The 129,188-nt window shown below is 45.5% G+C and overlaps 1 protein-coding gene across 3 annotated transcripts; it reads left to right on the forward strand.

Annotated features, from left to right (window-relative positions):
• Nucleotides 1-49,420: 49,420 nt before the first annotated feature.
• On the forward strand, nt 49,421-120,941 carry DNAJC3 (DnaJ heat shock protein family (Hsp40) member C3). Of its 3 annotated transcripts, none has more exons than XM_074962688.1 (12): nt 49,421-49,709; nt 61,362-61,472; nt 66,618-66,742; nt 69,359-69,433; nt 93,413-93,565; nt 95,934-96,115; nt 98,649-98,768; nt 101,168-101,273; nt 101,358-101,478; nt 112,051-112,183; nt 113,798-113,946; nt 118,479-120,941. In XM_074962688.1, exons 1-12 carry the CDS (start codon nt 49,628-49,630, stop codon nt 118,631-118,633), a joined length of 1,512 nt encoding a protein of 503 aa, XP_074818789.1. In that variant the 5' UTR covers nt 49,421-49,627; the 3' UTR covers nt 118,634-120,941. The 3 variants fall into 3 exon arrangements, with proteins under 3 accessions (XP_074818789.1, XP_074818798.1, XP_074818808.1); XM_074962697.1 differs by having other exon boundaries at nt 49,422-49,657; nt 118,479-120,940; XM_074962707.1 differs by having other exon boundaries at nt 49,452-49,570.
• Nucleotides 120,942-129,188: the final 8,247 nt, after the last annotated feature.

Genomic DNA, 129,188 nt, shown 5'->3' on the forward strand with positions numbered 1-129,188 from the left:
TTCGCTTCCTCATCCCCCTTCCCAAACACCTTCCCACCCCCACCCACCTGACCCCCCTTCACTTCCTCACCCCCCTTCCCAAACACCTTCCCACCCCCGCGGCCTCACCCCCCCTTCACTTCCTCATTCCCCCTTCCCACCCCCACCCACCTGATCCCCCTTCCCAAACCCCTTCCCACCCCCACCCACCTGACCCCCCCTTCCCTTCCTCATTCCCCCATCCCAAACACCTTCCCACCCCCACCCATCTGACCCCCCCTTCACTTCCTCATCTCCCTTCCCAAACACCTTCCCACCCCCCCTTCACTTCCTCATTCCCCCATCCCAAACACCTTCCCACCCGCACCCACCAGACCCCCCCTTCACTTCCTCATTCCCCCATCCCAAACACCTTCCCACCCGCACCCACCAGACCCCCCTTCACTTCCTCATCCCCCATCCCAAACACCTTTCCACCCCCACAGCTTCACCCCCTTCACTTCCTCATCCCCCTTCCCATCCCCACCCACCTGACCCCCTACCCTTGTTCACACTGCCTCACTCCCTCATCCATACACACTGCTCTGCCTCACTCCCCTCGTCCCCAAACACCTCACCACCTCACTCACCCATCCGTAACCACCTCACCCCCATACTCCTTATCCTCCCATCTTCAAACACCCCCTCACCCCCATACCCCTCACTGCCTCACTCTTCCATCCCCAAACACCTCACCCCATCCTCACCACTCTATCCCCAAACACCTTGTCCCCCCCACACCATCCTTCCTCACCCCCCAACACCTTGCACCCCTGCATACACAACCCCTCCCATATACACCTCAGCTTCTCATTCTTCCAGTCATTTCCAAACACATCCCATATCACCCCCTCCCCAGACACCCCTACACAACTCATATTGTATACACACCCCACTATACACCCTCCTCATTCTCACAGTCACCCCTGTATCCTATACACATTCCACATAGCATTCACCCCACAAACACATCCTACATTTCTTCCCCTCCAGCCATTTCCTATGAACATCACACAACCCCTTCCAGTACGCCTCACCCACTAGTCATACGTTTCACATCTCCCATTTCCAATATACACCCCTGTATAATTCATCCCCATATATGACATATACAACCAAAATCTACTCCCATACACATAAAATGCACATCTACTGCCATACAGATGGACAGAGAGAGCACATGCGTGCACACACGAGATTAGGGTCTTGTTTTTATTCAAAGTTGCACAGGTTTAATTAAAGGTGTGATTTTTTTTAAACCAATTCGGGTAAACCAGATAGTTTATGTAAGTGCTTCATTTGTTCAATCAATATTAAACCACGTTTAGGAGTGTTCACACAGGGTTTTGAACTGGTTTAAATAAGGCCTGGTCTATGCTACAAACTTAGATTGACGTAAGTTGCCCTGCATCGACCTATTCCTGCATGTATCTACACTCAAATTTGTCTCCAGCCAACAGAAGCACCTTGTTACAGCGATGCAGTAAAACCACCTCCCCAAATGGTATAGAGCAGGGGTGGGCAAACTTTTTGGCCCGAGGGCCACATCTGGGGATAGAAATTGTATGGCAGGCCATGAATGCTCACAAAATTGGGGTTGGAGTGTGTGTGTGGGGGGGTGAGGGCTCTCGTTGGGGGTGTGGGCTCTGGGGTGGGGCTGGGGATGAAGGGGTTTGAGGTACAGGAGGGTGCTGTGGGCTGGGATCAAGGGGAGCACAATAGATCCAGTACTGCGCTGCAGTTCTGACACTTCTACAAGGAACTGCATGCCATACTGCGTGGAGATCCCACTAGCACCCAGAAGACCACTGTGGATACCTTGGAGGAACCTGAGACAGAGACCTCTGCAGTGAACACCAAGGAGGAGTAGGAGGGAACATGCAGTGGGTGACTCCAGCCATGCCACGAGCTGGGACCTGTTTGAGACCGTGCCACAATCTAACCAGTCCCATCAGGTAAAATGCAGATGAGCCTGATCAAGGGGAAGGCAACTTGCGTAAGTGTGTAAGGCAAAATGCATACACAATGTTTAAATTTAAAGATGACACTCAGTCTATCCCCAAGTTAACAAGGGAAAGATATCGACTTTTCATTGTTTTATTTGTAGGAGAAGAGGTAGGGGTACAACAAACAGAGCAGAGTTGCATCTGATTTTCATTCCCCTGTTGGTTAGGCTGGGGAGGGAGGGATGTAGAGCACTTCATGTGCATAGGGATGTTCCTTTTATCCACCAGAGAGATCTTGATGAAACTTTCATGGAGATACTCCACAGTCTTCTAGAGATGGCTGCCTTATTTCTTCTTCCACGATAGGGCACTTTCTTATGCCACTCTGTGATGAGTTTGGCTAACCATTGCAGTAAACAGGCTAATGGCATACAAGCCTGGGCGGGTTCAGAACGTCAGCAACTGTGCTCTCTGTGCCTTTGTTACCCTGAGGAGTGAGATATCGGCTAAGATCACCAGAACCTGTGGAAAATAGTGCCAATATTCAGTGCCATTGCTCTATACTCATGCCCATGGAATAGGGACTGAAATTTTATAGCTTCGTGGAACAGAAAATCCTTCCCACCTCGCCCTTGGTGGGCTGTATTCATCGTGGCTGGGGCTGGAGAGCAGTATTATGCAGAGGTGTTCTAAAGCTGAAGTGTTAATAAGCATTTCTTATTAAAAGTGTTTTTGGGAGTAACGGAAGGGAGTTTTGAAATTTATCCCTCCCTTGTGATTGTAAATCCTGGAGTACATGTGTCTGTTTTTATCAGCAGCTTCTGGCAGGGCGGCCTTAAGGGGAGCCCTCTCCCCATCTGCAGAATTCCTGACCCTGATGAGGAGGAGAAAGATGAAAGAGGACATGTTCTGCAAGATCCTGCAAGCCAGTGCTGCAACAGACTGTGAACAAAGGGCTTGGAGGGCCAATATGACTGACACCATGGAAAAAAGACAGAGAAGACAGACCCAGAAATCCCACCAGGACATAATGAGTCTTCTCAGGCTGCAAACCCAAATGCTGCAGACTGTGATGGACCCGCAGGTTTAAAAATCTTGGACTCTCCACCTTTTTCAGTCCTTGAAGAACTCCGTGGTCGCTGCCCCCATGCTCCCACATACCATGTGGCATTATATGGCACATTGTTACCCTTGCTACTCCACCTGGGGACAGCAAGGAAAACCACAGCTTCACATACACTGACCTGTGAGGACTATGGTTCATGTATGTGTAGCCACAACTGTCTACATTTGTGCACTGAAGTGGACATACATGTTTACTTCCTTTATAATAGTAAATTTTCAGCCCAATAAGTTATGTTAAAAATGTGGATAGCATCACCTGTGGGGTTTTTTGCACACTGATTTTCTATGCTGTTCCCCCACGCCCCATTCAATAAAGTTCTAATTTTGGATTATCAAATCATTTTTCTTGCAACACAACAAATATTGTAGAATGCATAGCGATACTCAAAGCAAACTACTTATAAATACGCACCAAACACCACATAATTCATAGCTTCAGGAAAACACCCAGTCATATTTATAAATGTACAGTAAGCACTATACAGTTCTTAGCAACATCCAGAGCTCCAGGCACAGAGAACACTGTCCACCAGAGAACACTACTGTGGCTGGCCATTAAAATGCTCTGTCAAAGCCTCCCTCAACTGCGTAGCTCTATGTTGAGCTCTTGTAATAGTTCTTGTGTTTGGCTATTCAGAGTCAGCAGACAGCCATTCCACCTTCAGCCTATATCTGGCATCAGCTTTTTCCCTTTGCCTCACAGATATGCAGGACAAAACAGGAAGCTATAACCATTGGGATATTTTTCTTACTGAGAATCAATCTAGTGACTAAAGCAACCACTGCCAGCATCTCTTCAATCTGCCAGTAGCACGTTCAACAGTCATTCTGCACCTGCTGAGTTGTTAGCTGCACCTTGCTATGGTGCTGTTGAGGTGGCCAATGAATAGCTTCATGAGCCAAGAGAGCAAAGTGCAGGCTGTCCCCCCTAGAAACAGTATCGGCATTTCAGTATAGCCAATGGTAATTCTTTGGTCAGGAAAGCCAGCAGGTTTCTGAACAGTCCCATGTTCTTAAAGATATGAGTTCTTAAAGACTGAGATTTTCATATTAGTGAAGCATCCCCAGAGATCCGCCAACAGTTGTATAACCATGGAAAAATAACCCTTTCTGTTGATGTACTCTGTGGCAAGGTGGGTTGGTGTCAAAATAGAGATATGTATGTCTCTATCATCCTACCAGTTCAGGAACCCCACTGTTGCACATTGTTGAGTGTCACTGTCCTTTGTAGCAGGATACAATTAATGGACCTACACACTTGTACAACATCAGTCCTCATTGTGGATTTTCCAAATCCAAATTATTTCCCACCCACCAGTTGCAATCTTGTATTGCAAGCTTCCAGAGTGCAATCACCACTTGCTTCTCCACTGGCAGTGTAGCTCTCATTCTGGTGTCCATGTGCTGGAGGGTTGCTGCAAGCTTGGCACACTGATCCAGGAATGTGGCCTTCTGCATCCAAAAGTTCTGCAGCCATTGCTGATTGCCCCACCAGCATTACGATGCAATATCAGCAGTCAGCTTTTGTTTCTCAGATCCACAACCAGTGTTCCATGAAGGCCACCAACAACCTTGAATTATTTTCGCTATGTCCCTCAGCAAACTGTCCTCAAAGAAATCCTCATGTCCCCAGTTGTTGCGGGTCCTGAGGGTACAGGAAATCCAGGAGAACCTTGCATCCTGTATTTTCAATGTTCATGAGAATAGCATGTAACCCATGTGCCTAATAGGGAGATACCTCTTTAAGAGGCCCATGTGGAGGTAGAAGAGAATTGTGTCTGGGGCCTTCATTGTTTCTAGCCCTCCACATCCAGAAGCATCTGGATTTTGCATGTGGTTGTGGTAGTTTGGGGTATGCTCCAATAGGTTTCCTGTTGCTGGGGTCAGACTCCATGAGGACAAGAAGTCAGGGCAGCTGCTTTACAAAAGGCCATGTGCCCTGTGTGAGTTGGGAGAAGCTGAGCCCAGGAGCAGAAAGCAAGCTGTTTCCTCTAACCCTGAAGCATTTTGCAGCAGGTTAGTGATATTGTTAACGCTCTAACATGTAAGCATGGGTAATGTTAATTACAGAAAGGAGAAATTGGGAGGGAAAAATAATGTCTTCTATTTTAACTGTATACTTTGAATGTTTTTTTTATTTTAGCCAAACTGTTTTAGTTAAATTGTCTCAACTAGTATGATTCACCAACTTTTCTTTAAATGTAGTAATCGAGAACGAGTCATTTATATTTTGCTATTATCAGTTTTGTATTTTCTTGTAACAGGTTGGTTTGTTTTTTAAAAATCTGTACACTTAACTGAGTGGTTGGTTAATCAGTTAGCTGACTGGCTAACAGTGATTTTAACAGAGGAAGAGTCCGCATGGATCCCATGAAGATTCCTATAAGCAAATGGAGGGAAGATGATGTTTTAGACTCAGCAAACTGTATAGATTTGGTGATCAAAGACTCTGAGACTCAGGTGAACTCAGCCTAAGCTTTTCGGAGCTCTTCTTCTTCTTCTCACTGTGTTTCTGTGGGGACTGAACTGTTGATTTTAATTTGTTTTCTTTATTTATGTATAACTGTGAAAATAATCTATGTGGATTATAAAATAGCCATGTTATGTTGTAAAAATTAAATTATTGTTATTTGTTTCTTTATCATAAGTTTTTATAAAGTTGTTAGTTAATTAAATTCATTTCTTTAGTTTCTTTCGGGATATGAATGTGGGGAGGTTAGCCCTGTGCAATCCTTGCTGAAAATCCTTAGAGATTGAATTCTGAGTCTCCAGCTACTTTTCTATGGGAATTGGGGTTTTTTTAGGCACTGAAGAAGGGCAATGAAGTGAACTCTAGTCCACTCAAAGGTTACAAGCGCACAGCTCTGCGGACTCCATACTTCTGTCAGAGATGGCAGAGACCAAGGAGTGCCATGCAGGTTTGTGGGATTATTTTAAAGAGTACTTACTACAACTCGTGAGGAAGCTTGTAGAAGGAAGGTAATATGGATGGGGAGTGTTCAGCTGTTGTGACCTGCACTGGATGTGCCATGTTTGTCTTTCTTCCACAGGACAGAAGTGACTTTGTCTGTACAAAGTGCAAGCTGGTCTCCATATTGGAAGAGAAGGTTCAAGGTCTGGAGCAACAGGTATCGACTCTGCGTTGCATAAGAGAAACTGAAGATTTTCTGGACAGGCGTCAGGATATGCTTCTACGGACACAACGTTCTGCAGATTCAGAGCAGGCTGCACTGCGAGGACAGGAGGATGGTGAAGAAATTTGGCAGCATGTGACCTCCAGAAGAAGAAAGGGGAGCATCCATGTACCAGCAACGCAGATACAGGTAAGTAACCGTTTTCATGTTCTCTCCATAGGTATTAATGCGGAGAGTGGACTAGATGATACATCTGAGGGAAGGGAACAGAAGGAGACTCCGCCGATTGGAAGGCATGAGATGCACTCTCCTAGGGTTGGGGGTTCCACGACCACCGTCCCAAGAGAAGGAGGTGGGTGGTGGTGGTCGGGGACTCTCTCCTCAGGGGGACTGAGTCATCTACTTGCCGTCCCGACCGGAAAAACCAAGAAGTCTGCTGCTTGCCAGGAGCTAGGATTCACGATGTGACGGAGAGACTGCCGAGACTCATCAAGCCCTCGGATCGCTACCCCTTCCTGCTTCTCCACGTGGGCACCAATGATACTGCCAAGAATGACCTTGAGCGGATCACTGCAGACTACGTGGCTCTGGGAAGAAGGATAAAGGAGTTTGAGGTGCAAGTGGTGTTCTCGTCCATCCTCCCCGTGGAAGGAAAAGGCCTGGGTAGAGACCGTCGAATCGTGGAAGTCAACGAATGGCTACGCAGGTGGTATCGGAGAGAAGGCTTTGGATTCTTTGACCATGGGATGGTGTTCCAAGAAGGAGGAGTGCTAGGCAGAGACGGTCTCCACCTAACAAAGAGAGGGAAGAGCATCTTCGCAAGCAGGCTGGCTAACCTAGTGAGGAGGGCTTTAAACTAGGTTCACCAGGGGAAGGAGACCAAAGCCCTGAGGTAAGTGGGATACTGGGAGGAAGCACGAGCAGGAGCGCACGAGAGGGCAGGGCTCCTGCCTCATACTGAGAAAGAGGGACAATCAGCAAGTTATCTCAAGTGCCTATACACAATTGCAAGAAGCCTGGGAAACAAGCAGGGAGACCTGGAAGTCCTGGCACAGTCAAGGAATTATGATGTTATTGGAATAACAGAGACTTGGTGGGATACTTACATGACTGGAGTACTGTCATGGATGGATATAAACTGTTCAGGAAGGGCAGAAAAGGTGAGGGAGTTGCATTCTATGTAAGGGAGCAGTATGACTGCTCAGAGCTCAAGTATGAAACTGCAGAAAAACCTGAGTGTCTCTGGATTAAGTATAGAAGTGTGAGCAACAAGGGTGATGTCGTGGTGGGAGTCTGCTATAGACCACATACCAAGGGGATGAGGTGGACAAGGCTTTCTTCCGGCAACTCACGGAAGTTACTAGATCGCAGGCCCTGGTACTCATGGGAAACTTCAATCACCCTGATATCTGCTGGGAGAGCAATACAGCGGTGCACAGACAATCCAGGAAGTTTTTGGAAAGGGTAGGGGACAATTTCTTGGTGCAAGTGCTGGAGGAACCAACTAGGGGCAGAGCTCTTCTTGACCTGCTGCTCACAAACCGGGAAGAATTAGTAGGGGAAACTAAAGTGGATGGGAACCTGGGAGGCAGTGACCATGAGATGGTCGAGTTCAGGATCCTGACACGGGGAAGAAAGGAGAGCAGCAGAATACGGACGCTGGACTTCAGAAAAGCAGACTTTGACTCCCTCAGGGAACTGATGGGCAGGATCCCCTGGGAAATAACATGAGGGGGAAAGGAGTCCAGGAGAGCTGGCTGTATTTTAAAGAATCCTTATTGAGGTTACAGGGACAAACCATCCCAATGTGTAGAAATAATAGTAAATATGGCAGGCGACCAGCTTGGCTTAACAGCGAAATCTTTGCTGATCTTAAACACAAAAAAGAAGCTTACAAGAAGTGGAAGATTGGACAAATGACCAGGGAGGAGAATAAAAATATTGCTTGGGCATGCAGGAGTGAAATCAGGAAGGCCAAATCACACCTGGAGGTGCAGCTAGCAAGAGATGTTAAGAGTAACAAGAAGGGTTTCTTCAGGTATGTTAGCAACAAGAAGAAAGTCAATAAAAGTGTGGGCCCCTGACTGAATGAGGGAGGCAACCTAGTGACAGAGGATGTGGAAAAAGCTAATGTACTCAATGCTTTTTTTGCCTCTGTCTTCACGAACAAGGTCAGCTCCCAGACTACCGCACTGGGCAGCACAGCCTGAGGAGGAGGTGACCAGCCCTCTGTGGAGAAAGAAGTGGTTCGGGACTATTTAGAAAAGCTGGACGAGCACAAGTCCATGGGGCCAGATGCGCTGCATCCGAGAGTGCTAAAGGAGTGGGCGGATGTGATTGCAGAGCCATTGGCAATTATCTTTGAAAACTCATGGCGATCGGGGGAAGTCCCGGATGACTGGAAAAAGGCTAATGTACTGCCCATCTTTAAAAAACGGAAGGTGGACGATCCTGGGAACTAAAGGCCAGTCAGCCTCACCTCAGTCCCTGGAAAAATCATGGAGTAGGTACTCAAGGAATCAATTTTGAAGCACTTAGAGGAGAGGAAAGTGATGAGGAACAGTCAGCATGGATTCACCAAGGGCAAGTCATGCCTGACTAATCTAATTGCCTTCTATGACGAGAAAACTTGCTCTGCGGATGAGGGGAAAGCAGTGGACGTGTTGTTCCTTGACTTTAGCAAAGCTTTTGACACGGTCTCCCACAGTATTCTTGCCAGCAAGTTAAAGAAGGGGTGGATGAATGCACTATAAGGTGGATAGAAAGTTGGCTAGATTGTCGGGCTCAACGGGTAGTGATGAATGGATCCATGTCTAGTTGGCAGCCGGTATCAAGTGGAGTGCCTCAAGGGTCGGTCTTCGGGCCGGTTTTGTTCAATATCTTCATTAACGATCTGGCGGATGGTGTGCATTGCACCCTCAGCAAGTTTGCAGATGACACTAAACTGGGAGGAGAGGTAGATATGCTGGAGGGTAGGGATAGGATACAGAGGGTCCTAGATAAATTAGAGGATTGGGCCAAAAGAAATATGATGAGGTTCAACAAGGACAAGTGCAGAGTCCTGCACTTAGGACGGAAGAATCCCATGCACCGCTACAGACTAGGGACCAAATGGCTAGGCAGCAGTTCTGCAGAAAAGGACCTAGGGGTGACAGTGGACAAGAAGCTGGATATGAGTCAGCAGTGTGCCCTTGTTGCCAAGAAGGCCAATGGCATTTTGGGATGTATAATAGGGGCATTGCCAGCAGATCGAGGGACGTGATCGTTCCCCTCTATTCGACATTGGTGAGGCCTCATCTGGAGTACTGTGTCCAGTTTTGGGCCCCACACTACAAGAAGGATGTGGAAAAATTGGAAAGAGTCCAGCGGAGGGCAACAAAAATGATTAGGGGACTGGAACACATGACTTATGAGGAGAGGCTGAGGGAACTGGGATTGTTTAGTCTGCGGCAGAGAAGAATGAGGGGGGATTTGATAGCTGCTTTCAACTACCTGAAAGGGGGTTCCAAAGAGGATGGATCTAGACTATTCTCAGTGGTAGATGACAGAACAAGGAGTAATGGTCTCAAGTTGCAGTGGGGGAGATTTAGGTTGGATATTAGGAAAAACTTTTTCGCTAGGAGGGTGGTGAAACACTGGAATGCGTTACCTAGGGAGGTGGTGGAATCTTCTTCCCTAGAAGTTTTTAAGGTCAGGCTTGACAAAGCCCTGGTTGGGATGATTTAGTTGGGGATTGGTCCTGCTTTGAGCAGGGGGTTGGACTAGATGACCTCCTGAGGTCCCTTCCAACCCTGATATTCTATGATTCTATGAAAAATTATGGATATGGATGACATTATGGGATGGAGAAAGTTGCATGCTGGAACTTGACCCCTAGCTCCCAGAGATCCCTGGACAAAGCAGTACTCTCCCACAAAACACTGCAAAAATGTCCCAGAAGGCACTGTGTAGGATGGCAGCAGTTGGCATACTGGGACACCTAACAGCGATGCACTGCACTTTACATCTACACAAGCGCTCCTGGTGAATATGCTCATTGCCGATGCAAGCAGCATGTACGCATACATAAGCAGCAGGTGAAGCTTCCCTTTGGGGAGGCTAGCCCCGAGGCCTTGCCCCTGCTTGCTGCTCTCAGCCACCCCCCACCGCCCCGGCTGGGGCTAAGAGTTCGACTGGGGACCCAGCTGGCATGCCAGCGGAGCTCTTGGCCCTGGCCGGAGCTCCAAGTCTGGAGCCCTTCCTCCCCAGCCAGGGGCTACAGCGGTGGGGCTCTGGGCTCCCACGTTCCACCCCTTCTGTCCATGGCCCTGGCCCCCTCTCCACCTCTTTCCCCCAAGGCTCCACCCCCACTCCTTTCCACACACCCCCATTGCAGCCCCAAGACCAGAAAAGCTCTGTGCCCCTGCCACAGCCCTGCAAGAGGTCCTGCAGCCCCGTGGCTGTGGTGGGGGGAGGGGCCTTTTCTGGGGGCCCCTAACTGGCTGAGATAATGCGCCACTCTTAGGGTGACCAGATAGCAAGTGTGAAAAATTGGGACAGGGCGTGGGGGGTAATTGGCACCTATATAAGAAAAAGCCCCAAATATCGGGACTGTCCCTATAAAATCGGGACATCTGGTCACGTTAGCCACTCTCCTGCACCCCCGAGGCATGAGGTCTGAGGAGGCTTAGCCTCCCCCAGCCTCCGTTACACATCGCCCGTGCCTGCACATGCACGAGTGATATACAAACTTTGGTGCCTGTATACTGACATAACGTGCAATGGTCAATGTTTGTAGTGTAGACATGGCCAAATCTGTTTTAAATTTAAAGCAGTGCAACTTTGAACACAGGCACTAACGGAGACATTAGAAGTAGCTATGGGACCTTTCCAGGGTGCTTTCTTACACAAGTTCAGATAGTCGGGGGAGTTAGCTGCTGAAAGGAAACTGTGGGGAACTCGATCAGAACTGGGGGAAAAGTCTGTGCTATTCTGTCATTGAGATCAGTGGAAGCAACAACAACGTGACACTGGGCACTACATTTCTAAAATGACTCATTTTAAATTTTAGTTCCTAAACAAATTAACAGATTTCCTTATAAGTGCTCTGAACATTGATACTTGCACCCAAAGAGTAGTTTTGGAAGAATATAATGTATTTTTTAATCCACAATAAAGAGGTTGGGAACCTGCTTTAAGTGCAAAATTTAAACTGAACTGTAGCACTGACTGGTGCCGCCAATAATTTGTTTACATTGTAGTGATACCCAAAGGCCCAATCCGGATCGGAGCCCCATGGCAGTGCGCTGCTGCTTCATTCCAAAATACTTGCTTTAGGCTAAATGACCAATAAAACCCTGAGAGTTATTCACAACCCGCCCCGCTAGTCGGAGCCGAGCCAAGCCAACGTGAGGCAGGCGGCAGGGTGACTGGGGAGAGGAGGAGGAGAGACGAGTCTAGCTGGGCCTGGCTGGAGAGGTTCCTGCACCGGGCTCCCTCCATCAGCGAAGCCATGGGCTCTGCGAAGCCCGATCTCGCCCTCCCCAATGTGGGGCCCCAGCAGAGCCGAGGCTGGAGAAGCCCCGCTGGCTGCGATGGACGCCTGGCGGGACCGAGAGCTCCCAAAGCAGCCCAGCGGGGGCGCCACTTGCGGTCCCGGCCCGAAGGCTGGTTACAGTGGGGGCAGACCCGTACTCGCGCGCAACAGGAGAGAGAAGACGGAGGGCGGCACCCGAGCCCCTGCCTCGCTGCTCTTACCTCAGGCGGCGGCCGCCACACAGCAGGGTCCCCGGGCAGCGCCTCCTCCGCCCGCCGGCTCCGCTGTAGCTGCAGCCCGGCAGCGCGACTCCGGCTGCGCCAGGAGAGGGGAGCGGGCCGCGGGGGTGACAGCGCTGCTGCTGCTGCTCCCCGCCCGCCTCCAGCGGCCCCAGAGCACCGCCTGCCCGCCGCCTCCGCGGCGGCTCCTGCTCCATGTCATAGAGGGGCTGGCAGCTCCCCCTCTTCCCCGCTCCCGTCTTCCTTCCCGCCTATCCCCAGGCTCTCAGGCGCAGACCCGCCTCCGCTCTCAGATGCCAGGAGAATGCGGAGATGGGTCAGGGAGGGCAGAGGAGGCGGCAGCGGGAGCAAGCCCGCCCCGGGAGGGGGGCAGCGGGAACACAGGCAGCCCCCGCCCGGCCGTGGGGCGGGAATATCAAGGAGCGAAGACGTTGTGGCTCAGCCAGCCGCAATCTCCCCGCACAACTCCACCACCTTTCAGTCTCCAGCGCCCTCAGTGCCCCAGCTCGCTTCTTAGGGTGAGGGTTGTGGCACCCCCGTTAAGGTTACAGAAGAGATTCCTCGCCAAACCGCTAATTTTCAGCGCGCCTTCGCGGTCTCACAGAGTTGTGTTTGGTTTCTGATACTTAGCCCAAAGCGGACTGCTGATTTTCCTCAAACTCGGGGGGGGGGGGGGGGGCAGATCAAGGTTTTATGAATTAGAAGACACTGTTAAAAAAAGTTGTAGTTTAAGATATTTTTCTTGACACTCAGCAAATGACTACAAATGATTAATGGCATGGAGAGTACACTTACAGAGTTTGTGGATGATTTCAAGCTGGGAAGGGTTGCAGCTGCTTTGGAATCCAGAATGATCTGCATGGGTGGTGGGTATAAGAGGCTAGGGGAGGCTAAGTCTCCATTTTGGAGGTGTGCCTGTGCAACCTTAAATTGGCCCTTGTTCAGCAGTGCCCCAATTGCCCTGTTAACCGCCAAGCCTATGGTGGCTGAAATTTACAAGTCCTTTATGTCCTTTTACAACTCGTTCACTCTGACCCATAGGATTCCTTCTAACACTATTAAAGGACAAAAAGGGGAGGGAGAAAAAAGTTGCCCATGCCTCTACCCTCTTTGAGCAATGTCCCACTACGCACATACTCATGCTGGTCTTTTGCATTATAAGATTCAGGACAGACCAAGGCAAATAAGATCATTCTGTTGAGTGTCAATAGATGACTTTTAGCTCCTTTAATAATGAATGGATATTTGTATCTCTGCTATAATTCCACAGTCCTTATTCTTAAAAGATGCTTTGTTACCTGAATAGTAAAGATTTTCCTTGCTGGTGGTAAAATGAGTAGTTAATCAGTAGCTGTTTCTAACACAAAATTTGAGGAAAGGCACTAAAGAGCCCAGACTCTCAAGGATATTTAGGTGCTTAACTCCCACTGAAATCAACAAGGATTTTATTTAAGGAACTGGGCCTACCAGCTCCAAAAGATGTTTATTAGATGCGTAACTAAGCACCTCTCTCAATAGTTTGGTGATTGGTCTTCTACATCACTTGAGTTCAACACACCTTTGAATTTATTTTGACCCAAAGGAAGGCACACACACAGATTTTTGTCTGAGCTGTCTGACCAATTTAGTTCATATTAAATTAACTTAAGCCATAGAAGCTGCTGTATTCTCAAGGAAGCAAAGCAGGGAGTCTCAACCGATTTAGTAGATTTTGTTTAGGTATTACATCATCAAGGGAATAAGTAAAAGTGGAGTTCATGTCTTACTCACAGTCCTTAAACTCTGTATTGTATTTATGCCAAACTACATATCTACTGTAAATATTCAAATGCTTTGAGTTCAATTTCACTCTTTGGTCCTGGTGTTACCCTAAATTATAGACACCAATTAATTAGCCTACAGTAGCGCTTCTAATTTTACAAAAGGGTAACAAGGTTATGGCCCGCCCTAAAGGAACTGCCAGGGTGTTATCGGGGGCTTGTCTCCACCCTGCAGAGGGCTCCCCAGAGCAAGCTAGTCTTGCTAACCCCTGAAAGGACACGGATACAGCTGTGTGCCCTCTAAGCTGCCTGGTCACCCAGTAGCAATTCAAGTGCTGTGCACTTGATTAGCAGAGCCGCGCACATCCAGCAGCGTGTGTTCAGTTTCCCGTTCCCTCGCTGCTTTGCAGCCACGTTGCCCCGGCAGTTGTTCCTGGGACCCTCCTGCTGGCTGTGCAGAGTGTGTGGGGGGAAAGGGGTACTGATGCCAGGGTGTCCCACTCCCCCCACCCCTGTACCCTATCTCCACAGAGCAGGGGAGAGGAGACAGGACTCAGGACTCAGAGCAGAAGAGAGCGGCTGCCGTCTGAGGTCTGAATGAGCCTTCCAGGCAGTGAGTGAGTGCCTTAGAGACAGCGCATAGTCTCTGAGACTTCCCCAGAAGCCAGCTCGCGCGCGTGCTCTCTCTCTCTCTCTCTCTCTCTCTCACACACACACACACACACACACACACACACACAGTCTCCCCCTCCACCCTGCCTTTGTACCCCAGCTCTGCAGAGTGGGGGAGGGGAGACAGGGCTCAGGAGCAGGAGAGCTTTCAGTGAGTGCCTTAAAGGGACAGAGCTCGGCCTATCTCAGAAAATTCCCCAGCAGCCAGCACACACACAATCTGTGTGTCATACACAATCTTTCACACTCACTTTCCAGCACATACTTGTATTATGGTTGTTGGTACTACTTGGTACTTCCTGCAATGCACATATATTCTCTGTAATTTTTTTCTTTCAAAGTGTGTTATTTTAGTTTGACTGATCTATGCATTTCATAATTTTTATTTCTCTTACACTTAAATTTAATTCTTTGAATAGTGAGTTCTAAAATGCCTAACCTGTCTTGGCTGGATTAATTATACCTATGGTAACTTAAAAAAAATTATATCTAGGCTTTTTGTTTCTACTAGGGCACACATCCACTCATACTTCAGTGCACATAAAATTTATTCTGTGCAAGGATGGAAAAAATTAGAGGGAACATTGGGACACAGCCTTCTGCTCAAGGACTGACACACACACAAGCAGAAACTCTTCGAAAACATAAGCATTATTTATTTTAAAAAAATAAGTAATCACAGTATTTTTAATAAAAGCAAGAAAGAATACATAAAACATAATAAAATACAATAGAATTATATCTAGGAATGAGGTGGGGCATCAAAATAAAAGACATGGAATATGTAGATCATGTAACAGTTACAATGTAATAGATGTGTATATATTGTGACAGGGTCGGGCCAGATGGCTACAGGAGAGTAACAGAAGGCAGATATATTAGCCCCAGGTTAAGAAGGTCCCTTTTCCCTGGGTAAGGTAACAGGGAAGGTTTTTTTTTTTTTTTTTTTTTTGAAACAGAAAAGAAATTTATTTGTAACAGTTACAGAGATTACAAAAAGATAAAGAAAAACTTAGCAACAAAACAACGCAATCAGAAGGTATAACACAACAGCTTTCAGGAGGGAGAGGTGTTCAGGCTAGCCCAGGCCCAGAGCGGGGGGGCTTCCTCGACACTCGTGGTCTTCCACCCTCCTGAGTTACCTGGTGGCCTAGAGCGGGGGGGCTTCCTCGACACTCGTGGTCTTCCACCCCCTCGAGTTACCTAGTGCCGCGCCCAGGGTCACCGACCCTCCCTCTCCTGAGAGTGCCCGACAAGATGGGCACGGCTGCGGGGTGGGTGGTTGGGAGGGAGGGGGGCACACCCATGCATTATAAACCCCTACTAAATAACAATAATGATGGTATTCACAGCAGCTAGCGGCTGTGGCTGGCATCTCTCGCTCTGTCCCTCAATCAGAGGGTCAGACGGAGGGAGCCGGACGGGGTCACCGAGCAGAGAACCCCGGACAGCGCCCACCGTTCTTCGAAGGTGTCAAGGGAATCGGTGGACGCCGCCCAGAGGAACTCCGCCCGAATGCGTGAATGTACTGAAGATCGGAAAACGGCCCTACAATCGCAGGACGCCTCATGAGCCAACCTCCGCTCTCTGGTCTTATAAATGGCTGTCTTAGCCAAGGCTAGGAGGAGGCTAACCAGGAGATCCCGCGACTTGGTGGGGCCACGGATGGGGAGTGTATAGATAAAGAGGTGAGGGGAGAAATGAAGCCAAAAGCGCAAGAGAATATTTGTGAGGAGCCGAAAAAGAGGCTGCAATCTGGCACACTCTAAATAGACGTGCGCCAGGGTTTCCCTCACATTACAAAAGGGGCAAGTCTCCGGAACGGAGGTGAAACGTGTCAAAAACACGCCCGTGCTCACGGCCCCGTGAAGGAGCCGCCAACTAATGTCCCCGACGGGCCTCGGGACCAAGGTGGAGTACAGGCTGGCCCACCGAGGTTGCTCCCCCTCCAAGGGTGGCAGGAGATCTCGCCACTTTGTGTCGGGGCGGGACACCAGGGTGCGGGCGTGAAGGGTATGGAGCGTGAGTGTATATAGATATTGCCGCGATGCAACTTGAAAACCGACCGGTTGCAATTCATGCAGCCGGCTTGCAGTGAAAGGATGAGGGGTGTGTTGGGATCGGCAGGGCAGGGGCCCGATGGAAAGGTCCGGCGGGCCTGGGGTATAGGATGGGCGGGGTGCGCCCTCGTGCAAGGCTCGGCTGACATAAGCCCGAGCAGCGGGGGTCAAAGCGGCCTCCACCTCCTGAAGCACGCGCCGGGGGGTGCGAAGGCTGGAGAGCCCCATGCGTCGAGCGAGCGTCAGGGGATCCAGCCAGTCCCCCCGGTCGTAGTCCAGGAGGTCCCCGACCCTCGTAACTCCCGCCAGGACCAACCTCTGGCGCACCGTGCGGGACTCCGCCGCCTGCACACGAAGTTGGGGGTTGTGTAGCAGGGGCTCCGTGAGGAGATCTGCCCCCACGATGGCCGCCACAGACCTGGTGGTTGAAAACAGTTTCCAGGTCCGGAGGAGGTCCTGGTAGAAATCCGGCAGCCCGGAGAGGTCTCGCGGAAAACCTCTCGGACAAAGATAAAAGAGCTGCCGGTCATATCGGAGCCCATGGAAGCGGCGTAGGAAGGCGTGCGCCAATATGCTCCACGTCGAACTACCTGCACTATAAAGGAGCCTCTGCAGGGCCTGGAGGCGGAAAACGCGGACCTGAGTGTACAGACACTTCAGGCCCTGCCCTCCTTCCTTCAGGGGCAAATGAAGAACTCCAACAGGGGCCCAGTGCAATCCTGACCAAAAGAACTCCAGAATCAATCTCCGGAGGTGGGACAGGAAACCCGGGGCCGGGGCTAGGGTGTTGAGCCGGTACCAGAGCGTGGACAGGACTAGTTGGTTAAGCACCAGTGCTCTCCCCCGAAGGGAGAGACAGCGGAGTAGCCTCGTCCATTTCCTGATCCGCTCAATCACGCCGCCTTCCAAATTTTGCCAGTTCTCCGGCGGAGAAGGGTGCGTGGCAGAAAGGTAAACGCCGAGATAGAGCAGAGGGCCGGCACTCCACCGGATGGTCTGAAGCGCGGGTGGGAGGGAGCTTACCTGCCGCCAGCCCCCCACCGCCAAGCCAGAGCTCTTGACCCAGTTGACTCGGGCGGAGGAGGCTGCTGAATAGATGGCTTGGCATGCCTCCACTCGCGCCAAGTCGCCCGGGTCCTGGACCACGAGGAGGACGTCATCGGCGTACGCCGACAGGACCAGCCGCAGCTCCGGCTCCCGCAGCACCAACCCCGTCAACCTCCTGCGGAGGAGACAGAGGAAAGGCTCGATCGCCAGAGCGTACAGCTGGCCTGAGAGGGGGCACCCCTGCCGCACCCCTCGCCCGAAGCTGACCGGTTCGGTCAGGGTCCAGTTGAGCCTAACCAAACACTCCGCGGAGGCGTACAGCACCCGGAGAAAACTCACAAACTGAGGTCCGAATCCAAACGCCCGCAGGGTGCTCAGGAGGTACCCATGATCCACTCTATCGAACGCCTTCTCCTGATCGAGAGACAGGAGGGCGAACGACAGACCGTCTCTCCGCCCGAGTTCCAAAAGGTCTCGGACTAGAAAGAGGTTGTCAAAAATGCTGCGACCCGGGACAGTATAGGTCTGGTCTGGGTGGATCACGTCCGCCATCACGGACCCTAGCCGCAGCGAAATTGCTTTCGCTACGATTTTGTAATCCGTGCTAAGGAGTGAGAGGGGACGCCAGTTTCGTAAGTCGCGGAGGTCCCCCTTCTTCGGCAGCAAGGCAAGCACCGCTCGCCTGCACGACAGAGGGAGGACCCCGCCCTGCAAAGACTCAGCCCAGACAGTGACTAGGTCTGGGCCGAGGATGTCCCAGAACGCGCGGTAAAACTCCACGGTCAGCCCGTCCATGCCCGGAGATTTATTGGTGGGCATGCGGCGGAGGGCTTCCGAGAACTCGGCCAGGGTGAGAGGCAGCTCTAGCCGGTCTCGGTCGCCCACGCTGACCGTGGGGAGTTCCTCCCAGAGCACCCCGCGAGCGCCAGGATCGGTCAGATCCGGGGAGAAAAGGCTTGCGTAGAAGTCACGGGCCCTCCCACACATCTCCTCCGGATCCGTGAGGGGGGTGCCGTCTTCCGCTAGAAGGCAGGTGACGTGTTTTTTGGCCCCCCTCGTTTTCTCCAAGGCATAGAAGAAGCGGGAGCCGCGATCCATCTCCCGAAGGAGGCGGATGCGGGACCGGACAAAGGCACCTCGGGCCCGGTGGTCCTCGAGGGCTCGAAGTTCCTCCCGCTTCTCCCGGCACGCTCCGCAGAGGGACGGGTCGCCGGGGCTGGCGGCCAGGCGCCTCTCCAGCTCTAAGACCTCCCGTTCCAACTGCTCTATCGTTGCATTTCTCCGTCGGCTGGCGCCCCGAGTGTAGTTGCGGCAGAAGAGCTTGGCGCGCACCTTCCCTAGATCCCACCAGCGCCGCACCGAGGGAAAGGCACGCCACTGCTCCCGCCAGGCCAGCCAAAACTCCCGGAAGGACATCACAAAGCTCTCGTCCTCCAGCAGGCTGTTATTAAAGTGCCAGTAGGCCGGCCCCGGTCCCTCCGCACGGAGGGAGACCGTGACGGTAACTAAATGATGGTCGGAAAAAGGGGCCGGCCGCACGGTGGAGGAGTGGGCCTGTGAAAGATGGAAACGGGATAGGTAAATACGGTCTAACCGAGAGCGGTGTGACCGATGGGCCTCCACCCGGACAAAGGTAAACGTGGAAGTGTCATCTGGGTGATGGTCACGCCAGACGTCCACTAGGGAGTGATAATCGACTATGTCTCGGAGAATGGTCGCGGCGGCCGGGCTCGGCTCGGCCCCCGAGCGGTCCCGCTCCTCGAGGGTAGTGTTAAAGTCCCCTCCCAGGATCAGGCACTCGTGCGAGTCTAGGGTGCCGAGAAAATCGGACACCTGCTGGTAGAATTGTGGCCGCTGTGAACTCACTTGCGGGGCATAGATATTAACAAGATTGACCACGAGCCCCTCCAGACGAACTCGGAGGTGCAACAAGTGGCCCGGTACGACCTCAGTGACCCCTAGCACCTCGGGCCGCAGGGCGGGGGAGAACAGGGTCGCCACTCCAGCTTGCCAGGTCGTGCAATGGCTGAAGTATACCCCGTCCCCCCACTCCAGCCGCCACCTATCCTCGGCGGTTGGGTCCGTGTGGGTCTCCTGCAGGAAAACCACAGAGTACCCCCCCTCCCGAAGGTAGGAGAGCACCTGGGACCTGCGGAGAGCCATCCTACAGCCCCTGGTATTCAGGGTTACAATAATGAGAGGTGTCATGCGGAGGGCCGGGGGGGTGGGGAGTTCTCATTGGTGGGGGTGCTCATGGCCCCCGGCGGGTCGCGTAGCAACCCGTGTCCCATCCCATAAGTAAGTAGCTCCTTCCGGAAGCCGCGGGCCCGCTCGTAGGCCGCAGCACCGCGCCTCCCTTGCCCTCTGCCCTCCTTCATAAGGGCCCTTGCGGCCTGAACAAGTTGATCGAAGTCCCCCCATCGCTGGAGAGCCAGCTGTGCCCTATTGCGGGCACCACGGGTGTGCTCTAAGAACTGCCGTAGTGCATGCCGCAGCTCATGGGGGGATGGGGTTACGGTTTCCGGGGTACTCCCCAATGGGGTTCTTAATACAGCCTCGAGGTCCGCTAAGGCGGGTAGGCAGGGTGCGGACCGCCGACGGGGCGTCTGACAGGCTGGGGTTATTAAATCCATTTCGTGCCTTGGAGTGGAAGGGGATGGCAGGGGGAAAAGCGCAACTCCTAATGAGTCGCAACTAGAAAACGTAAAGACTGCTCCCTGGGGGGGGTCTGCAAAAGGCGGAAAAGAAATAACCCCAGGGGCGGCAGTAGCCTTGCAGGAGGAGGGAAATTGAACCGGGACAGGGGTGGGGACAGGGGCAGAGGTAAGGCCCTGGGCTTCAGGAGGCGAGCAACAAAAAGAAGATGCCTCCTGAGCAGGGTCGGGGGTTAAGGGGCAAGGGAGGGGGCTCCGAGCAATGCTAGATGCTGGCTTCGGGGTGGTCGTGGCAGCCATGGCATCAGGTGATAAACCACTTTCCGTGGGGTGCTCACCCGGAAAGGCAGTCAGGGGGAGAGAACATGGGGAAAGGGGGCCTGGGGTGAGATTGCCTAAAACGAGGCTGGCCGGCAGTAAATCATCCCCTCCCTGGGTGACCGGGGTCAAATCTAGGGCCTCAATCTCTGCATACACAGAGGAGAGGCCGACTCCTACTACCCTGGGGGCCTCTCCGCTAGGGCCCGCCTCAACGGTCACGTCGGGGTTCGTAGGGAGTTCAGGTGGTGTCCGGTTAGAAGGGGCTTCCTCCGGGGCTTCGGAGGGGAGGGTCCCTCGCGGAGGGGGGATTCCTCCCTCCAATGCCAATCTATCTTCACCTCCCAACACCAGCGAATGGATCTCACTCGTGGCCGAGGCGGGAGGCTCAAGGTCAGTACCTCCCTTCCTGGTCTTCCGGGGGGCTTCCGCGTCAGATGGATGCAGCGGGGCTCGAGCCCTCCGCTTGCCTCGCTTCCCCTGGACTACAGTCCAGCCCTCCATAGCATCATCTGGGGGTTGAGTAGCAGGGGGCGGAGCGGGGCGCGGAGGCAAAGGTTCAGGGGTTCGGGGGGATAGCGGTGAGGCAGCAGGAGGGGCGGGGGGTTCTCCTTGGGGCGAGCCCTCTCCTGCACCTGGTAATAGCTGTGCCACACTCTCCTCCGGAGGCTCTGCCGAGGTGGTTACAGCAAGAGCGGGACTCCCGTGGTCGCCCGGGCGTTGTTGGAAAGATACCTCTTGGGCCCGGACGGGGGCAGCGTTGGATCGGGTGGGAGGAGGGGTGGTTTCAGGTGCCGGGTGGCCAGGGGTGTCGGCAACGACAGGGCCGATATCCTGCCGGGTCTCGGGGGTCTCAGGTGCCTCTCTCCCCCGGGCCAAAGGGCAGTCCCTACGGACATGCCCCGCCGAGCGGCAGAGGTAGCACCGGGCCTCTCCGGTGGAATAAAAGACCCTATAGCGGGCTCCCTGGTAGGGAACTAGGAAGGACCCCTCAAGCGCCTCTCCGTCACGCACCCCCGCCGGCAGTGAAATCTGCACTTGCCGGCGGAACGAGAGGACGTGACGGAGGGCGGGGTCCTTGCAGCCTAACGGGAGAGGGCTAATAGCAGAAACAAGTTTTCCCAGGGCAGAAAGAGCGGGTAACAGGGCAACATTAGGTAAAAAGGGAGGAACGGAGGTGAGGACGAGGCGAACGCCCAGATCTTCTAGCGGTTCTAGGGGGATAAACACCCCTCCTACCACTAGGCCCTTCTCCACCGCCTCCTGGGCGGCAGTCTCCGAAGCCAGAAAGAAAACGACCTTCCCATACATCTTGGAGGCCGCCACAATGGCCATGGGTCCTACCACCTTCGCCAACGCCTGCACGTATGCTTCCACGTGGGGCGAGGCGGGCACCAGGAGGCAACGGACACCGTGCTTCCTGGTCAGGGCGGGAAGAGGGCCCCGGGCGCTAGTGATGGTAGCGGAGGTAGTGGGTGGGCGAGATGAGGAGGCGGCAGGCGAGGGGGAGCCTGCCGCCGCCCGGGCATACGTCCTGGGGGCCGGGGGAAGGACGGTCGCAGAGCTGGTGGAGGGAACAGCTGGGAGGGGTGCCACGATCGATGATGAGGCCACAGTGGTGGGGGCGGCCTCTGCCATGGAGGGCCCAGCGGCTTTAGCGGGGCCCTTTCCTTTCGGCCCGCCCCGACCCTTCCGTCGAACTGGGGGGGGGTTCCTAGAATCTAATGGGGCAAAAACCAAAGCAGCAGTAGTAATTGCCCCGGTGCCTCCCACTGCCGAGGCCCCAGCGGGGGCGGGGGCAGGGGTTCTAACAATGGAGGCGGTGGGAAAATCTTGAGGGGTGGGCAGGGGGGTAGATGGGGAAGGGACAACCAATTTCGTTGGAGGGGCCTTGCGTCTCTCCATCTCTGCCATTGTAAGCAGGGAGAGACAGGGAGACACCGGAAGAAGGGGGGGGGGCAAAAATCGGGGTCCGGTAGTAGGGGTAAACTATGGGATAAACAATCCGGGGGGTGGGGGTTGGAGGGAGGACGACCCACCACAATTGTCCAAAGAGTCTCGTTTGGTTGGTTGTTATGTCCGGTCCGAAAGGCAAAGTCCAAAGCAAACAGCTGGATCCGAAGGCAGATGGCAGATCGCCAGCAGGGACGAGGCAGCGGGGGCCGTGATAGTCGTAGTAGTGGTGGGGGGGTTGGGGGCACCGGTGGATCTGGGGGTAGCTCCCTGCTACACCCCTGTGCCGCCACAGACGCAGCTGGAACGCAGTCAACTCCCCCCCCCCGAGGGTATAATTCAAAGGAAATCCCTCAGTCTTACGGCTTCTCTCCACGATGATTCACGGCTGCTCGGGCGAATTCTCCGGCCTCTGGCATCTGTTGCAGCTGTTGGCTCTGTCCCAAGGCTCTCGGCAGCTAGGAATGTTGTAGTGATAAGAAAAAAGTCCAGGCAAAAAACAAAACGGCTGGGTCTGGGGGCGTCCACTCCCCTCTCTGGACAGCGGGTCGGCAGTCCTCCCCCCCTCTTCTGGGGGTTTCAATTAAGCAAAAAGCAAAGTCCAAAAGCAGGCGTCTGGGGGGGGGTGCTGGCAACCGGCCAGCACACTGACGCAGCTCAGAAAAGCGGGAGAAAACGAAACCAAAAAAACAAAGCGTCCGGCCCAAACGCGGGGGGGGAAACTAAGCAAAAGGAAAAGTGTGAAAAATCTGGGCCAGGGGGCTGCAGGAAAGAAAGGAAAGCAGATAGCTCAGGAGCGAGCAAAGAAACGATTCCGTCTCCTAACAGGGAAGGTTCCAGAACAATCAGGAACCTTCTGGAGACAATTAAGACAGACAGGCTGATTAGAACACCTGCAGCCAATCAAGAAGCTGCTAGAATCAATTAAGGCAGGCTAATCAGGGCACCTGGGTTTAAAAAGGAGCTCACTTCAGTTTGTGGTGCGCATGTGAAGAGCTGGGAGCAAGAGGAACTAGGAGCTGAGAATGAGAATGCGTACTGTTGGAGAACTGAGGAGAGTATAAGCATTTTCAGACATCAGGAAGAAGGTCCTATGGTGAGGATAAAGAAGATGTTGGGAGGAGGCCATGGGGAAGTAGCCCAGGGAGTTGTAGCTGTCACACAGCTGTTCCAGCAGGCACCCTAGACAGCTACAATTCACAGGGCCCTGGGCTGGAACCCAGAGTAGAGGGCGGACTCGGGTTCCTCCCCAAACCTCCCAACTCCTGGTCAGACACAGGAGGAGTTGACCTGGACTGTGGGTTCACGAAAACGGCCAAACTGAGGGCTGCCGTGAAGCTCCAAGGCAAGCAAATCCGCCAATAAGCGCAAGACCCACCAAGGTAGAGGACGGACTTTGTTACAACCGGTGTCAGAAGTGGGATCTGCTGTGCACAGCATGGCGGAAGGAGGAGGGTGTTTCGGGGAAACGGGGGAAGAAAGGAGAGGGTTTATTTTTTATTTTTTTCACCACAATGGAGGACATAGTGCGGGCACTGATACAAGCCACGGCTGCCCAGCAGGAGGCTACCCATGTCCAGGCAGCCGCCCAACAGGAGGCAGTGCGCCTGCAGCAAGAGACTAATCGCCTGCTGATAGACCAGGCTGCTCAAGACTGGGCTATGTTGCGGGAACTGGTAAACCAGGTAAAGGCCCTTACAGAGCTTAACCGCGGCCATGATGGGACGCAGATCATGCAGGCCAGCAACTGGCTGCAGAAAATGACGCGGGAAGATGATATAGAGGCATACCTCCTGGCCTTTGAGAGGACAGCCCTGCAGGAAGCTTGGCCCCAAGAACAGTGGTCTGGCATCCTCGCTCCATTCCTGTGTGGGGAGGCCCAGAAGGCCTACTATGATTTGCCTGAAGAGGCTGCGGCAGACTACCCCCAGCTGAAAACAGAGATCCTGGCCAGATCTGGGGTAACAACTGCAGTGCAGGCCCAGCGATATCATGAGTGGAGGTACCAGGAAAACAAAACCCCGTGGTCCCAATTATATGACCTCATCCATCTCGCACGAAAGTGGTTACAAACTGAGTCCTGGAGTCTGGAGGAGATGCCAGAGGTTCTTGTCATCGACCGGTACATGAAAGGACTACCGCCAGACCTTCGCACCTGGGTAAACCAGAACGAACCCTCCACCTACGACGAGGTTGTCGTGCTGGTAGAAAGGCGAAGGATGGCAAGGGAGCTGACCCGACCAGTTAAGGAAGAAGCACCCCGGGTTAAACTAGCAGCACCAAGCCCTAGAGCTCAGGTGACTGGGCCACCAGGAGAGCCCAGGTGGAAAAAGAGAGGGGCTGAAGGCCCACCAGAAGCCACAAAGAGTCGGAGCACTGAGGGGAAAGAGGATTGTGATAAACTGCCCAAACCAAGAGACCGGGGAACGCCTAGGGTTCCATACAGATGTTACGCCTGCGGGGAGTGGGGACACATAGCTGCAGTGTCCCAATGCTGAGGAGCCTATGCAGTGAACCTGGGGAACTGGGCAGACCCATGCTCCCTAATCCACCTTGTGGGGGTCTCAATAATCCCACATATGTACATCAGACCAGTGAAGCTAACTGGGGTAGAGACCACAGCACTGGTTGATTCAGGGAGTGCTATCACTCTTGTCTCAGGGAAGCTCGTGAAGCATAGTCAGCTGCTTTGGGCTAAGCGTACGGGGATAACATGCGTCCATGGGACAGTTGGTTATTACCCCAACATCCCAGTAAAAATCGAGATTCAGGGGAATACTATTGAGGTAGCAGCAGGTGTAGTCCCTAAACTCCCATACCCGGTGCTCATAGGGAGGGACTTCCCAGGGTTTGAAGACTTACTCCCAGTAGGGGAATTGGAGAAAGGGGGAAGCCCTGAAAGTAGTGAGGCGTCCACAGTAGACTGTCAGCCCCCAGCCTTCTCAGAAATATCCCCAGATTTGTTCTCCACTCCCAGACAGCGTAGAAAGACGAAAAGGGAAAGAAGGGCAGCTAAGGCCTTGGGAACCCGAATACTGGCCCAAAGCCAGAGGGTCACTCTCGTAGGTAGGGGGACCCGAGCAGCTGAAAAAGAGGCCACCCATGAGGGAGAAGCACCCGAGTCTGACCCACACCCTAACGCCTCTGACCCAGTAGAGGCAACAGAGACTGGCCCCCTAGATGGGCAGATTAGCCCCGGGAGAGGAAATTTTGGATGGGACGAGGCAGAAGACCCAAGGTAGGACAACATTAGGAAGGAGGTGACCAAAATAAATGGGGTCTCCGTGGAAGGGAAAACCTAGGGGCCAGGACCCTACTTCATAATGAAGAAGAATCTCTTATACCAGGTTGCACCAGTACAGGGGCAGAAGGTACAGCAGCTCCTAGTACCTCAAAAACACCAGAATGCTGTATTAAGTCTGGCCCATAGTCATCTTTTTGGGGGGCATTTGGGGGTAGAGAAGACTCTGGCACGGGTTATGCGACGATTCTTCTGGCCCGGAGTACATGAAGAAGTGCGGAGGTACTGTGCGTCCTGCCCGGAGAGTCAGCTGCACAGTCCCTGTCCCGACTTGAGGGCACCCTTTTTCCCCCTTTGAATTATTATACGGACGCTACCCCCGTGGCATACTAGATGTCGCAAAAGAAATCTGGGAAGAGGAGCCCAATGAGGGGAGAAATATAATTGACCATGTGTTGCAGATGCGAGAACGGATAGCCCGGGTCACCCCTATTGTACGGGAACATTTGGAAAAGGCGCAGGAGGCCCAGCGAACCCATTACAATCGCCAGGCAAAAGTCCGACAGTTCCAACCAGGGGATTGGGTGATGGTGTTGGTACCCACGGCAGAAAGCAAGCTTTTGGCCCAATGGCAGGGGCCCTATGAGGTTGTTGAACCCATGGGGGAAGTAACCTACAAGGTGCGGCAGTCAGGACACTGGAAACAAGAACAAATTTATCACATTACCCTCTTAAAGCCTCGGCACCAACGAGAGGCATGTGTAGTGGCCCAAGAGGCTCTGCTCCAGGAAAATAACATGCAGGAGCAGATCAGGATATCCACTGATCTGACACCAAACCAGAAGAAGGAGGTAACTGAGATGATCAACCGATACCAGGACGTGTTTTCAACCAAACCATGTCGGACCACCGAAGCATATCACCACATTATCACAGACCCTGGGGCAAAGGTAACTTTAAGGTGCTATCGGGTCCCAGCAGCAAAAAGGGAGGAGATCAAGGCAGAGGTAAAAAGGATGTTGGAGCTGGGAGTCATCGAAGAGTCCCACAATCAGTGGTCAAGCCCGACTGTGTTGGTGCCCAAATCTGATGGCACCACTAGGTTTTGTAATGACTTTCGCTGGCTGAATGAGAGATCCAAATTTGATGCATACCCCATATCCCGTATTGATGAGGTAGTTGACCGCCTGATTTTTTACCACCCTTGATTTAACAAAGGGATACTGGCAGATTCCCCTTGCCAAAGATGCAAAAGAAAAGACGGCATTCTCTACACCTGAAGGCCTGTTTCAATATACTGTTCTTCCTTTTGGACTGCATGGGGCACCTGCCACCTTCCAGCGTCTTATGGACAAGCTCCTACGGCCCCATACCAGTTATGCAGCGGCATACCTGAATTATGTGATTATTCAGACCCCTGACTGGGAAACCCACTTAAGAAAGGTGGAAGCAGTTCTGGACATGCTAAGAAGGGCTGGCCTCACAGCCAACCCAGCCAGGTGTGCTGTAGGGCTAGCCGAGGCTAAATACCTTGGCTACATTGTAGGAAGGGGCATGGTCAAGCCCCAACTAAACAAACTAGAGGCTATCCAAAATTGGCCCCGGCCAAATTGGAAAAAGCAAGTCCAGGCATTCCTGGGTGTGGTGGGGTACTACCGACGATTTATTCCCCATTTTGCTACCAGAGCGAGTCCTCTGACTGACCTGATAAAAGCCCAGGGTCCAGACATGGTGAAGTGGACAGATGCCGCAGAGAAAGCATTCATGGATCTACCGACAGCTCTCTGCAGTAACCCTGTGCTTATAGCCCCAGACTTCAACAAAGAATTCATTTTACAAACAGATGCATCTGAAGGAGGATTGGGAGCTGTCCTATCGCAGATGGTAGGAGATGAAGGACACCCAATCCTCTACCTCAGCAGGAAACTCCTCCCGAGAGAGCAGAAGTATGCCGTGGTTGAAAGAGTGCCTAGCTGTGAAATGGGCCATGGAAACACTATGTTATTACCTTCTGGGACGATGGTTTACCCTTGTGACCGACCATGCACCCCTCCAGTGGATGCAGCGAAATAAAGAGAAGAACGCAAGGGTGACCAGATGGTTCCTGTCCCTACAACCTTTCCAATTCACCATAAAACACCGGGCTGGAAGCCACCATGGCAATGCAGATGACTTGTCATGAGTACACTGCCTGATGTCCCAAGTTGCCCAACCCCGTAGTGTTGAGGAGAGGGGGAGGATATGTGACAGGGTCGGGCCAGATGGCTACAGAAGAGTAATAGAAGGCAGATATATTAGCCCCAGGTTAAGTAGGTCCCTTTTCCCTGGGTAAGGTAACAGGGAAGGTTCCAGAACAATCAGGAACCTTCTGGAGACAGTTAAGACAGACAGGCTGATTAGAACACCTGCAGCCAATCAAGAAGCTGCTAGAATCAATTAAGGCAGGCTAATCAGCGCACCTGGGCTTAAAAAGGAGCTCACTTCAGTTTGTGGTGTGTGTGTGAGGAGCTGGGAGCAAGAGGCACTAGGAGCTGAGAGTGAGAATGCGTACTATTGGAGAACTGAGGAGTACAAGCATTATCAGACACCAGGAGGAAGGTCCTATGGTTAGGATAAAGAAGGTGTTGGGAGGAGGCCATGGGGAAGTAGCCCAGGGAGTTGTAGCTGTCGCACAGCTGTTCCAGGAGGCACTCTAGACAGCTGTATTCCACAGGGCCCTGGGCTGGAACCCGGCGTAGAGGGCGAGCCCAGATTCCCCCCTCTCCCCCAAACCTTCCAACTCCTGGTCAGACACAGGAGGAGTTGACCTGGACTGTGGGTTCACAAAATGGCCAAACTGAGGGCTGCCGTGAAGCTCCAAGGTGAGCAAATCTGCCAATAAGCGCAAGACCCACCAAGGTAGAGGAGGGACTTTGTCACAATATATACATGCATGTATGAGGCTCTATATACACCAAGGCTCTAGCCTAAATGTTGCAATTCAATAACATGCTTAATACAATGTAATATACATTACCTTTATAAATCATTACAATATTATAGTTTTAGAGATAATTACTTACTTAATACTAACATTTAGTAGTTAATGGTTTAATATATTAATATTTAACATCTAACATTTAAACTTAACATCCTGTGAGCCAGACTGGTCGCAGGATGGGTAGGGGAGACTTCACTCAGAACACAGGCATCCAGCTTTATTTACAGACAGACCCACACACTCCTTAACAATAGATGGAAAAATCAGACTTACACTCGTACCCAAGTTCCCTCTGTTTCGTCTTAATGGTCCTTCTGATCTGTCAGTAGTGATGTTAAGGATAGTGATTGTCAAGGCCACGATTTTCCTAACTGCTGCTGCTGCTGCTTCAGGCTGTGGGCGTAGTGTCATTTGCTGCTGGCTGTTGCTGCTGGCAGGGACTGCTGATTGCGCTGCTATGAAAGCTGTTGTTGTGGTGACCTTTAGAGTTCTGCTGCTACTGCTGCTTTTCCAGGTAGCTGCTTTTTGGAATTTTCTGTTCTTCTCAGGTAGCTTTGGTTCTTCCACAAAGCCTCAAACCCAGTGCACTCAGCCTGTTAGCTCTCTCAAGGTCTGTTCATTACATAAGAATGGCCCTACTGGGTCAGACCAAAGGTCCATCTAGCCCAGTATCCGACAGTGGCCAGTGCCAGGTGCCCCAGAGGCAATGAACAGAACAGGTAATCATCAAGCGATCCATCTCCTGTCGCTCATTCCCAGCCTCTGGCAAACAGAGAGTAGGGACACCATTCCTGCCCATCCTGGCTAACAGCCATTGATGAACCTATCCTCCATGAATTTATCGAGTTCTTTTTTGAACCCTGTTATGCTCTTGGCCTTCACAACATTGTCTGGCAAGGAGTTCCACAGGTTGACTGCGTTGTGTGAATAAATATTTCCTTTTGTTTTAAACCTGCTGCCTATTAATTTCATCTGGTGACCCCTAGTTCTTGAGTTATGAGAAGTAGTAAACAAGACTTCCTTATCTACTTTCTGTACACCAGTCATAATTTTATAGACGTCAATCATATCTCCCCTTAGCCGTCTCTTTTCCAAGCTGAAAAGTCCCAGTCTTATTGTCTTCTCATACAGAAGCCGTTCCATACCCCTAATAATTTTTGTTGCCCTTTTCTGAACCTTTTCCAATTCCAATATATCTTTTTTGAGATGGGGCAACCACATCTTCATGCAGTATTCAAGATGTGGGAGTACCATGGATTTATATAGAGGCAATATGATATTTTCTGTCTATTATTTATCCCTTTTCTGTTGACTCCCAACATTCTGTTCACTTTTTTGTCTGCCACGGCACATTGAGTGGATGTTTTCAGAGAATTATCCACAATGACTCCAAGATCTCTTTCTTGAGTGGTAACAGCTAATTTAGGCTCCATTTTATATGTATAGTTGAGATTATGCTTTCTAGTGTGCATTACTTTGCATGCATCAACATTATATTTCATCTGCCACTTTGTTGCCCAGTCACCCAGTTTTGAGAGAGCCTTTTGTAACTTTTCACAGTCTGCCAGGGTCTTAACTATCTTTAGTAATTTTGTATCATCTGCAAATTTTGCCACCTCACTGTTTACCCTTTTTTCCAGATCATTTATTAATATGTTGAATAGGACTATTCCCAGAACAGACCCCTGAGGGATACCACTATTTACCTCTCTCCATTCTGGAAACTGACTGTTTATACCTACCCTTTGTTTCCTATATTTTAACCAGTTACCAATCCATGAGAGCACCTTCCCTCTTATCCCGTGGCAGCTTACTTTGTGTAAGAGCCTTTGGTGAGGCACCTTGTCAAAGGCTTTCTGAAAATCTAAGTACACTATATCCACTGGATCCCCTTGGTCCACATGCTTGTTGACCCCCTCAAAGAATTCTAGTAGATTGGTGAGGCATGATTTCCCTTTACCAGAACCATGTTGACTCTTCCTCAACAAATTATGTTCATATATGTCTTACAATATTGTTCTTTATTATAGTTTCAACCAGTTTGCCCGGTACTGAAGTCAGGCTTACAGGCCTTTAATTGCCGGGATCACATCTGGAGCCCTGTTTAAAAATTGGCATCACATTAGCTATCCTCCAGTCATCTGGTTCAGAAGCTGATTTAAATGATAGTTACAAACTACAATTAGTAGTTCTGCAATTTCACATCTGAGTTCCTTCAGAATTCTTGGGTGAATACCATCTGGGCCTGGTGATTTATTGCTGTTTAATTTATCAATTTGTTCCAAAACCTCCTCTAATGATAGCTCAATCTAGGACAGTTCCTCAGATCTGTCACCTAAAAATAATGGCTCAGGTTTGGGAATCTCCCTCACATCGTCAGCCGTGAAGACCGATGCAAAGAAGTCATTTAGTTTCTCTGCAATGGCCTTATCGTCCTTGAGTGCTCCTTTAGCACCTCAGTCGTCCAGTGGACCCACTGGTTGTTTAATGTAATTTATTAGCCTGGCTTAACCAATCAGTTTCCAGATATTAGCATGATTGCTATTTTTGTCTAGTTCCTCCCCGTTATGTCATACTTATTTTTAGATAGCTATGCTCCTCCCCCGACACCATATTGGTCAGAGCTCCTTCCCCGATGCCCTCTTGGGAGAAATGCTGAGTCATTCCCCAATAGTTGCTGGAACTTTCCATACACTAATCCTGTGTCTTTTATAGAGGATTATTGCATCCGTCATTTTGGATTTCTACCTTTAAACTATCACTAATTACTATTTATCTAACGTCTTATTCTTAAAACTAACTGCTGTTTTATGCAAGTCAAAGTGTCCTGATACTGTCACCACCTTAATTGTATCAATGGGGAGGTGTGAAATTTTTACGATAATTAAACTCCCTTTGCAATTTTCCTCTATCAAAATGCTGCAAGGTTTTTCAAAACAGCTAAATGCAAAATCTCTCATTACACTGGATTGATGTGAATACCTCTAAACATTCAGAGGAGAAATTACACTTCTCTCCCACAAGATGTGAAGAGGAGTATAGATAGGACTTAAGGTGATATCAATTAAAACCAAGATTTTAGGATAAAATAATGAAGACTTGACACTGCATGGTGATGTGTTCCTGGCAACAGATGTGGCACTTTTTTTTTTTTTTTTTTTGGCAGTGCTTTTCTAAAGAGCCTCACAATAGGATACCAGGCTTTTGAAAGCATGATCCCCTTTCCATTGATGGGGGCTCAGATGCATAGGAATTTCACTAAACCTGTACGGGGAGACTTTGGCAAATCAGTAAAGTGCCTGAAACCACTATGGCTTATTGCTAAAAGCAGCCAAGTCAGCAGGCTGTAAATTGGCCATTCAGCAGTCTCAGTTTAACCACGCGGGGGGGGGGGGGGGGGTTGGCTGCCACAGAGAGGGCAGCTTGACCCCTGTCCTTCCTGATAAGAATTGTGTTGAAGTTGCTGATACATGCATTTTAGAAGAGCAGGATGTGCCCCAGGAACATCTATTGGGGCCTCAAGGCTGCAAACTCTGGAAAAACCCACACCTGGTTAATCAATAATCAGAAGAAAGCCTCTTACTTTACCATTGAAACTGCTTACTTGACAAGTTTTCTTTAGGGGACATGTCATTCTATTACTAATGTATAAATAAAGGGGGGAAAGTTTGAGGTGGGGGGACTTTTCAGGACTGGACTCTCCCTCTGGATGCACCTTGTGTTCCCCAGCAGCAGACAGGCTGCCACTGTGCCACTCAAGAGCCACACTCAGCTTTGGTACTTACCAAAGGTTGGGGGTGTTTTACGAACCTGTTGTGGACGTGTGTGTAAGTGCGTGAGACTAAGTAAAGTTTAGCTTTAAGTGAAAGCACTCTTGTGTTGTCTTGTTTGTGCCAGCCATCTATCGGTCGGATGGCTGTGTCTCCCCTGATTTATTTCCTGACACCACCTTGCAGAGTAAAAGTTACCAAGAGCTTTGGGTTGAAAGAACCCCAGGTAACAAACCCTCCTCCTCCTGAACTTCTCTGTACTCCCTAGTGGTCAGCTAGGTACATTAGAACCTCAGAGTTATGAACAACCTCCATTCCCAAGTTCATAACTCTGAAATGTTTGTAATTCTGAACAAAATGTTATTGCTGTTCTTTCAAAAGTTTACAGCTGAACATTCACTTAATATAGCTTTGAAACTTTACTATGCAGAAGAAGAGGGCTTCTTTTAATCATCTTAATTGACATGAAACAAGCACAGAAAACAGTTTCCTTAGCTTGTCAAATCTCTCTTTTTAGTAGTTTACATTTACCACAGTACTGAACTTTTTTTTTCTCTCTCTCTTTTGGTCTCTTCTGGTGCCCGATCACAACTGAAGTGCTACTGTACATGCAGCATTCCCAGTATAGATATTTTCCAACCCCACCCCACCCTCTGTAAATTCGAACAACCTCTCTAATTTCAGGACATTCAGGACTGTTCTGGTGATAGCTAAGCCCACTTAATGTCTTGGGGAAAGAGTGGGTGCAAGTAGCAATTTTACTGGTCAGCACAAGTAAAAATGGAACCACCAGGAAATTGATACAATATCATCAACGGTCTCCAATTATCTATGTACCCATGAGGGAGCTCTTCCACTTGGCATCAATCAGAATCCAAACATGCAATGCATGTCTAGAGAGAGAAAGGGGCATAATAAAGCTAGAGGGCCAAGTTTGCTTTCCATTACACTGGCACAGCCCCACTGATAAGTAGGATTTGGCCCTGGGAATGGAGAGCATTGACTACAGTGAGAGATCCAGCAAAATGCAGGAATGTTCCTTGAAGATGTGACCCAGGAACCTCTTTGTAACCAACGGGCAAGGGGCACGGAGGGGATGCATGGGTGTTACAGGGATCTCCTGACTCAGTATGTGCATTCTAGTTCACTAAAGAATGTGAGGTCTCATAAAAGTGTGTCTCACAGGTCATCAATATCATTGTGAAATGTATGTATGTATGTATGTATGTATACACTGAAAATGTTCTTAAAGTCTGTGTCACAGTTCAGGGCAACTGCTCCTGTATTTCCTCTTAGTGGTCCAGCAAGAGCACCCACACTCAGGCTTCCAGTTCTCCAGCTGTCGCCTTGCTGGGTGAAGACCCGCATGTGTCTCCTTTCAGACCAGAGTATTTCCAGGCTGCACAGTTCCCTGCCTTCACTGAGTTATTCCCAGCACAGTCAGGGGGCCTAAGGACACCTACTTGCTTTCCTTTCAGAGATGGCTAACAGGTGTAATTGTTCTGATTATAAGTACTATTCACCTCTTTCTATATAAGCCTTTGTTATTCTTAAGGTAAAAAATACAGGAAAAAACATTAACAAAAAAATCCATATGCATGCTAATAAGCTTACCAGAGTTCACCCCAATCCTAACAGGGATTCTGGCAGGAGCAGTCCTTGTGTCCACAAGGAATCCCCTTGGGGGTGGTTCAAGTTAATCACAGCCTCAATTTAGACTTAGCACACTAACATGTTTAGTCCACCCTTCTATACAGTCCAGGGGGTATTTGATCTGAAGTTTCCAGGAGCAGGTAGACAATGGGTTTTCCTTCCCAGGGCATAAGCTTCAAAAGGGTGAATTTGAAGTGGGTCACTTGTTTTCTCCAGGTATTGTCCCCAAAATTCCTTTGAAGTTCCTAATATCTTCAGAGAAAGTATATACATACAATACCATAACACATACATAATTGCATTTTAATACAATGAACCCCAGCAATGTTAAACTTAATTCAGTAAAGTTTGTCCAGGAAGTTGTTAGTCTGTCACAGTCTGTGTGTATGGACTGGTCCCAAGCAAAGGTGAAAAACAGGTTCTTTCAGGTAAGAGATATCTAGCCATCTATCTGTTTAGATGTAAATTAAATATTGTCTCATTAACATTTGACTTAAACTGGTGAGTGGTGACCCATTGTGAATGAAGAACTGGCAGGGAATTCAGAAAGAAAGAGGAAAATAGCAGGAGAGGAGAACAATATCTCGGGACACACCTCAAAGGCTACTCTACTACTGTCAGCCTTAACTGAGGAGGTTGGAGGATAGTGAGTTAGCTTCATGAAAAGGATCTCAACCAGGCCTGGTTGAAAACACTGGAGACATCTTTGGGTGAGATAAACCTCTTTACAGAGGACGTTCAACTGTTAGTGAGGAAGAATGTTAGAAACATGGTGTTGCATATAAAACAAAATCATAACATGCTTTCTAGAGTCTAAGCTATCACCAGAATCTGTTCTTTGATTAGAAACTTATTCTTGTTTTCACTAAAATATATTTAAGTGCTGTGGTGTTAACTGAAGTGGTGATCCTCAGTTGACTCCTACAAGCTGGTGTGTACTATTCCTTTGTGAACAGCAGGCCCAGTCATTCGGAGAGTGTTCAAGTGGATTCGGGGGCTGGACACTGCAGGGAATGCTCAGAAGACTCAGGGAGTGGTATGTGCCTATCACTACCTGTACAGAGACAGCAAGCCCAGCAGGGGCCTGGAAGGCAATGCTTGTGTTGCCTAGGGCTGCCAGGCATCTAGTTTTCGACTCTGGTCAGCACTGCTGACCGGGCCATTAAAAGTCCTGGTGGTTCAGTGGGGCTGGTAGGCTCCCTACCTGGCTCCCAGGAAGCTGCCAGTGCAGGGGCAGTCAAGGGGGCTTCAGAACCCTGGATACTCTTTGGAAGCGTTACAAAAGAAATTTCAGCAGCCCCTGTGTACTGTGTCATTGATTACTATTTGTCCTTTGAGTGGATGTTACTAACACTGGCTCCTATTGTGCACTCCCACACGGTCATGTTTTTTGGCTAAAATTTGCTAAACAGAACTGTGACCTCCTGGACTTCCCTGTGCCCCTTTTTTCTTGTGAGCTCCTACCTTGTTACAGTTAACTCCCTGACCAACATGAAACCGTTACTGTCCTACTTTATCTGCCAGAGCTTCTCAAATACCATCTGTCTCCTTAATTTAAGCCACACAAATTCCTTCTCCCTTGTTGTTAAGCAGCACCCGAGGTTTCCTGGCACATATGGTGAAAGACCCTAATGAATGAACACATTTCACTATGCTAGTTCAAAAGGGGGTATTTGAGCGGTTGAAATCAAGTAAGACTCAAATTTTGTTGATCTAAAATGCAGAGATTAGTGTTAACATTTGGAACTTTTCATGTACTCAATGCCTCATAATCAGTGTGCATCAAGTGTGAGGAGTCTAGCTCAGTAGGAATATAGAAATTGTCAGAAAATTGATTCCTCATCTGTATCGTATTTTATAAACAGCCAATATTAGTGATGGCAGCCTACTTTTCTCATCCACTCTAGTTTTCCTGCACCTATGTCAAGGTGGAGCTGGAAGTATAAAGGGTTGGTGATAAAGGTGGTAGGCCTGTAGGGTGAGTTAGGAATTGTAGGGCCCAGGCCTCAGAAGGATTGGAACCATAGGCTGTGGTCTACTCTGGCGTCTGGGGCCAGAGAATTGCTAGGTCAAGTTTTGGAGCAGGATTAGAAAGACCTGGAAGCTTTGCTTGGAAGCACTGGGTTTCTGGGGTTTGAGGGGAAGATTGATTATGGGCAGAAGCAAGATTGACAGTGGTATAGCTGTTTACGTTCAAGAAAACTTATAGGTACAAAAAGAAAAGTAGTACTTGTGGCACCTTAGAGACCAACAAATTTATTTGAGCATAAGCGTTTGTGAGCTACAGCTCACTTCATTGGATTTGTTGGTCTCTAAGGTGCCACAAGTACTCCTTTTCTTTTTGCAAATACAGACTAACACGGCTGCTACTTGGAAACCTGTCTGATAGGTACAGTGACACTGGTAGGCTAGGTGCCAGCTCTTGCCAAAGCTATAGGTGTGTCAGCTGAGTATTGACAAATTCATAGCTGGAAACCAGACCAGTTCACCTATATATTAGTATTGTTCAATATAAGTGTTAGACTTCTAAGAATGTGTTTAGACTATAAAACGCTTGTAAATTGCTGCATGCATAATCTGACTTGTAATGTCTGAATCCCATGCTATAAAGGTAATATGAAAGTTGTTTTATAACTGTAAAAATACCTGCTCTGAACTTGTGAACCAGGCAGAAAGGGGTTCCCTGCCCAAAGAGGACTATCAAGACTAAATGGGCCATTGTAGGATGAAAACGTCATTGATTTCCCCATCCACCCATGAAGAAGTTGGTGCAGAGTGCTCATCCCCAGAGTTTGAACTCTGGGGGATGGGCACATAAAGATACTCACAAGAAGAAATGGAGATTTCTTTGCTGTTCCAACTCTTACAAGGGCTGGAGCTAAGAAACAAAAGCAGAGATCCCCAGGTTCAACCTGGGTTACCACTAAAAGACATTCAGTGGACAGATTACTACATTTGTCACCTTTTGGAACCATAAACTAACTCATTGGTGCTGATATGTTAGATGCTTTAACCTGTAAATAACACATTTATTTTCCCCAAGTTGATAAATCCTTAGTTAACTATAGAACTGGCTACCAATATTGTCTTTGGTGCGAGATTTAGGGTACCAATTGATCTGGGACAAGTGACTGGGAACAACCTGAATATTGTGTGATTTTTTGGAGCAAGTGACCATTTCATCACTAAGTCCAGCTGGCCTGGGTGACCAGATAGATTGGAATGCCCAAAGGGACTGTCTGACTCCATGGTAAGACTAATACAGTGATCCAGGAGTTCACATTTGTTACTGGGTTGGTGAAATCTAATTATAGAACACAGCCAGTTAGAAGTGTCTGCCTTCTTTTTTTGTGGGTCTTCCCTGAGGATGGTACTCATGGTCATGAGCCACTCCAGACTGCATGACAGGTACAATTCTCCAAGTAAATTTGGGTGTCTGGGGTATACCACATCTCCAGATGCCAGAGGATAGTGCATGTAATCTAATGAATTAGGTATTTTAAAAATGTTTCTCTTAAATGTTAGGGCCTCTAAACATTTGGGATAAACACCTAGACGACACATGAAGTTGCAACTCATTCTGTACTGAGCCATTTAGAGCCCATATCTGCATTTCCCTAATTTCACTGGATCTAAAAATGTCTATTTGGCTTGAGCTAAGGTTTAGTCAACCTTCCTTAGCAGTTTGTAATTCAGGCCCTGATAAGCAAGCAGACAGAGGGTTCTGCCCAAATGGAGGAAGCTACAGGTTTGCAGTCTTGGTCACTTATAGGTAAGTCTGCGTGTGTCACGGATTCTGTGACTGTCTGTGACTTCTGAAGTGGAGCAGCACATGGGCCAGCAGCAGTAGTTTGGATGTGGGAGGGGGGTCAGGACTGGGGGTTGAGGTGCAGAGGGGGTGCTTACCTGGGGAGGGTCCCCGGCTCCCACTGACATGTCCCTGCAGCTCCTAGGCGGAGGGGCTCCACATGCTGCCTGCACCTGCAGGCACTGTCCCCAAAGCTCCCATTGGTCAATGGGAGCGATGCCTGTGGAGCCAGCACTTGTGTCAGGAGCAGCACGTGGAGCCCTCCTGACCGGAGCTGCGGGGACCCACCACGCAGAGCCTGCGAGCCCCACCAACCCCCTTCCCCCGCACCAGCAGGGGCCTGCCCCCACCCCAGAGCACCCATGGGGGTCCTGGGCCGCCCCCACCATAGCACTCCCGGGCCAAGTTTTAGTAAGGGGTATATAGTAAGAGTCATGGACTGGTCACGAACCATTAATTTTTCTTTACTGCCCGTGACCGGCCCATGACTTTTACTAAAAATACCCAAGACTAAAACAGAATCCGTGACACACGCAGACTTACCTATAAGTGACCAAGACTGCAAACCTGTAGCTTCCTCCATTTGGGCAGAACCCTCTGTCTGCTTGCTTATCAGGGCCTGAATTACAAACTGCTAAGGAAGGTTGACTAAACCTTAGCTCAAGCCTTATTTATAGGTAGTCATGGTTTTCCAGATTCACAACTTTAAGTTTGAAGCTCGTCCCATACGCATCAAGTGAATCAAATTTCCGATGCTTTATACGAATAAAACAAATGTCACTTGTACGTAAAGTCTTGTTTACTAAAATCTCCAAGTTTATCTAAAAAGTTGTATCAAAACTTCAGTTTTCCTTCTCCTACTATATTACTTTAAAGCTGCTGGGTCTGCCATGAGGAAAACTGTCATTGCCTACACTATCTATAGCCTCTGTGGCAATGAAGAAAATTTCAAATTATTGTGATTTATATCAGCTTGTTACAGTATGGGGTGCAATCCAGACCAGTGAACAATTTGTCATCTTTTACCCTATAATCTTTAAGTGCATTAAAGCTTTGCTATCATACCTCTTTGCCTGGGATGGCCACAGTCCACAACAAGCATGCACTCTATGTCTAAATATTTGGCAGCCTTCAATACCACAGACTTCTACTTGTCTCCACCAGAACTGGCAGGGTGACTCCACACTCTCCCCAGTCCCAAATTTCCCCCAAAACATGTGTTCTGAAATGCCCAGCCCTGGTCCTGGAATAATCAGAGGAATGTTAAGGTTTGTTGTTCCTTTAAAGAGTTAACTTCCAAAAGTTTGTTACTTTAACTGGAGTTACCAAACAGTTCAGTTCAAACACAGCACTGGACTGGTTTAGATTAAAAATAAAACAAGCTAATCTATCTCTCTGGAACTAAATAAAGAGAGTACAAGTATAAGGATCAAACACAGAAATGGTTACAAAAATAAAGACAAAATGCTTTCTAATAGCTAAACCTTAAGAAAGGTTAGACACAAGGTAAAATCCTCACTACATTTCCATCAAGATGGCTGACCAAACTCTGGGGTCAAGCTCTATATCCCAAAGTCAAAGGGCTGGTACCTTTGTCTTAGGTTAAATATATGTAACTTGTGGTTTCTTTGCCTCTCTTTTATGGTCAATGGTGCTGGAACAATTTTTATATTGGGGGTGCTGAAGGCAGAAATGACGTATTTGGGTTATTACTGCTTCAGGCCGGGTGTGTAGTAGTAACCCCAGCACCTATGTTTATAGTCCAGTGACCACTTAAAATGGATTCTTCTGAGGGTTACGCCTGGATAAAGCTCATTCAAGCCATGAGGAAGGTGACCTGGAGTCTCCTGGTAAAGAAGTTTCCTGCTGGGATTATCTACTAAAATGCAAGTTTTTGTTTCTGCCCCCTCTGCATGAACATTAAACATGTGATTGTCAGTCTCCTCCCCCACCATGATGGTGTGAGGTTTACTTTGGCATTAACTCCCAGGTGAAAAAAAACAAAACAAAAACTACACTCCTTGGTCCAGCGCGGAGCAACTCCTGCATGGCTGGCAAACACATTTTAAGAATTATAATTTCAGTTTATGTTCATAATTTTGTATCAATTGCTTGCGCCTACATTACACAATAACCAGTGAGTCATGAGCTTTTCATTGACACTTTGAATGACACTTACCAGAAATATTTCAAGACGTTAATGAACCGGGGTACACTTGAACTGGTTATACCAGCTCCAATACATTACCAGCTATCTGACTGCCCTTTGCCCTTGAGCTGTTCTGAATGTCAACAGTTTCTTCGTAAAGCCTGTGAATTTGGAGAAAGTAACTACTCCACTTTCATTGGATATAATTTCTCACATCAATAGTGTTTAGCAAAGTCCTGAGGAGTCCAGTTTGTCAGGAGGGGAGACAACACATGTCTACTTCTGTGTTATTTCTGGAAATATTTTGGTTCATTAGGCATGCTCAGAAGTTTAACAGATATTTGTTAACATGATATCCTATCATTAGATAGTATTGGTATGAGCACACAACACAGGGGCAGAGATTTTCAAAAGCAAGTAGAAATTTTTAGTGCTTCAATTTTGGGGTGCCCTACTTGATACACCTTGAAGGTGTCTGATTTTTAGAAAGTGAGTGTTCTTAAGTTCCAATACACGGGTTCTCTCACTGGTCACTTTTGAAATCTTGTCTCTGTTAGCTGAAATGTAGTATAAAAAAAGAAGAGCACATGGGGGCAGGGATAAAGAAAAGTGTGGGAGCACAGAGAACTCTGAAGATGGAATGCTCTTAATGTTACACCCTGATCTTGGCTAACAGCAGGTAGCAAAAGGGGGAAGTCCAGAACTAAAAGCATAAATCTCCATAGCTTGTGTTAAAGAGTTAGGCTCTACAGGTGGGAGATATAACAGACTCACATCCTCTGTTACTCAGGCTTAGAGGGGGATGCATAACACTGACCACTGGATTACATTAACAGTTGGAATACATTACTTTCATTGAGAGACTATTCCTGTGGTGGAGCTGGCAGGGTCAGATACACCACCTGGTGCTGTGATTTGGCCAAGTGGAGACCATTGCCTTCCAGAAAGCTTCTGTAAATAAGCTGTGACCATCGAGGTACCTCAGATCCCTAGTTCTCAGCTCTGACCCCCAGGCCCTTCATTCTTCTCATTTCCCAAACTCTAATATCCTTGTTCTTTTACTACTTTACAGAAGTGCATTTAAAATATACTCTGCCCATTAAGTGGCATTAAAGTTCACCCCAGCACTACAGTTACATTCCTCAGTTTAGTAATTTTAGAAAAAAAAAAAAAGTCATCACCACTTACTTATCTGAGCTCATTAGATCGTGTGGATTTGGGGACCTCTAGTGGCAGTATAAAAGCATTACTGGTATGTTAAATTTGAGGTAGCTGGTGTTGTAGGTTTTTCTACACTCTTTGAATATCTTGAAGTGTTGAACACTTGTACTATTTTAACAACAATAATGCAGAAGAGAGAGAAGTGGAGTAATTGATTGTGTGGTTGAGGGTAGGGAAGTTCATTTTATTAGGGGAATGAATGGTTGTAAGGAAAGCTAAGAGCCTTGCGGCTAAGAACTGAGGAAACAAATGTGTGTTGAGCAAGACAATTTAGCTCCAGCGAGGTAAAAATCAGTGTGTTGCATGTATAAATTATTTATGAGGTTTATGAAGGATATTCTCAGCTAGTGAACAGTGTTGTGTGCGGTTTTGGGGTGCGCACGTGTGTAGACTGGGAGAATTTTTTAGGGCTTGGGAAATATATCTTGCTAGTAGTGGGGGAGGGTGTTTTTGTACATTGAAAAGGGTTGAATAAAAGTTATTTGTACATTCTGTGGAAAAGAGGATGTTATCTGTCTCATAAAAGATTTTTTTTTACGTTAAATGGAGAACATTGAGTCATCTTGGGCTGTGTCTGCACTGAATGCACAAAGTAAGCAAATTGAAAAATAGACTGTAGTCTTTCATTTATATAATTTTAGGTTTCAGAGTAACAGCCGTGTTAGTCTGTATTCGCAAAAAGAAAAGGAGTACTTGTGGCACCTTAGAGACTAACACATTTATTTGAGCATAAGCTTTCGTGAGCTACAGCTCACTTCATCGGATGCATACTGTGGAAAGCGTAGAAGATCTTATTATATACACATAAAGCATGAAAAAAATACCTCCTCCACCCCACCCTCCTGCTGGTAATAGCTTATCTAAAGTGATCACTCTCCTTACAATGTGTATGATAATCAAGGTGGGCCATTTCCAGCACAAATCCAGGTTCTCACCCCCTCCCCCCCCAAACTCACTCTCCTGCTGGTAATAGCTTGTCTAAAGTGACCACTCTCCTTACATTGTGTATGATAATCAAGGTGGGCCATTTCCAGCATAAATCCAGGGTTTAACAAGAATGTTGGGGGGGGGGGGTAGGAAAAAACAAGGGGAAATAGGCTACCTTGCATAATGACTAAACCACTCCCAGTCTCTATTCAAGCCTAAGTTAATTGTATCCAATTTGCAAATTAATTCCAATTCAGCAGTTTTTCGCTGGAGTCTGGATTTGAAGTTTTTTTGTTGTAAAATAGCGACTTTCATGTCTGTAATTGCGTGACCAGAGAGATTGAAGTGTTCTCCGACTGGTTTATGAATGTTATAATTCTTGACATCTGATTTGTGTCCATTTATTCTTTTACGTAGAGACTGTCCAGTTTGACCAATGTACATGGCAGAGGGGCATTGCTGGCACATGATGGCATATATCACATTGGTGGATGTGCAGGTGAACGAGCCTCTGATAGTGTGGCTGATGTTATTAGGCCCTGTGATGGTGTCCCCTGAATAGATATGTGGGCACAGTTGGCAACGGGCTTTGTTGCAAGGATAGGTTCCTGGGTTAGTGGTTCTGCTGTGTGGTATGTGGTTGCTGGTGAGTATTTGCTTCAGGTTGGGGGGCTGTCTGTAGGCAAGGACTGGCCTGTCTCCCAAGATTTGTGAGAGTGTTGGGTCATCCTTCAGGATAGGTTGTAGATCCTTAATAATGCGTTGGAGGGGTTTTAGTTGGGGGCTGAAGGTGACGGCTAGTGGCGTTCTGTTATTTTCTTTGTTAGGCCTGTCCTGTAGTAGGTGACTTCTGGTAACTCTTCTGGCTCTATCAATCTGTTTCTTCACTTCCGCAGGTGGGTATTGTAGTTGTAAGAATGCTTGATAGAGATCTTGTAGGTGTCTGTCTCTGTCTGAGGGGTTGGAGCAAATGCGGTTGTATCGCAGAGCTTGGCTGTAGATGATGGATCGTGTGGTGTGGTCAGGGTGAAAGCTGGAGGCATGTAGGTAGGAATAGCGGTCAGTAGGTTTCCGGTATAGGGTGGTGTTTATGTGACCATCGTTTGTTAGCACTGTAGTGTCCAGGAAGTGGATCTCTTGTGTGGACTGGACCAGGCTGAGGTTGATGGTGGGATGGAAATTGTTGAAATCATGGTGGAATTCCTCAAGGGCTTCTTTTCCATGGGTCCAGATGATGAAGATGTCATCAATATAGCGCAAGTAGAGTAGGGGCGTTAGGGGACGAGAGCTGAGGAAGCGTTGTTCTAAATCAGCCATAAAAATGTTGGCATACTGTGGGGCCATGCGGGTACCCATAGCAGTGCAACTGATCTGAAGGTATACATTGTCCCCAAATGTAAAATAGTTATGGGTAAGGACAAAGTCACAAAGTTCAGCCACCAGGTTAGCCGTGACATTATCGGGGATAGTGTTCTTGACGGCTTGTAGTCCATCTTTGTGTGGAATGTTGGTGTAGAGGGCTTCTACATCCATAGTGGCCAGGATGGTGTTATCAGGAAGATCACCGATGGATTGTAGTTTCCTCAAGAAGTCAGTGGTGTCTCGAAGGTAGCAATAAACAACTCCTGTTGCAGTTCTGAGCCAGACACGCACCACAAGACATATTAAAAAGAGTCCAGTCAGATTCTCAGTTGGATTAATGCCCCTCCCCTTTTCAATTTTAACACCTTTAGTTACTTCATTCTTTCAGTCTCTCCCTCACTTGCATGGAGAGAGAAAGTGCAGTATATTTTTTTCTACTTCAGGAAATTACTGCTACTCAGTTTACACTGGAAAAATTCTACTATGACTCAGTTTCTCAGGGCTTATTTGTTATCAGAGTGAGTCCAATACACTATCAGCTTTCTTTCCCATCATGCAGTTCACAAACAAGTGCAAAAAGCAAAACTTCAGTTTGAAGAGAAGATTCCAGTTCTACAATCCCATTACTGGGAAAGAGGGGAGCAAGTGGATATTTTGAGGCCCTCTGGATGTCACTAGTAAGTAAACAAAACCTTCCAGGAGTCCAAGGGCTAGTTAAACCCTCAGAAAAATCCTGGATTTTAAGAATTTTTTGAAAAGTAAACTTTGAGTAATATGTCAATATTTTGCTGTGATTTATAATTTATAGAAAGGATGAAGACTACACTACCTAACATTGGATACCTTTGTACAATAATTTGAGGGGAAATGCCCCTTCTCCCCCTTTCCCCCCAGCACTGGGCCTGCTTTAGACTTCTCTGTAACTAGATCCTCTTTTTCTAAGGCCCAAGTGTCTTTTCAAGGCTTGTTTTCAGTTAAAGTCAGCTGACCTTATGGAGTCAACAATAAAGCTCAGCTGCTGGGCATTCCCTCACTCTCAGACGTGCCAGAGAGGGAGGCAATTTCCATTTATTTTTCAGAAGTATCTTGCAGAAGACTTGAGAGTTTTAATTTGGGATTTCATACCTAGGTATTAGCGATAGATCCATTAGAAGTGTTTTGCTTCCAGGGACTACGTCAGCAAAATCTGAAAGCAAGATTTGTTATGAAGCCTGTATTTCCTGGGAGTAGCAGGGCCAGTGTTTTCTGGCAATAAAAACAGTAATTTTCAAAGCTGTATATTTTGGAAGTTTCAGATATGCACTGTAGTAATACAAAAGAATATTGTATTGTAATACTGAGAGCAAGAGCCAGCTGTGTGCTGGGGGGAAGAGAGCAGGGGAGAAGCACTATGGATGCTGCCAAGAGAAGGTGCAAGTGCCATCTGCTCTGCAGCAAAGTGAGGGAGCCTGGCATCAGAGTCTGGTGCCCTGCCCACCACGGGGAAGTTCTGCAGTGGTTTTGCCAAGCCCAGGCATGTGTGAGGAGGGGAGAAGTTGGCAGCAAGTCTCACCAGCAGCTAGCCCCCAGCCTCTGCCCTGCACCCTGGAGCTGGGGGGGGGGGGAAGGGGAGGAAAAGTCAGGTGTCATCTCTTAAAAGCTAACCCAACCTATTTATTGAAACAAAGTAGTGGGTGCTGGAAGGTGTGCATATATTGGGAGGGGGTATTTGGAGGGTGTACCTGCAGCCTCACACTCAAGGTGGAGGGGCAGTCATGTTCCCTGTCACGGTGGCAAGCGCAGACCTGGGACGCAGCACCAGCCCATCAGTCAGTACCTCCTTGTGGGCCTCTTCTCCTCCCCAGGACAGGGAGCCATGGCCTGGCCTGTCACCTCTCAGGCAGAAATCAGGAGGGGTGGGGGGAAGAGAATGAAGTGACCCTGCATGCTCTGCCCATGTGTTGCCTCTGCCCCAACCTCTGTCCTGCACCCTGGATATGAGTCAGGTGTCTCCAGGCAGAAATCTGGGGTGGTGGGCATGGTCCCACATGACCCACCCACCTCTGATTGGGAATTCTGGAAATGAAGTGTCATTTTGGTGGTGGTGGTTGGGGGTCAATAGCAGCAATTTTCAGAAGACACCAGCCCTACTTGGGAGGGTCCCTGTGCCATGGCTGGTATTCTTCCTGCAAGAATGACAGGGAATTACAGAAATTTAGAACAGGAAGAGTAATACGAGTGAACCCCAATGGGCAAATACTATTGATTCCTGAGATTTTTTTGTCTTGTTTCACCCTCCTATTGAATACCTGTTTCCAGATCCCCCCTACTCCATGTTTCATACTTTAAACTTTTACAGGTTGAACCTTAGTTATTTCACACTAGTGTTGCCAACCTCCCAGATTGGCTGGAAGTCTACTGGAATTGGCTTCAATCTCCTGGTGACTACTGAAAGCAATCCAGGAGATTTTAATAAGTACAGTACAGTTGACATTACATCATGCTGGGGTGGGGGTGGGAAATCTCCTGGTATAGTTTCAGTCAGAGTTGGCAACCCTAAGCATGAAGTCTAGAATGAGGCAGAAGAGAAAGGGTGAGTAACCTCCTGGAGGGAGAAGTCTAGATTATCAGTGTTACTGTAGTGCCTAGGAGCCCTAGCTATGATGCTGATATAGAGCATGCTAGCAGAAAGAGTTAGTGGCTGATCATAAAAGTGGCTTTTCTGTTTCTTCTTAACAAGAAGATCTAACTAGACCTTGATGTCTGTATTCCTCTTGCTGAAGAAAAAAAAACTGCAATGCACAAGATTCCGTGGCTCATACAGAGTGAGTAACCTGTATAATGTACACATTCCTTTGTAGCTCAAAACTTGACATGTATATTGTATTTGAAATATCTAGCCTTCCTGCTGTGTGGTACTAGTATTGGAACTAGTGTAAATCTCAGTGATGTTTTGTTTGGACTTTAATATATCCCAGAAGGGGTGGCGTTTTTAGTTTGGCTGAGGGCTAACAGCGAGTAAGAGAGATTTCAGCAACAGCTGAATCACAACAGCAAGAGGTAAGAGACCCTCGCATGTGGTATTATAATTGGGATTGGCAAATACATCTCAGAGGAGAAAAAGAATCAACTTTGAACAGCTCTCACTACTTAACGCAGAGAATACTAAAAAGTGAACTGTTGCAAATACCCAAGAAGACAGAAAATTAAAAAAAACCTCAGCAGAAATATGGTGTTGCCAACTCTCACAAGTTGCTTGCAAGTAACAGGATTTTATCTGGAGCTGGAACCACTCCAGAAGTCCAGGCCTCCCCCAGATTTCAATCCTGCTTGGAGGGAAAAAACACCATCTGATTAGCTACCTTCCCCACTCACCTGCCTTCTAGGGAAAAACAGCCAATCAGAGCTGCTGCAGGAGGAAGACAGAGCTCTCCCAACTCCCCTCAGGAGCTGTCACAAGCAAGACACAGGCAGTCAGACTAGTGGTCAAAGCAGGAGCTGGGAGTCAGGCCGGGTCACAAACCAGGAGGTCAGAGTCCAAGACAGTCCAGAGGGAAAACCAAGAGTCCAGTGTCAGGAGGCAGGCAGGATCAGGTTACCAAAAGATCAGAGGCAGGAGACAAACCTGAGAGCAGATCCACAGATTGATAACCAGAGTCAGGATACCAGGAAATCAAGCCATGGGAGTGAGTGCAGAAAGCACACAGTCCACAACAGTGTGAGTACTAGTTGCACAGACAGCTTCCTGTTCCTGTGCTGGGTTTATATAGGAGCTGTGGACCAATCAGGATCCCCCGCATCTTGCCAGTCAGGTTCCAGGACTGAAGTCCACTATTGAGTTTCAGCTTTTATCCTAGCAACTGTTACCAGGTAGCAGTTTGGTATTTATGAGCATCTAAGAATCCTGTAGACCCAGGTTCTAGACCCATGGTCCCGGACAGGAACCCAGAGGCATTTTAGGGAGGGCTGAGGAGAGGAAGCAATTGACACCATTCTCACAGGAGGGGAGACACAAGGGAACAGAAAGAGCTCCATTGTTACCAGAAGAAAGTAGGGAAGATATTTTAATAAGGACCTCTGCCTAGAAAATAAGCCCAAGCCCCTGAATTAGGGTCTATCACCTATTACTCACAACAGAAAATTAAAACAAACAAACAAACAACAAAACCCCACTCTTAAAGGGATGAACCAAGAGGGACTTATTAACTGAGCAGGATAAAGGATAGACAGAGTGGTAAATGCAAACAGAAAAAATAGCTCAGTGGTTTACAGAATAAAAATAGGCTTGAAGCCTAGACTCAACTAGAACCAAAATGGACTTAAATAAAGTTTCAACGTTACTCAGTTCGTTGCTGTAAAGGGCTGTAGACTGGATGGAGTCAGCTCACATTTCCTCTCATTCAAGGGAATCAGGATTGGGTCCTCAAGGATCATGTCACCAGAGATCAGGACCATTCGATGGGATGGAACAGGTAAGTGGTTGACATTTCCTCTTGACGATCGCCTAACTGAATCTAGGCTGCCTTCTGAGTGGACAGCAGCCAGCATATATATCTTGTATATATCTCCTGTTGCCAGACAGATTACCTCGTGGTCATGTGACCCTTTCTCACCCTTTTCCTTCAGACTTTCCTGCCTCTGCCTTGTTACCGCGCACGATAGTTCAAGCCTTATTCAACTGAAGACAAGCACCTCTGAGAGGGTGCTAAACTATAATACAATAAGGTAAACCAAATTTAGAGGGTGAAAGACAACAACAAAAAACCCAAAATGGCAAAAATCCTTAACACCACAACTCAGGGATGTGCAAAATGGGTCATTGTGCTCCACTCCCTTCTCTATCCCTGCAACTCCAGGCTCAGAAAGCGGAGAAGAATCCCTGGAGTTGACCCCCACCAGCCTGAAGCCTGAAAAGGGGGACCCTGTTGTAGCTGCCTCTCTGGGCCTGGGATGTGTGTGTTACAAAATCCGTAGAGCTGCAAGAGGAGCAGAACTGAGGCTGAGAGGAAGTGCATAATTAATTGATTTGGGGATAGGAGGGCATAATTGATCTGGGGGGTAGGCTGAGGGAGCAGAATTAATGAGGTCACAGGAAGTAAATAATTAATTATTTTGGGCTGCATAATTAATTGATGGGGTGGGAGATGGACAGATGGCAGATACAGAATTAATTAATTAGAATTTGGGGGTTTGGTGAGAAGTGGGAAGCTCTGCACCATCAGACAGTGAGAGCTCCTGGAGCAGGGCCAAATCACCTGAATACATTGGGAGAGTTGGCAAATGGCAACACTAATTCTCCCCCCCCCCACACACACACACTTTGGGGATGGGGTTGGGTTCATAATCACGAGATAGACCAAAAAAAAATCCAATATATCTTTTATAAAAGAAAGTTGGAGTGGTGTGTGTGTGTGTGTGGCTCATGATTTCCGAGTTTGGGGGCTGGGAATACTGCTTTAGCTGGTAATGGCATTCCCATGGCTCTCTGTCCTGAGGACCCAAATCCCACAATCCTGTCCACTCAAATGACTGTAGGATATAGTGGGTGTCTCAGGATGATTTCCCCCCCTTTCTATGGGTCCTGGCCCAAGAAAGACTGAGTACCTCTGAGCTAAAGTTTTGGACCAGATTGAGGCTTTAACGAGTCGTCCCTGGGCAGGCTGCAAAGCATGGACACACTAAGCACATGCACAAGCCTCTCGCTCCTGCTCCCCCTGCCCTACTCTCCCCCACGTACTGCCCCTCACACGTCCCCATTCATTCCGCCCCTGCTACCCACCCACGAGGAACGAGCACATTCTCTTGTCGGGAGAGGGCAAAGGTGGGGCAGCAGCCTCAACTGTGGGTCCTGCGCATGCTCGGGTCACGCCTGGCGCGCAAGCGCAGTACCGTCAGGGGAGCGGCGCCTGACACTAGTCCGCGGGCTCTCCACGTTTCCCTAGAAGGGGGCCGGGCAGGCGGCGGCGCGGCCAATCGGAGGCGCCCACGACCCACCCCACCGAACTTGGAAGTGGAACCGCGCTGAGAGCCCTGCCAGAGGCGCGTGGCGGGGTCCGCAGTCGTGCGGGGGGTTAGGGCGCGCGTGGCCGTATCGCCATGGTGTCGGCCAGCGCGTGCGCCGGCCAGGTGGGCGCCGTGCTGCCTCTGCTGCTGGTGCTCTTCGACCTGCTCGGCGAGGGTGAGGGGCTGCGGGGCGAGCCCGCGCTGGTGCACGGCGCTGCACGCTGCCGGGGGAGAGGGGACAGGGCTGCAGTTGCTGGCGGGGCGGGACAGGGCAGTGCCAGCCTTCTGCCGGGGGGAGCTGCTGCCCAGCGTGCAGGGGGTGATGTGGTGCTGGGACGAGGGGCTCGGAAGTGTGGGTGAGCTTGGGGGAGGTTGGCACTGCGGGGTGAGCATGGGGCGGAGCAGCGCCGGGCTGGTGGGGGGACGAGGCGAAGGTTAGAGTTGGTGCCTTGGTTTGGTTTTCAGTGATATGTAATCATGCTCACCACAGAGAAGCCCGCACTTACCACATCACAGGGTTATTTACTATCACAACAGCACCGTTGAGTGGTTTTGAATATTATGCCCCTTACCCCTCAACGCGTCAGGAGGTTATCACCGCAGCAGCGCTGTGCTGGGCTCTAGTGCCAGGATGCCACTTGGGAGGGAGAGGAGATCTGTGTGGACTTGGGGGCAATGCCAGCCTGTGGGTATTGAAGGGAGATAAATCTGTGATGGGCAGGGAATGTCAGCCGGAGTTGGGATTGTCAAAGGTGCACTGTCATTAATTCTGGGTACAACCAGAGAATGATGGCAGTAAAAAATAGAAAAGTTTGTAACTTTTCTAGTTGGGGGCAGTGGACAGTCACTTTGAAAAGAATAAGTGTTTCTGAAAGATCTAAATTCAAATAGATTTTAATACAAATATGATGACTAGAAATAAATGGAGCCATCACCATTAATTATTGCTTTTAAAAATCCTAGTATTTAATTAATGATATTTCTAGTTTTGTGTTGTAGCTTTGTTTTGTTGAAACTACAGCAAGTGCAGTTCTATTTATTTTGGTTTCTATTCTTAGACCTTCTTAATCTGTTTTCAAAAGAAACTAGGGAAATTGGTAGGATGCTAATTACTGTATGATTTTAAAACTGTGGATCTAGCTTAAAGAATGGCCATGTGGAAATGGTATTATGAAGTTCCATACTTGTGTCTCACGGATTTCCATACAGATTTGCTCAGTTTCCAAGTAAAAATCTTTTTTTTCCTAACTTTTAGCCCTGTAAGGTTGCTCTGGGCTCTGAAAATCAAGTTAGGTTTTGTTTTGGGTTTTTTTAATCATTCATCGCTGCCAAGAATAGTGGTTCTGCAGAACAAATTATTCCCTCAGCTAACGGGGTTGCACAGGTGTTTGTGAGGGCATAATTTGAAAGCTGGTTGTACAGATGTATCAGAAGACACAATTTGGCCTGCAAAACTCGCATTATTGCTTGTAATGAATGAGATAGAAAGAAAAAAAAACTGCTTCACTGTCACAGCTCAGTGAATCTGGACCTTTCTGAGGGCTGTGGTCACTCTGGAGGTTAGAAATGTACTTTGAAGTTGTATTAAATGAGAAGTCTAAAAAGTGGAGTGTCCTGGCTGAATGACAATTTAATGTTGAATGTAATGTGGCAAAGATACACTGTACTGTATAAGTATATGCTGCAGGATTGTATTGGTTTTCCCCTAGCTGCTTCTGCTGCAATGTTAAAGGAAGAGAACTAACACCAGATGAATCAGTCTAAGCCAGTGGTTCCCAAGCTGCTTCCAGCAGCTCCCATTGGCCTGGAGCAGCAAACCATGCCTACTGGGAGCCATGATCAGCCGAACCTGCGAATGCGGCAGGTAAACAAACTGGCCCAGCCCGCCAGGGGCTTTCCCTGCACAAGTGGCGGAACAAGTTTGGGAACCACTGGTCTAAGCATTTGTACTTGTTTTTAAGCATCTGTAGATAATTCATCTTCCAAATATGTTCCCTATAGATGCAAGGAGCATGGATGACCTTGGTGCTTTGTTGATTGTGGCCTTGGTAGTTGCAAGTTTACTTTCTAATTTTGTATATATTTTCCTAATAGCAAGCTTTAGTAGATTGTGAAATATTCTCCCAGGGAAGGGTGCCATTTAAACCTAGACTGGACAAAGCACTCTAGACAAGGAACGGTTCTACAGATACTTGGATGGCCAAAATATGATCTATTAGGTCTTTTTCATCTCTAATTTCTGTGTCTTAATATCTCTTATGAAGTAATATTTTATTTTAGTATATGAGTGGTTAATGTAATACATGACTCACATTTTCAATAGCTGTAGATCATTTTGTACATGTACATTTTTAGTTTCTTCTTACTCTTTCTATAGTGCTGAAAGAGTTAAATAATGAAATGGAGATTTGTAAATGGGAATGGTGTATTACTGTGAGGTTTCGACCCTCCTGCAGGCTGTGTTCATCTCTTCTTCTCTTGGAACAGAAGCAGTATTTTAAGTCACAATTTCCCTGGTTTTAAGAGGAGTTTGAGATTCTCTTGGGGGAAGAGGTGATGCTGGAGTTTACTATTAGAACTAGTTAAAAAATAACTATTTCACCAGCTCATCTTCCAAGAAAGTCAGTCAGTGCATGTTCCTCCAATTCCACACCTAATACTTTCTGGTGTTATACCAATAAAACAAAACCCAACAAGATCTTTTAAAATGCCACGTTTATTGTGAATACAAAAAGAGGCATAGTAAACAAGTAATCATAAACATTCTATCCTATGTACTCACACAAAATACCAAAAGAGGCAACGCAAGTAAACAGTCATATTTACTACATCCTATTCACTCCTACACACATACACTTACAGGTTCTGCAAAGTTGTTACAGTTACCAGCCTAGAGGTTGCTCATGCCAAGTTACTGGCCAGGTAACCTGGGCATGAGGGTGGAGCCGAGTCTTTGTCGGATGCGCATCCGATGGTCCTGGAGGGCAGTTGTAGAACCAGACTCAAAGTTCTTAGTCTTTAGGGTCTGTTTTTATAGGAGTTTATTCCTATGCTAGTCTGTGGACAGGGCCGTCTCTAGGCACCAGCAAAACAAGCAGGTGCTTGGGGAGGCACGTTTCTAGGGGCGGCATTCCAGCGCCGGCCATGCCGCCCCTAGAAATGCTCCCCAGCTTGCCTCCGCCCGCTCCCCTGAGTGCGTCACCGCCACTCTACTTCTCCCCCCTCCCTCCCAGGCTTGCCGCACGCGAAACAGCTGTTTTGCACAGCAAGCCTGGGAGGGAGGGAGGGAGGAGAAGCTGAGCGGCGGCACGCTCGGGAGAGGTGGCAGTGGTGGAGCGGAGGTGACCTGGGGTGGGGAGTGGTTCCTCTACCCTCCTCCCCCCGTTACTTCCTGTGGTCCCCCCCCACTCACCTTCGCTCCGCCTGCTCCCCTGAACGTGCTGCCTCTCCCTCGCCTGGGAGGGAGGGAGGAGAAGCTGAGCGGCAGCGCGCTCAGGGGAGGCGGCGGTGGTGGAGTGGAGGTGAGCTGGGGCGGGGAGCAGTTCCTCTAAATCCCCCACATTACTTCCTGTGGGGCCCCCCCCCCACTCCCCTCTGCTCTGGCTGCTCCCCTGAACGAGCTGCCTCTCCTTCGCCTGAGAGGGAGGGGGGAGAAGCGGAGCGGCGACATGTTCAGGGGAGCAGGCGGAGCAGAGGTGAGCTAGGGCAGGGGGAGCCGCAGGAAGCAATGGGCAGGGGGAAAATGCGGCACACCCTGGGGAGGAGGCGGTGCTGGGGATTTGGGGAAGGGGTTGGGAAGGAGCAGAGTTGGGGTGGAGCCGGGGGTGGGGAGGCATGGGAAAAAAAGCGGGGGCGGCCAAAATTTTTTTTGCTTGGGGCGGCAAAAATCCTAGAGCCGGCCCTGTCTGTGGAGGTGGCTTCATCCTGCTGTTGCTCAATCAATCAGCAGATGACACATCCCTGACGGCTCCATGCTGCCAGATGTTATCTTGTTCTTCGATTCTCCAATCCTTGAAGCTGTTGGTGGATTCCAGTCTGCCCTCTGGGGGTCATTCTTCGGCCAATTGATACTGAAGTGGTAACTCTTAGGCTGGCACTCCTAACCATTCATCTTCTGTTTACACACAACATCCATTCACACGCATTTTCGAGCTTTATTTCAACATATATTGCTTCTAACTTTAACAACTCTTAGGGTGTAAGGAAACTGCTTAACCCCCTTACCATATAGCATATATAACAAGTAAGATAAAGAAGGTAAGAAGGGTGGGAGTCTCTGTGTGCTGTTCTGAGGAACAGTTGGTTTTGCAAAGTCTTATCTCTTCTGAGAACAAACTCTCTGTCCCAGGATGTGCTGAGCAGTTTGGCCTTGCAAACAGCTCACAGAGAAAGGAAAGGCCTTCTAATTAACATTACTTTGGGATCTTTAAACTATATAAAATTAAAAATCATATAGAAATTCTCTGGTATAGTAACATTGGTACCACCAGTTGAACTGTGACTTTTAAATGATGTCATGTATCAGAAGGGTGGCCGTGTTAGTATCCACAAAAACAACGAGGAGTCTTGTGGCACCTTAAGACTAACAGATTTATTTGGGCATAAGCTTTTGTGGGTAAAAAAACCCGCTGCTTCTCCTCATGGTTTCTGTGACTTTTAGAAAGTTCCCTTTGCAACTTGTTAACTTGCTGTAGAAGTTCATATTAGCTGTGTAAAAATCTGTAAGACGAAGGAGCATATTTTAACCTAAAGTCTGACATGGCTGCTGGTATTGTACCTCAGATGTCTATCTCAGGGTTATGAAAAGGTTCCAGAACTTTTGGAGGTGAACTGCAGCTTGCACTGCCATTTCCCTAGTATTCTAGTACCTGACTGAAAATGAGCCCCAGTCTTCCTTTGGAATTCTTTTGACTTAAGAACATGAGAATGGCCCTACTGGGTCGGACCAAAGGTCCACCTTGCCCAGTATCCTGTCTTCCGACACTGGCCAATGCCAGGTGCCCCATAGGGAATGAACAGAACAGGTAATCATCAAGTGATCCATCCCGTCGCCCAGTCCCTGACTTCTCCAGCAGAGGGGCCTTGTGCCAAATTAAAGCCTTGTGGATCAAAGATATTCGTCCACCCCAAGCTAGAGCTGGGAAGAGAGGACTAGATGGAAATGCCCTGTTTCTCTTCTGTCCCTCCATCCAAGTAGAAAAGCAAATTGGTCATAAGGAGGGGGAGAAAAGATGGGCCAGCTCTGCAGGCAGCTTAGCACTCAGAGCTGGCTTCATTCTCTGCTAAGCTTCTGGGAACTGCTTCTCCTTATCACCCTCCTTTTTCCTTCCCCTCTCACTAGATTCCTCTCAGGTTTCAGAGTAACAGCCGTGTTAGTCTGTATTCGCAAAAAGAAAAGGAGGACTTGTGGCACCTTAGAGACTAACCGATTTATTTGAGCATGAGCTTTCGTGAGCTACAGCTCACTTCATCGGATGCATACTGTGGAAATTGCAGAATACATTATTATATACACAGACACCATGAAACAATACCTCCTCCCACCCCACTCTCCTGCTGATAATAGCTTATCTAAAGTGATCATCAAGATGGGCCATTCACTGATCCCAGGCTGCTGCAGATCCTGGAGGGGAAGGAGGGTCACTGGTGACTTTCTTTTGCCCCCCACCCCTTCCCAATATCACTTCCATCTTTGGGAGTGGAGGGGATTTCTGCTCAGTTGCTACTATCCAAAGTTACTCCGTATCCCTAGTGAGTGGCACAGGTGTTCCTTTCTCAGTCTCTTCCCTTCCCAAACCTCCTTTGCCTAACTGCTTTTAGAAGCAGTACAGCTGCTGCTGTAGCTAGCTGTGCCTCCCTGCTACTGAAAGGCAGACCTACCTGAGTAGGGGCAGGGCTCTGTGAATGGGGGAGGGTTCCAGACCCTGGCTCGAGCCGGAGCCCAGCTATCTACACTGCGCTGTTGATGAGCACCTTTGTGCTATTCCTGAAAGGTCCTTGTGGTGGGCACTCCTCTTCTTGTTCTATACACACTAGAGTTTCACCTCAAAAAAAACTTTCCACAATACGTAGAAACATTAGAAAAAGAATCGGCAGTTAATAGCAAAATGTCAGACTGTCATTTTAAACATCACACTTTCATGTAAAATTCTTTTAACCTTTTCTAGTTCCATGTAACAACTTAAATTAGTGTTACTGAAGATGTATACATATTTTCTTTATTTTTATGGCCTCTTACTTTGTGTACAGTCAACTTCACTGTTTTGTTTGTGTAGTCACATAACTTCCCTTGTTGTTTGCATGGGCCTTTCACATGCCACAGGGAAGAAAGGTACATTTTGGAAGAAGAAAAGAAAAATGCTATGGAAAAATCTCAAACTTAGCAGGGAGACTCGGACATGTGAAACTTGAACCTGCTTTAAGGTGTGTGTTTTTTTTTTTTTTTTTTAAATGGACTAGATTTCAACTTGACTGAGTCCCTCTTAAGGTTATACATAGAGATTTAGGGGATTTTTAAAGTTTCTACATTCTAAAATCTAGCATCAGACATTCTAATAATAATTCTCTGCTACCAGAAAACCTAATATTTCGTTTCTTGAGCTAAAGCAAGTAGAAATAAACATTACTGGCAGGGTTACAGGGCTAATTGCACCTCGCTTGCCTTCTGTCTCTGAGTGCACCCCCTCAGCTATCAGGCCTGATGCCTTTACCTCTCTTTGGGTGGCATTCTGCAATTCTCCCACTCCTACTCAGTTTGGCCTGAGCTACCCTATCAGCCATGCTTACCCTGCAGGTCCAGCTGGGTTTGGCACCTACAGTTCTTCCCTTCAGAAGTCTGTGACCAGTGCTGCCTATAGTGACAAGACAGCCTTCTGACAAATCAAAACATTGCTTTGTTTCACTGTTGAAATTAAACAATTAGAAAAAATGAAAAAAACAGCAAATAGACAAGCTCATGAACTATCTTAATTGTAGACTTACCGTTCCTTGATGGTAGCCTAGTCAGGTCTAGTTTCTTCAGACACCCCAGAGGGTCCTGGATGTCAGTCTGTTCCCCTCCAACATCTTTCCAACAACTGCCTTACCCAGGGGGAGAAGAAGGGAGGGGGGGAGAGAGAGAGTGAGTGTGTGTGTGTCAGTCTCTCTCTCTCTCTCTCTCTCTCTCTCTCTCTGTCTCTCTCTCCAGCCAGAATCTTAATTACTATCAGTTCTTGTGCTTTTATCCATCTGGACCAAACCGGTCTGGTAAGCTCAGCAAGAGATCGAATCAGACTCCTCAGAGCCAATATAGCTTTTCCACTGTCTCATAACAATCCTCCAGTTTTTACCTTGGGTGGCTTGTCATGGGCCATTGTTTCCTTACCGCACGTTATTAAACTAACCACTGTATTCATACAGTAAACATCCCAGTAACCAAGTCAGCATACAGTATTCATAACTTATTATGCTGCTGCTCCATGTCTTTCACAGGTGGCACTAAGGGTTCCATTCTGTGTCCCCTTCCCCCACCCCCTAATGGAGCTGATTGTGCTATGATACTTTCACCTTGCAGGTCGGATTGCCAGAGCCCTCACCACCTCCCACACCTCAGCCACCTGCCAAGCCTAGATCCCCATTCCATTCCCCGAACCCTTCATTTCTGGCCCCACCCTGCAGTCCGCACCCCCAGCCCAGAGCCCATATCCCCTCCCATACCCCACTGCCCTTCCCCAGCGTGGAGCCCCCTCCTGCACCCCAAATCCCTCATCCCCAGCCCCACCCCAGAGCCTGCACCCCCAGACAGACCTCAACCCCTCCCGCACCCTTGGGCCTTAGAGAGGGAGTGGGGCAAGGGTGTTTGGTTTTCTGCAATTAGAAAGTTGGCAACCCTACTTGCAGGATCAGGTTGTAATCTGCCTACAGTAACCGTATTGTAGCAAAAAAATACCTTAAAGGTTCAACATGCACATACATAAGGTTGGAAGTGTGGAATTGTGTTGACGCTACACAACTGTATTCTGTGTCCAGTACTGGTATGTTCCTAAGCATAACTTCTTACAGTACATCCCTTCTATGTTAGGTATACGTGATCTAAAATAGCAGAATACCTGCATTAATCCTTCCCAGAGTGAGTAGAAATTATGGTCTTCTGAGTGGGGCTTGGGTTCTGCTGTCCCTTTCTGTTGAGGTGATGGGGAGAGAAGGATCAGACCAGTCCGCATGCTGCTTGTTCTTCTTGAGGAGAAAGCCAGCACTTTCCCAGAACGACAGAGAAGACAGAGAATGGAGTAACTTCTTTGCCTTTGTCTAGACTAGGATTTAAAGGTGTGTTAGAATGTATTGGCTAATAAGTTCTAAGAACCTAATGAAGAAAGGCAATATGTACTTCAACACATGTTAAGGTTTAACTTGAACAGCTAAGCGGAAGCACATGTTACTTTTGTCTACACTTAGCTAAGGCAGTCTAATGTTTACTTCTGCTTAGCTGTTTGAATCAAACCTTAACGTCTTGAAGTATACATTGCCTTTCTTCGTTAGGTTCTTAGAATGTATTGGCTAATAGGTGCTAACATACCTTTAAATCCTAGCTTAGACACAGGCCAACCTATTCTTTTCACAGGATGGAAAGGGGGATCAGGATCACAGCATCCTCTCACCTGTTGCTTCTTTAAGAGCAGGTGCTGGAACTAAGGAGATCAGTGGGAGTGGGCCCAGAAGCTGCAGACTTGAAGTCCTGTAAGGAGTTGGAGAGCCATCACTAATTAATTAACAGCAAGAAAGAAATATCATTGGAAATTAAATCCCCAAGGCTTTGGGGACTTTACTTTGGGTGTGGCTGTCCCTGCTCAGAACTTTCATTTGCTCCTATTGTACTACTCTTGGTGTAATTCTCCATCACCACATCTCATATCTGTTCCTTACACCAATGCTGTCAAGATTTTGAATGTGCTGCTTCTTTCAGTTTAACTCTGCTGAAATCCTTGTGCATGCCTTCATCTTCTGTATGCTGTACTGCATGTTTCTTCTTGGTAGTCTCCCCAAGTTCCAGTTCCGCAAACTTCTGCATTTATGTAATGTTGCACTGTTTTTCTCAGGTATACAAAGAATTATCAAATCAGCCCCATTCTCAAACAATTTCACTGACTTCCCATTTCAGAATCCAGTTCATAGTTGTTGTCTTTGATTTATAAAACACTCTGGACTTACTTCTGCGTGTTTCACACCTTGTTTTTCCACTCTCCCCATCCAAGTTCCTTCTGCTCATCTAGCACTGGGCTCCTCTGTCGCTTCTGACAGTGTGGTTACTGTAGGGAACTGTCCTTCACATCTCCTGCATTTGGAACAGCCTTCTTATATTTCTCCTTGAATATATTTGTTTGCCCTTGTCTGTTCCTTTTAATTTTACTCTCTCTGGCATGATGGCTGAATTGTATTATATAACTCTTCTTAAAATTATTTTGAGACACTTTATATGAAAGATACTACCTAGAACAAGTAAGTCTTACTGTATAAACTCTATTCTTGGAGCTGTACTGACATGATTGATGATGAATCAGGAACAAGGAAGTGAAGAAAGCTGGTTCAGATTCAAGCACCATTCCAAAGACCAAGAGAAATCAATCTTTTCTGAATTAGAAAGGATAAAGCTGGTAGAGAAATGTTGTGTTCGTCATGCAAACAAAATTGAAGTGTGAGGACAAGGGGGTGAGGGGGGAGCCCCTGAAAAGTGCTGTCTCCATTTAGAGCTGTGTTATTGTGAAGGACCCTATTTATTATGACCTGCTGCCAGTGTAGTTTTATTGTTAATGAATGTATGTTCATTTCAGTGCTGTTTGTTTGATTCTGCTGTTGTCCATAGCCAAAACTGTCTTTTGACCTCAGCTGAAATGAAATGTGATCCAGTAGAATATCTGACTTTTCAAAAAGGGCTTTCACACTAGAGCAAATTTGAAGTGGGACATTCTGTACAAGTGACTCACTCTCACTAATTGTCTCTGTACCATTTGTTGCTGCTGCAGCAGGTATTTATAGTTTAAGTACCTCCTTCCAGTTGACCAGCATCTGCTTGATCCTGCAGTGACATCAGAACCCTGTCTTTATTGATAGGCCCACCTGTCTAGAATCCCCATCTGAGTGTTGGACATACCTGTAGTTTTTGTTAATCTAGTGATATGTTTGAGGTATCAGTTTTTTGAGTTAGTATTTCAGGCCAGTGAAGTTTTCTCAGTGACCTGGTAGAGAGGGGAGATTTGTTGGTAGGAGGGGATCAGAGCCATGGAGTGGAGCTACTTCAGCAGTGTAATGAGGGAGCACAACCCAAATTCCCAGATGATGATCTGGTTTGCAGAAAGTCAGTTCACAAAGAGGCCAAAATCTTGTTTTTTAAACAAAGTGGCTCTTCTCTCCAAGAGACTTCTCTCAGAATTTGGAACAGAGAAAAGGAGAGTGACCAGCCATTGTTCAACTTTAGAAATTTCCATACTGGCTCTGACCACTTGTTCATCGATCGCTGCATCTTGTCTCTGAAACTGACTCGTATCGGAGGAGGGCACAAGAAATTGTGTGGTTAATAATTATGAAATAACTTGCCTATAGGGGAAGTTTCTCCCCATTCTTGCCATATATTCTTATGCCCTGAGACATTAGTGTTCAATTTTCCTCACGTTCTAAAGCCTCTCTTACGTAGCTGTGGATGTCATACATACAGATGTCTAAACCTTTTCTAAAGATAGAAGAATAAAGGACATTCAATTAAATTAAAAGGAAACACATTTAAAAATGATGTAAGGAAATGCTTTTCACCATTACACATGCTGGGCTTGATCCCGCACCATGCAGTTGATTGGAGTTCCCCCATTGATTTCAGTGGAAGCAGAATTAGATACAGAGTCTCTGCAGCAATAACAATTATAAACTCAAATTATACTGTAATAATTATACTGCCTGCATGATTGAAAGTGCTTGGCTTTGTTCACATTTCATAATATACTAGGGGCTGACGTCTCTTGTACAACTTTGCTCTATAGGTGTTACTGTACTTGAATATTGCATATGGGAAGTCTGACTCTTGGCAAACAGTTTGCCTTGGAATATGAAACACGGTTCTTGTCCGTGTTTGTTTAAATTCCTTTTATAATATCAAAATATGTACAATAACCTGTATTTAGGACTTGAATTTGTAAAGATCCTTAAATAAAAGAGCATGAAATAAAGTTAAAGGGAACTTCCAAAATTTCTGTGTGTACGCTCAGTGAAGAGAATACAGAGTTATCCATCACACTTTCATGATCAGGTTATTGAAGTAAATTTTATATTTAAAAAAAAAACTGCTCATGTTCATTCTGTTATGCACAGCATGTGATCCTTGTATTTAGGATTTTAATTACAACAGGAGAGAACAATGTATTTTGCTACCTTATATGGATGTAGAGAATCTTGTATGTGCAAAAGCTAGGTAGAACGTAACTAATGATGCATATTCAACAGCTGCTTTTAAAATGGTGGCTTACAGTATTTAGACTTTCTTCATTATAACTGGGTCTTTGGAGAGGGGCAGAAGAGTTAAGTCCGAAAGGAAACTAAGATGAGAAATGTAGCATTTTGTTTTCATGTGCTTCTGTATCAGCAATTTATTTTTTGGGTAGGCAGCTCTTGCCTGGTAACAAAATATGAACTGGTCCCTTATGATTTTTATGTATTATGGAGGGAGGGGGAGAGAGAGAGAGAACACTCTATCCATCCCTGCCCTTTTTATTTATTTATTTATTTATTCATTTATTTATTTTGGTAGTGTCAACTTTGCTAGAATCAAACTGTGTGATTAAAAATGTTGACTCTTCTATTTTAGGAGTCGAATGTGGAATAAATGCTGAAGTAGAAAAACAACTTGAAATGGGCAAGAAGTTATTGGCAGCTGGACAGCTAGCGGATGCCTTGTCTCACTTCCATGCTGCTATAGGTGTGTATCTGAAGATAAAATTATTTGACTGCTTGTGGTGCAGAATTTTTGTATTGAAATGCTCTATCCTTCACTCTTCCTCATAATTTGCTTAATTAATAAGCCTGCAATTCACAGTGTGTGGTTGGACTGCCGTGCCCATGTGGGACCACATGGAGCTCTACTGACCTCATGGATGCAGCAAATGGGACCCCACATGGGTGAGGAAAATTCCAGGATCAGGGCTCAAACCTAGAACAGCCATAGAGTATGTGAACACCAAGTCTGGGAGGTGTTGCAAAGCATGAAGCAAACTAACTGCTTGTAACCACCTGGATTGGTATATACCTTATTACATAGGAGGGCACACAAACCTAAGCACAACATTGTGTAGGCCAAACAGATTTTACATATTTTGAATAAGATTTGCTGACCTGTATTTATATTTTAAGTAGGCTGTTTCTAGGTACAGTATTGTGTATTTACCCACTTGTGTAAATGTGATGACAAAATGCTAAAGAATCTGCTGTTAGTATATTGTTTTGAAGCAGGCTGTGGGCCTTATGAAGTGTTCTGGTGGGCCTTGTATGGTCCATGGACCATACGTTGGGCACCTTGGGTATAATCTGGTAACATGTCCCTGCTATTGTCTTGTCAAGATTAGAAAAGAAAACCAAGTTAACAACAACAAAAAAACTGGGGGGGTGTATGGGAAGGTGGGGTGGGACTTATCCCTGTTTTCTTCCTCTACCCTTCCTTCCAACCCCATAAAAAATCAAGCACATAATTTTTAAAAATACTACATATTCCTTGGGTGGGGTAATCTTCCTGATTTAAGAGAAACTGTAAAGTGTTTTGAGACCTCTAGTACTGGAATGTATTTTCCATAACTTTTAAATTCACACACATCCACTGGTGGAATGGAAGACAAGGATCGTTGCAAGTTCATGCATTTTTGAGTGTGTTCATTGCTTGGGTTGAATGCAGACTGTGCTTTGGAATTTTTATAATCTTAAACCTGCTATTAGTTATGGTGACCAGATGTCCCATTTTTAAAGGGACAGTCCCGTATTTAAGCCCTCCTGCAGGTATCCTGACTTTTTCTTAAAAACGGGCAAATTGTCCCATCTTTTCTGTCTCTTTCCTCCACCCCCCTCAAAATCAGTACTGGTGGGTCCTGCTGCTGGCGGATCCCTACTCGCCAGCTGCCCGCCCACCAGTGGTGGGGGCACGGTCCAGTGGCCGATAATGGGGGTGGGTGTGCAAGGCTAATGGTGGGGCAAAGCTGCAACACGTAGGGCCGGCTGCTCCTCCTGCTGGTCCATCAGCACGGTCCCCGCTGCGTGCTGGCTCTTGGCCAGCAGGGCTCCTCCCTGCTCCCCCTCTTGCTGTCTTCTCCCTGCTTTGCCTCTTTGAACCCCAGCCCCGCAGCTCCTCCATATCACCCCCAGCGGGGTGTGTCCCGCTCCTAGCGCCAGGCACAGAACCAGCCCCTGGCCAGAATGCTCAGCTCATCAACAGCCTGGCCGGCAGGCTCCTTCCTTCCCCCGCACTGCCTCTGCCCGGGCTGGGCCAGTGCCCCGGGAAAACTCAAGACCCTCTGACCCGGGGCTCTGGCTAGGAGGAGCCAAGCCCTGTTTGTGCCAAAGCCCCGCACAGCACTGGCACTGGGAAGCCTCTCCACCTGTCACCTAAGCTCTGGAGTGGCGGGGGAAGCGGGAAGCGTTTTCCAGACTGTTCGTGCCCCGACCCTGCAGGCTCCAGAGCATCCCCCCAGGCAGGGGCTTAGCACCCTCTTCACCTGCCCTCCGCCGCCCAGGGTCCTGCCCCCGGAGAGCGTGGGGCTGCCCCGTCTCCTAGGCCCCCTCCACTGCTGGCTGGATATGCTGCAGCCCCTGCGGTCAGGTTCCCTGGGCCCTGGTACACAATGCATCCTTAGAACTTAACCCCTTCCTGCCTGCGCTGTAGCCGGGGGACACAGGGAGGCTGGGTTATGTTGGTGGCTAGCAGCAGCCTGGAGGTGTTAGCTGCCTTTCAACACTGCGGGCAGGAAGGGACAAGCTGCTTCCAGTCACAGGGGAGCAGGCGAGCTCTACAAAGACATGGGCCAGGTCATCTCCCCCCCCCGGGCTGGAAGCCTCTCCCATCCCTTTCCTCCGCACGGTGCCAAAAGGCTGCTGCCGCCCCCCCCCCCCGCCATTGTGTTGCCTCGGGAAGATGCAGTACCAGGAGAGACGGTCCCCGGGGCACAGCCAGGCATGGAGGGTGGAGAGTCAGTCAGCCCCACTGTGTACGGGAGAGGTGTACGGGAGTATGGGTGTGTCCCCATGTGTTTGTGTGGGGGAAAGGGGTGTGTCACCCCTCCCAGTGTGAACCCTAAAGCCTTAAAGATAAGATAAATAAAAAGAATCCCACTAGGCAGTAGTTATTTTTAACAGGCTCAGGCAACTTCTTGTTAGTTTGAATGTTTGTACTGCATAGTTCTGATTGATTGCTGTTTGCTTGAATATTAGTAATTTTACCAGGTGTCCCCTATTCAGCATAGGGAAATATGGTCACCCTACTGTTAGTTTTGTTCTTTCCTGCTGCCAATCTCTTATTTTCATGTTATTCACACCATTGTATAGGATGCATGCATACTACAGTTTTCCACTCAGACTTTTTCAAATGGAATTAATTACACAATATAACAAAATGTAGCATTTTGTGATCGTGAAAAGAATAAATATCCATATGTGCACTTGCAGTAATATCAGACCTTTGAGATTTAAATTTTCATTCAGGACTACATGCAAAAGTGTGCAGACAGCATGTGTATCTAAATATTGTTGGCTGTTAGTTTATCCAAACTAAACTGAAAGCAAATACTATCATTCATCAAAGTAGGAGAGTGGGGAAACTTTAATTCTAGATCATTCCATCCAATTACTCTTCATGGTTATAAGTGAATTTAAACTTTTATTGGGTTTGTTTTGAAATATATAGTGATAACTATAGTAATAACTAATCTCTTCACTCTATGTGACTAGGGATTAGTAATTATTCATTGCTACCAATGTAAAACTTGAATCTCTTGGTTAGAATTTGTTGGCTGGAAAGGAAAACAAAACTAAAGTTTAAATATGTGAGATTAGTTGTCTAAAGCTTAGTGGGTTAACATTCTATGCAATATTGTGTTCTGTGTTTCATATGATCAGAGTCCCATCTAAAAGTCTTTGACGAGTGTTTTGATCATTTTATCCCATTGGAGTTATTAATATAGGAGCAGCCTTGAGCTAATCTTCACCTTCCAAATCTTTTATTGTCTGTAGTTTTTGAATCTTCAAATTTTCTGAAATTTTTTTGGGGGAAGTATAATTTACATATAACTTAAGGTAACTTTGCCAGGTGCACTAAGACTGCATTTTTTTTTTTGTTACCAAGCAAAGAACCTCTCATTTCTCCAAGCTTTTTGCTTGCTTTGCATGGCAGGACTAACATGTGGGCAATAGCTTTTTTTTTTTTTTCTTCTTCTTCCTCTTTAGATCACAGCCATTGCAATGTTCTGGTCGCAGACATCTAACATGGTAAAAATCAAGCTGCTTCCTGCTTTACTCTCTTCAGTTCTGGATCTTAACATATGCTTCAGGCTGTGACTGATTGTGTTCTCTGTATGGATATCGGAGCTATTCATTGCTGTACTGGGGGCTCTGAGGCAAAATCATTTTCTGTCTGCCAGAAGTTTTGTATCTGGTCGTGGGACAGCTCTCTCCTGCCTCGGTTGTTTTAACCCCTAATATTTTGTGTGTGTGTGTGTGTGTGTGTCTGAAGAGTGTATTTTGCTAGGTGTAAGAATTACAACTTGAGCTCTACATTTTTTTTTACATAATCTAATTTTGTAATGGGATATGTAGTCTATGGAGTAGTCTGTGGTAATGGATGATGACTATTTTGTTTTGGATAATAAAAATAAATGTAGAAGTCCATAGCACTAATGCAGAGTGGCCTACATCATCAAGGAAAGTAAGTAACCTTTAGGCCGCTGTCATTTTTCCACTTTAGTAGCCAAATGATTTTAGAACGAAACGGAGAATGTCTCTCCTTGGTAAGAATGCCTCTGGAACATTGCTGATAACAGATGAAAGCTATGAAGCTCAGTTGCATGCCTTGAAGTTTTACAACAGTGTTCTTAGATTCATTTGTTAAACTTTGCATTTTACCCTTAAGATCTACTAAGTGAGGGTCATAGGCATCTATTTTGTGCTTCAGATGTGTCTTATTCTTGTATCCAAACCCTAGATTTGTTTTAATAATACATTTAAAAAAGTTTAGTGTCCTTTAGAAGTAGAAGATACCCTTCACTAGTGAGTAGGCTGTGGTCCCATCACTATTCTCCTCCTCTCTGAGCTAAGGACATAGCATTATTTTCCTGTATCCTTTCAGAGAAATATGCCCAGAAGTTCCTCAAATGGGTTTCCAAAGCTGGTCAGCATGGTGGGATTCAAACAAGAGTGAACATATCCTGAACAGCATTGGCAAAGAACACTGGAATGGAGCCGCAGAGTCACATAGTTCCATCACGGGCATCACTTTGACACTAAGCGGATAGCTCTATCTCCAGTCCCCTAAATTTCTGTCTTCCATTGGGATAGAAATAACAGTTCAGTTAAACAAACTTAAAGTTAAACAAAATATGAAGTTGCTACTGTCTACGTGTAAATTATAAAGTTATGAAAACATTGGACTATGTAAAACAATGCTGGTCATCAGTGGAATGATGTGTATGGCTTCCTTATTTTGTGCATCTAGTATCAGATGTAGAGACCATGGCAAACAGTGAAAACATTAAATATGCATCCGAAAGTAGGCCTGCAATTTGAGATAAAAAGGGCTAGTATGTTTTAGCTTAACTCCACTGCAGAGCTGAAATATCCTTACACATTCACCTTCAAAACCCTTAGTAACATTGCTAATATTTATGTTCACATTCTATTTTCAATAATGTTAACACGAGCAAATTACATGTGATGTAAAATATTATTGTCTACAAGTGTTACTTTTGCTAATTGTTAAATATAATTGTCAAATTGCTTAAAATCAGGTAATGCTGCTCTTATTATGGTTGCAGCTTAACTGTACCCAAAATACATTGAGGCGGTGTTGTGATTATTTCTTCTTTGCTTGCAGAAGGGGACTCTGATAACTACATTGCCTATTATAGAAGAGCCACAGTGTATTTGGCCATGGGCAAATCTAAAGCTGCAATTCGTGATTTAAGTAAAGTGGTTGAACTAAAGCAGGATTTCACATCAGTAAGTAATGATTTTTCAGGATTCCTTCAGAGTAAAAGAAAATGGTGTACCTTTTTGTTTTCCTGTTTTGTTTAAAAGGCAGACTATTTTTTAGCTGGTGGTATAGTAAAAAAGAGAATTTAATACCCCATATTTCAGGAAGTTTAAGATTAGATACCACAAGATACTAGTGCATGTATGATATTGAACACTCTTACACTGGATGAGAGAGAGACTAGTCTTGTCTCACTTTAACTTCTAATTTTATACCTGGCCTACAGTAAAATGCCCAAATCCTCTGCTAGCATATCTCAGGGTTCGCAATGAATTATGAGTAAGGCTAAGTTTTATTCATGGGTATTTTTAGTAAAAGTCACGGACGGATCATGGGAAGTAAACAAAAATTCACAGCCTGTGACCTGTCTATGACTTTTTTACTGAAAATACCCGTGAATAAAACTTGGAGGCTGCCTGCGGGTGCTGGGGGGAGCGTTAGGGCTGGCAGGCTCCCTGCTTGACTCCACACCTTCCCTTCCAGCAGCAGCAGAGTTTGGGTGTGGGAGGGGGCTGGGGGTTGGGGCACGGGATGGGGTGAAATGGGCTCTGGGTGGCACTTACCCTGGGGGGGAGGGGTCCCCGGAAGTGGCGACATCCCCGTCGCTCAGCTGCTAGGTGGAGGCATGGCCAGGCAGCTCTGCACACTGTCTCTGCCTGCAGGCACCCTTCTGCAGTTCCCATTGGCTGTGGTTCCCAGCCAATAGGAGCTGCGAAGCCAGTGCTCCGGGCAGAGGCAGCCCACAGAGCTGCCTGGCCACGCCTCCGCCTAGCAGCTGAGTGAGGGGGATGTCGCCGCTTCCAGGGAGCACCACCAGGTAAGCGTTGCCCAGAGCCTGCCTCACCTTGTCCCATGCCCCAACTCCCTGCTCCCTCCCACACCCAAACTCTGTTGCTGGGGAGTGTGGGGGGCACGGGTGCATGGTGGCCCGAGACTGCCCCAGCAGCGGCTAGTGCGCCTGGAGCAGGGGCTGCCTGAGCTGTCCCTGAGCCAGCGCACTGGCTGCTGCAGAAGTCACGGAAAGTCATGGAAAGTCACAGAATCCATGACTTCCATGACGGACTCGCAGCCTTAACTACGAGTCATCTATAAGCAGTAACAGTGGTTGCCAAATCAAGAAATAAGTTACTTTTTAGGATTACCACCTACTTTACCAAAGCTCTTTCAGGCTAATTACTGGGAGATTTGTGACGCTGGAATTAGCCATTTGACCAGCCTCTCTACCTGCAACCCAATTTTTTGTTCTGAACTGCAGTTTATCTCCTCAAATTTTAAAAATAACTATTTGGAAGGATTGAGTCGCACACAGTTTGAAAGGTAAAGATTGACTATCTATTTCTCTTAACAAAAATGATAGTTTATATAATGTTTACAGTCTTGTTGTAGCCATGTTGGTCCCAGGATATTAGAGACACAAGATGGATGAGGTAATATATTTTATTGGACCAACTTCTGTTAGTGAAAGGGACAACTTTCGAGCTTTCTCAGACCTGAAGAGATTTATGTAAGTTACTCTGAGCTAAATACAAGGTGGAACAGATTTGTTATGTAGTTAAATCTGTTCCACCTTGTATTGAGCTGTCACACTTGGAGTACCTTTTCCTGACCTGAGGAAGAGCTCTGTGGAGCTTGAAAGCTTGTCTCTCTCTCACCAACAGAAATTGGTCCAATAAAAGATATGCCCCCCACTTTGTGTTTGTTTTTATATAATATTTGCTACTATGACAAATTTGTCAAGTTCTCTCCTTTAAGAGATGAAATAATTTTACAACAAGATGATGCCTTTTAAATGACGTTGTTCTAGTGAACAAATGGAAAGAGTTTCTGTTTTCCTCTCCTCCCCACCAGATTAAAACATTTGGTATAAGAACGGTCTTTAAAGTCCCAGGACTAGTTTAGCAATGTTACTATCAATAAATTGTCTTGTAGTCATTAGATTTTTATTTAACTAACTTATTTAAGAAAGGGGGACTGCAAGTCTTAATTAACATTAATAGCGCATCTAAATTAACTTGCATGAAAACTTTCTTATCCTGAATAATCAAAATTTCAGTTAAGATCCTTCCAAAATAATCTGCACTGACTTTTATAGTGACTTCTGCTAAAGAGTCTTCATTAAATTTTCAGGTTAATAGAAGTATTAACAATAAGGACTTCCATACCCTTTTGCTGCAATCTATTGAAAAGGCTGTGAATTAAGAAAATCAAAACAGCGTAGCAGTGTTGACTAGTTATCTTACAAGTTAAACCGTTGTTTTTCTTGGTGCAGTCCTCTGATGGAGGAGTTTGGGTGGTAATTGGAGCTACACCTACATTTGCAATGATGGGTAATTACTGATCTAAAACCCTGATGTAAAAGGCCATAATCATTTTTGCTAAAGCTGTTCTTGTAAGAACACAGTATAGAGAAGGGATGGAGTGAGCAGACAGCTTCATATCTGCTTTTGGTTCAGTTTGTTAAATGTGGATGGGGGCTGAAATTTTCCATTTTATTAAATTTGGGGAAATTGGGTTTTAATTTTTCTTTTTGGCTACAAATAAGAACCAAGTAAAGTACAAAACTGGTTACTGTTCCATTTCAGGCAAGATTACAGAGAGGCCATTTACTTCTTAAGCAAGGAAAATTTGATGAAGCAGAAGACGACTTCAAAAATGTGGTAAGTTGGAAGCATAGAAAACTACACCGTTGGCTTTAAATTCAGATTATAAGATTCAGGTATGGAATTTTCTCAACCTAAATCCATTGTCAACCACATACATATGTAGCTGAGTTGCAGACTGCTTTTTTTTTTTAAAGATGTTGCAGCAGAGCTGAGCTAGTTTGTATGAACAAACAATGGAAAAAGTAGTAATAGAATAATTGTAGCACCTTTTTAATGAAGCTCACAATACTTTAATTTTTCTGTTATAAAGAAACAGTTCAGTTGCAAATGCCACTGCATATAAGATGTTTTTCTAAACAATATAATGAAAATAAGGCTGCCTTTGTATGGTTAAGTTGATTTTATTCTGTCCCATTTTGTGTGTCACTTCAGTTATTTGACATGAGAACAATTGTGTAGTATAGCATTTTGAAAAATATTGTCAGGTTTAAACATGTTTACCCCTTCATCATTCCTTCTTGACATCCACACCAGGGAAAAATGTGTGCCCACAGAGAGGCAGGATAGTACAGACGTTACTGTGCTAGCCTGGGACTTGGAAGATCTAGGTTCAGTTTCTTGTCCACAGACTTCCGGTGTGACCTTTGCAAGTTACTCAGTGTTTCTGTGCCTCAGTTCTCCAGCTGTAAGATGACCTCCTTACCTCATATGGGTATTGTGAGGTGCTCAGATACTGCAGGAATGGGGGCCGTACAAGTACAGTAGAGGGTTTTTTTCCCCTAAAAACACGTTTGGTTTATTTTTTATCTTGTCAAGTAAAAGGTATTTATAAACCTTAAGCACACTTACAAAAAGTAAACTACTTAATCTCAAATTAACTGAACTTCCATTCTGATATAACATACTAGCCTCTTCCTTCTCTTCTTGTCACATCAGGCAGGTTAGGTCTAGGCCACTGAGCAAAATTCCAAAAGGTATGGGAATAGGCTGTGTTTGCTTTGCTTTTCTTTCTTACGTAGAGTTGTGTATTTTAATGATCAAGCACTTAAAGCTTTAAGGGATGGGCATTTTTTTATAAGACAAAGTAAAGAAACCCTATAAATGAGTGTAACTATATACTGTGGTTCCAGCTTTGTTCATGGAACGTGTGCATGTACAGAGATTTGATGTTTAATGGAGACCCTACCCATGAGTGCTTAAGACAAAAAACCTGGTGGTCATATTCAACAATCCTTTAATGGTATGGAAGAGAGGAGAGAGACTGGTTTTACTCTGGTTAGCTGAGTGTCTTGTCATTGTAATGGATTTTAATACTATCAGTGATTAATTACTGGTTTTGTGCATATGCCTGTGTGTGAAATTTAATGTTTCTCCAGACATTTGCTGCTAGCACCACATTTGGAAACTTTTTTTGTTTTTTGCCACTAAATCAGCAAAATAGTTTTTATTCCCAGCCAAGCTTCAGAGCTCTAGAAGAGCAACAGAACACAAAGCTTAACTTTACTTTTCAAATCCTGGCTAATATAAAGTTGTGTTTGGCTTAAACCTATTGAGTATCATATTAATAAAACTAAATGACTAGCAATTACTGCTGATATGATAGAGTGGACCATTATGCTGGAAAAGTACAGTAGTATCAAGCCTATTACAAACTAGTTATGAATATCTGTAGAAACCCATTTCAGTTAACTAAAACATCCCACCAGAATATGATCATCAAATAATTATGAAAATATACACGTTTTAAAATATTTGGGAAGCTTCAGACTCCTATGGTCTCTACAAGGTAGTTGTACTTGTTCTATTTCTTTAGTTCTATAAATAACACAAACACAATTGATTTGCTTATGTGCATATAATCACTTTTACTGTTCTCTGAATTTACTGTTAAAAGCACAAACTTCAGTTAAATATGACACAGTATGTTCCTGACTTTTTTTAACCTAACAAGCTGATAATTGTATAGGATAATTTAGAAGTGTTGCTTGAGTGAGTTTTAAGCTGTTTTTTAGCTGATGTTCTGTGTGTGTGGGAGGCTGGGAAAGGGGGGGGAATTACCTAGCTCTCTGAAGCTGGGGGGTTTAGACCACCCTGGTGGTTCTGCCAAACGTTCTGTGTAAACTATTTAGTTTTATTGTGTAGACCTATATAAACTAAGCTTCTCAGAAGATGAGGGAACACACTTATTAATACTATGCATTTTTTTTTCTGTTGGTTTGTTTGTTTAGGAGTTTGTATGGAATGTACTTAGATGGGATAGTCTTTCTGAATGACTTCCAAGACTTGTGTATGGTAATTCCACTTTATGACCAGGGGAATGGGGAATATCTGTTACATTCATTATTAGAGGGCTGTGAACCATAGCATTAAACCAGCTGCTGAGCAGCAGAAGAGTAACCAGTTGGACCTTGATGCTTCTGTTTGAAGGCGTCCTCTTGAATATGGATTGGTGCAGTCCAAGGGAACACAAAGGAGGACCTTGGGGTAACTTTTACAAAAGCATTTAAGTGACTTCGGCGCCTAAGTGATTTGTGTTGGAAAATTTTACCACTGGTCTCATCTGTCCTTTTCTCCCCCCCCCCCCCCCATTTCCTCCTTGGAAACAACCATTGGTTCACCTTCTAAAGCAAGATCCTTCCCCTTCCTTTAAACATCATGGGGAAGACCATATCCCTCAGTCAGAATGTCCTCTACAAGGGGACAGTCATCACAGAACTCGTGGCTCTGTGTCAGGAGTCATATACCATACGAAGGGCACCTTCTGACTTTCAGAAAAAGTTGCTTTGGCTTCCTTGCCTCATTCGGAAGCTGAGGGTGGGAAAAGTTTTGTCCTTATGCAACCAATGGTATTTTACCAGCAGGAGTGTTGTATGGAGGAATAGAATAGAATCCAAAACAAACCAACAAAATAGCAATGCAGGCTGCTCATTCCTCCCTTCCTTCCTTATAAAACAACTGTTGGCTCCTCCTGGGCAGCTCAGATCTCTCCTTTGGAAACTCACTAGTGTGTGATCATTAAATATTTATACCCATATTGGCACCTGGTAAAGCCTATTTTCTTGTGTAAGTGTAGGCAAGACAGAGCCACATGTTAACCCAGGAGCGGGCAAACTTTTTGGCCTGAGGGCCGCATTGGGTTTTGGAAATTGTATGGAGGGCTGGTTAGGGAAGGGTGTGCCTCCCCAAACAGCCAGGCGTGGCCTGGCCCCTGCCCCCTGTCCCCAACCTGCTTCTTACCCCCTGACGACCCCCCCCCCCCCGGACTCCTGCCCCATCCAACCCCCCTGTCCCCGACCGCCCTGGAACCCCCACCCCGACTGCCCCTCACCGCCCCATCCAACCCCCCTGGGACCCCCGCCCCATCCAACCACACCTTCTCCCTGACCACCCCTGGAACCCCTGCCCCTTGCTGCCCCATCCAACCTCCCCTCTCCTTCCTGGCTGTCCCCCCACCACCACCACCACTGGGGACCCCTGCCCCCATTCAACCCTCCTGTTCTTGACCCCGAACTCCCCTGCCCTCTATCCAACCCCTTCCCCCCCCCCCCCCCCCGGCTCCCTGCCCCCTTACCGCGCTGCCTGGAGCACTGGTGGCTGCCGGCGCAGCTGCACCAGGACAGGCAGCCGTGCCGTGCTGCACAGAGTACCGGATCAGGCCAGGCTCTGCCGCTGCGCTGCCTCAGGAGCTTGCAGCCCTGCTGCATAGAGCATTGCGCTGGCCGGGGGTAGAGGGAACACCGGGGGAGGGGCCGGGGACTGGGAGCTCAGGGGCCTGGCAGGAGGGTCCCGTGGGCTGGATGTGGCCCGCAGGCCTTAGTTTGCCCACCTCTTGTGTTAACCAGAGGTCCCTAGTTAGCTCTAGAGAATTATTGTTCAGTGGAAGGCTATTCTGTCTCTTTGTACAGCTCCAAGGTGTTGAATAGTCAGTAGGGTTCCTCAGATGCTTCATGTCTAATGTTTCCTTAGCAGACACACAGTGAAAGTCACTAGGAAAAGAGTTGGAGGATATGTCAGCACCCTCTTCTGGGCCCTGATCCAGCACTGCACTTAGTCAAGCATGTGATTAATTGTATTGATATAAATGGGAATATTGATGTGTTAAGTGGTTTGCAGGATCAGGGCCTCTCTGAAAAAGGGAGGCTTCATTAAATCACATGGTACCTTTCTCCATGTGTCTTTCAGCCGCCCCGGAAGAATACTCTGGCACTAGTGTGAAGAAAGTCTCTCCAAAAGCAGATGGATGATATGTGACAGATATCAAGTTTGCTGCACCTGAGCCACGCAAAAAACTACTGCAAAGGGCCTTGCTGACAGACTTGTTTAAACTGCTTCCAGTTGTGGACATTTCATTGCACTGCAATGAATATGTTGTGAATAGAGATGCTCTGTATCTCTTAGAGATGGATTTATGGGTTTTTTTGAGCGTGGAGGAATTATAGATATTTAAAAGCCATATATTGAAGATTCTTATAGTTCCACTAGGTGTCAGCAAAGACTAACCAACTTTGAACGTTGTGTGCTTACAAATTATTTTTATATTTTCCCAATTTAGCTCAGGCTTCAGTTATAAATGTTGCAGTATTTATTCATGGTCATCCAGTGTGTGTGTAGGTCTATTTTAGTTGTGGATGAAGGAAACCGTCCTCTTCTAGTCAAATACAAACTCTAACACCATTATTTCAGGCAGCATTAGAGCAGAGGTACCCAAAGTGCTATCTTCTCTTTCTCAGTCTCTGAGAGGTGCACCCCATGTTGATATTAGACTAGGTCCCCAAATTATTTGCTCTCATAGAATCATAGAATCATAGAATATCAGGGTTGGAAGGGACCCCAGAAGGTCATCTAGTCCAACCCCCTGCTCGAAGCAGGACCAATTCCCAGTTAAATCATCCCAGCCAGGGCTTTGTCAAGCCTGACCTTAAAAACCTCTAAGGAAGGAGATTCTACCACCTCCCTAGGTAACGCATTCCAGTGTTTCACCACCCTCTTAGTGAAAAAGTTTTTCCTAATATCCAATCTAAACCTCCCCCATTGCAACTTGAGACCATTACTCCTCGTTCTGTCATCTGCTACCATTGAGAACAGTCTAGAGCCATCCTCTTTGGAACCCCCTTTCAGGTAGTTGAAAGCAGCTATCAAATCCCCCCTCATTCTTCTCTTCTGCAGACTAAACAATCCCAAGCTCTGTAGTAAGAGTGGTAGCAGCAAATAGAGAAGGCAATCTAATGCGCAATTTTTGGGGAGAGCCATTTTCCCCTCACTTTAATAATCTAGCATTATTGTAAATATCATAGATGGGAAATGGGGAAGGGAATTTAATTAAGTTGTGTGTATCCCCCTGCCAGTTCAGGACTTTCCCTTGGAGTATATTCTAGTGTGTTTCATAATTTTTAGTAACTCAAACAGTGGGGTTTCTTCCACTTTCCTTGAGACTGTTTCACAGCCTAACAGATCTCCCTGTTAGATGAGTTTTCCTTCCATCCCCCTGATACTCAGCCTGCATTTTTGTTTGCTCAATGTCATTCCATTACTCCTTGGACCTGTCAGAAACCGTTCCTCTCTCTGTGCTTGGCAGCCTGTTGCTGCCTCTACTAGGCACACTGCCGTCTGTCTCTGTGCAGTTGTACAGTATGGAGGCTCTCTCACCCTGACTGTGTCCCTCCTTTTTAACGTTCACAAATGCCTTCCTCTGTCTACAGTGTCACTGTAAGCCACACAATGCAATCTAATCCATCCACCTTCTCTTTAGTGACTTAAACACCTCTGTATTTATAACTCTCTTCCAATAAGGATCCCAGATCCCAACCCACTTAGGTATGAGAGATCCTCCCTCACCCTACCATTCTCTAGGTACAAGCCATACCTACTTCCCTATAGCTAGGTAGACAGGCTATGGTATTACCTGTTCCACACAGAGGAATTGACCTGTACATTCAATATGCTGCTTTAATTGTTAATTTCAGACATGTGGAAAGCAGTTGCAGTACTTGCAGTCATATATCTATGAGGTTGGATTATAGTCTGGCCAGGTGCAGAAGCATAGCAAAGTTCGTGAGTGAAACCCGAACTTTGGATTTTTTTGACTCTTCAACATTTTGTGCTCTAATCAAACTTTGTGTATATATAATATTTAGGCTTGGCAGAATTTTATTTTTATTTTTTATAATTTTGACAGATGTTTAAAACATTTGTTCCATTTTTACTGTTCGTTTTTTTTTTTTAATTTTTGCAATTGTGAGAAATTTATGGTGGGGGGGTCAGGTAATGGTTGTGTATCAGAAGAATTATTTAATGATGGTAGATTTTGAGATTCCAAAAGTGTAAAACTTTATAACCGTTAAAACACAACTTGTCAAAATACACAAATTAAACATCCTTAGGTCAAACTCTAAGTTCTCAAGCAGATTTCTTACTTTGCCTATCAGTAAATTTTGATTATTATCAATGGAAATATTTTTTCATCAATTTGCATATGTGGTGGAATTGATGTTTATTGATATTTCCCAATAAAATCAAATCGTCCCAAGCTGCCTAATATTACTTTCTCTCTCTCTCACACTCAGACACACACACACACGTTAAAAACTTTACTAAGGTTGCAAAGTCAAGCATACAAAAGTTAGGAAATACCAGAATTAAGGTTGCCTGTGCAACTTTCAATTTGGCCCTTTATGCATATGCATTATGATATAATTAAAGACTGTAAGATCACATGCTATTTTTTATAGAATCCCTGCCTCATTCAGCACACAAGATGGATCACGTGCACTGAATGAGCAGCTGTATAATATTTTGTTTCTTCCTCATAGTTCAGTGGGTGGCCCCAGGCATTATTTACTGCATATTGTTCAAACCCTCCTCCAAATACACAATTATTAGTTTACCCATGGGCTTGTCTATGGTGCTTATCAGTGTAATGTCAGGTGCTTCACAAATATTGGACTTATTTACAAAACCCCTGTGAGGTGAGGGGGAGTGGTATTACCCCCATTTTACAGATGTGGAAACTGATGCACAGAGATTAATGGGTATTTAATTTTGGAGGCCCAATTTGAGATGCTTAGGACCTGGTTTTTTCAGAGTACTCGGCATTCTATAGCACTTCATGTATTCAGGCACAGCTTCCATTGACTTCAGTTGCAGTTGTGAGTACTCAGTAGTACTACTGCACATTGGGCCCCAGGATCCCAAGTCAGGCACCCAGAAAATGAGGAACACACAATTAGGGATTAGCTGTGAAAAGTCTGGGTTGTGTGACTTAACTAGCATCATGTGGAAACCCAGACACAGTCAGGGATAGGATCCAGTTCTCCAGGGCATCATTAAACTGTCTTAACCCTGAGACCATCCTTCCTCTTCTTGCAATCCCCTGCCTCGTTCAATATATGCCTTCCAACTTAAGGCACCCTTTATTCTGGCATTTCCTAACTTTTGAGTGCTTGACTTTGCAACTTTAATAATGTTCTTTTAACATAGGTTTTTGGGTGTAATTTTCTACCTTTTTTAAAAAAGCAAACTGAAATAAACCTAATTCCATCCTGTCGTTTCATATTGAGACTGACATGGGTCATTAGCAGGGCTGGACCCTTTAGGTCCACCACACCAAACCTCTGCTGCTTAAGCTAATGGAGTAACTGATAGCAGTAGTAGGTTGTTATCCTCTTTGTGGTGCAGGAGTAGAGTGGGATGGGAGACTTCACTGGTGGGTTTCACAGATAGTTGCTGAAGGCAAAGGGATGGTGAAAGTCAAGAATCTTGAGTTCCATTTGAGGCTCTGGAGAGTCTGCCTGTTCTTCTGCCCCATCCCCTCTGACCTATCAGTGTCCCAGTACTGTCTCTTCCTCACCTCTGGCTTCTCGCCCCAGTCTCTTTGTGCAGCAAGTCCTAGTCTCGCTCCTTCAGACTCCCTGTCCCTGACTACTCATCTAGTCTTTGTCACTCGCCTTGGCCACAAGTCATGCCCCTCCCTGCTATGCCCAGGTTTCCTGTCCCCATGAGTTCCCAGTTCCAATCTTTCTTCCTAGGTTACTCATCCAGTCTTCAGGTCTTATCTCCCCACCACACCGCCCCCACACTTCGTTCCTTAACTCAGTCTCTTTGCCCAGCCAGTCCCAGTTCTTCCTCCACATTCTGCCTCCTCATCAGATCTGCCTCCTCTCTCTTCCCACCTCTTACTAGTTCTCATTCCCAGTCTCCTTTCCCAGTCAGCCAATATTAGCTTTCTCTGCTGTTGTTCTGATCTCATTCCCCTCATAGTTCCCCAGACCACCACCACCTACTGGCTCCCAGTAGATTTCCCACTGCCCAAGCTTCTTGTCCCAATCCACTTCCCCACATCCCTTCCCCCTGGCAGGTTTTATCCCCTCTGCTTTCAGATAAGATGGCTTCCTTTTTCATGCTATGTGGGTCCAGGACGGGGATCTTTGAGGAACCACAGGAGAGGCAGTTCAGGCACCTGGACCTGGCATGATTCACAGCAGCTCAGAGCTGCAATTGCTTCAGACATAGGCTGAGCAGGGAAATTCCTCCTCAGCCTGTGTTTGAAGCATGCTCAGCGTGGATGGAATTTTCAGGGACTTTATTTGCTAAAAATCTAAGACATCTGTACTGAGTGTGTGCGAATTTGACTTCTCTCCCCGCTCATCCCCAAGAGGCTTATCACTTGGTCAAATTTGGGCAGATTTTCATGGGGAAGGCAAAAGACACATTCCTGACAAAGGCTGCCCCCAGCCAAATTTCAGGTATCTACTCCAGAGCATAGGGGTGCTAAACTCTTCAAAGAAAAAATTGCCAATTCTTTTTGACATGAGCAAACAATGTATTTTTCTCTACCTTGATCTTGGAAAGGGCTGAACTGTTCTGACTAAAATTTTCCACAGAAATCAACCTGAGGCAGATGCCTAGCATGGAAAATCTCAGCCCAAGTGGTTAAAGTTTAGCAAAAGTATACGGAACTGAAAACAGGGTGTTATAATGGGAATCACTGGGCAACGTTAATAGGTAGAGTGGTAACATTTCCTACTTCAGCTACTGTAATGGAGTTTTGGGATTTAGAGAATTTTTTTGTGTAGCACCATGAAAGCTATAGTGGCATAGCTTTGCCGAATAAATAACACAATCCTAACCCAAATAATTTATAATTCCAAGGAGCAAGTGGATTCTACACAGTGCAATAAATGGTTGAATTGGCTCCGAGTGACACATGATCACCTTATGCACTGGGCTTGCTTAGTTGAACTAAAGAACAAATGGTTTCCATGTAGTTTATTTCTAAAATCATTCTAGTGTATTTGTGCTGCTTTAGTTTTGTGGCACTGCTAACATACTAATTAAACTGTAATAAGTGATATCTTGATTACCTACATTATCCTATGAAGGTAATAGAATCATGAAAATGTAGTGTTGGAAGGGACCTTGACAGGTCATCAAGTCCAGGCCCCAGCACTGGAGGCCAGACCAAGTCAATCTAGACCATCCCTGACAGGTTTTTGTTCAAACTATTCTTAAAAATCTCCAGTGATGGTGTGACACGGAGGCCCAGTGGTGGTTCATGACTCTGTCAGCGACTCTTGTCATGCTTGACATGCTCATTACACCTAACACACTTGTCATGAGATATACCCAAATGGTGGCATGGAAAACTAATAACTCACTGATCTTTAATATTCCTGCATGATGTATGTGTGGGGTGTGTAGACCAAGTTATGGATTTGTGCTAGAATTTTATGTTCTTAAAATGTGTTTGGCACATTCATAAGCCCAGTCTGCTCTAGATAAAGGAATGTGTATTTGCTTGTCTGACCAGCATGGTCATTAGACAGAGAGAATGAAGGTACACTTACATGCAAGGTAAAAAAGCCATCAGGAGAGCAACCCCGGGGGAAGATGACCACTTAAGTCTTTCCCCACTTAACAAATGGGGGATGGAGACTGCATTACCAGGAAGTCTTCCTGCCTCTTAAAGCAGGGTCCATGTACTTGGGGAAGATATAAGGAGAGAGAGAAAAAATGCCATTTTGGCATCCTTCACAGGAAGAGACAATGGAAATGAGCACTATGAGATCTGTGAAGGGTCCTGGCCAGAGACTCTGGTCAGCCATGGTCGAAAAGACTTGGTGAGAAACACTTCTTTGAACAAGACAATCTAATCTGTTAGGTTTTAGTCTTAGAAGCATATTTTTATTCTTGTTTGTATGTAACCCTTTCTGTCATTATTCCTTATACTCGGTATCACTTAATCCTATGTCCTTTTGTTAAATAAATTTACGTTATTTTTACTGTGTTCAGTGCACTGATTGAAGGGAACAGTGTGTTAATACCAGGTAAGCTAACAGGTTGCAGTGTATTGTCTCTTTAAAGGAGCAACAAACTTAATTACTTTTGTGAGTGTTCAGTAAGAGGGCTGGATGGTGTAGAGAGACGTCTCTGGGGAACTTCAGTTGGGGTTCATTGTTCCTTACTGGCAAGACAAGGTTTGAACTGGGAGAGTTCTAACGAGTTTGCTTGCAAGGCAGATAATCTGGCAAATCATGGGGTTGTCACACATTTTAGCAGTAGTAAAACTCTTACCTGCTGACCCTGAGAGGGGCAACGCAGTAACTCACAATTCTGGGAGTTTTTGCAGATGGGGATTCCACAACCTCCCTTGGAAGCCTATTCTAGAGCTTAACTATCCTTATAGTTAGCAAGTTTTTCCTAATATCTAACCTTAGATACCCCTTGCTGCAGATTAAGGGTATGTCTACACTACGGAATAAGGTCGAATTTATAGAAGTCGGTTTTTTAGAAATCGGTTTTATATATTCGAGTGTGTGTGTCCCCACAGAAACTGCTTTAAGTGCATTAACTCGGCGGAGTGCTTCCACAGTACCGAGGCTAGAGTCGACTTCCGGAGCGTTGCACTGTGGATAGCTATGCCACAGTTCCCGCAGTCTCCACTGCCCATTGGAATTCTGGGTTGAGATCCCAATGCCTGATGGAGCTAAAACATTGTCGCGGGTGGTTCTGGGTACATATCGTCAGTCCCCCCTTCCCTCCCTCCCTCCGTGAAAGCAAGGGCAGACAATCGTTTCGCGCCTTTTTTCCTGAGTTACCTGTGCAGACGCCATACCACGGCAAGCATGGAGCCCGCTCAGGTAACCGTCACCGTATGTCTCCTGGGTGCTGGCAGACGCGGTACTGCATTGCTACACAGTAGCAGCAACCCATTGCCTTCTGGCAGCAGACGGTGCAATACGACTGGTAGCCGTCCTCGTCATGTCCGAGGCGCTCCTGGCCGCGTCGGCTGGGAGCGCCTGGGCAGACATGGGCGCAGGGACTAAATTTGGAGTGACTTTACCAGGTCATTTTCTTTAGTCCTGCAGTCAGTCCTATTGAACCATCTTATGGTGAGCAGGCAGGCAATACAGATTGCTAGCAGTCGTACTGTACCATCTTCTGCCGGGCAGGCAAGAGATGACGATGACTAGCAGTCGTACTGTACCATCTTCTGCCGGGCAGGCAAGAGATGTGGATGGCTTGCAGTCCTTCTGCACCTTCTGCTGCCAGCCAAAGATGTAAAAGATAGATGGAGTGGATCAAAACAAGAAATAGACCAGATTTGTTTTGTACTCATTTGCCTCCTCCCCCATCTAGGGGACTCATTCCTCTAGGTCACACTGCAGTCACTCACAGAGAAGGTGCAGCGAGGTAAATCTAGCCATGTATCAATCAGAGGCCAGGCTAACCTCCTTGTTCCAATAAGAACAATAACTTAGGTGCACCATTTCTTATTGGAACCCTCCGTGAAGTCCTGCCTGAAATACTCCTTGATGTAAAGCCACCCCCTTTGTTGATTTTAGCTCCCTGAAGCCAACCCTGTAAGCAGTGTCGTCAGTCGCCCCTCCCTCCGTCAGAGCAACGGCAGACAATCGTTCCGCGCCTTTTTTCTGTGCGGACGCCATATCAAGGCAAGCATGGAGGCCGCTCAGCTCACTTTGGCAATTAGGAGCACATTAAACACCACACGCATTATCCAGCAGTATATGCAGCACCAGAACCTGGCAAAGCGATACCGGGCGAGGAGGCGATGTCAGCACAGTCACGTGAGTGATCAGGACATGGACACAGATTTCTCTGAAAGCATGGGCCCTGCCAATGCATGCATCATGGTGCTAATGGGGCAGGTTCATGCTGTGGAACGCCGATTCTGGGCTCGGGAAACAAGCACAGACTGGTGGGACCGCATAGTGTTGCAGGTCTGGGACGATTCCCAGTGGCTGCGAAACTTTCGCATGCGTAAGGGCACTTTCATGGAACTTTGTGACTTGCTTTCCCCTGCCCTGAAGCGCATGAATACCAAGATGAGAGCAGCCCTCACAGTTGAGAAGCGAGTGGCGATAGCCCTGTGGAAGCTTGCAACGCCAGACAGCTACTGGTCAGTTGGGAATCAATTTGGAGTGGGCAAATCTACTGTTGGGGCTGCTGTGATGCAAGTAGCCCACACAATCAAAGATCTGCAGATATCAAGGGTAGTGACCCTGGGAAATGTACAGGTCATAGTGGATGGCTTTGCTGCAATGGGATTCCCTAACTGTGGTGGGGCCATAGACGGAATCCATATCCCTATCTTGGCACCGGAGCACCAAGCCGGCGAGTACATAAACCGCAAGGGGTACTTTTCAATAGTGCTGCAAGCTCTGGTGGATCACAAGGGACGTTTCACCAACATCAACGTGGGATGGCCGGGAAAGGTACATGACGCTCGCATCTTCAGAAACTCTGGTCTGTTTCAAAAGCTGCAAGAAGGGACTTTATTCCCAGACCAGAAAATAACTGTTGGGGCTGTTGAAATGCCTATATGTATCCTTGGGGACCCAGCCTACCCCTTAATGCCATGGCTCATGAAGCCGTACACAGGCAGCCTGGACAGTAGTCAGGAGCTGTTCAACAACAGGCTGAGCAAGTGCAGAATGGTGGTAGAATGTGCATTTGGACGTTTAAAGGCGCGCTGGCGCAGTTTACTGACTCGCTTAGACCTCAGCGAAACCAATATTCCCACTGTTATTACTGCTTGCTGTGTGCTCCACAATATCTGTGAGAGTAAGGGGGAGACGTTTATGGCGGGGTGGGAGGTTGAGGCAAATCGCCTGGCTGCTGGTTACGCGCAGCCAGACACCAGGGCGGCTAGAAGAGCACAGGAGGGCGCGGTACGCATCAGAGAAGCTTTGAAAACCAGTTTCATGACTGGCCGGGCGACGGTGTGAAAGTTCTGTTTGTTTCTCCTTGATGAAACCCCCCGCCCCTTGGTTCACTCTACTTCCCTGTAAGCTAACCACCCTCCCCTCCTCCCTTCGATCACCGCTTGCAGAGGCAATAAAGTCATTGTTGCTTCACATTCATGCATTCTTTATTCATTCATCACACAAATAGGGGGATGACTACCAAGGTAGCCCAGGAGGGGTGGTGGAGGAGGGAAGGAAAATGCCACACAGCACTTTAAAAGTTTACAACTTTAAAATTTATTGAATGCCAGCCTTCTTTTTTTGGGCAATCCTCTGTGGCGGAGTGGCTGGTCGGCTGGTGGCCCCCCCCACCGCGTTCTTGGGCATCTGGGTGTGGAGGCTATGGAACTTGGGGAGGAGGGTGGTTGGTTACACAGGGGCTCTAGTGGCAGTCTGTGCTCCAGCTGCCTTTGCTGCAGCTCAACCATACACTGGAGCATACTGGTTTGGTCCTCCAGCAGCCTCAGCATTGAATCCTGCCGCCTCTCATCACGCTGCCGCCACATTTGAGCTTCGGCCCTGTCTTCAGCCCGTCACTTACTCTCTTCAGCCCACCACCTCTCCTCCCAGTCATTTTGTGCTTTCCTGCACTCTGAATTTGCCTCCAAGCATTCGTCTGTGCTCTGTCAGTGTGGGAGGACAGCATGAGCTCGGAGAACATTTCATCTTGAGTGCGTTTTTTTTTTTTTTTTTCTTTCTAATCTTCACTAGCCTCTGGAAAGGAGAAGATCCTGAGATCATTGAAACACATGCAGCTGGTGGAGAAAAAAAAAAGGGACAGCGGTATTTAAAAAGATACATTTTATAAAACGCTGGCTACACTCTTTCAGGGTAAACCTTGCTGTTAACATTACATACATAGCACATGTGCTTTTGTTACAAGGTCGCATTTTGCCTCCCCCCACCGCGTGGCTACCCCCTCAACCCTTCCCCCTCCCTGTGGCTAACAGCGGGGAACATTTCTGTTCAGCCGCAGGCAAACAGCCCAGCAGGAATGGGCTCCTCTGAGTGTCCCCTGAAGAAAAGCACCCTATTTCAACCAGGTGACCATGGATTATATCTCACTCTCCTGAGGATAACACAGAGAGATAAAGAACGGATGTTGTTTGAACGCCAGCAAACATACACTGCAATGCTTTGTTGTACAATGATTCCCGAGTACGTGTTACTGGCCTGGAGTGGTAAAGTGTCCTACCATGAAGGACGCAATAAGTCTGCCCTCCCCAGAAACCTTTTGCAAAGGCTTTGGGAGTATATCCAGGAGTGCCGCGAATGCCAGGGCAAAGTAATCCTTTCACATGCTTGCTTTTAAACCATGTATAGTATTTTAAAAGGTACACTCACCGGAGGTCCCTTCTCCGCCTGCTGGGTCCAGGAGGCAGCCTTGGGTGGGTTCAGGGGGTACTGGCTCCAGGTCCAGGGTGAGAAACAGTTCCTGGCTGTCGGGAAAACCGGTTTCTCCGCTTGCTTGCTGTGAGCTATCTACAACCTCATCATCATCTTCTTCTTCTTCGTCCCCAAAACCTGCTTCCGTATTGCCTCCATCTCCATTGAAGGAGTCAAACAACACGGCTGGGGTAGTGGTGGCTGAACCCCCTAAAATGGCATGCAGCTCATCATAGAAGCGGCATGTTTGGGGCTCTGACCCGGAGCGGCCGTTCGCCTCTCTGGTTTTCTGGTAGGCTTGCCTCAGCTCCTTCAGTTTCACGCGGCACTGCTTCGGGTCCCTGTTATGGCCTCTGTCCTTCATGCCCTGGGAGATTTTGACAAATGTTTTGGCATTTCGAAAACTGGAATGGAGTTCTGATAGCACGGATTCCTCTCCCCATACAGCGATCAGATCCCATACCTCCCGTTTGGTCCATGCTGGAGCTCTTTTGCGATTCTGGGACTCCATCATGGTCACCTCTGCTGATGAGCTCTGCATGGTCACCTGCAGCTTGCCACGCTGGCCAAACAGGAAATGAGATTCAAAAGTTCGCGGTTCTTTTCCTGTCTACCTGGCCAGTGCATCTGAGTTGAGAGTGCTGTCCAGAGCGGTCAAAATGGAGCACTCTGGGATAGCTCCCGGAGGCCAATACCGTCGAATTGTGTCCACAGTACCCCAAATTCGAGCCAGCAAGGCCGATTTAAGCGCTAATCCACTTGTCAGGGGTGGAGTAAGGAAATCGATTTTAAGAGCCCTTTAAGTCGAAATAAAGGGCTTCATCGTGTGGACGGGTGCAGGTTTACATCGATCTAATGCTGCTAAATTTGACCTAAAGTCCTAGTGTAGACCAGGGCTAAGCCTTTTACTACTTGTCTTACCTTCGGTAGACATGACAAGTGCCCCCTGTCCTCATTATAACAGCCCTTAACATATTTGAAGACTGTTATGAGTCGTTGTCCTTCCCCCTCCCCCCCCGTCGTCTTTTCCTCAAGAGTAAACATGCCCAGGTTTTTTTAACCTTTCTTTATAAGCCAGATTTTTGAAAATTTTTATCGTTTTTGTTGCTTTCCTCTGGACTGTCTCAAGTTTGTCCAGAATAGGGACCGAATGGCTAGGCAGCAGTTCTGCGGAAAAGGACCTAGGGGTGACAGTGGACGAGAAGCTGGATATGAGTCAGCAGTGTGCCCTTGTTGCCAAGAAGGCCAATGGCATTTTGGGATGTATAAGTAGGGGCATAGTGAGCAGATCGAGGGATGTGATCGTTCCCCTCTATTCGACATTGGTGAGGCCTCATCTGGAGTACTGTGTCCAGTTTTGGGCCCCACACTACAAGAAGGATGTGGATAAATTGGAGAGAGTCCAGCGAAGGGCAACAAAAATGATTAGGGGTCTGGAACACATGACTTATGAGGAGAGGCTGAGGGAACTGGGATTGTTTAGTCTGCAGAAGAGAAGAATGAGGGGGGATTTGATAGCTGCTTTCAACTACCTGAGAGGTGGTTCCAGAGAGGATGGTTCTAGACTATTCTCAGTGGTAGACAGGACAGGAAAAGGAGTAATGGTCTCAAGTTGCAGTGGGGGAGGTTTAGTTTGGATATTAGGAAAAACTTTTTCACTAGGAGGGTGGTGAAACACTGGAATGCGCTACCTAGGGAGGTGGTAGAATCTCCTTCCTTGGAAGTTTTTAAGGTCAGGCTTGACAAAGCCCTGGCTGGGATGATTTAATTGGGGATTGGTCCTGTTTTGAGCAGGGGGTTGGACTAGATGACCTCCTGAGGTCCCTTCCAACCCTGATATTCTATGATTCTATCATCTTTTCTTAAGTGTGGTACCCTGAATTGAACACGATACTCTAGCTCAAGCTTCACCAGTGCTGAGTAGAGTGGGACAGTTACCCTCCATGTCTTACATATAAAACTCCTGTTAATAAACCCCAGAATATTAGCCTTTTTCACAGCTGCATCATATTGTTGACTTGTATTCAATTTATGATCCACTGTAACTCACAGATTATTTTCAGAAGCACTGCCACCTAGCCAGTTACTTCCTATTTTATGGTTGTGCAGTTAATTTTTTTCCTTCCTAAGTAAAGTACTTTACACATGTTTTTATTGAATTTCATCTCGTTGATTTCAGACCAGTTCTCCAATTTCTCAAGGTCATTTTGAATTCTAATCCTGTCCTCCAAAGTGCTTGCAACCTCTCCCATCTTGGTGTTACCTGCATATTTTATAAGCATACTCTCCACTCTGTTATCCAAGTCATGAATGAAAATACTGAATAATACTGGACCCAGGACAGATCCCTGTGGGACCCCTCTACATGTGTCAGTGAACCATTGATAACTACTTGTTTGTTTTTCAATCAGTTGTACACCCATTTTACACCAATACCATTTATAGTACATTTCTCTAGTTTGCTTATGAGAATGTTGACAATCCCACTTGATAATCTTACTAAATAAAAATCAAGACCTATCACATCTACAACTCTATCCCTATCTGCTAGGCCAGTGACCCTGTCAAAGGAGGAAATTACATTGGTTTTGCAGGATTTGTTCTTGACAAATCATGTTGGTGATTCGTTATTACACTATTATCCTCTAGGTGCTTACTGATTGTTTAATAATTTGTTCCACTATCTTTCTATGTATTGAAGTTAGGCTGACTGGTCTCTAATTGTCCAGATCCTCTTTGTTCCCCTTTCTAATGTTAGGTACCATGTTTGCCCTTCTGTAGTCCTCTAGTTACCTTTTTAATGAAGACTGAAGCAAAATAGCAATTAAACACTTTGCCTTTTTGTTGCCGTCCCTGCCAAGTAGTGAACCTATGCTTCACTTAGTCTTTCTCTTGCTCCTGTTGTATTTATAGAATCTTTTCTTGTTGCCTTTTATGTCCCTTGCTAGGTGTAATTAATTTTGTGTGTTAGCCTTTCTGATTTTCTCCCTACATGCTTGTGCTATTTCTTTGTACTCCTCCTTAGCAATTTGTCCATGTTTCCACTTGTTGTAGGATTCCTTTTTGATTTTCATTAAAGAGCTCCTGGTTGGAGCCATATTGGCCTTCTGCTAGTCTTCCTTTCTTTTCTTTGCAGAACCGTTAAACAGGTAAACAGCTGTCCTTTGCATCCCTAATTCTGATAGGGATCTGGATGTATTCCTTTCCTTCCCCAACCCCATCCCTCTTACCTCTTCCAAAAGAGGAAAAGGTAGAGAGAACTGTCCATAATTCTTGGCTTGCTTGTTAGGTGGAGTGTGGAGGATGACTTCGTTCTCCTAGTCGTCTCTTCACTTGGAGAAAGTTTTTATTTTTTTTTTATTTTTCAGTTGTACTGTGAACATTACATATAAATCCTGTCTAGTGCACCTAGTGGGGAAACCTTATGATGAAAAACATTGTTTCAGTAATGCTTAAAGCCTGCTTTTGTCTCATTGTGTATGAGGGGGAAGGAAATAGTCGTTACTTGGTAATCTGTATCTGGTTGGGTGAAGTTATCGTTAAACATGGTTGTCACTTACCACCACAACTCCAGCTGCAGTGCTCTTTTGCCTGCAGTGGATCAGCATCTGAACTGTGTAGCTATAACACTGATGCTTCAGATTTATTCACCGTTTCCTTTAGCATCAGCTATGTGTCTCCAGGAATTTTGGTTTGCGTTACGTGCTCTGTAATAGGTCATAATGCAATAGCGGGGTGAGGGTCAAGGAACAATGCTATAACTGCGCCCATTTACTATAATTAATTAACAAAAACTTCTGTAGTTAAAAATTCAGTTAAACTCATTTAAAATTAATTAACTAGTGATTTTTTTTTTTAAGGCAACATTAGCATCTTGGGCAACCTTGACACACATGCCATGGAGGGGTATTTTGGGGGAAGGAAAGAATGGGGACCTAGAGGATGATTAGGTGGGGTGAAAAGTGGGGAGGGCAAAAGTAGCAGGCAGCAGACGGATAGGCAGAGGTGGTAGAGAAAGAAGGACCCAGAGGTGGGGAGTGGAGGGCACTGGTGAGGGAAGCAGGGACTCTTTGTATAGTGTTTATTGGCTTAACCTTTGTAATATAGACTGTGGAAGGAAAAGGGCCTGTGTGCATGTTTGTAGAACTTCCTAGCCAGGACTTGTGGGGCAGGAAAGGGAAGGGAAGTTGTCATAAATATAAAGGGAAGGGTAAACACCCTTAAAATCCCACCGCTGCCACCATGTCAAGGTTCCTTCCCCACTCTGAACTCTAGGGTACAGGTGTGGGGACCTGCATGAAAACCTCCTAAGCTTATTTTTATCAGCTTAGGTTAAAACTTCCCTTATCCTAGCTTCTTAACCTTTTTATAGGTGAAAGGGTTTTTCCTCTGGCCAGGAGGGATTTTAAAGGTGTTTACCCTTCCCTTTATATTTATGACACGCCCCCCAAATCACAGATAGGGTGAAATGCTGGCTCTGATTTCTTCCTGGAGCTCTAGGAGAAAACAGAGTTAATAAGACAAGTGCACCTCTAAATATACTACCAAGTATATAAAGACTAACAATATATTCCACATCTCAAGGACGATTTTAACCAGTTGATTCTGGGAAACTTTCACGGGAGAGTGCATCAGCCACTTTGTTAGAAGCTCCTGAGATGTGTTGGATGTCAAAATCAAAATCTTGGAGAGCTAAACTCCACCGAATAAGTTTTTTGTTATTTTCCATGGCGGTATGAAGCCACTGTAGCACAGCATGGTCAGTTTGCAGGTGGAAACGCCGTCCCCAAACATATGGGTGTAGCTTTTCCAGAGCGTAGACAATGGCGTAACATTCTTTTTCACTGACTGACCAGTTGCTTTCCCTCTCAGACAGCTTCTTGCTAAGAAACACTACAAGATGAAATTCTTGATCCGGTCCTTCCTGCATTAAAACTGCTCCCACGCCACGCTCGAACGCATCTGTGGTTACTAGGAACGGTTTGTCAAAGTCTGGGGCCCTTAGTACAGGGTCAGACATGAGTGTCGCTTTAAGCTGGTTAAAGGCCTTCTGATACTCTTCGGTCCACTGAACGGCATTTGGCTGTTTCTTTTTGGTTAGGTCTGTCAGTGGCGCAGCGATTTGGCTGTTTTGTGGTACAAATCGCCTATAATAACCGGCCAAGCCTAAGAGGGATTGAACCTGTTTCTTTGACTTGGGGACAGGCCACTTTTGGATACCATCCACTTTGGCCTGTAGGGGGTTGATAGTTCCTTGACCCACCTGGTGTCCTAGGTAAGTCACTCTGTTTTCTCCTAGAGCTCCAGGAAGAAATCACAGCCAGCGTTTCAGCCTATTTGTGATTTGGGGGGCGTGTCATAAATATAAAGGGAAGGGTAAACACCTTTAAAATCCCTCCTGGCCAGAGGAAAAACCCTTTCACCTGTAAAGGGCTATGAAGCTAGGATAACCTCTCTGGCACCTGACCAAAATGACCAATGAGGAGATAAGATACTTTCAAAAGCTGGAGGAGAGAGAAAAACAGAGGGTCTGTGTCTGTCTGTGTGATGCTTTTGCCGGGGACAGAACAGGAATGGAGTCTTAGAACTTAGTAAGTAATCTAGCTAGAGATGCGTTAGATTCTGATTTCTTTAAATGGCTGAGAAAATAAGTTGTACTGAATGGGATGTAGATTCCTGGTTTTGTGTCTTTTTGTAACTTAAGGTTTTGCCTAGAGGGATTCTCTATGTTTTGAATCTAATTACCCTGTAAGGTATTTACCATCCCGATTTTTCAGAGGTGATTCTTTTTACTTTTTCTTCTGTTAAAATTCTTCTTTTAAGAATCTGAATGCTTTTTCATTGTTCTTAAGATCCAAGGGTTTGGGTCTGTGTTCACCTATGCAAATTGGTGAGGATTTTTACAAACCTTCCCCAGGATTTTGGTGGGAAAGACTTTTCCAAGCGGGCTCTTTCCCGGTTATATATCTGTTAGATGCTTGGTGGTGGCAGCAATAAAGTCCAAGGGAAAAAGAAAAATAGTTTGTACCTTGGGGAAGTTTTAACCTAAGCTGGTAAAAATAAGCTAAGGAGGTTTTCATGCAGGTCCACACATCTGTACCCTAGAGTTCAGAGTGGGGAAGGAACCTTGACAGAAGTATAAGAGGGTCCTGGTGGGAGAGGAGCATTGAAATTCTGGGGTCAGGAGGGATCAGGAGCAGGTTAAAGAATAACTGGAGGATAAAGGACCAAACAGATCTGAGTGCAGGGGCTGGAGAGTGTCTGTAACCCTCCACAACCCCTGTCTCTGACCCCTTCCAGTTCTGTTATGCCTCCCCCACTCCGTACACTTTCCCTCCATCTATCAAAGTGCTTCAGGCAGAGGCATTTCTCTGGTACCTTCTGCTGGCACATCACTGGCAGCAGCTTCATATGTTGCTCTCTCATTGGGTGTGTAGCTTGGCCTTCAGACCCTCTAGTGTGCAACCCTCTAGTAATGCCCACATGAATTTGCAGGAACCTGCACTCCACAACAAACTCCCTTATACCTCCAGTATACAGCCACCCATGCTGAACACCTCCAGTTGTGCAAAATTACTCTTTCAACCTCTGCTCTAACCACAGCATTTTGTAGGTAGTAATAATAGATTAGATTTTTGGAAATAAAAAAAGTATTTCAGTGCATGAATACTTTGACGCTGCAGTTGTGACCTCTAGTGGCAGCAGAGGAATCAAAGGGCATTGCATGTTATGGTAATCAGTATTTGACCTGGAAATATATATTAGAAACTTCTCTATGTAGTGAAGCAAGTATGTGGCAGGTGAGAAAGATATATAAAGTTAAAACAAACCCTATGAACAATACTCCTCTCACACAAGTTCCTGACGTTTACCTTTGTGTGCATTATATTTTTATCAGATTTTGCTAAATCATGTGTGCTATGATTTTTGACTTCTGAAGTAGTTATGTAATCCTGAGAAGCTGAAATACGTTTCCAGTCCCAGCTTGAATTTTAAAGCCTATTGTTTCATTCATTCCTACTGGAAGAGAAGAGATTACACCAGTACCTGTTTTTTTTCTTGATGTCTCATTCATAATGCATCAAAAAGGCATTGTTTATATACTTGGTAGGGTCTATTCCTTGCTAAAGTAACCATAGAAAAGATACAGGTTTTGTTAACCTGACAAGCAGTCTGCAAAAGGGAACATGTTGTAAAATGCTTTCCCTCCCTTTTCCCTTTCTTCATCCCTATTCTGCACCCACCTTGAAGTCAGGCTCGTTTTGTTGGGTAATCCCAATACATATTAGGACTTGAAATGAAATAAAATAAATGATTCAGTGCAGAAAAATACTGAATTGGGGTGTGTACTGTTTTGGAATGTCTGCATTGATAGAAATGTACTCGAGGATCATCCTGAGTTTTTAGCTGGTTGTATACAATGATTTAATGTAGTCGGGGCCTTGCCAAAGCGCATAGAAAACAATGGGATTTGGATCAGACCTTTAGTTTATATCACTAATTGACAACTCTTCTCTCACCACACAATATGATGATCAGTTCTTGTGATCTCTGAAGCTTTACCTTCCTCCTACCCATCTGAACTCTGTCAGGGATTGTTTCTGATCCCTCACTTGCTTGTCCCTGCATTCAGTTGGTAAAGGGAATGAGGAAGATGCCCGGCTATTTCATTCTTGCTGGCTGTAGAGGAATTCCCTAATCATAGCAATTTTTTTCAAACTGGGAGAATAAAAATATATTCTTTATGATCACAAGCTCAGACTTGTTGAGACCTCAGAATGTTGGAAGCAAAAACAAAATAACATGGCAAACAAATTATATTTTTCTAATTTGTTCCAAAAACCTGATAAATTGATGACTAACTCTACCACTATATCTCATTGATGGGTGACAATTATGTCTCCTCTTCAGAAAGTTTTTGGGTTTGGATACATTTCACCTAACTGCACTACCTGAGCAAATTAGTGTGTCTCACTTTGAATGATTACTTACCTCAGAAAAATATTTTACTTTTCTGTGGACTCAAAATAGTAATTTGATTCAATTGTTTGCCCAGTTTACACTACCGATAATTCTCCAAGTTGCTGCATTTGGATGGTGTTCTTTACTACTCTCTACTAAAGCCTTTTGTTTAGTGTTCTGCATAGAATGTTTGCTTGCCTTTTTTCCAGTTATGTGATCTGTTTAGAGAAATGAAGATTTCCCAGCTAACGTAGTTGGCCTGTTTTTTGGCAGGTGAAGAGCCCAGTCTCCCTACTGAGATAAAAAAGAATCTGGATGTTGAGATTAGGGGAAGAATGAATGGGTCCAAAAGAGTTTTGCCATTGACTTCAGTGGGGCCAGGATTTAACTCCTGGCCTCTGCCTTGGTGAATCTTTCTCAGGATTTAGGTAACAGAATAAAGAGGCCTCTTCCCCAGTGCAAAATGAAATGTGTCTGACATTGGGTTTGGATTCTTATATACTTTGGAGTATAACCTAAATGACTTAATGGCAAATGTGATCACATCCACCTGACATCATTGTGTAAAAATCTGTTTTGTCATTGAGTGCTTTGGGACCACTCATCGTGATCCATCCCTCTCCAGCTCTTGTTGTAGGCTATGATCTTCATTCCTGCCAAATGCAAAGCCCCAACCCCACATATGGACAGATTCTTGGGATAAAAGGGGACAGCCAAAATACACCCCGTCTCTTCAAACAATAAATTGTCACAGTAGTGTCCGAGAATCTGTACTGGTTGTTTTCTGGTCAGAAGGAGAGCGTCTGGGAACCAAGGGCCTTCAGGCTTTGTCTAAAAGAAGATTTATGTGAAGTCTGACATTTCTTGGTTTCCAGAGTCCAGGAGTTCTCAACTGACCCATATGAACCCTCCCTGGATTTAAAACATCTGTATCTATTGCTATGGCATCCTTTCTAAGGAGGTGTGAAAATTGCATCTCTACAGTAACATTGAACTAGTCACAATAAATTCATTGTGTAAATATACCTGATTTGCAGTGAGGCTTCTAATACATCAGACAGGTAAATCCTCTACTAACCTTGAAGTACTGTATAAAAGAATCCTGTATTTTGTGTCTGCCTAATGGAAGAGATGGATTAAGTAGAATACAGTTGAGGGAGTATACTACCTAGGAATGAAGTGTCAAAGTGATGAACTTTTAGTACAGAGCAAAAGGAACTGGACTTTTGTGGATTATAACAGTTTATGTAGTGGCAAAGAACTCTTTCATCCCAACTAGAAACATTTCCAAGGGAGTTTTAAATGATTCAGTTCACTTCAGTAGCATCTTTGGTTTGTTCTCCATGGTACAAGATGGTTAATAGAACAAAATCAGACCTCCAGCAACCGGAGTTCAGTCTCTCTCTTTTTGTTATATTTACAGCTCAAATCTAATCCCAGTGATAATGAGGAAAAGGAAGCCCGGTCTCAGCTGATGAAATCTGATGAGTTGCAGCGCCTGCGTTCACAGGCACTGTCTCTGTATCGTCAGGAGGATTACACGACTGCTATAAGTCTTCTTGATGGGATTCTAGAAGTAAGTTCTACAGGAAATATAATTGAAGAGAAATAAGAATTTCTATCTGTGGTAGACGTGTATGTTTCTTTTTTAACATAGAACTTTAAAGTCTGCACTGATGCAAAAACCTTATGTGTTGCTGGCTGTATCCTACAGAGCACCGTCAACTCCCATTGGGATCGTTGGGAGCTGAGGGTGGTCAACGTCGGGCAGGACAGAGCGCTAAAGAAAGGGAGATTGTGGATTTATGTTGAGGAATTGCTCCATTTTAACCTAGCCTTCTGGTATAGATGACTTTTTGTTAATACTTTTTTGTGCTTAAATTTCTTGTCCTTTCCCTCAGTCCAAAGTTCAGTATTCTTGGGACATGGTGGTTTGAATGGAATTTTACCAGTATGAAAAAGGTGTGTCGCATAATTTAAATTTTCTCAGTCATACTGCAGTTATCCAAGAAACTCACATGCGTTGAACTTAGTATTTTGTGTGTGTGTGTGTGTGTGTGCGCGCGCGCATCCTCAATGAGAACTGTGTACTTTCCTCACTTGGGGAGGTAGGGGAAACTGGTAAGAGAAAAGTAGTGAAGGATCAAAAATAGTATGCAGCTAAACTACACACTGGTATCCATATGCACATCCGTATCCTCAGATACCTGAATTGTAGTATCCATCTTGTTGTTTGACTCTTCAGTCAGTGGTCACATATTCAGATGTGGGCAACTCTAAGGTGTACTAGCATGCTATTTTTTCTAAAAAATGCAAGAAAACATTAAAAGAAATTCCTGGCCAAGATTTTTACACGCATTCTGTTATGGTGCACAAAACATCTATGCCTGACATGCATGTAATATAAGAAATACATGAGACAAAGTTAATGTTGCTGTGAGATCCATAATTTTGAATGTTTTCACTCTTGTTTGACATTTAATGATGATGGTAAAGTACTGATAATGCAGAATTGTCAGCCATTAGCTGTACTCATTAAACTCATTACACAAATTTGGAATAGAAACACTTAGATTTATGTAAATGTAACTTTTTTTGGGTCCAGGATGTAAGTTAAATACCAGAATTAATATTGACATTTTCTGTAAGCTAAAGATTAGGCATGCTTGCTTAATGATAGTTCATTACTGTGCTTCTGAGAAGTGTCGTTTATCTACAAAATAAATTACTCTTATTTGCCTTTATACTCAGTCTAGCTAGGACTGAAATTTTATAAATGACTCACGTACAATTCCCTGAGGAAAAATTTTAATAAATAAAAATGTGTATACTCAATTCCTAATTTAAAGTTTGATCTGGTAACCTAGTTGCATCTTGTAAGTTAGTTGCACATACTCTCTATTGCTTTATTAAACATTTTAAATACCGTCTTTTCATATGTCAATATGTACACTGCTTTTATGCACCGTTGAAGTTGCTTTGTATGGATATTACAGACAAATCCTTCAAGCCCAAAGCAGTAATAAAAGAATTAGTGGGTTATCTGTTGAAGGTAAATGTAATTATATCTATATTACAATCATACTTGTACAATCTTATTTTGGTCATTATAACTATTCAGAGTAAGGTGCTATCTCCCTGAGTCCCCTTTGTTAGATGTAATAAAATGAGATGCTATTTGAGGGTATATCACATTAACTTCGATCATTTTGTCAATTGTAGCATTTATTTCATAACTGTAAAAGAGTCAAAGCGTGGGAAGGGGTGGGATGGGGGGAAAGGGGGGCTGTGTTATGATTAAACCTAGCCCTGTAAAACTGAGAGTTAAGAACATGAAATGTTTTGGTTTTGATGCCTTGTCATTTTTTGACAGCAAACCACCCCACATATTTATTACAGAAGGAGAGACTCATTTTTTTATATCCGGGAAAAACATTAACAGTTGATTATTCGAGAGATATGGTGGTTGTCCCTCTCTAAACCTGTACTGCCAAAAGTATTAAGGACAGACCTGCACACCATGTTGATATAGAAGCCTCCTTCAGATGTCTATTTGGACAGTAGACACCTTAGCTATCACAATTCTTATCTTCCATAGTAATGGGGGGAGGTTGTAATAATTTAGGATTCCAGCCACCCTCCTTCAGGCTCGCACTGTCCCAGTTCTTTCCAGCAGTGGTGAGAGTTCAAGCATGCCTCCCTGAGTGGCCTCATCTGCTGGGTTACAAATCACATTTCTAAATAACTTGTTTTCTGTAATCTGTTGGAGGAATGGCTTTGAAATATCTCTGCTCTCTGGGAATTGCATTGATGTTAAATTTCAAGCACTCTGCACATGACTAGAACACTGATCCATCACAAGAGGCAATATGAAATTAGGTAGGATTTAAAAACAAGTGAAATGCTTACAGATCAAAGTCTAGTTTTCATTTTGGTTTCTCAAGGTTTGCGTTTGGGATGCAGAGCTGCGGGAGCTTCGAGCTGAATGCTATATAAAGGAAGGAGAACCAGGCAAAGCCATTAGTGACTTAAAAGCTGCTACCAAACTGAAGAATGATAACACTGAAGCCTTCTATAAAATCAGCACAATATACTACCAGTTGGGGGACCATGAACTGTCACTCAGGTAAGTTTACTATTGTCTGTAATAGCAAAAATTAAAACACAAAGCCCATGGCAAGGAAGTTCGACCCATCTGCTATAGTGAAATGCATAATGAGTGAGTGGTAGGATTAGTGCGGACACTTTTGTCAACATAGTCGTGTGGAAGTACTCATTGGCCTGTCTCTGTACCGTTTTTGTTTTGTTTCAGTGTTTTAGCACAAGATATGGTGCCTGGAACTCTGCATAAGATGTACACTAATAATTAAAATAACCTAATAAAGTCTGGTGTGTGTTGCATCTCTATGGGTAGAGACTGCAGCTCCTCTAGTGGCTCAAAAAAAGCCAGCTAGTCTGTCAAACAAAAGAAAATGGGCACAGTGAAAAATAGTGAGAAAGGAGGAATTAATGAAGAAGGGTGGCCAGATTGGCCAAGAATGAACTGATCCAAATAGAGAAAGGCCTTCCATGGTGGGCTCTTGTGAATGTATTTGGAGAATGTTTCATGGACAGTCTCTAAGTGGAAAAACCTACTCTCATATGGGTACAGATGAGACTTTGGTATTGAGACTGGAGGCAGTCCAGAGGATCTCAACTGCTTTGAAAAGACCATGGTCATTGAAATACTTTGGGTTTAGAGATCAAGGACTCCGTATACGATCAACAGATACTTTGCTTTTCAGTGCCATCTGTATTGTCTTCTCTCTTCTAGTCCCCAGATCATTCAAACCCTATCTGACTTGTACTCAGATTGAAGTTCATTCAGACCAAGTCTGGCTAGAGTTCAGCCTTTGTGCTCTTGTACTTTGACAAGCTGTGATGAATTCAGGGCAGTGAGAAAGCAATGTCCATTGCTTTCACTCGCATAATAAAAGCTGAATAGAGGGCATCATTAGAATCTTCTGGAAGAAAGTCTGCCCCCTGCTATCTGTCACACAGTACTTCTACTGAAAAGCAACTACTGAGTTAGAGATGGGGGAAATTGAGAGAACAGGGAATTGCAGCTTTACTATCCTGAGCAATGTTCCCTCTAATTTTTGACAGGCTGTGTGTGCAAAAAATTTCTTCTGTGCAAATTTTTGTGCGTGTGGTGTTTTGCTGTGCATGCGGGGTTTAGGATCTGTGTGCACGCGCACAGCTTAGAGGGAACAGTGATCCTGAGTTGTCTTTTTAGGTTTCTCTCCCTTCCTTGTTAGTAGAGTGGATGTCAGAATGGATGGATGAGGGCAGGGATTTTGGAAACCTCAAATGAGTGTGGTTTTCTACTTAAGCCTGGGTATTTATTTCATGCTAGCATGGATCCCCTTCCAGCAGGTATGGTATCTCTAAGGGTGAAGATTGTATCCCCTCCTGGCCCCCCACTTTTTTGAGTGACCTTGGATAGCTATACATCAGTGAACCCCACTTGTTGGGGTATGGATCAGCATTCACATCGCACTCCCTGTCAGTGCCTGGGCCAGGGAAGCTAATGATCCAACAGGTGGACCAAATTCAGTGATGAATCCTGGTCATGGGCCACCTGAGGCATGTTGTGCATATGCTAAGAAGAAGACCCACCCCACTTGTTCTCTTCAAGTATAGAGAGATTATTTTGTCTCCTAGGACATTCAGGCCACATCAGTTTTCTTCCCATTCATGGCCAAATCCAAGCTGTAAGAGCAATTAAGCAAAACACTGAAACATACAGTGGAGAGAAGTTATCCATAAAAGCAAAAAGAAGCATCTGCACTCACTTTTCTGGGATGTGAAAAGCATGCTAGAGTGCGTCAGGAGATTGTTAGAAAGATAAAAGTTTTGTAGCTCTGGGACTTCATGAGTTAGGTTACTACTGTTCCTCAGGCCCCCAAGTTCATGTCTGTTCCTCTGTTTGTCCCTTCCTCCTTAGGTTGTCTTGGCTTCATGCAATAAGGACTTTACTTTGCTCTTAGCAGGGACATATGTCAGCATTTTCATTATCCTTTTGAGACATGACGTAAGACATGACAGGATGACAGCTGTACCAATCCAAGACTTTCCTTATTAGACCACTGCATTTTGAGAATTTCAAAGAACACTGGCCTATTTTAAAATATAGTGTTCCTGCCGGATGGGTTCTAGGCAAATAAGCATTCTCTGAAGAGCTCTTTTGACTCAAGTATCCGAGTCCCATCAGAGTGGTCAGTTCTGGTTTAGGAGGCGTACAATGTTTTTATGCTTACATGGACTGTAATGGTATGCGTGGAGTAAGAATATACTCAAAAATAAGTCATCAGAGATAGTTGTGACAAATAACTATCAAATGCCAGACAAAACAGTTGAAAATATACACTAGAGAACAATCTATTGTAATATATAGTATAACTTTATGCGGAGTATAAATTTCTGGCAACATAAAGTAATGGGGAAAAAAGCTGTAAACTCAGGAGGATGGTTTTCATTAATTTTCACACGTTAACATGCTCTTGAATGGAAGAGAGAATGCAATGCAGAAAAATCTGTCACTCCAGACAGCTTTTTAAAAATACTGTCCTCTACTTCTATTTGAAATCCCTTAATGTTTCTTTTTCCTACATGAAAAGTGAAGTCCGAGAGTGTCTGAAACTTGACCAGGACCATAAGCTGTGTTTTTCTCACTATAAACAAGTAAAGAAACTTAATAAGCAAATCGAGTCAGCAGAGGAACTCATCAGAGAAGGCAGGTAAGAGCACTAGACATTTACTGAATGATACCAATGCTATGACTCCTCCTGAAGCAGTAAAACTTCACAGGTTTTGAGATAGTTTGCTTTGTTTTGTTTGTCATGTGGGATTGAACACTGGGCACGGCCATGAGAATTTCAATTTAAAAATAGAGACCAACCCACGTGTACCATCAGTAGCATTTGTTCCTTCTTATTGTTACCTGCTTCCCTTCCTACTCTCCGTGGCCTATTGCCATTTTAGTTTGCTCTTTGCATGAAATAAATTAGAAGATCAAGGCACGGACAATGTTTGTATTCAGCTCTCAAATGTCAGAGCGCCATGTAACTAATAAATAAAGATCAATGCTACTACAAATTGTCCCTGGATAATAGGTGCGCCAAGCAAATGGGGCTCCCCATCCCAACCCTTAGATGTGATTAATAGTCTTTTTTTTAAATTTCTGCTCCTTGCTGCTTCTCAGTTTTGTATGATTTACTGTCAAACACACAACCATAGTTGTGCTAGGTGCTATGTACAGTGATCGAGTGGAGGTAGCTCTTCATCATTTATCTGGATTTCAAATGTAGTGTGGTAGCAGATTTCTTTTTTAACTTTGAGAATGAAATCTGGAATACTTAAATTCTCAAATGTGCATTTCTTATACTTAGTAGTATGTGTGTAGGAAAACTAGTTTGCTTTACGGTACTGCAAAATGACAAAGCAAAATTTTATCAGCAGAGTTGCTGATAAATATTAAAAAATATCAGTACCCTTTTTTTGAGTAATTTTATTGGTTTACTGTGTGGCCCCTCTGGAAAGCTGTATGTGGTTATTCATTTCACCGGTAAATTCAAGTGTCAGTGCTGTTAATTTGCGTTAAATGTTGTCTTTTATTTAAAAGTGTATTTTAATGTATCAGTGTTTAAAAGTGGAGATCACAGCATATTTGCAAATAAAATATCACCACAGCCTTCAAATACATTTTTCATGAGTTTGTCATGACTCGGAAAGCAAGAAAATAATTACTGGAGCCTTGAAAGTTGCTATATATGTAATGTGCTCAGAACTTTTCTTCGGGATGCTAACACGCACAACAAACAAAATTAAAATGACTCTCTCTGATGGGATGCCAGTCTTAATTCATCCCAAGTTTGTCTGAAGGGGCCTGAGACCAGCTCACAATGAGGTGCATAGTAATGTATTGTTTGAGCTCCCGAATCTAGGCACTATGTGATTAGTTAGGGACGTAATGGAAACTTTAACCCTGCACTTCCGGTTGTGTTTCAGAAAAATCTTACATTTCAGACAAATGTTAGTTTCTGTGCATTTAAAAACATAAACCTTGGTTCAGCTCTTTAAGCTGTTGGGAGTCACAGGAGCATGATAGTCACTCTTTTGGTTCACTTGAATTGTTCATCAAATGATGCTTTCATTCTGGAGCCTCCCTGAATATGAAAGTATGCAAAGGAGCATAGTCATGAACACTGCAGAAAAACAGACAAGCCACTGGAAATGTGATTTAACTAGTCATAACTTTATTAAGTAACACATCTGGGAACTCTCCAGCAATAACTCATCCAGTGCAGGTTGTTGTACCTGTGTAATCTGTTCTCCAACTGACCTGATCCCAGCCCATAGCTGGGACTCCACTGCCTTACCCTTATGTGAGGTTTAAGGGGGTTACCTTCTCACTGTACTGGACCTTAGGAGCACCAACTCCATGCTCACCTTCTTTAGGAGATGCTTTCTCCTAATCTCGTCTAATACCACTTTTTCAGGGAACTAGACTCCCTCTTGAACAAGTACCTGCACTGGGCACCTGTTAAGTAGCAACAGTGTGAATTTTTCAACCTAACCTAACCACTGGATCCCTGGGCTGCTGAAAGGAAGGCAAAAAGGTCATTCTGCTTGGCCAAGCTGGCAGTGAGGGAAAAATTCTTTACGTGATACCCACAGCAAGGCCCCAAAACTCTGTCCTCCTGTAACCCCAAGGCAGGGAGGGAGGAACTTTTCTTCCTAATGCAGAATGGCGCTTCCAGGTGGGGGCGGGGGGAGGGCTTATAAGCCTTCCCCTTTCTGTGTGTGGGAGCTAATAGGCTTATGCTGCATGCATCTGTCCAACCAGTCAACCAAAGGGCCCCCTCCTCTTCCTCTTCTCAAACCCATGAAGAGGGGATGGGGGTGAAGCTCTTAAAGGGGCTAAGGGTTTTCTTTCTCCTGCTGGCCCAGGCACAGCCTCTGAGGCTGAGAGGCATTGCAAGAGATGCACATCATCCCAAACAAAACAAATCGCCCAGTGACCGTTTCCAAGTTACTTTGTATGAGTTAGTACATTTAATGACCACTGAAGAATTGATACAGTTGCTTAGAAAATAATTGTGTTTAAATACTCAGTTTATTTTCACAATTAAAATAGGTACACAGATGCCATCAATAAATATGAATCTGTAATGAAAACTGAGCCAAACGTCCCTATTTACACTCCTCGTGCCAAAGAAAGGATCTGTCACTGCTTCTCAAAGGTAAAAAAGAACATTTTTACCCTTGTGAGTAAATAATATTTCACAAGAAAACCAAACACAAACAGTTTTCCTTCCCCTTTCCAGAATGAGCAGGCTGCTGAGGCCATAAAAGTTTGCACAGAAGTTCTGCTGTTGGAACCAGCTAACGTGAATGCTTTAAAGGACAGAGCAGAAGCCTATTTATTAGAAGACCAATATGAGGAAGGTAAAACTTTGACTTAAGTTTTATGGTTTCAAACTTTAAAGAATACTACAAGAATAACTCCTCCAGACCTATACACAACTTCTGCTTAAGAGTTACTGGCAATCTTCACAAATGTTTGGATGCTACAGTACGTTTTGTGGCATCCAATCAGTGCTGATACTTGGGGTTTTTTTTAACTGAATTGTTATTAAGACAGCAGTACATGCCTATCTTTATCCTATGCAAAAATGTCTTAAAAGCATATGATAAGCTAAGGGCAATTAAGGGCTTGTCTACAAGACACAGCAAAGTGTGCCAGAGGAGTTCTTAACTTATACTCTTAACTGTCCCATGTAGGTCTTGCTGGCATGCTCTGAAAAGTGCCAGGACTACATTAACGGAAATTAGGTATCTTTTAGAGCACACCAGAAGGGCCTACACAAGGCAGTTAGAGCACTTTACAAATCCTACCCAACGACAGTGGTTTGCTGGTGCTACGTAGACAAGTCCTTAGATGGTTAGAGGTTTGATGTGACATATTGGAGAGATTGCAAAGACTAGATTTATTAAGCCTTCAAAGAAGAATTAGAAGAGACTTAATTGGAGTACAGTATTCGGCTTCCACTATGCCCTTGTCAATTTTGATGACCCCTTTCTTTCTTTTTATCCTGTCCCCAAATATGAAATAAGGGATACATAATGAAATTAGATGGCAATATAGAACTAATAAAGATAAATGATGTTTGATGCATCAGCGTATGGAATTCACTGCCACTAGAAATAGTTACTGATGATGGATTTTTAAAATAAATGGATAACTTTATAGCCATTAATAACACTTCAAACTATGTAAAAGGAGGTAGTAATAAAATTTCATGGCTTGGTGAGCTAATTTCCTTTAGTGGGTAGGAGGGTCCCCATGCTGCCACTCCCTCAAATATAGCACAGCATAACCTGCTACATATATTCTGAGATGGGACTAATCTTCTGAAGTGTTGCTTAGAGGAGGACTGTGAATGGCGTTATAATGCCCAAGCAGCAGTGACTAGATTCAGTGCACTTGCATAGAGAATAGTTGGGCAGAAAGCCCCTGGGAGGGGAGCATGCTTAGAATTGACATTCACTATATCTTTAAGAAGGTACAGTGTGTACTTTCTTCCAGTGCTAGGTTCACTGCACTCGGGTCATGCCAACAGGACTCCTGATCATGCCTCTCTTGAGGTGTGCAGCACTAATTGTTTCTATCCCTTCCACTCTTTCTTCACTAGAGAACTTACATGCCTGTATTTTTACTATTTGCAAAATCTAAAAAAGTTAGTCACTTAAAAAAAAAGAAAAAAAAAAAAAGAGCGTTACTAACCTTTCTGTAACTGTTCTTCGAGATGTGTTGCATGTGTCCATTCCAATGTAGGTGTGTACTTGCCCTAAGTACAGTTGCCAGAATTTTTCCCCTAATGGTATCCGTGGGGTCAGCTCCAGTGCCCTCTGGTGCTTCCTGCTCATAGTGCCAGTATAAAGGGCCCTGCCGACCCTGTGCTCCCTCAGTTTCTTCTTACTGGCTGACTTCGATAAGAGGGGATGGAGGCTGGGTTTTGGAATGGACACATGCAACACATTTCAAACAACAACAGTTACAGAAATATTAGTAACTGTTCTTCGAGTGCTTGCGCATGTTCATTCCAGTGTAGGTGACTCTCAAGCAGTTGCAGAGGAGGTGGGCTCTGAGTTCAAGAACAAGCCGGTTGCAAGACTGAATGGCCAAAGTTGGCATCATCTCTGGCCTGCTGGGTGATGGCATAGTGTATTGAGAACATGTGCACCGAAGACCAGGTTACTGCCCTGCAGATGTCCTGAATAGAAACTTGTCCTAGGAAAGTGGCCAAGGAGGCTTGCGATCTTGTGGAATGAGTGGTCAGGTTAGCTAGAGGAGGAACACTGAGCAGCTTGTAACATGCACGAATGTATGATGTAATCCGGGATGAGATTCTCTGGGTGGAGATGGAAAGGCCTTTCAGCCTCTCAGCTCTCGCTATGAGCAACTGCGTTGAAACAGCTTGGTTCTTGGTATATAGAATGCCAAGGCACGTTTAACATCTAAGGAGTATAGATGTTGCTCCTCCCTGTTCACATGCGGCTTTGGGAAGAACACTGGTAGGAAGATTGCTTGATTGCAGTGGAATTGCGAAACCACTTTCGGGAGGAACACTGGGTGCAGATGCAGCTGCACCTTATCCCTAAAGAGGATTGTATATGAAGGCTTCGATGTGAGGACACAGATTTCCGAATCCCTTCTGGCTAAGGTGATGGCTACTAAGAAGGACACTTTCCAGGAGAGATGAACCAACGAGCATGTTGCAAGCAACTCGAACCGGGGAGCCGTAGCTTTGATAAGACGAGGTTTAGGTCCCAGGGAGGAATAGGCTCTCCTACCTGGGGGTATAACGTCTCCAAGCCTTTAAGAAAACTAATAACCATCTCATGCAAAAAGACAGTCTGGTGGTTGACCTGGGGATGGAAGGCTGATGTCACTGCTAGGTGAACCTTGACTGAAGAAATAGCCGGACTCTGTTGTTTGAGATGCAAAAGGTACTCCAACATAGTTGCAATGAGGACTGTGTGAGCAGAACTCTCTGTTGGGAGGACCAGATGGAGAAGTGCTTCCATTTTGCAAGGTAAGTAGTCCTGGTGGAGGGTTTTCTACTGCCTAGCAGGACTCCATGGACTTGCTCAGAGCAAGCTTGCTCCTCAGGGTTCAGCCATGGAGCTTCTAGGCTGTCAGATGAAGAGAGCTGAGGTTTGGGTGGAGAAGCCGATTGGTCTTGGGAGATCAGGTCCGGGTGTAGCGAAAGCAGGAGTGGGGTGTCCATCAAGAGGCCTAAAAGGGTGGCGAACCAATGCTGCCTGGGCCATGCCGGGGCTATGAGAATTACCCATGCCCAGTCCCGCTTGATCTTCATCAGAACCTTGCGTATCATCTGTATGGGGGAAAGGCATAATACAGGTGATCTATCTATGATAGCAGGAAGGCATCCATAAGAGACCTTGGGCTGTGGCCTTGCAGGGAACAGAACTGGTTCCTGTTGTTGTAGGTAGCAAACAGGTCTATAAGGGGAGTCCCCCACCACTGGAAAATGCCCTCTGCAATGTCTGGCCAAAGGGACCATTCATGGTGAGAGAAGAAAGACCTGCTGAGGTAATCTGCCAGCTGGTTCTGCTTTCCCGGTAGGTATGATGCCTCAAAATGGATTGAATGCGTTATGCAGAACTCCTATAGCTGGATTGCTTCCTGGCATAAGGGGAAGGAGTCGGCTCTGCCCTGCCTGTTGATATAGAACATGGCAGTCATGTTGTCCAGGAGAACTGAAATTACATTGTTCATAATGTGGGGCAGGAACGCTTGGCAGGCTAGACGGACTGTCCTTGGCTTTCTTACATTGATATGAAGAGAGAGCTCTTCTGGAGACCATAGGCCTTAAGTCTTGAGGGCCCCTAAGTGGGCTACCCAATGCTGACACATCCGAGACTAGAGAGTGGGGCCACAAAAAGGGCACTCCCGCACCGACCATGCAGTTGTTCAGTCACCAAGTCAGTGAACCACGGACTTGAGCGGGCATAGTGAGCACTGAATCCAGATGATTCTGGGTAGGTGAATACATCCTGGCCAGCCACACTGGAAGAGGTCTGAGAGACAGCCTCATGTGTTGCACTACAAAAGTGTATGATGTCATGTGGCCCAGAGGACTCAGACGTTTTTGAGCAGTTGTGACCTGGTGGGTCTGAAAGGACCTTATCAAAACTGTAATTGTCTGAAACCAGTCTTCCAAAAGCAAGGCTCTTGCCTGAATGGAGTTGAGAACTACACCAATGAACTCTATCCTCTCCACCAGGACAATGGATTTTCTGTGTCTTTATCAGTAGGCCTAGGGCCCAGAAGGTTAATTGGATGAGATGGATGTTGGATTCCACCTGAGCTCTTGACTGGCCTTTGACTAGCCTGTTGCTGAGGTATGGGAAGACATGCACTCCCTGTTTCCTGAGGAAAAGCTGCCCCCACTGCCATATGTTTGGTAAAAACCCGTGGAATGGCTGACAGGCCGAATGGAAGCACTGCAAACTGGTAATTTACTTGGTTCACGACAAATTTTAGGAAACTTCTGTGTCCTCAGAAAACCGATATGTGGAAGTATACGTCCTTTAAATTGAGGGTGGCATACCAATCCCTCGGCTCCAGAGAGGGAATGATGGAAGCCAGAGAGACCATGTGGAACTTTAAGTTCTTGAGATAGCGGTTGAAACAACGCAAGTCTAGGATAGGTCTGAGACCACACTTAGCTTTCAGGATTAGGAAATAACAGGAATAGAACCCCTTTCATCTGAAGTGATGCAGAATCTCTTCTATGGCTCCCACCCAAAGGAGGGATTGGACTTCTTGTACCAAAAGTTGCTTGTGAGAAGGGTCCCTGAAGAGGGAGAGTGGGAAGTCAGGATAGACACAGACTGGAGGGTGTATACCAGTTCTATTGTGGTGAGTACCCAAAGGTCTGAAGTAATGAAAGTCCAAGGTCTGAAGAAGTGGGACGAGCAGTTCGAAAACGGGTAATTGGATCCAATATTGCGGGGATTGAGTGGTTTACCTCAAGCATTTTGTCAAAAGGAGTGCTTCAAGTTCCCTGACTGTCTGGGGGTGGCCTGGATCAGCCCTGCTGTGAAAGCCGGTGGCGGTCTACACCTGAACCCCTTGTTCTTCCTCCTCTGCAGGTCCTGTCTGGCTAGGCAAAGTAACGGCAGTCTGTTGGGGCCTATAATGCTTCCTGGATGCCACTGGGGTATATAGCCCCATGGATTTCGAAGTCGCCTTAGAATCCTTAAGCCTGTAGAGCCTAGCATCAGTTTGCTCCAAAAAGAATGAGGACCCTTCAAAGGGGAGGTCTTGGAGGGTTTGTTGTACCTCCAGGGGAAAACCCGATGACTGCAACCATGAGCTTGTGTGTGTGGTTGCTGGTGTGGCCATAGATCTGGCCACAGAATCAGCCACATCCAGGCCACCTGCTTTGGTGAGTCTTGGTAAGCCTTGTGGTCATCTTGCAGAGGGGACACACCCTATGCCACCACAGCCTCATCTGGGGAAGAGGAGGCTAGGACTGGCTGAAGGGTCACCCACCCCACCCTTTGTATCAGCCGGGACCTGTGGGGCCTATTCTTGAGGCTCAATGCTGGGCTCGGTACCGGAGTCTGGATCTGGGGTCTCATGGCGAGGTACGAGAGGTACTCTGCTTTGTACCGGCCATACGAGTGCACAGCACCAGAGGGCACTGGAGCCAACCTGACAGATACCACTATGGGAAAATATTCCAGCAACTGTGCTCAGGGCATGCTCACATCTACATTGGAATGGACATGTGCAGGCACTCGAAGAAGAAAATGTTTTACTTTAAACTCTTAGTTGATAGCAGTGTACTGTAGATGTACTTGGCATTCAGTAAAAATGAGCAATCTGTTACACCAAGTCTGTAATATTCATTTGTAAGAAATTCATGATGGGACATACCCTTTCATGTTCTATGGAGCAAATTAATTACACTGATGCTTAGCATTATGGGGCAATAAAGCAGTGTAATGGAGAAGTCCCTGCATTTTCATTATCCTCAGCAGATGCAGTAGTGTATATATTATGGGCTGGTATAGCCTGCTGTGTTTTTAAGTGACTGGACAAAGTATTAAGCAGCGGCAAAGTGCTTTGGTTCAAGTGACAAATCAGTGGGGCTAGCAGATGATCTAGCCATACAAGAATGAATAGAAATCTTATTTGTGCTTTGTTTGTAAAAGATAGTGTGAATCAGTGGGGCATCAGAAGTATTCTTTCTAGCTTTTGTTTTTGAATACCTTACTTGAAACAAAATCACACTCTTGTCAAGTGTTTAATATAAATTGGTTAGCACCTCCTGCTGTCTTGCACAGAAACAGCAAAAAGATAAATGTAACACCTGCTGAGAAATAACATCTGCTTGAAAATAATCTTGATGCAAAGACTTTTCTTACTTAGGAAACATAAGAGTCTTAGACCTATAATGAGACTCTCAAGATTATACCACAGTGAAGGGGAAAATGCTCATTACACACAAAATGCAAATTAGGTCTACTGAAGAATATTAAAATTTGAAGTCTAAGTATTTCATTTATTACTTTATGGCAATAATTCAATTTTCTTATGAAAAAATGCTTTGTTCTTCTAAAAGAAGAAATCAAATCTAGAAAATACTTCTAATGCCCCAGTTATTCAACATGCTATCTCTTATGAACAAAGCACAAAACAAACTGCATGCCTCTTCAAAATGCCTAATCCCTTTGCACAAAGTCATTACAGTATTTTGCTTATGTATTTGATAAAGACTGCATGCTGTTTGAAATAAAAACAGTATTCATCTGATGAAGTCAAAGTAGAAGCATATATATTATGTATGGGATTTGAAAGTAAAATTTTATTTATATACAATATTGTTTCTTCCTAAACAGATATAACAGTATGGTACGTAAATGTGTGCATAGATTTCAGATGATTAGCTGTTCTATTTCCATAATAAACCCATGTAAAAGGGGGCCTTGTAGCATATGCTGCTTGGGAACCAAGGGCTGAAAACAACTGCACATTGAAGATAGGTCCTATGTAATGCAACCTCCGACTGCATTAAGTATTTGAGACTAGTGGTATAACTGCAGTCGCCTCTCTTTCCAGTGCTAATGGTTGCAACCTGCCTGCCAATTGCTGTATACATCCTAGCTGCAGAATGCTCTCATTATGCCTTTGCCTCTTTCTTTCGTTGCTGAAGCATAGATTCCAAAGCCATAGGACTATGGTGATGATCTAGTCTGACGGCCATAGGACTAGCTGAATTAATTCCTGTTTAAATTACAGCATATCTTTTAGGCAGAATATCCAATCTTGATTTTAAAATTGCCAGTTAGGGAAAATCCACGATTACCCTTGGTAAATTGTTCCAATGGTTAATTATTCTCACTGTTAAAATTTTTTGCCTTATTTATTTCGTGTCAAAATTTCTCTAGCTTCACCTTCTAGCCATTGGATCTTGGTATACCTTTGTCTGCTAGATTGATAAAGGGTTTTTCAAAGTTTTGTTCCCCATGTAGGTATTTAAGGCCAGAGCTACAAAGGAATTTAGGTGCTGCTGAGATCCATAATCTCCTGCATGGCTGCTGCCTAATCCCGTAGGCATCTAAATTGGTGCCTACATTTTTGCTGTAAAAGTCCCCAATGTATCTGTTTCTGCCTCTGGGCATGCACGCTGCTTTCTCATTCTAGGCTCCTGGATGAAGTCCCAGCATGAGCCATAAACTAGATACAGACTAACACGGCTGCTACTCTGAAACTAGATAAAGACAGGTGTTCTCCCACCTATTTTGCATACAGGGCCCAATCTGCATGCTTAGAGCATGCCTACCAGATGAAAAGCCCATTTAAAATCAAGGAGGTGGAGGTTTGGTGCTGTAGTAATAACTGGGCCTACAGATTTACCCTAATGGTTAGCTCAGCTGTAAAAAGTAAGTAAAAGTTCATAAAATGTCATTGTAACCTATAACAATAAAATGTTCATGGGGAAAAAGTGCTAAAGGGAGACAAAAAACGTAATTAGTCCAAACAAAAAGGCCTATTAATATAACTCAAGGCCTGTGTTAAAATCATTCCTAGTAAATAAGAGACGTGTGGGACCAGAAACGGATGAACCCAAATTAGTGTGCCAGAAATAAGGCCTAACTGGTAAACAAAATAATAAAAGGACAGTCTGTTCCACCTGCTACTCCCTTTTGGAGCCCTTACAAAGAGGCTTAAGGTGGAGAGGGAGAAGAAATTTTTTTACCATCACCACAGATGCAGTAGACGGATTTTGGGGTGACACCAGACCTTAATACTCCACTGGGATGCTAGACCATTATCGCTGCACCAGTGAGGACCCCAGTCTAATGTGTGAGATCCTACTCTTTCTTCTTCTCCTTTGTGGGTCCTTTTCTGTCCTGCACTGTCTTCCTCCTATACACTCTCTCTGCTTTTTATCTGATCCTGAAATCAACTGCACTGCATGGCACCCGCACCACAAGCTTTGCTCTGCCTGAGGACCAGTGAAGGAGAGGGACCTGCCAGGCCAACCAGATGGTGTCTCTGCCTAGGCAGGTGACTTGGGGTACAGAGTAACAGCTGTTGTGATGGACCTTGCAACCTAAAGCACCTGTCCATGACTCATATGCCACCCTGTATCCTGAGAACATCAACAAAAGCCACATTTCCTCCATCTTTGCTATCCTATCTCTTCATTCCCTTGTATTTCTGTTTTGTCAAAAGCAGAAAAGTGACTCATTTCAGATTCAGAAGTGAACCGCAGAGCTAACCTTCCCCACTAAAAGGGATTTATTAACAAAATAAGACACTAACCCAGTGGTTCTCAAACTTTTGTACTGGTGATCCATTTCAAATAGCAAGCCTCTGAGCCCCCCTTATAAATTAAAAACACTTTTTTATATATTTAACACCATTATAAATGCAGGAGGCAAAGTGGGCTTTGGGGGGAGGCTGACAGCTCATGACCCCCTGAGGGGTCCTGACCCCCAATTTGAGAACCCTTGCTCTAACCAATATTCATCCTTCTGAAAAACAGTTTAATACAGAGGTCCCCAAACTGTTGGGAGGAACGTTTGGGAGGGCACAGCTGGAGCCTGGGCAGCCCTCACCATGGGCCAGACGGGAGTGCCACCCAGCTCTGCTCCTGGCCCTGTGCCCAGGGCCCCAGCCTTGGCCCCCTTGCCCCTCTCCATGTCCCCACCTCCTGTAGCTGCGGCGGTGCTCCTGGTCTTGGTTCCAGGGAGGGCGGGAGGGCATGGACAGGGATGAGAGAGAGAGAGAGAGAGAGAGAGTGAGAGAGAGAGAGTGTGTGTGTGTGAAAGAAAAAGTTTGGGACCACTGCTGTAATAGGTTTTGATTAACTTTGTTTTGCATTGTCACTCAATTTTGCTTTTTGCCTTGTTTTAATCAAAACATTTCTAACCTGTGGCATATATTTTCTCATGTGTTTGCCATGGTAGTGAGGAGGCTGAGGTCTCTCTATACCAAACCTTGTTTATCATTGTCCAATAGTGCTAGGCTCATGTTAACACCTTTTACCTTCTGGCCCATATATTCTATCTAAAGTAATACAACAGTGCCTCCCTTATAACTGTTATCCCAGCGGTTAGAGCATGTACTCGGGAGGTGTGGGAGCCCTGGGTTCAATTCCCTCTTCTCTGCCTGATAGGGAGAAAAGCTTTGAATAGGAGTCTCCAATCTCTCAGGAGAGCACCCTAATCACTGAGTTGTGGGCTATTCTGATGCGGGGCTCCCTCTCTCTCTCCTGCTGAAACTCTTCCACTGTGGAATACCTACCACCTCTGGCATTTCTTGCAAGGCGCCTGAGCTGAGTGGATCACAGGCAGAGGAGAGGCACCTCCTGCAACCCAGACTTTGGCATCAAACTCTGGGAGGGTTGAGGCTTAGGACACACCTTTCATTATTGCCCACTGGTGAGTTTAGGGAGCTTCACACCTAGCATGCTGGCTTTTGTGGATTCTATTTTCAGTTGCCTGTGTCTCCCTTTGCATTGCACGGAGAGCCTAAGCTTTGAGGATTCCTGTGATTTTTATAGAAGTTGAGTATTACAACACTGAGGGTAGCAACACCAAAGTCCTTTTGAGGATCTGGGCCTTACATACTGTGATCAAGTGATCCCTTATCTTTCTCTTGTTTTAAGCGAAACTGTGCAAGTCTCTGGAGTCTGTCACTGTAAGGCATGATTCCCACTCTTTTATTCAACGCACCCTACAAGGAAACTTTGTTCTGACCAACCACTAAGTCCCATTTCCTCCCTTCCCTACCCATTCAAAAAAGTGCTTGATCCTGACTTTCCTTAGATCCATTTTGGGCCCCACTTCAATCAGAGTCTAAAATTAAAGTCAGGATCTTCACATAATCCCTCTCCCAACAAGTACTCGGTCCTGAATTCCTTCTCTCCACCCTCTTTGCCCCATCCCAAACAAGAACTAGATCCAGACTTCCTTCTGATGCCACGGGATGCTGCCAGTTTCCAGGTGTCCTCCATATTCGAAGGATTAAAAACTACAAGTTAATTTCCTTGCTTTGGTGAGTTAGGCCTTGCCTACACTGAGTTAGCCAGGAGTGCAAACCCCTTAGTATAGACAAGATTTACTCTGGGGCATCACAATTTATTCCAGAGTATCTGAGGGATTCCAAAGTGCATTAAGAAACCATAGGCAGATAAATCAATGAACTTCATTGAGTAGGAGTCAGAATACAGTTCTTGTCTGATACTTACAAATACCAAGGAAAATATGACAAAATTAAGACTTTTTTCATGAAGTTTTAGCAATTAGTTTTGCTGCTTACAAATAATAGTGGCAAAATATCTGAGTTCTAGGGATAGGGTTAGTATCTTAATCTACCTGCTTAATCTAAATTGAGTGTTGTTGTTTTTTTTAAGTAAGGTTGATTTAGTGAGGTATATAATATGCTCTTACATTCAATTTTATGGGCAGCTATTCAAGATTATGAAACTGCTCAGGCCAACAGTGAAAATGACCAGCAGATTCGTGAAGGCCTAGAGAGAGCCCAGAGGATGTTGAAGCAATCTCAGAAGAGAGATTATTACAAAATTTTAGGAATAAAAAGGTGAGATGAATGTCCAGAATGTTTTTACATCGGGGTGGGCAAACTTTTTGGCCTTAGGGCCACATCGGGGTTCCAAAACTGTATGGAGGGCCAGGTAGGGAAGGCTGTGCCTCCCCAAACCCTATCCGTCCCCTCCCACTTCCTGCTCCCTGACTGCCCCCCTCAAACCTCGACCTCTCCAACCCCCCCTACTCCTTGTCCCCTGACCAACCCCACCCCTATCCAATCCCCCCCGCTCCCTGACTGCCCCGACCCCTATCCCCGCCCCTTTCAGAATGCGGCCCTGCGAACACGGGCAGAGAACTCAGGAGGAGCAGGGGCAGCTGCGCAGCAGGAGAGAAGCGGCGGTTTCCCCTTCAAAGCGCCGCTTCTCTCCATCTGGCTGCACTGGCGCCCGGTGTTCCTCCTGAGTCCTCCGCCCGCGTTCACCGCGCTCCTGCCACCTGCGGGATGCAGGTGAGCCTCCCTTCCTGCTCTCTCCTGCCCCCGCAGCGCAGCCCCCTCCTGCGCTGGCGGTGCGGTGCGCTGAGGCTGCGGGAGAGGGGGGATAGCAGGGGAGGGGCCGGAGGCTAGCCTCCCCAGCCGGGAGCTCAAGGGCTGGGCGGGAGGGGCCGGAGGCTAGCCTCCCCAGCCGGGAGCTCAAGGGCTGGGCGGGACGGGCCCACGGGCTGTAGTTTTCCCACCTCTGTTTTACATAGTCACTAATCATATAGTCTAAGATTTGCCACTTGTATTTTATGCTTTTTTGGGTATGTTTCCCTATTCTCAATCCCTCCACTTTAAAATTGTTGAGTTTTTATGTGGTCATAAGGGGTTTTTCTGAGCCTCTAAGTAGCATTTGCTCAGAAAGTCCCCAAATAAAGAATAAAGAAGTGCTAACTGGCAATAAACAAGGAGACAATCCCTCATTAGCAAAGAGTTCCAAATATAATGGAGCAAAAAGGTAGGCAAGCAGTTTGGGAAACCAAAGAATGACAGAAGAGAATTATGGAAGGGAAGTAAAAGGAAAATTCATGTCCAAGAGCACAGTATCTTGGCACAGTTTAAGAAGACTTGCTGGAAAAAAGCTAGTAAATACTTCCTAAAAACTCACTTCTGTCATAGGCCTGATCGAAACAAACATAATGATTTTTATTTAAAACAAAACAAAACAAAAAAAACCCCATCCTGTTCTGCACATTCTTTACCGATCTTATTTTGGTGACCCTGCTTCCTTTCCTCTTTCAGTTTTGTGTTTGACTCAATCATCTCTGAATCTATTGTACACTCTTCAGCTCAGAGACCTAAAAAAAAGTGAAGATACTGAACAACTAACATTCTCTTGAGTACTTAATAATAATTAATAAATTATGAGCTTTCTGAGGAAAGTAAACTGAAAAATTGGGTTTGTTTTACTTAAAATCGCAACCTGTTTTCTACTACTCTTATTGGAGGAAGCCATTATTGTCTGAGAAATCGTGACTGCCAGCAGCAAAATGTTAACTAGTGAATATTTGGGTTTCTTGGTGCCTGTTAGTCTGTTGTATCACCATATTTATAATTATATTGCACTCATTAATGTGGCACATGAACAGTTGGAAACTTTATAAGTAACTTAATTTCCTCCCTCCCCAGAAATGCGAGAAAACAAGAAATCATAAAAGCATACAGAAAGCTAGCATCTCAGTGGCACCCTGATAACTTCCAGAATGAAGAGGAGAAGAAGAAGGCAGAGAAAAAGTTTATTGATATAGCAGCTGCTAAAGAAGTACTTACTGACCCAGGTATTGATTAAATTTACACAGTGGTTCTTTTCGGAATAATGGATGGAACAAACACAACTGTGATGTCCATTATGACTTATTATGATTTAGTTGGTGTTAGTTCTGCTTTGAGCAGGGGGTTGGACTAGATGACCTCCTGAGGTCTCTTCCAGCCCTAATATTTTATGATTCTATTTTTATCACATTATCTGCCATGAAATGGCAATACAAGAATATCATACTATTTTTTAATGAATTTGATAAGAACCCAAAACAGACTTTAAACACACACCTGCATAGTAAATGGAAATAGGGAAGCTAGCCATTGTAAGCTACATATGATCACCTTGTATTTCCCTCTCTCCTCTAACCAAAATCCAAGTTCTCAAAAAATAAAACCAAACAACTGAATTTCAAAGGTATCCTAAACTAAGATAGATTTTTTTTTTTCTAGAAAGCTGAGGGAAGTTGGATAAAATTCGTGTGGTCTTGTTCCATTTTAATGATAGTTTGGCTTAGAAACTCTGAACTTCTGTTTTGCCTTCAGCAAAGACTGGTAGTTTTGTCTAGTTTGGCTAGGAGGTTGTTATTTACCTATAAATCACCTGCACAATATAAAATCCACTGAATTGCTAAATCTACATCACAGATTTTCTGTCTGTAAATTACAATGTCTGCATTGGCCAAGATAAGGAAATAAAGAGGGTGAGCTACAAATGAGCTGTCAGGTCTGGGGGAAGGAGGAGTAGGCATGCTGAAACCACTGAATGGCATGAGGACTGTAATGAAGCTGTTGGATTAGTCCTAGAGAGTTTACAACCTCTGTCTCAATTTGAAAGGACCCTAGTCACTGTGAGAAGTTCTTAAAAGGTTTTAATGAAAAACATAAGACAATGCCCCAAGGAAAGTCTTCTAATAGTGTAGTAGCTGTCCTGATATTTTTCATCTGAGAAGTAGCATAGAGGCGAGGCCCTGTAATTCCACCACAAATCAGTGGAACATATGGTTAGTAGCACAGGGTAGGAAAGACCTGTTCAGACTTGCAATGTGTTTATAACAGGAAACTAAAATTCTGCCTCTGTTACTGGAACATGGCACAGAATAACAGGTTGATCTTAACTTTTAACCCGTCCTTTTGGCCAGGAATAACATTAAAACTTCAAAATGGTTCTTACTCACTTATCTTTAAATTGAGTGTTAAGACATTCCTGGGTTGGTGTTTTATTTTCTGTCATACATGCCACACGTGTATTGTAAGGCATAAGGTCACAAGCAGAATAACTTCAGCTGTCCGTGGAATATATTAATGGACTGAAAACACACCGTAGAACACCTTAATGCTATTTTAATGACTTGCATTTAAAAACTGAATACAAGTTATTTTTCAGAATTCTCTTTCTGGGACTCATCTTCCTGCATGATAGTGGAGAAAATATTAAGGCACAATTTACTCCCATCAAGTTTATGTCCAAAACCAAAAATTCCTTGGAAAATACTCTTGAGGATTCTAACATTTAATTTTGAAAGTGTCCCTATTAAGTACAGGTCTCTCTTCCCCTTTCTCCCCCTATCCCTAGACTTGTATTTCCACTTGTGCCCTACTCACCTCTCCCTTCAGTTAGCCCATCTCCTCAGATGGAATAGGGCAGAGGCTAAATCAGAAGCTGCTTGTGTTCCTGTCTTCTGAAAAGCAAAACAATCCACCACCTAGTCCAGCTACCCATGAAAAGTGGTTGGGACTGTGATATGGTCACTCTGTGGAAGTGATGTGAGACCTCCTCCCCACCATCTAAAGGAACTGCTCTTCAGATTAGGATGGAAGTGGTGGGGGGGAGAGGGAGAGAATAGAGCAGGCAAAAATAGGAGGCAGTTTTTCACTAATAGCTGCTGCTGGCCACTGTGTTTAGCAGCTCTTCCCTGTAGCTGAGCTGCTATCAATACCGTGTTTATTTGGAAAAGCTGCATCAGGAACATTAATCAGCCCCAATTTATCATCAAAACAAACTCAGTTTTGAAGGTAGAACAGCTTGCAGTGGTGCTAGTGAGCGGAATGACATGGGGGAGAAGAGACTATAGCTTTTAGGTTGTCTCTCCCCACACCCCCCCCACTTAATACCTTTCGTATGATGGGGGCTGAGAAATGGAATGACAATTAAAAACCTATTTTATTTACATACTGGGTGGCTGAGGTATTGATTAAACAAGTACATCTCAGTTACAGAGTACAAATCACAGGTGTGACCTCACCAAGAAGACCTAACCAGCCAATTGGAACACTACTTTGCAGAGGTTCCAAATTTTGTCTAGTACACTTTCCTCCCCAGCTTGTTTTGTGCTGCTCTGGGAGGGCAGGAGACTTGCACTTTCAAAACAAGGCCTGGAGGGTGTTTATAAACCCTAGAACTAATTCAGTGACTACAAACCTTATGAGGAAACTAACACAAATTATTGTGAAGAGGCTTTCAAAAGGCTGTCTGAAACCGCAAACCTGCCTGCCTACTCAAGACTCTGTGCAGAGCTCGCAGCAAGTAGATAAATTTTCTAGCTAATGATCAGTTGGGTGATGTGTCAAGGGTTGACTAATTGGGTAGATCTTATGTGAAATTTAAGAGAATATTTTTTTAATTTTTTATGTCGGGGGGGGGAGGGGAGTTGGCATATTGCTTTTGCAAGCCGTATTACAGGCTTTCAAGCCCTTTTATACTAAACTACTTGGTTAAGATTTTCAGAAGCAGCATAATGGGTTTAAATTAGGGCTGTCAAACGATTAAAAAAATCGCAATTAATCGCGAGATTAAAAATAATGATTAATTTCAGTTTTAATCGTACTGTTAAACAATAATAGAATACCAATTTAAATTTATTGTAAATATTTTTGGATGTTTTTCTTTTTTCATATATATAGATTTCAGTTACAACACAGAATACAAAGGGTACAGTGCTCACTTTATATTTTTGATTACAAATATTTGCACTGTAAAAAACAAACAAAAGAAACTCACTTTCACCTCACTTTCTTGTGAAAGTGCAACTTACAAATGTAGAATTATTTTTTTACATAACTTCACTCAAACAAAACCATGTAAAACTTTAGAGCCTACAAGTGCACTCAGTCCTACTTCTTGTTCAGCCAATCACTAAGACAAACAAGTTTGTTTACATTTATAGAAGATAATGCTGCCCATGTCTTATTTACAGTGTCATCTGAAAGAGAGAACAGGTGGATTCTGCTTGATAGTGATCCAAAAGCAGTGCAAACTAACGCACCTTCATTTTCATCATCGAAGTCATATACCACCAAGAGAAGGTTGATTTTCTTTTTTGGTGGTTTGGGTTCTGTAGTTTCCACATCAGAGTGTTGCTCTTTTAAGACTTCTGACAGCATGTTCTACGCTTCATCCCTCTCAGATTTTGGAAGGCACTTCAGATTCTTAAACCTTGGGTCGAGTGCTATAGCTATCTTTAGAAATCTCATATTGGTGCGTTCTTTGCATTTTGTCAGATCTGCAGTGAAACTGTTCTTAAATTGAACAACATATGCTGAGTCTTCATCCGAGACTGCCATAACACAAAATATCTGGCAGAATGCAGGTAAAACTATGGAACAGGAGACATACAATTCTCTCCCCAAGGAGTTCAGACACACATTTTTTTAACAAGCATCAGCATGTCCTCTGGAATGGTGGTCAAAGCATGAAAGGGCATATTAATGTTTAGTGTATTTGACATGTAAATACTTTCCAACGCTGGCCACATCAGTGCCATGCCAACGCCTGTTCTCACTTTCAGGTGATGTTGTAAATAAGACGTGGGCAGCATTATCTCCCGTAAATGTAAACAAACTTGTTTTTCTTAGCGATTGGCTGAACAAGAAGTAGGACTGAATGGACTTGTAGGCTCTAAAGTTTTACATGGTTTTGTTTGCAGTTATGTAAAAAAATTCTGTGTGTGTAAATTGCACTTTCACGATAAAGTGAGGTGAATTGAAAAATACTGTCTTTTTGTTTACAGTGCAAATATTTGTAATAAAAATATAAAGTGAGCACTGTACACTTTGTATTGTTGTAATTGAAATCAATATATTTGAAAATGTAGGAAAAACATCCAAAAATAAATTTAAATTGGTATTCTATTAACAGTGCGATTTAAACTGCAATTAATCATGACTATTTTAATTGGTTTTGTGTTAATCACTTGAGTTAACTGCGATTGACAGCCCTAGTTTAGGTACCTTTCATTAGTATGTCTAAAATCCCCGAGAGTGCTTTGAAAACATCAACTGTTTGACTTATGTTTATCTATTATAATTTATCAGTAAAAGTATACTGGCAAATTAAACTGGCAGTTTCTGTGGTAATGGGATCCATAGACATGTCTGTAAACAAACCAAATTAATTATTGCATCTGTCTGGAGTTAGGGACACTTTAAAACTACTTCTTATCTCTTCCTCTTGTCCTGCTGGAGGTATCAAAATTCTCTTGAGTGGTAGACTGTTTCTGTAATAATGTGTGAAGTCTGTGTCCCTTTTTACCATGTATGTCTATTTCCTTAGAAATGAGGAGGAAGTTTGATGCAGGAGAAGATCCACTGGATGCAGAGAGCCAACAGGGAGGAGGAAACCCTTTTCACAGAACCTGGAACACATGGCAAGGATTCAACCCTTTCAGCTCTGGAGGACCATTTAAATTTAAATTCCACTTTAATTAGAACCAAGACTATTTTTCTATGGCTGCCACTGATTTACTTAACACTTCTTTAAAAACTCTGTGTAGGATTCAACAATTTAAATTTTACATATGTTGCCCTTAACTAAAGAGTTACTTTATTAGAAGGAAAGCTAGCTCTTTAATATTACAAAAAAATAAATTTTGCTGCAGTGTGAATTTAATGGTGAGTGGGTGGGCCAGGATTTTGTTAGCACTAATATATTTTTAGTAGTGCATACAGAAATCCTGACTACCACCGAGGAAGAAACATTAAGACCTGGAAAACATATAAACACATGCTTAAATCCTATCAAAGTCAATAAAACTTAAGCATATGCTTAAAGTTAAGAATGTACTTAAATGCTTTTTGGAATCCGAACCTAATAGAGGTGTAAGAGGTTACTATGTATGCCAATCTTTATATTCACAAATGAAAATATGAGTTACTGTATACAGGGTAATGATCCATCTTTCAGTATTCTTAAAAAGAAAGACTAATAACTTGACCAACTACTGCATTGTGTTATTTTTGTCACACTGATGCCATACATAGAGAGTGAAGAGGCCACTACAGATTGGATTTAAATAATCTCTTTAAAATACTGACAGTTTGTTTGAAAATGTCTACCTACTTATATTTGTTCGGTAATCTGAAATCAGTTGGAATGATTAGTCTCTATTATAATGGCATCCGTCAAACGTAAAAGTAAAAAATTCCCTCATTTTGACCATTTTGCTTCTGAATGATATTTAAATAGCCAGAGTTTCTTGATTGGTTTTGTATTTTGTACTTCTTACACAAAACCTGCTTGAGATTTGAGCAGGGCAATTTAATGTGACACTTCCCCAAATATGCAGCAATTTACATCTGATTTTAATAAATACTTTAAAATAAGGAGAAATGTGCAAAAGGTAACTTCTGCTAGTGACAAATTCAGGATCTGTATAAGTTTAAAGTGACTGTGTAGTAAGTTATAGATCCAAAATGTAATAAAGCCTGGCATCTGTAAAGGAAAAGAGTCTGAAGCTAGGGTTGCACCTTATTAAAACCTCACTTCTCTTCTGGGTGACTGGCAGACAAAATAATGTGCATCTTGCCATGCAATTGCTCTACAGGTCCTTGTGAAGCAGCCAGGCTATCAGTCCCTTGCTTGTTTGGCCAAAATATGTGGACAGAGTTGTTTAAGCACAAATGAGATACAATTGTGACTTTGTTTGATGATTGGTGCTCGTGTGACAACTGCAAACTAGAACAATCAAGTACACAACTGAGTATTCTGCACAATCTAATTGTGAAGGTAGAAAAATAATGAATGGTTAATAACTGGTTTCAATAGAAGCCACTCTTAGAATGGCTGAATTTTAAAACAAGAAAATACCATTACTACCTTTCAGCAGGAAAACAACCTAGTTAAATATGAACCTTCTCTCAATCCATCCCTCCAACTCATGTTTTGCTGAAAGCATGGTGAGGAATTGACTTTGTTAGTAAAACAAAAGTATCTTTGAGAAATTAAGCATGGTACTTGAAAGAGTAATTGTACCACACTACAGAGGCAGGTATTATCCAAGCATATGGCCTGTTTTCCTAAATTATACCACATACTTCAGTGTTTGAATGTAATTCTGCAGTCACGTGGTTCACTGAAATGCACTTTGACAAGTATTTAAAGTGAATGACCACATTACACCTTTAAGTGTGTGTGTGGGAGTGTTGTCTGGCTTGCAGGGAGGGATAGCACTTTATGGGTGGAGAGTGGGAGAGGCTCAGAAGCTGCTGCAAAAGGGGGAGTGGGTCAGTGTGGCAATGCTAATTCATCCCCAAGGAGTGGAAGAGTTGGGGAGTTGAAAAGGGGCAAGCCAGGCAGGAGAAGCCCCTTTTTCCCTGGACCAGGAAGATCAGCACCCACACTCCCTCTCTTTGAGGTGGCAAAACACCAGGTGTGGTCAGGACCTGCTGTGGGCATTTCGCTAGCTGCTCCTCTTGAGGGGGGCTAGGGAGGACTTTTCCCCTCACCACCAAATTGGCCAAGGTGGAGTTGGGGTTTTTTTTGCCTTCCCCACAGCAGCTTTGCAGGTGGGGCTTGTTATAGTGAGTAGGGAGGGGAGTTAAACTATGATGTAACAACTCGTTATGTAAGTGTGGGGCAGATGTCCAGTGCAGGTGCTTCATCAGAAAGGGATACAGTGGCTGGATAAATGGCTTGGTAAAGGACTTAAAAAGGTGTTTGTTAAAGGAGCCGAACTGGGGGGGAGTTGGGGGCTCTTATGATTGGTATGGCAGTGAGCCAACCGCCCTTTCTTATAGCCCACCTTAACCTTTGTTTGCGGGGGAGGGGGATGGTAAGGTCCCAGCACTAGGTTGGCTGGGGGACCTGAATGGAAAAAAAGGAAAGCTGGTGTAAGTCCTCGGGGTGTATATTGAATGAACATGGAGTTACCTGCGCTGTACACTTTTCTTTGCCAGATAGTCCCAGCCATCTATAATAAAGTTGCTGCCTGATTAAACCCATATCAAATGTCTCCTGTCCTTTTTTTCGATATAGCAGGACAATGTTATTTTCTTCCCCTTAAGTTCATGATTAAACTGAAAACATTGGTCCCTACTTTGTACAGTAAGTTTATCTTGTCAATAATATTTTGTAACACCTTGCCACCCGCAAACCCCTCCCCCCCCCCCAAAGTGAAATGTCAGTCTTTATCTGAGCTAAATTATTTCTTGTCCAGAACGTTGACTTACCTCTTTCAGATCTAATCTAATCCATTTGGCTTTCCTGCAAAAGATAAACAACTCAATGCTATTTTATGCTGTTCTAAGATAGTTTGGCACATAGGTCTATTACTGTGTGTAAAAATAGTTGTTTGCCTTATGTAGTGGGTAGAGGTCTAAGTTACTTTTATTTCAAGGCAACATTTAAAATAGTTGTCTACACAAGCTTATTTCAGTAAGCCCAACAAACAGCATTGCCTCTGTGCAGTAGAGCACATGCAGCATACAACTATAGCTGGATTACAGAGCACTGCATATTTTCTTTCAAAAAACCCAAAACATTCATTTAATCTCTCTCCCCTTTCCACAGGCTGTGGCTGAGGGAAGAGAAAGTTACCTTATGCAGTAATGATGGTTCTTTGACATGTCTCTCTTTGTGGGTGCTCCACTGTAGGTGTGTTTGCATCCCTGTGCTGCTGATCAGAGAACTTTGGTATCAGTATTTGTTAGGCCCATACATGCGCTATCTCTCCTCGTGCCCTGCCATGAAGCTAACACCCCTCAATTCCTTCTCTACTGTCGAGTCATTGACAAGGACTCTGAAGTAGAGAGGAGGAGGAGGATGGATTGTGAAGCACCCATCGGAACACACATCTCGAAGAACCATCGTTACTGCACAAAGTGAGTAACTTTCTCTCCGAGTAGTGTCCCTATGGGTTCTCCACTGTAGGTGACTCCCAAGCAGTATCCCCACTGGAGGGCTGGGTCAGTTACAGATGACAATACTATGGAGCTGAAGATCGCATCAGAGGTGGAGTTCCCAATAGTCACATAATGTTCTGTGAAGGTATGGACTGATGCCCATGTCGCCGCTCTACCTATTTCTGAGATGTGGACATTCTTGAGGAAGATGACGGATGAGGAGATTGAAATCGTGGAGTGGGTTGATCTGTAGGCCCAAGTCTATTGGGGTTTTAGTAATCCTGTGAGGCTCAATGAAGGAGCAGGCTCTGAGGGGGCAATAATCCAGGTAGGGGTAGATCATGATCTTCTGGGAGTGTAGGTGAGCGGCCACTACTAAGAGAATCTTGGCGAATACCCTTGAGCCGACGATAGTCCGAAGGGGAGTACTCTGTGCTGGTAGTGGTCTTGTCCTAGGCTAAATCTGAGGAACCGTCTGTGGGACGGTACAATTGAAATATGGAAATAAGTGCCCTGAAGATTGGGGTTGAAACCCAGACTCCCTGTTCCAATTCTGAAATAATCATTGTTAGAGTGATCATCTTGAATTTTTGAGCTTTGACAAACTTGTTGAGTGTTCTGCGGTCTAGTATGGGTCTCCAATCTCCCTTCCTCTTGGGTATTAGGAAACAGCAAGGGTAAAAACTTTTGCCTTGTAGATGTTGAGCTACTGGTTCTGTGACTATTAACTGGAGGACATGAGCTATTTCTTGTCACAGTAAACTCTCCTAAGAAGTGTCCCTGAAGAGGGACAGGGAAGGATGTTGTGGAGTGGGGGAAGGTAAGTGGATGGAATACCCATTGTGAATTATTTGCAGGACCCATTGGTCCAATGTTATGTGTTCCCAGGTACTGCGGAACATGGTAAGATGGTAGCCGGATAGGTTGGTCAGTTGTAGGGGTTGAAGGGAGTGAGCTGATACCTCGACCAACACATCAAAATTGATGTTTGGAGGCAGATTGTTGTGACATGGAAGGTGCTGGACCTCACAGTTTGCATCTGGAGAACCTAGATTTCTTTCTGTGAGGTTCATAAAAACGTTGTCTGGTACTGAGAAGCATGGGATTTATGTTGGGGCTGCAGACTAACTTTTCTCTTTTGTTTAGGTATGTAGATACCTAATGAGCAGAGTGTGGCCCTGGAATCTTTAAGGGTTGGAGGGATGTGTCAGTCTTCTCTGCAAACAGCTTGTTGCCTTCAAAGGGAAGGTCTTCAACAGTCATCTGCACCTCTTTAAGGAAGCCAAAAAGGTGTAACCAGGATGCAGACTGCATAATGACTTCTGTGAAGATGGACCAGGCCACTGTATCGGCTGCACCAGGGGCTTACTGGAGCTTTGTTTTGGCTATCAGCTGCCCTTCCTGGACCATAGCTCATAATTGGTCATGCTGTGACCCTGGGAGTTGATCAAATAAAGCTGTGGAGTTTTGAATAGTTAACATAGTCATACTTTGCCATTAAGGCTTGATAATTTGTGATTCAAAACTGCAATGTGGCCGAGTAAACTTTCCTCCTGAAGAGGTTCAAGTGTTTCCAATCCCTGTGATAGGGATTGGATCTCATTTTGTGCTGATGGCTCTGGGAGTTTCATCTCATCCACAGCAATTGAGTTTGGGGAAGAATGGGGGGGAAAAACTGATCTCCCTAGCCGGGACATAATATTTTTTTATCAGCCCATTTACAAGTAGGCATCACTGATGCTAGGGTTTGCCATATAGTTTTTGTGGGGTCCCGTAGAGCCTCATTGATAGGGATGGCTATTCTGGAGAATGGCGAAGACTGTAGGATGTTAAGGAGTTTGTGGTGAGTGTCCTTGACTTCCTCCAGAGGTATCTGCAACCCAAGTCCTGGAAGAGCTGAAAGTCATCAGTTAAGGATGGTGGCAGGAGCATGACTGCCTCATATGAGGAGCAGGAAGATATGTTGGTCCTTGGAGTAACCTCTTCCTCAAATCTGCCCTGTTCCTCCACCATCTCCTCTGGAGATTCTGAGGTTCTGGATGCCGTAGCCAAGAGAGAACATCTCGGGGTCTCATGGGTGAGGCTCGAAGCCCGCATACTGTGAGGGTGATATGCTGCCAGGGATCCCAGTATGGCCACTGGAAAAGGTGGTGGCACCCATGGCTGGCCATACCATGGCAGTGGTGGGGCAGGCTGAGGGTAAACCTGAGGAGCCTCCTGATAGTGGCTATCATAGGGAGCTTGGGAGGAGTAGTGAGAACTAACCTCTTCTGGCTCGCTGTCTGATTCACCACTAGAAAGTTGGAGGTGCATGGCAGGGCACCGGAGAAGACTGCTGTACTTGGAAAAGACTCACTATCCAAGCTCTAGTGCTGAGAAGAGGAGACTCTAATATATTAGATACCCTGAGTTCTCTTGAGTGCTGGAATTCCAGCAGTGCAGACTGCCCCGGTATGGAGGGAGTCAGGTACCTTGTCCATACTGGACACCCCAGTGCTGGGTGGGGGCAGTGATGGTGACAAAGGTACAGTGAGTACCAGCAGTGTCTTACTGGAGTGCTCGCTACTCCTATCTTTGTCAGTCAGTACTGTTGGCTCAGTGCCTGTGCCCATCAGGGCCTTAGGTGTGTCAATGGTACCTGCTGCTCTTTGTGAGCCATGGGTACTGGGTTTGGACTGTCTCGGTACCAATGATACCCAGCGTGCCGGAGATCTTCTGCAGCTAGCTCGGGGCTCATTCTGGAGCCTCACCACTTTTTCTGATCACTTACGAGAGGGGTCTGTGGCTTTCTTCAACCTACAGTCCCTGGATGTTGAGGGCTTTGGGGAAGACTCACACCTTCCAGGTGACTTCTGGCACGGATCCAGGGAAGTTTGGAGGGCTGTCTCCATGAAGATGATCTTCTGTTTCAACTCCCTGTCTTTTCAAGACCTGGGTCTGAGTTGTTCGCAGGGACCACACTCCTGGGAACAAGGCCTTCCCCAGGACAGCATATGCAGCAACAGTGTTTTGTCTGCCACAATGAAGTGAGCTATAGCTCACAAAAGCTTATGCTCAAATAAATTTGTTCGTCTCTAAGGTGCCACAAGTACTCCTTTTCTAATTGCAAGAGAGGCACTTCTTGAAGCCCAGTGAGCTGGGCATACCCTGTTTGGGGGAAGGGGCCCCCTGATGAAAAAAAGGTGGGGGGGAGAAATCAAGGGTTTTTGTTTTGTTTTCAAAGAGAAAATAAGACTGAGGAGACTAAATACTAAAAATGCTAAATAAGCTAATGATTGCAAACAGACGGCTAATGGCTCTGTCAACAGCCAGGGGCAGTTGAAAAGGAACTGAGGAGGGGTTAGCCCCAGTGCTGGTTAGCCTGGTGGCAGGGCACAAGGAGAGACAGCACATGTGCAGGCCTAAGGGATAGTGCTACTAAAGCGCTTGGATCAGCAGCACAGGGATGCAAGTGTACCTACAGAAGAGCACCCAGAGGGACACAATTCAAAGAAGAATCCATTTTTCTAATTTGGTATCTTTTGCAACAGAAGCAAAAGAGAATTTTTTTCATCTGCATGTATATCATTAAATGAGGAGGAGCACTAAATATAACTTGAAGGGACAAAGTTTAACATCCCTTTCAGACAAATGGGTCAGTGCACATTCATTCATGCTATCTGGGGCACTCTGACTGGAAACTTGAAAAAGATTATTCTGTGTTGACATGCTGTGGAAACTGTCTGCAGCATGAAGGGATACAACAGGTATAGAATGTTAATGGCACAAACCACACACACAAGATGAATAAAAACTCTTGTCATAAATATAAAGGGAAGGGTAAACACCTTTAAATCACTCCTGGCCAGAGAAAAACCCTTTCACCTGTAAAGGGTTAAGAAGCTAAGATAACCTTGCTGGCACCTGACCAAAATGACCAATGAGGAGACAAGATACTGTCAAATCTGGGGCGGAGGGACAAAGGGTCCTCTGTGTGTGTGTGATGCTTTTGCCAGGACCAGAGCACGAATGCAAGTCGGAACTCCTGTAAAGAGTTAATAAGCAATCTAGTTAGATATGCGTTAGATTCTGTTTTGTTTAAATGGCTGATAAAATAAGCTGTGCTGAATGGAATGTATATTCCTGTTTTTGTGTCTTTTTGTAACTTAAGGTTTTGCCTAGAGGGATTCTCTATGTTTTGAATCTGACTACCCTGTAAGGTATTTACCATCTTGATTTTACAGAGGTGATTCTGTTACTAATTAAAAATCTTCTTTTAAGAACCTGATTGCTTTTTCATTGTTCTTAAGATCCAAGGGTTTGGGTCTGTGTTCACCTATGCAAATTGCTGAGGATTTTTATCAAGCCTTCCCCAGGAAAGGAGGTGTAGGGCTTGGGGGGATATATTTTGGGGGGAGATGTTTAAAAGTCTCTTTGTGTAACACTTTGGTGGTGGCAGCTTTTAACCTAAGCTGGTAAGAATAAGCTTAGGAGGTCTTTGATGCAGGTCCCCACATCTGTGCCCTAGAGTTCAGAGTGGGGAAGGAACCTTGACATGGTGGCAGAGCAGTGGGATTAATTTGAAATCATTTTGACAATTTTTTTTTTGAACCAGAAGCACAGAAGGATTTTAAAAGATTTTAAAGGGTTTTGTAAAAGGGGACAAAGCAACAAGCATAACAAAAGGGAGCTTGCTTTTGTGAGCTGGAGTTTCTCTACCTAAAGGCAGGGTAGTTAACCTCCTGCAGGGAAATTCACAAATCTTCACAGACCTCAGTAGGGTTTTTTTGGTGGTGGTGGTGGTGGTTGTTTTTTTTTAGCTAAGAGCACCTAGAGAATTTTTATGTCTCTTTGCCTGGAGACAAAGGTGTTAGGTTGTTTTTTTTTTTTTTAAAGGATTTTTCTGTAAACTGAGAATACTATCCAAGAACATAGGTATCCGGTTACAGCACAACATATTTTTTTGACAAGCCAAGTTTTTTGTTTGTTTGTTCGTTTTAATTCTAACTCTCGGGTGTAAAGTTAGTTAAAAACAGAGAGGCAAACACGACAGAGCCCAAGGCAGAAAAACCAAAGAGGCTGCCCACAGGAGAGAACTGGAGGCAGTGAAAGAGGCAGAAAAAACCCAAGAGCTGCCCACAGGAGAGCTATGGAGGCAAGGGAAAAAGAACTGGAGGAGAAGGAAAAAGAGAGGAAGTATGCTGAGGAGGAAAAGGAAAAAGAGAGGAAGCATGCCCTGGAGATGGAGAAGGCAAAGGCTCAGCAGAATAGCAATCCTTCTCCAGGTACCGCTTCACATCGCAGGAAGTTCCCCACCTACAAGGCAGGCGATGATACGGAGGCCTTCTTAGAAAACTTCGAAAGGGCCTGCCTTGGGTACAGCATCTCTACAGACCAATACATGGTAGAGCTGAGGCCGCAGCTCAGTGGACCCTTAGCCGAAGTGGCAGCTAAAATGCCTAAGGAACATATGATCAAGTATGAACTGTTTAAAACCCAGGCGACAGTCAGAATGGGGCTAACACGCAAACATTCCCGTCGGCAGTTCAGAGCCCTAAGGTGGAAACCAGACGTGTCATTTACCCGACATGCCTACCACATTGTGAAACATTGGGATGCCTGGATATCAGGAGCAAGTGTTAAATCTCCAGAAGATTTGCCCTTCCTAATGCAAATGGAGCAGTTCTTAGAGGGTGTTCCTGAGGAAAGAGAACGATACATCCTATATGGGGAAGCCCAAAACTGTAATCGAGGCGGGGGAGATTGGAGCCAAATGGTTGGAGGTGGCAGAAAAGAAAAAACTGGTCACAGTTGGAGCGGATACAAGAAGGGACAACCTCAGACCACACCCTACTACTGGGGGCAGCCCAAGGCCCCAACTACCCCCCCAAGGAACCCTCCAGCCACCTTTATCGTCCCACCACACCATTCTCCAGCAACCCACCTCGCCCCAGTGACCCGTCAGCTGGACGATGTTTTAAATGTAACGAACCGGGGCATGTAAAGGCCAATTGCCCCAAGAACCCAAACAGATTACAATTCAATGCACCGGAATCACACCAGAGGTCCTCAGGCCCAGATACCTACCAGATACCCTCAGAGCGGAGGGAAACTGTGAGTGTGGGCCGGAAGAAGGTCACTGCATGGAGTGACACTGGAGTGCAAGTGTCAGCTATCCAAGCTTCCTTAGTGGACCCAAATTTAATTGACCCAGAGATCCAAGTGACAATTCAACCCTTCAAGTCCAACTCTTTCAATTTGCCTACAGCCAAGTTGCCTGTCCAGTACAAGGGCTGGTCAGGAACATGGACTTTTGCAGTCTGATGATTATCTCAACCCCATGCTGTTGGGGGAAGACTTGGCCAATCATGTGAAGCTAGCCAACAGGGTGGGAATGGTCACCCGCAGCCAGGCTAAGCAAGCAGTCATGCCTTGCTCTGTTCCGGAAACTTCTACCAGGACCCGGTCAGAGGTGATGGAACCGAACCCCATGACAAAGTCTGCAACATCAGTAGTGGATCCAGTCCCACAGACCCAGACAGAGCCAGTCCCAGAACCGGAACCGGCAGAACAACCAGCACCAGACCCATTGCCAGCACGGAATCCAGTACTTGCAACCGCAACACCAGAGGGCCCCACCGAACCTGCACCAGCAGCAGTTGATAACCCTACACAAGAGGCTCAGCCAGAGCCTGAACCCCAACATAATGCACCAGCGGAGAGCGGTTCACAGTCAGCGGAAACAGTCCCATCCCCTACGTCGCTTCCAGAGGGACCAAGCCTAGGTCCACAATCCAATGAGGAACTGATGTCTCCAGCATCAAGGGAACAGTTCCAGACCAAACAGGAAACAGATGAAAGCCTCCAGAGAGCTTGGACGGCGGCACGGAGCAACCCACCACATCTCAGCTTTTCTAATTGATTCAGGTTTGTTGTAGAAAGAGGACTTTTATACAAAGAAACTCTCTGGTGGACACCAGGAAGACTGGCATCCTCAGAGACAGTTAGTAGTTCCAACTAAGTACCGGGTCAAGCTCTTGAGCTTAGCCAACGATCATCCTAGTGGCCATGCTGGGGTGAACAGGACCAAAGACCGGTTGGGGAGGTCATTCCACTGGGAGGGAATGGGCAAGGATGTTTCTACCTATGTTCGGTATGCCAAAGA

Source organism: Natator depressus, chromosome 1, assembly GCF_965152275.1.
Source record: "Natator depressus isolate rNatDep1 chromosome 1, rNatDep2.hap1, whole genome shotgun sequence".
NCBI lineage: Eukaryota > Metazoa > Chordata > Testudines > Cheloniidae > Natator > Natator depressus.

What these genes read in the sequence shown, in the direction of transcription:
- DNAJC3 (XM_074962688.1), top strand. Translation starts at nt 49,628, where the DNA reads ATGGTGTCGGCCAGCGCGTGCGCCGGCCAGGTGGGCGCCGTGCTGCCT. An exon ending in GACCATGAACTGTCACTCAG is followed by an intron (nt 96,116 to 98,648) that starts GTAAGTTTACTA and finishes CTACATGAAAAG; the next exon opens with TGAAGTCCGAGAGTGTCTGA. An exon ending in TCTGTCACTGCTTCTCAAAG is followed by an intron (nt 101,274 to 101,357) that starts GTAAAAAAGAAC and finishes TCCCCTTTCCAG; the next exon opens with AATGAGCAGGCTGCTGAGGC.